The sequence below is a fragment of the Schistocerca serialis genome, chromosome 5, assembly GCF_023864345.2.
Source record: "Schistocerca serialis cubense isolate TAMUIC-IGC-003099 chromosome 5, iqSchSeri2.2, whole genome shotgun sequence".
Classification (NCBI taxonomy): Eukaryota; Metazoa; Arthropoda; class Insecta; order Orthoptera; family Acrididae; genus Schistocerca; species Schistocerca serialis.
In genome coordinates this window covers 354,064,537-354,208,715 of record NC_064642.1, presented here as the reverse complement: position 1 = coordinate 354,208,715, position 144,179 = coordinate 354,064,537, and the positions used below count along the sequence as shown (strand labels likewise).

Genomic DNA, 144,179 nt, shown 5'->3' with positions numbered 1-144,179 from the left:
ATCGGCTTGCGCCTTCATGTTTACTTATTAATATGACATATGAACATTTATTTGCTTATGCTGATATGATGCTAATGACATGTTTACTGCTTTGCGTATGGATTGCAAATTTATACATATCTGTTGTTGTCATAACTACTCCTTAATTTGGTATATAGAAATGCTGATATACTGTGTATGAACATAGAGTTTAGGTCACGCTATTGGATTAATTATAGATTGTTCGCTTGGGAGAGCCTCGTTGTAAGGATTGTGCTGCATCCACTTGTTGACATTGTGTTCTCTACTGGTATATTTACTCGCTATTGCTTGTTTTGCTTACGCTCAGTGCCTTATATTTTTAAGATAAGAAAATGAACTGCTATAATTCGACGAACGACATTAGTACAAGAAACTTCATAGAAGTCACATGAGCTGGAGGTTTTATGGAAGCTGTATAACTTGATGCTAATAGGAAGGAAGCTAACGACATGACATACCGAAACTAGGTTTAGACCATTAACAATTATTACACTGTATTTTTCGCGAGCAATTGAAATAGGAAGTGACACTTGACACAAGAAATACTCCACATGTTTGCTTCTGCCATAATTCTTGAAGTGGTATACACACTGTGGAATATTATGATCATTCACACTCCGTAATCGTACTTAATTACTGAGAGTTATTTGAACTAAGTCTGTTAGAGGTCATGTATGCATTTCTTTGTTTATAATTCATAATGAGCAGAAGATTTGGGTTAGATGGATTACACAGAGGTTGTGTGTTGACAATGTGTCTTCAGATTGTGTGGGATGATGAACTGAAGTTTGCACTAGGACTTTATCTGTACTTGTTCGAGGAGACTGACTAGAGGAAAGAGTTGTTATGGAAGTGAAATGATATTGGTAATAAGGTTTATATGTATCGACGCATTGAAGAGGTATTATTGAGGTATTATTGAGATTATGTGAAGTTGTTGATTATTGGAGTTTTGGTGGATAAGAGGTAAAGTAAGTGAGGAACATATATTGGCAATAAGGTTTATATGTATCGGCGTATTGAAGAGGTATTATTGAGATATTATTGAGATTGTGTGAAGTTGATGATTATTGGAGTTTTGGTGTATAAGAGGTAAAGTAAGTGAGGAGCATATTTTTATTTTTTTTTTGTTGGTCTTATGGAACAAGGAGGATGAAGATAGCAGACTAGAACACTAAAGTAGAAGGAAGATAGTCTATACACACACTTTGTTAAATCACTAAGCAATATATACTTTTTTTTGAAGAGAGGAAGTAATTGCATATCTTGGCTCACTGACAGTTGTTCAACAACAGTACATTTGATCTGGCTTCGCAAACATTGGTCTTGACATGATGACAATGACGTTGACTTAACTATTATTGACTGTGATACATTGCTGCCATTACTACTTGATACGCATGATGCACATCAGATTTTGACAGAATTGCATTTACACAGTTAACACTATTCAATTACACAGTAGTACTTAATGTGGATGAAAGGTGAGTGAGTGTGTTTTGTGTGTTTTCCTTTTCTAATCGTACCCACCTATCTCCTGAATATTATTGTATTTGTTTGTAGTGGCTTGCACTGACACCCATAAATATTATAGGTTTACTGATATTTGAGTATTTGTAATAGTTAATATGACAATTATCTGAAATCATTTGTGTGTTTATTAGAATTTATATGTTTAGTGTAAAAGCATTTGTATGTGTATTCAAACTATTGTTCATGCCTGAACTGTCTGATTAGTGATGGTAAATATTATGAACTGTTACCTGCACTTTTCAACGTAATGTGTGACACTTAGGAATGATTAATTTCTGCTGATGAACTGAGTGATCAGTGATAGTGAATATTATGGACTGTTACTTGTACTTTATCTACTGAAATGATGTCACTTGTTGGTGTCTGCACCTGCTCTCAACATTGCTGGGTGCAACTGACGGACTACTTCTACTGAAATGATGTCACTTGTTGGTGTCTGCACCTGCTCAGTATTGCTGGGTGCCACTAATGGAACTACTTCTACTGAAATGATGTCACTTGTCGGTGTCTGCACTTGCTCAACATTGCTGGGTGCAACTGATGAACTGTTTCTACTGAAATGAAGTCACTTGTTGCTGTCTGCACCTGCTCAACATTGCTGGGTGCAACTGATGAACTGTTTCTACTGAAATGAAGTCACTTGTTGCTGTCTGCACCTACTCAACATTGCTGGGTGCCTCTTATGGATTGCTTCTACTGAACTAATGTGACTTGTTGCTGGGTGTACCTGCTAAACTTTACTGGGTGCCACTGATGGACTGCTTCTCTGAAAAGATGTCACCTGTTGGTGTCTTTTTTTTTTGTATAAACTAATCATTGAAAGCATTTTATGTGAACATTTGTATAAACTGATTTTTTTATGTATTGTGTAAACTATTATGTAAAGCCACATGTATGAAAAGAATTTGTATTGTCTACTGTATTTTATATATTAGGTTATTGAAAGGTCAGTGCAAAGCCAAAATTTTAACTAATTATGTGATATTTAGGTATTAATATTATATTTTATTTTTGTCTGTATTTTTGTGGACGAATTTGGTGGTATTTTCACCACCAATGCTGGCAAAAATACCATCAAATTCTGGCCTGTGGAGGAGGGGCACATGAAAGGTGGCTACACTGAGCCACTGCGCCAGAGATTGCGCCAAAGAGTATTATTAAGCCGCCTCCACAGTGCCTGTTAAGAACTCGTAGCAGGCAGTGCGTGGGCAGAGCTCGTAGTAGTGAGTGCTTGGAGAGAGCTCGTAGTAGTCAGTGCCTGTTAAGAACTCGTAGAAGTCAGTGCGTGGGCAGAGCTCATAGAAGACAGTTCGTGTTGAGATGTGCTAGTGGGCAAGGCTTGTCGAGATGTTGTAGTAAGGAGTGCTAGTTCCATGTTTTATCCAGTTATTTGATGGGAGAGATAGCAGATGTTATTCTAATGAAGATATTGTAATGATCAGAGTGCATTTCGTCAATATATATGAAGGTAAAAACCACTATGTTCTTTTATTATTTGTGTGTCTCAAATAATGCATCATTACAGGTTCAGTCAACAAAGCATCTGGCTTGTGTTCTTGTATTAGAGTGTAATTCTGGTTTCCTTACGCAATTGTAGTATTTGTAATTTTCTTTTATCACGTTAGTATAATTGGTATTTAAAAATTCTTGTCTTGTTGGAGAAGAACCGTGCCAGATGTTTACGTTGAGTCACACTCCCACATACAGAACAGTTATACTTGTGCTTTGGTTTCGTAGGTTTCATAGTTGCTGGGGACTTAATTAATTAACTGTGTTTACGAAAATTTTCTTTCATTGTTTGTTGCAGTCAGATTGCGTAATAATACTAGTCAGGGCCAACCGATTACGAGAAACAGCGTAATCGGACATATAGTTACTAAAAAGTATTTTCAATCATATTTAATTAAGCCCCCATGCACACTCACAACCATTCCAGGGCCTTTGCTTTGCGCCGGAATCGGAGTCGAACCACGAATACTCAGGCTCGTGAACCTTCGCCCATGGACATTCGTGTAGTTCATTCCACTCCACCCAGTGCCACTCTTTCTAACAGTGATGTGTTCGTCCCACAAATAGTGTGCATCGACATCGCAGGAAATTCCGTCAAGTCGCAAGTGATTCTGTACCAGTGTCAGTTCACTTTGAACGAGACAGACGCTCTTGTAGTCAGCAGGACAATAAACTTTTTGTAGACTTGGACATTAATGGCAACGTGATCCCATTCCAGCTCGATACCGGAGCTGCACTTTCTCTGATCAATCACGACACGTACAAACAGCTGGGCACACCTCCGTTGCGTGCCGTAAATGTTAAGTTCACTAGCTATTCCGGTCAGAATATCCCTGTGTTAGGACAGTGCAGCCTTCTTGCAACATACAAGGGACAAACACAACTTGTGTCTTTTTGCGTCCTTCGTTCTTCTTCTGCAGTGAACTTGTTTGGTTTAGATTTATTTCAGTTGTTTAACTTGTATGTAGTAAGTCAGATCCTATCAGTGAACCAGACTGTGCCTTCAAACAGTGTTTCTCGTCTATGTGAAGAATTTGCAGACATTTTTGCACTGGGCCTTGGTTGCGGTAAGAACTGTGCAGCCCATTTGGAACTGAAAGTAAACGCGCAACCGAAATTTCCCGAGCGCGCAATGTTCCCCACGCATTGCGTGATGAGGTCGCAAGAACCTTACGCGATTTGGAATCACAAGGTGTAATTGAACGTGTGCAGGCTTCTCTCTGGGCATCACCCTTAGTAATTTTGCCAAAACCTTCCGGTAAATTGAGACTTTGTGTGGACTTCGAGGCAACAGTGAATCCACAACTAGTGATTGCAACTTTTCCTTTACCCCGCCCGGAAGATCTTTTTGACAAACTGTGCCCGGGTAAATATTTTTCGACGTTGGACCTAGCAGATGCGTACCTGCAAATACCAGTGGACGACGAATCCCAGCGCGTTTTGGTGGTTAACACGCATCTTGGTTTGTATCGATTCACAAGACTGCCATTCGGGTGTGCATCCGCCCCTGCATTGTTTCAGCAATATCTGCAAACTGTTTGTGCCTCGGTCCCTACTGCAGCAAACTATCTGGACGATATTGTGATCTCCGGAAAGACGGAAGAAGAACATTTAGCCAATCTCAGAACATTATTTCAGGTATTGCGACAAAATGGTCTTCGCTTGCGGAAGGACAAATGCGTGTTTTTTGCTCGTGACTTACCCTATCAGGGACATGTAATCAATGCCCAAGGCATACATCCCAGTCCAGAGCACCTCTGTGTCACACAGGACTTGCCTTCGCCGCAGAAATTGAAGCAGCTACAGAGTGTGCTGGGAAAAATAAATTACTATAACAAATATGTGCGCCACGCCTCTTCCATTTCAGCTCCGCTTCATCGCTTACACTGTAAAGGTGTTCCGTTCGTCTGGACGACGGAATGCGAACGCGCCTTTCGCCAGTTGAAATCGGCGTTGCTTTCCAATACTTGCCTTACGCCATTCGATCCCCAGAAACCCCTTTTGTTGATGGTAGATGCATCGGATTTCGGGATCGGTGCTGTGCTTGCGCACAAAGATGGATCGCATGATCGCCCTATTGCCTTTGCGTCCAAATTGCTCTCGTCTGCGCAAAGAAATTATTCACAGATCGAGAAAGAAGCTTTGGCTCTCGTCTTTGGTGTTACTAAGTTTCATGATTTCTTGTATGGTCGTCACTTTACCATCATCACAGACCACAAACCTTTGACATCGCTTTTTCATGCGAACAAGCCTGTACCTTCACGTACGGCGCAGAAATTCATTCGCTGGTCTATTTTCCTCTCGCAGTACCGCTACAATATCTTGTATCGGTCCACTAATAAGCACGGAAACGCCGATGCGTTGTCCCGTTTGCCTGTTGTTGAGGATAGAGCATTCGATCCCTCCGAACTTGCTTGAATGTTCATTGATGCGGAAACCGATGACGTGGTCGAATCGTTTCCGATTGATTTTCGTCGTGTAGCTACAGCCACAGCTGCTGACCCTGTCCTTGCTACCGTTTTGCGTTTGGTTGCTACGCAATGGCCCTTGTCAAGGTCTGGGATCGAGGATCCGTTGGTTCTCCGATTTTTTGCTCACAAGGAGAGACTTTTTGTACGACGTGGTGTTTTGCTGTTGCGTTCCGATAATGATCAGCCCAGGGTCGTGGTCCCACGTTCATTACAGTCCTCTGTCTTACGGCTTCTCTACCAAGGACATTGGGGTATAGTGCGAACGAAACAACTTGCTCGTCAGCACTGTGCTTGGTTCGGAATCGATGCCGCGATTACGAAATGTGCTCTTCTTGCATGGCGTGTGCAGAACAACAATCCGCACCGCCGCGGAAATTCTTTGCATGGCCGAAAGCCACTTTCCCTTGGCAACGCTTACACATCGATTTTGCTGGTCCATTCTGGAATGCTCGATGGTTGGTTCTGGTCGATTCATTCAGTAATTTTCCTTTTGTTGTCAAGATGCCTTCCACGACGTCATCTGCCACCATCCAAGCGTTATCTGCTATCTTTTGTATTGGAGGTCTTCCACACACTGTTGTTTCCGACAAGGGCCCACAATTCATGTCCGCCGAATTTGTCATTCTGCAGGGCCAATGGTATTCAACATATGACAAACGCGCCGTTTTCGCCTCAGTCAAACGGTGCCGCTGAACGACTGGTCTGGACTTTCAAGTCACAGATGTTGAAATTGAAAGAGTCGCATTCTCGGGAGGACGCGTTATTGCTCTTTTTGTCCTCGTATCGCTCTCAGCCCCGCGATGGTCGTTCGCCGGCTGAGTTGCTTCACGGTCGTCCTCATCGAACATTGATGTCTTTGCTACATCCGCCGCATCAGGTTCCTGTGCAGCGGCAGCCGCCTGCTTTTGTTCCAGGCGACGTTGTATACTATCGCAACTATCGCGGTTCACGGCGTTGGCTCGCAGGGCGCATTCTTCGCTGCCTCGGCCGCGCTATGTATTTGGTTTTGGGGGCCTCTGGTGAGGTGCGTCGGCATCTCAATCAGCTGCGCCTCTATCGTCACACGGGTTCTGCCGCTCCCCGTCTGCTTTCAGCGACGGTGCCGTCCGGTCAGCGCCCTGGGGACCCATCTACTGGCTCACCTCATTCCCAGGTGTTACCGACGCTGCCTTCCATTTTGCCCCATGGCGACGCGCCACCGCCGCCGCCGCCTGTTCTCCCTCCGGCGCCGCCCGCAGTGGACGCGTCGCGGCAGCCACCAAGCGCCTGCCTGGGTCACGCGCCGCCGATCGCTTCCCGTGACCAGCTGTCCTCCGATATGGAACTCTTGCCCGCGCCGGACCAGATGTCGTCTTCACCCGTCGGGTGCACCGCCCCGATGGAGGTCGACTCTTCGGCCCATCCTGTCTCCCTACGGGCGCATAAACCGCATGTTGGCGTGCACCCTGGACTAGGTTTTCAGGCGTTTCCTAGCTCCCCTCGGACCGAATGGCCGGGTGCGGGTGGCACAGCCTCGCATGTTGTTAGGCTCCCCACCTCGTTGCATACGTCAACATGGGGTCCTCCCCACGGCGAGCGGAAGCCTTATAACACAACTGTTCGCCGATTTGCGGGTGAGGAATGTGGTGTCACCGCCAGACACCACACTTGCTAGGTGGTAGCCTTTAAATCGGCCGCGGTCCGTTAGTATACGTCGGACCCGCGTGTCGCCACTGTCAGTGATTGCAGACCGAGCGCCACTACACGGCAGGTCTAGAGAGACTTCCTAGCACTCGCCCCAGTTGTACAGCCGACTTTGCTAGGAAAGGTTCACTGACAAATACGCTCTCATTTGCCGAGACGATAGTTAGCATAGCCTTCAGCTACGTCATTTGCTACGACCTAGCAAGGCGCCATTACCAGTTTATATTGAGTTTTTTATTGATGTATCAACAAGAGCGATGTACACCAATTATGGATTAAAATTAGGTATTACATCAACTACGTACTTTATTTGCTACTATTAATTCCCTTAACTGTTCCAGACCCCGCGCCAGCCTGCGTGAGCTTAAGCGCGTGCCTTTCGGCTTCACCTCATAGTGACTTTGCTGTCTTGCCAGGTCACAACATACTCCAACAATGCAAACCAACCACAGCCTTCACACAGCAGTGATTTTCATATAGAGCGCTACATGGCGTTACCAACATAAAAACCTAAACAGCCTGCTTACGGATTTAGCACAGAATGAATATACAACTTTCACAAGAATGCCAACTAACATTGAAATATATCTAAAGTTTACTAGTCCACTCAGTGAACAACTTTGACCTGACACGTGTGATGCTTACAGCCGAGTGATGCGGTTGGCAGTTAGTCACACAAGGGAACTTGTTGATGCTGGATAGCGTAAGTGATATGACGCTGCCTTAAATGGTCGGTACATAACTGCAAGTAGTAAAGACATTGTTGTTGTTGTGGTCTTCAGTCCTGAGACTGGTTTGATGCAGCTCTCCATGCTACTCTATCCTGTGCAAGCTTCTTCATCTCCCAGTACCTACTGCAACCTACATCCTTCTGAATCTGCTTGGTGTATTCATCTCTTGGTCTCTATCTACGATTTTTACCCTCCATGCTGCCCTCCAATACTAAATTGGTGATCCCTTGATGCCTCAGAACATGTACTACCAACCGACCCCTTCTTCTAGTCAAGTTGTGCCACAAACTTCTCTTCTCCCGAATCCTATTCAGCACCTACTCATTACTTATGTGATCTACCCATCTAATCTTCAGCATTCTTCTGTAGCACCACATTTCGGAAGCTTCTATTCTCTTCTTGTCTAAACTATTTATCGTCCATGTTTCACTTCCATACATTGCTACACTCCATACAAATACTTTCAGGAACAACTTCCTAACACTTAAATCAATACTCGATGTTAACCAATTTCTCTTCTTCAGAAACGCTTTCCTTCCCATTGTCAGTCCACATTTTATATCCTCTCTACTTCAACGATGATCAGTTATTTTGCTTCCCAAATAGCAAAATTCCTTTACTACTTTACGTGTCTCATTTCCTAATCTAATACCCTCAACATCACCCGACTTAATTCGACTACATTCAATTATCCTCGTTTTGCTTTTGTTGATGTTCATCTTATATCCTCCCTTCAAGACACCATCCATTCCGTTCAACTGCTCTTCCAAGTCCTTTGCTGTCTCTGACAGAATTTCGATGTCATCGGCGAACCTCAAAGTTTTTATTTCTCCTCCATGGATATAAAGACATTATCTGTCACAAAATTTATACACACTTTCCTTACAACATAAATAAAAGTTAATGCCAACCTTACGGAAATACAAGTTTAAAGGACCTACCGGGTACTACTTCCACATAAGAGAGCTTACTGACACTTACTGTGTAAGTACTGTGGCGCTACGGTGTGTGACATGTACATTATTACGAGTGGTAATTTCTGTACATATTACACCATTTGTCATAAGATGTATACAAATATTTTTCTTACGTTGTAAATAAATATTAATAACAACATGAGGCTCACGCAAGTTTGAATTACATACAGGGTTTCCTAATAAAAAAATGTTTTGCCTAGAAAACATACATTGAAAACAATAATAAATCTAGGAGCTTGTGTCAAGAGATAAAAGTTGCTAAATAAACTATAAAATTCAGGGTGGTCCATTGATCGTGACCGGGCCAAATATCTCACGAAATAAGCGTCAAACGAAAAAACTACGATGAACGAAACTTGTCTAGCTTGAAGGGGGAAACCAGATGGCGCTATGGTTGGCACGCTAGATGGCGCTGCCATAGGTCAGACGGATATCAACTGCGTTTTTTTAAATAGGAACCCCCATTTTTATTACATATTCGTGTAGTACGTAAAGAAATATGAATGTTTTAGTTGGACCACTTTTTTCGCTTTGTGATAGATGGCGCTGTAATAGTCACTAACTTATGGCTCACAGTTTTAGACGAACAGTTGGTAACAGGTAGGATTTTAAATTAAAATACAGAACGTAGGTAGGTTTGAACATTTTATTTCGGTTGTTCCAATGTGATACATGTACCTTTGTGAACTTATCATTTATGAGAACGCATGCTGTTACAGCGTGATTACCTGTAAACACCACATTAATGCAATACATGCCCAAAATGATGTCCGTCAACCTCAATCCATTTGGCAATAAGTGCAACGCCATTCCTCTCATCAGCGAATAGTTCGCCTTCCGTAATGTTTGCACATGCATTGACAATGCGGTGACGCCTGTTGTCAGGCGGTGTCGGTAGATCACGATAGCAAATCAACTTTCTACATGGAAAGAAATCCGGGGACATCAGATCCGGTGAACGTGTGGTTGCTTCGACGACCAATCCACCTGTCGTGAAATATGCTATTCAATACAGCTTCAACTGCTACGCGCCGGACATGCATCATGTTTTAAGTACATCGCCATTCTGGCATGTAGTGAAACATCTTGTAGTAACATCGGTAGAACATTACGTAGCAAATCAGCATACATTGCACCATTTAGATTGCCATCGATAAAATGGGGGCCAATTATCCTTCCTCCCATACATTAACCGCTAAGGTCGCTGATGTTCCACTTGTAGCAGCCATCGCGGATTTTCCGTTGCCCAATAGTGCATATTATGCTCGTTTACGTTACCGCTGTTAGTGAATGACGTTTCGTCGCTAAATAGAACGCATGCAAAAAATCTGTCGTCGTCCCGTAATTTCTCTTGTGCCTAGTGGCAGAACTGTAAACGATGTTCAAAGTCGTCGCTATGCAATTCCTGGTGCATAGAAATATGGTACGGGTGCACTCTATGTTGAAATAGCATTCTCAACACCGACGTTTTTGAGATTCCCGATTCTCGCGGAATTTGTGTGCAGATTAGCCGCGACAACAGCTAAAACACCAACCTGGACATCATCATTTATTGCAGGTCGTGGTTGACGTTTCACATATGGATGAACACTTCCTGTTTCCTTAAATAACGTAACTATCTTGTGAACGGTCCGGACACTTGGATGATGTCGTCCAGGATACCGAGCAGCATACATAGCACACGCCCGTTAGGCATTTTGGTCACAATAGCCATTAACCAACACGTTATCGACCTTTTCCCCAATTGATAAACGGCCCATTTTAACACAGGTAATGTATCACGAAGCAAATACCGTCCGCACTGGCGGAATGTTACGTGATGCCACGTACTTATACGTTTGTGACTATCACAAAGCGAAAAAAGTGGTCCAACTAAAGCATTCATATTTCTTTACGTACTACACAAATATGTAATAAAAATGGGGTTCCTATTTAAAAAAAAACAAAACGCACTTGATGTCCGTTTGACCTATGGCAGTGCCATCTAGCGGGCCAACCATAGCGCCATCTGGTTTCCCCCTTAAAACTAGACGAGTTTCGTTTTTTGTAGTTTTTTCATTTGATGCTTATTTCGTGAGATATTTGGCCCGGTCACTAACAATGGACTACCCTGTATACAGGAGAACACAAACTTGCTGCATGAAGTGGTCGCTTGGTTAGAGGCGCCATGTCACGAATTGCGCGGCCCCTCCCTCCGGTTGTTCGAATCCTCCCTCGGGCATGGGTGTGTATGTGTTGTTCTTGGCATAAGTTTGTTTAAGTAGTGTGTAAGTCCCCGATCGGTCGCAAAATGGAAACCACACTGAAAACCAGAAGAGTTTTATTTGCAACAGTTAGGTACACTTTCCACCTACTTCTCTACATAGTAGCCACTCCAACTTCGAGTTTTGTCGTAGTGTTGTATCAACTTTCCAAAATGCTCGTTATAGAAAGCAGCCGCCTGTGCTTTCGGCCAGTTATCTGCACTGGCCTGCAGCTGATTGTCTGTGGATAAATTTTGTCTTCATAGTAAGCGGTTCTTGTAAGCAGAGATGAGACTCAGGGAGAGACAATTACGGACAGTACTGTGGGTGATGAAACACTTCTCAACAGAAACGTTGGAGGAGCGTCTTCATTATGCCTGCAGTGTGCAGCCGAGAATTGGCATAAGGAGGAACTGCTCGACAGTTGTGTTATGTGGGCTGCATGACACAGGCGAAATCTCTAAGCAGGCCCTCATACTTGGCGGGAGACGCTATTCCCTACGTATCTTTACGTGCTCACTGTCCACTCTAAACTGAAAAGAGTGAAGCGACACGATCGACGGGCATACTAGAGACACTGCCCAACACATCTGTGCAAAGCTTTACTGGATTTCCCAGTGGTTTTCATTTCGCGATCGAGCAGAACTCACTTTCTGGACAACCCTCATATCTTTGTGTAGGAATGTTGAATTCCTAGGCTATTTTCGATTGACTGTAAACAATGATTTTGTTCTCTCATGTGACAACCAAGAGCGCTGTTGTTGCTTGCGTATGTGTCCTTTCTAAATTTTATCGTAAATTCTGTATCTGTTCCTGCCAATTTATAAACTACTGCAAAAGCCGCACCTTATTTTGTAAACACCTGTATTTATCTGTACCCTCATCTAGAATATGGCACAAAAGTAGTCCTAGATTGTTATTTGTTGTATATTAGATTTTTTGAAAGCATCGACAATTTTTTTCTGTGCGTGAGCCGACGCAAGAAAGTGAAATACTGGCGACTGCATGTTTAGTACCGGCTGTTCGCTTCTCCACCTTTTTGAAAATTTTTATACCTAGTTTCCGAATTGCTTTCTCGATAAGGCCATTGGCTACCCCAACTTGAACTACTGTGTCAGTTTATCTACCAGCTGTATCATTATCTAAACCAAGTGTTGCGATTCTACAAATGCCGGATGACAAGAGTCTGACGAAATGATTAGATCTGTTGAGTGGGTTTATGCAACGTGTCAGTTCAATTTTATACGTTCTCATGATATGCTAATCCAAAATACTTAGAAAACATCAGTTTTAAATCATGTAGTGAACTGCATGTTTTCATGCGTATATTAAGAAACTGTGCTAGAGCCTGAATTTCACCGCAAATGCTCTGAAAAAAGAGTGAACATGTCATCGACGTAGCTACGATACAAAATCCTTATGGGATTTGAATAATTTGTTCTCTAAATAATTTACAAAAATTTCGGACAAGATACCTAAAAAACTGGAACCAATTGCATGCCAATTTTTGAAAATGTGTTTTTCGGTTAAATGTAAAATAATTAAAGTACAAGGAAAGTTTTGTTAGTTCACTTCGCTGTACTGCATTGCGTAGTCTACCTTCCCAAGTAAAAGATTTTTCAAAACAATTCCAACAGGTACATGTGTATAGAGATCCATAATGTAAAAAGAGAATAAAGCAGGGTGTTCTGGCACTTCAAAGTTTTCCAGTAGTTTTGATATTATACGATTGGTGAAATCTAAAGGGTGCTTTAATTTTAGTTTGACAAAAACTGTTAACAACATAATGTGGGCTAGTTATATAGCTGCATATCAATACTGATGATCCAGATTCAGTGTATCTCCGTGTTAGTGATAATGTGGTTCATTCTTGGGCACGTCATTTTCTACTAAAAACAACACAGAAAATCAATCGCAGTTTAACATCCTTATCCCTATTACTAGGTTTCCTTTGGTGTAGAAAGAGCCTCTTCCTCCATTGCACATAAAATGAGGGATTTGTTGCATACCTGTAAACATCTTCATGTACAATACAGGGAACTTTACGCGAACTTGGCTTCCGAGTGAACAGTTACATTTATTTTTCTTGTGTTTAATTTTCTTTGGCACTGTTCCTTGGCCTATATAGGAACATTTCTTTTTAGTTTGGAGCTTAATTCAATAAATACCCTGAATTTTTTCAGTATGTCACATAATATATTCCGTTAATATTTTTCATTACTTTTGCCACTGTAACAGAACATTAATAATTTTTTAATAAACCACGTTATTCCACAATGTACTTTTACAGGATACGCAACGTTCTTACACGGAAAGCTACACAAAAATTAAGATAAGTTTCTAAAACTTGTAAAATATACTAAATACACCTTGGTGTTCCATAATACATACTGCATCACATAATGATACATAATAACTCGTGTAAATAAATTGTGTCAAAGAAAAACAACAATTATTTTTACCTCCTGAAAAATTATTATTAAAAACGTCTTGCTATTCTGAAAAAACAGTCAGGAAGAACATCTGACTTGAAATGTACAGCTGTGGAGCGTAGGAGTTTGAAAAAAGGTGGTGTAAATTTATCTTCCGTTTGCGTGAGGCAGCCGGTTTAGTTACACACCCCACATGCCACGAGTAGAAAGCGTATTCACGGAATCTGCCTAACAAATAACATTCCTGTGTATCCACTGCATTTGCCCACACTCCTTTGTTCTCGTGGTAATTGGGTGGCTGTGTTGTGTACCAGTACAGTAATATTGTTAACAACATTATGAGATGTGGCAGTACACACGTAGTGAAAGGACCTGCATGTTGCTTGCACACTACAAAGTGTTTGGAAACTGCAAACACTATGGCATAATTTAATGCATGACTGTTTCAGAACAGAAACACTCCGCCTCAGTCTACATTCCCAGCAACTGAGAGACCAGGAAGTTGCGAGTAGGTACTATATTTTCCACATACAGTTTCTCCAGAACTGTAGTGAAAAGCAGGCTTTCTGTGCTTGTTACATTTTCCTGTCTGTACAATTGCACTGTGTGGTATTGTTAAATTCACTGTATGTAAGGTAGGGTTTCTGAATAATGAAGCAACTATTCATTATTTCTGTTTGGTAATAGGTGTCAAAAACGGATGCCTTCCGTTCACACTTGTTTTAAATGCATGGTTTACAAGATGACTCCTGAATGGTTTAGATAAGATACTGTTTGGTCTGAAAAGTGGCAATTGACTAAAGAACGAAAAATATGAGATCATCCGCATGAGTACTAACGAGAATCGGTTACATTTCAGTTACATTATGAATACACAAATCTAAAGGCTATCAACTGAAATTAAATTGGAGCGATCACATAGATAGATTGTGGGGAAAGCGAACCAAAGACTGCGTTTTATTGCCAGAAGACTTAGAACATGCAGCATGTCTACCGAAGAGACTGCCTACAGTACGCTTTTCCGTCCTCTTCTGGAGTATTGCTGCGCAGTATGGGATTCACATTTGATTGGATGGACGGAGGATATGGAAAAAGTTCAGAGAGGGGCAGCTGGTTTTTTTATCGCGGAGCAGAAAAGAGGGTGCAACTGATATGAACCGCGAGATGGAGTGGCAATCATTAAAACAAAGGCGTTTTTCATTGCATTGAGATCTTCGCACGAAATTTCAATCACCAGCTATCTGGCACCCACCTACAGAGGAAGAAATGTTCGTCGTAATAAAATAAGAGAAATTAAAGCTCGTATGGAAAGATTTAAGTGTTCGTCTTTCTCTGCGCCGTTCTAGAGTGGAACGGTAGAGAAACAGCTTGCAAGTGGTTCGATGAATTGTCTGCCAGGCACGTAATTGTGAATTGCAGAGTCTTCTTCTAGATATAGATGCAGACGAGGAGAAACTGTTCACCAGCACTCTTCAAGTTACGGCAGCTTTGGACACACCTCGTGTCAACGCGTGGAGAGTAGTCTGAACAAGAGCTACATCCACACCACCTGCAGAAAGTACAGATATTCTAATAGTAGTGAACGACTAACGACGATGAACACAGACTGCACAATGACGGTTGTAGTACTCCATACCTCAACTACAATTCCTGACCTCGGTGCTATTTACCACTGAATACACGTTTCCTCATGATGGCATTGGCTATTGTTCAACACTCACATTTAGAAGTATCGTTAGAAGTAACGAAAACAAGTTCAGTGTGAACGTATTGTCTGGGATAATCTGTATGCAGATCATTGGGCTGTACATAATGTCACGCAGGTTTGCATATTCAAACCATATCATTTTTCTCAGAGACGTTTTCTATCCTACTGGTGACGAACCATTGCAAGTTCTAAAATTATTTAAAAACAGTCTTGATCGCAGCCGATGTTAACTTCTGACCAGTTTCGACCTTTTCATTACAGACCATCAAGAGAGTTTGCGCTATAAATACAAAAGGTAAAGTGCTACATTACATAGAGAAGCCAATGAAGTAAAAGTATACTCTAATACGATACATAATTACCCATCTAAATGACGGCGATGGCGCCTGACCCGCTGTGGAGGCCGCAGACACATATTAGGACGCCGTTTCCATGGAGACATCCAAGTTGCTATATCTCACCGTTTCCATGGAGACATTCAAGTTGGTATGTCTCTTAGTTGTGGAAGATGTAGTTGACACTTGTATAATAGTGGATGGAGGTCGAGATCAATCACCTATCATAAAGGGGCCGTTGTTCACAAAAGGGGCGTCAGTTTAGCCAAATTATGTTATTGTGGATATTCTGCAGTGCATCACTGGTCACAAGAAGAAACGATTTGTTACAAATAATTTAGAAACATATGGAGTTTAGAATAAAAATATATCCTAAGACGGTATTACAGGCATCAAGAGATTGCACATATATACAACGACGCATTTAGTTTTTTCTAGTGTTTTTAAGACTTTACATAACTGACTATTTATACAAATAAGCCAATATGTTTAATTTTCGTATCAATACTCCATACATTGGTTTTATTACGAATTAAGTGCAGTAGCTACAAAATTAACGATCGTATAGTGCTAATCGTTTCCTACAAACAACGCTCTGGATCTCAGTTAACGAATTACACTAAATTTTAATGCAATTCTTTAGGCTGACTGTAGCACAGATTATGAGCTATAAATGAATATGAAGTCGTTCCTTGATTAGTTAAATTTAAAAGATAAATATTTAACCCTCCAACAGGAGCGTCAACTTTCATGACGCCACTAGTCGTGATTTATTTCGTGGATACATGCAACGGTTTTTGTGGTTTTTTGTTTGTTTACAGGTTCTTTTTCTTTTGTTTTTGTTTTAAATTGCAGTTACCTTTATTGTTACAGATTTTACAAATACAGAAGTGAACATCAGGCTCATTACACTTTCAAATTAACAGAAATATTTGACATTTTGTAATGGAGAAGTACATGAAATTCTTTTAAAAATTGATTTTATTATAGATACAAATAAATTATTGAACTAAACAAAGCATGTCTCTTTTTACTGATTGCCCTCTACAGAAAGACATTGTTCACAAATTATTTTTGTGTGCTTTTGCAAACAAAGATGTGTACCGCATTTTTCACAGGTATATTTGCTGAGACAAGTCTTTTTTGTCTCCCTGTAGCATGACTGGCACCTTTTTCTTTTCTTGTTTTCTGATTCCAAGGATTGTTCAGCGTTTTCTTGCTCTTTTCCTTTAGGTTTGTGCTTTACTAGCATTGACTTTATATCATCAGGTAGAGTCATAATAAGAGCTCTTCTTTTGAGATGATCTTGCAGTAGAGTCAGAGCCAAAGTTTTGAGGTACTCGCACCGATTTGAGTATTTATTCTTGTTGCCCAAGAAAATTACTCTTGAGTTGATGCCTGAAATGCTCAACAGGTGGAAAAAAATCACCATAGGCCATCTTCTTGTTGACCTAGCTACATTGTAGGTTGCACAGAGTTTGTCAATTACATCAACTCCAGATTTGGTGTCATTATAGTGTAGAATAATTGCTGTTTTTTTCTCTAAACCTTCCGAAACCTCACTTGACGATACATGCATACACGAAAGGACTACAGTTTTCCCTTTTTTCGGGACATACGACACAAGGGTTTCATTCTTGCTGTAGCCAAATACGCTATCGTATTGCTGTCTACTTTTTGGTGCTACGAAATTCGATGGCAGTTCCTTCTTGTTTTTTTTTGTTTTTTTTTAATTGTGCCTACAAACGACAGTCTCCTTTTATGCAGTTCTCTTACTAACTCCAAACTAGTGAACCAGTTATCTGCTGTAATGTTTCTACCCGTCCCATATATTGGTTCGGCTAGTCTCAGAACTACTTATTTGGCGGAGTTGTTATTCAGAAAGGGTCCTTCTGGTTGTAATCCACAATATATTTCCATGTTGTAAGTATAATAAAGCTTGGCATCACATAGGCAGAAAATTTTGATGCCATATTTAGATGGTTTGGATGGTATGAACTGGCGAAATCCACACCGGCCTCGAAATTCTGGTAGCTGCTCATCAACTGTGACGTTCTGACCGAGGAAGTAATGTGTCTTGCAGTTATTCAAACACATGGTGAACATTTCCCTCACGGCTGCTAATTTGTCTGTCTTGCGCCGTTCTTGTCTTGTGGCTCCATCATCAAAACGAACACGTCTTATTAGGAACAGGAAACGTTTTTCGGACATGGTCATTCTAAAAATATTCAGACCAAGGTCATCTGCTGTCCAGAAGTCGTGAACGTTCTGCCGCCCACCACGGAACACACCAGCAAGGTATAACAAGCCAAGAACGGCTTTTATTTCGATTGCGTCTGTGTCCTTGCAGTCACTCTCGCGAGCAAAGTTTCTTTTTAGATCAGCTATACGCCTGTTAGTGTTGACCACAATTAGATCTAGGATATCATTACTGATGAATAGGCTACAGCAGTCAATTTCAGTTACCATTTTCTTTGCGTCTCCAACTACCCCAGGCAGTTTGGTTAGTATACTATGAGGCCGTGTCTTTGTTGCTTTCCAAGGCACTTTCCTCCATTTAGTTCCGTCCTTACCTAAAATAAAAAATAAGTATATTACACCATTATTAGATATTGTTATTATTACACCTGAAAGCATATTTATTGTCTATTCTACTCACCAAAATAGTAATGTTAATCAGTTTCCTGCGCTTCATTATCTTCCTCTTTATCAAATTCATGATCTGTGTCTGAGTCTACAGATCGTGTTTCGAGTATATCTTCGGTTTCTGAATCAGTTTCTGCAAGATCATCTTCATCTTCAATGGATACCTCGTCGTCGAGAAGAAGGCGATGTACTTCTTCCAAATCCTTAGGATTTTCTAGATCATATCGTTTACTCATTTTGAAAGAGAGTACACGTAGCTACAACGAAACGTTGCTTCATTTAGAAGACAACAACGCAACTGCCGACTTGCTTACGCTGCAAACAATGCAACAGCTGCAGTCATTAGCGGCGACAAAGCGTTACCCGAGTAGGCGCGCTGTATCTGAGAGATACAGGCAGTACACGTTCCCACACCTGACTCATTTATGACCTTGTCAGTATCGGGATAAGACTGAAATTCCTGTGAAGCAATAAGAAAGGTATGACACAAGATGTCGTGGGCCAGTAAATCGTTACCACTGTGCATTGCGGTAATATTAGAGAAAAAGTAGGTCATGTATCTCACAGATACATGCGCGACTGTCGGAGGGTTAAAAATGGATAGTCAAAACGATAAGTAAGTCGTTCCCCATTGGCTGACGGCGATGACTTAGGCTCTGGAGCGTCCTCTGGAGCGTCCTCTGCTTAGCCCTTAGCATCAGTTACTGTGACTGAGGCCTCCCCAGCGAGTCAGGTACCATCTGCGTCATCCGGATGGGTAACGATGCGTCGTTTTAGAGAATACTTTTACTTCATTGGCTTCTCTATGTAATACAGCACTTTTACTTTTGTTAGTACAATGAAAACGCTGGTGATAGCCTGTAATTAAAAAGTCGAATCCGAACAGAAGTTAACATCGGCTGCGATCAAGTCTATTTTTTAATAATTTTATTCGAATAAAGATCGCTGAACTCCAGCAGTATTATAAAATAATCCTTGCAAGTTCGTCTGATAATGCTCCTGTCAATAGGAACAGCCCAGCTCACGTTGATGTAATTTCTTAGATATACTGCAAAAAAAAAAAAAAAAAAAAAAACACTTTCACAGGTTTCCTATTCGCTCAAGATATTAATGTTGCTACAATGCTTGTGGAGTACATGAAACGATTACATTTACAGATCAATAGTATAAGTTGTTATGAGGTAAAACGTAAAGCTCTGGCACCTCTGCACTTACCATACGACGATCCTGACGGGCGTTTGTGCTGCGTGGATGTCCAGAACCTTACCTGTGGATGTGAGAGTGTTCACGTGACCACTGATACCAGCATCGCTGCAGAACTGACACACCCTGTCAAACTTGTGTGGTAAATGTTCGTAAGGACCATTCCGTAACTTGGGAGGCCACAGTTTGACCCCTTTCAGATTCGCTCACTTGGCTGCAGGAAGCACGAGTGCGCCTCGGTGGCATGGTTGTCTGCTGGCTTCACACGTTTGCACTAGACTGAGCCTTCTGGCTGTGAGCATTCCCTATTAAACAGTAGACACAGAAAACGCTCTGGTAGGTATACCACTACTCTATGTATTGGCGCACGACGTTGAAACTATTATCAGTACAACTACTAATCCTCATGTGGCATATACCGTAATTGGATGAAAATCGACGTAGTGTTTCCAGGTTTACTAATTTTTTTCCGGCAACATATTTGCCACCGACGGGTGAAGACGTATCGATGTCAGGAGAAGCTGACGGAGACGTATCGATGTTAGAGACAAGCGATAGTAGCTATGCTGCGTGACCGCTGGCTGTGCTAGTCGCCCTGGGGGTACTACGAAAATGTCGATATAACGAGTCGCATTTCAGGAGTAAGTCAGTTTCCTTCGGAGAGCCACCTCCAGCAGATTATCGTCAGCTACGCTAAGTTACTATTTTCCCATAGTCACTGCCACTGGGCTCTTGAGAATAACATTGGCCCACTCCTCTGGACTCTGCCGATTACGTGACTCGCCCTGCCTAACACAGCGGACATTCGTCATAATTGCTCGATTACGGCTGATAGATTCGGAAACATTCGCTCTCGATATCTGCTACCGCGGCCTAGGTCTGCAGAAACACTTTCACATTTGCTTACATTATTACGAGGGTTATTCGGAAAGTAAGGAACGATCGATCACGAAATGGAAAATACAGTGAAAATCTGACGAAGCTTTGCTCAAATGGGCACTGTGTCTAGCATGCCCGTTGATGGCATCATGTCGCTCTTTTCAGTTCTGAGCTCACAGTGAGAACGTAAAGATGGCTAGAAATTAACGCCTCCCGCCAAGTATGCGGGCCTGGCGAAAGATTTCCCTGAAGCTATGCAATCCACATAACGTAACTGTGCCGGCCGAAGTGACCGAGCGGTTCTAGGCGCTGCAGTCTGGAACCGCGCGACCGCTACGGTCGCAGGTTCGAATTCTGCCTCGGGCATGGATGTGTGTGACGTCCTTACGTTAGTTAGGTTTAAGTAGTTCTAAGTTCTAGGGGACTGATTACCTCCGATGTTAAGTCCCATAGTGCTCAGAGCCATTTGAACCATTTTAACGTAACTGTCATGCTGTTCTTTTTACACGACAATTCTCGGCCGCGCTCTGCAGGGGCAATGAAGATGCTGCTGCAGCGTTTTCGATGGGAAGTGTTTGATCACCCACAATACAGCCCGTAATTGGCTACCCCTGAGTCTCATCTCTGCTCAGATGAACCACTGGCTATGAAGACAATATTTTGACACAGATAACGAGCTGCAGTCCAGAGTAGAAAATTGTCGAATATCACTGGCGGCTGTCTTCTATAACGACGGAATTCTTACAACGCTACGACAGATGTATAAGTCTGAGCGGCGACTGTGTAAAGACGTAGCTGGAAGGTGTAGCTAACCGTTGCAAATAAAACAGTTTTGATTTTCACTGTGGTTTCCATTTCACGACCTATCGTTCCTTACTTTCCGAATAGCCCTCGTATCAATTGCACTCTGTAATAGGAACTGAACTTCTGGGACTTCTCGTGGTAGTTACTTCTAATTCGTTTATTTCCTTGCGAACTTTAATTTTTCCCAGATAAAACCGTTCGGTGAGTGAAATTGCAGAATTGTTTGATGACCAGTAAATACTTTTAACTATAACAGCGTTGTTTATTGCTCTAGGTTACAGTACAAATTATGACACCAGCTGGACGCCAATACCCAAAAGTTTGACGGGGAGGTAAATTGGGACCGGTTCCATGACCGTTAAGGTAACCAGATGTTGCATCCCTTCACTATTTCCAGTGTGTTACTATGGAAATTATAATGTATGCTAGTCTTATAATATTGAAGGATAACATACCATGAATCCACGCTGCTTCTGGACTACTGAACTCACAGCCAAACTTCTTTCAACATCTACGTCAGTGTCTACATAGTCTGTGTATGCTCTGGAATCAAGTTGGAGTTCAAATTTTTGAACATCTTCTGTAGTAATGTACTAAACGGTGTAAGTTCTTATTGGTTTTTTAACGAAATTTTGAGCTTCAGCCCCTCATTATGTCCCAAATGTTCTTTTTAAAATAAATAACTAAATAAACACGTGAATTTTCGGACCTAAATACAGTCTTGAAATATGATAATTATGCTGTCCTGCTCAACATACCAAGCGTTCCGAAGGCGCAGTTCATGCATCTGTCTCACGCAGATGTTAAATGGGTTGCATAAACGAGTAGGACACTAAAACACAATTTAATGAAAGTCGCCGCTGTTTGTCATATTTAAGAGAGGCATGTAGCCAGCGAAGTGCCTGACACCAATGCCAAATCTTGGCGGAACGGGGCATACAGATTCTGGAGACAAGCATCGGAGTGCAAGAAATAATAATCCTGATCTTTCATATTTTATGCGAAAAATTTATGTACTTCTTCGTTCACTTTTTGAAGCTGAAAGAAATGGTTATATACAATTTGATGCAGTCTGTTACGGACTACATTCATATCTGCTATCACAGATAATAGATCAAGCCAAATTGAACTGTCGTAATTGCCACTGAAAATACGTCCTCCTCAGTTCCATAGAGTCTGTGCTATTCCAAAGGTGAAAAACTGATTTTCATATGCGTCTAATTTCGTACAGATACACAATGGTTTTGATGCCATTTTTAACAAGGTGCAGCAGACAGCTGTTCTTGTGGCAGGACAGAATTTTAACGCCCTACGAAAATGGCTACTGTGTGTGTGTGTGTGTGTGTGTGTGTGTGTGTGTGTGTGTTACTCAGTATGAGGAGTTAAAATAGAATGTGAGTCCGGGACTGGAATTTGTGTTCTCAAACATTTATACACTTAGTTCTGCGAGCAGAATATTTCAATCTTCTTGATAGTATTAATTTCATGGTACAACAGCACGTAGACTAGAGTGCTCACGAGAAACTCGTCTAGCTTGAAGAGGGAAACCAGATGGTGCTATGGTTAGCCCGCTAGATGGCGCTGCCATAGGTCAAACGGATATCAACTGCGTTATTTTAAATTTGAACCCCCATTTTTATTACATATTCGTGTAGTACGTAAAGAAATATGAATGTTTTAGTTGGACCAATTTTTTCACTTTGTGATAGATGGCGTTGTAATAGTCACAAACGTATAAGTGCGTGGTATCACGTAACATTCCGCCAGTGCAGACGGTATTTGCTTCGTGATACATTACCCGTGTTAAAATGGACCGTTTACCAATTGCGGAAAAGGTCGATATCGTGTTGATGTATGGCTCTAGTGATCAAAATGCCCAACGGGCGTGTGCTATGTAGGCTGATCGGTATCCTGGACGACATCACCCACGTGTCCGGACCGTTCGCCGAATAGTTACGTTACTCAAGGAAACAGGAAGCGTTCACCCACAAGTGAAACTTCAACCACGACCTGCAACAAATTATGATGCTCAAGTAGGTGTTTTAGCTGCTGTCGCGGCTGATCTGCACATCAGTAACAGACAAAATGTGCGAGAATCGGAATCTCAAAAACGTCGGTGTTGAGAATGCTACATCAACATCGATTGCACCCGTACCATATTTCTATGCATCAGGAATTGCATGGCGACGACTTTGAACGTCGTGTACAGTTCTGTCACTGGGCACAAGAGAAATTACGGGACGATGACAGATTTTTTTCACGCGTTATATTTAGCGACGAAGCGTCATTCATCAACAGCGGTAAAGTAAACGAGCATAATATGCACTATTGGGCAACGGAAAATCCACGATGGCTGCGACAAGTGGAACATCAGCGACGTTGGCGGTTTAATGTATGGTGCGGCATTATGGGAGGTAGGATAATTGGACCCCATTTTATCGATGGGAATCTAAATGGTGCAATGTATGCTGATTTCCTACGTAATGTTCTACCGAAGTTACTACAAGTTGTTTCACTGTATGACGGAATGGCGATGTACTTCCAACATGATGGATGTTCGGCACATAGCTCGCGTGCGGTTGAACTGGTATTGAACAGCATATTTCATGACAGGTGGATTGGTCGTCGAAGCACCATACCATGGCCCGCACGTTCACCGGATCTGACGTCCCCGGATTTCTTTCTGTGGGTAAAGTTGAAGGATACTTGCTATCGTGATCCACCGAGAACGGCTGACAACATGCCCCAGCGCATTGTCACTGCATGTGCGAACATTACGGAAAGCGAACTACTCACTGTTGAGAGGAATGTCGTTACAGGCATTGCCAAATGCATTGTGGCTGACGGACATCATTTTGAGCATTTATTGCATTAATGTGGTATTTACAGGTAATCACGCTGTAACAGCATGCGTTCTCAGAAATGAGAAGTTCACAAAGGTACATGTATCACACTGGAACAACCGAAATAAAAAGTTCAAACGTACCTACGTTCTGTATTTTTATTTAAAAAACCTACCTGTTACCATCTGTTCGTCAAAAATTGTGAGCCATATGTTTGTGACTATTACAGCGCCATCTAGCACAAAGCGAAAGCAGTGGTCCAACTAAAACATTCATATTTCTTTATGTACTACACGAATATGTAATAAAAATGGGTGTTCCTATTTTAAAAAACGCAGTTGATATCCATTTGACCTATGGCAGCGCCATCAAGCGGGCCAACCATAGCGCCATCTGGTTTCCCCCTTCAAGCTAGACAAGTTCCGTTCTTTGTAGTTTTTTCGTTTGACACTTATTTCGTGAGATATTTGGCCCGGTCACGATCAATGGACCACCCTGTATATACACTACTGGCCATTAAAATTACTACACCAAGAAGAAATGCGAATGATAAACGGGTATTCATTGGAAAAATATATTATACTAGAACTGACATGTGATCACATTTTCACCCAATTTGGGTGCATAGATCCTAAGAAATCAGTACGCAGAACAATCACCTCTGGCCGTAATAATGGCCTTGATACGCCTGGGCATTGAGTCAAACAGAGCTTACATGGCGTGTACAGGTACAGCTGCCCATGCAGTTTCAACACGATACCACAGTTAATCAAGAGTAGTGACTGGCGTATTGTGACGCGCCAGTTGCTCTTCCACCATTGACCAGACGTTTTCAATTGGTGAGAGATCTGGACAACGTGCTGGTCAGGGCAGCAATCGAACATTTTCTGTATCCAAAAAGGCCTGTACAGCACCTGCAACATGCGGTCGTGCATTATCCTGCTGAAATGTGGGGTTTTGCAGGGATCGAATGAAGGGTACAGCCACGGGTCGTAACACATCTGTAATGTAACATCCACTGTTCAAAGTGACGTCAATGCGAACAAGAGGTGACCGAGACGTGTAACCAATGGCACCCCATACCATCACGCCGGGTGATACGCCAGTATGGCGATGACGAATACACGCTTCCAATGTGCGTTCACCGCGATGTCGCCAAACACGGATGCGACCATCATGAGGCTGTAAACAGAACCTGGATTCATCCGAAAAAATGATGTTTTGCCATTCGTGCACCCAGGTTCCTCGTTGAGTACACCGTCGCAGGCGCTCCTGTCTGTGATGCAGCGTGAAGGGCAACCGCAGCCATGGTCTCCGAGCTGGAAGTCCATGCTGCTGCACACGTCGTCGAACTGTTCGTGCAGATGGTTGTTGTCTTGTAAACGTCCCCATCTGTTGACCCCGGGGTCGAGACGTAGCTGCACGATCCGTTACAGCCATGCGGATAAGATGCCTGTCATCTCGACTGCTAGTGATAAGAGGCCGTTGGGATCCAGCACGGCGTTCCGTATTGCCCTCATGAATGCACCGATACCATATTCTGCTAACAGTCATTGGATCTCGGCGAAGACGAGCAGCAATGTCGCGAAATGATAAACCGCAATCGTGATAGGCTACAATCTGGCCTTTATCAAAGTCGGAAACGTGATGGTACGCATTTCTCCTCCACGCACGAGGCATTACTACAACGTTTCACCAGGCAACCCCGGTCAACTGCTGTTTGTGTATGAGAAATCGGTTGGAAACTTTCCCCATGTCAGCACGTTGTAGGTGTCACCACCGGCGCCAACCTTGTGTGAATGCTCTGAGAAGCTAATCATTTTCATATCGCAGCATCTTCTCCCTGTCGGTTAAATTTCGTGTCTGTAGCACGTCATCTTCGTGGTGTAGCAATTTTAATGGCCAGTATATACATAATGAAGCGCTTGAAAAGTTGTTTTGAATTCATGACATCCAGTTATATATGGCACTGTATTCCAATATCGTTAATTTTTTAGAGATGCAGATGGGGCCTGAAGACAGTGGAATACCGAAACTGTTAATCAAAATAGAATAAAATAACATCTCAGTTACATGGCTATTGTGGGAATTCATTGACAATAAAGTTAATGAATGGGGTTTCTTTGTGTTCAGTGATGAAGAGTGTTACTGCGGATTCGAGGACGACCGTCGTCGGTAAATATGGCACACACCTGGTGGGAGATCCCATTCTTCTAGTGTTTTGTGGCATAGTTTTTTAAGAGAACCTTGCTAGCTCACACGCGTCACGAGACTCTATGAACTGTTTGCATGATGTTTATGAATTCGTGTGGGCAGTGTAAGAATCCAGGCCTCCCCTGGTTGAACATGTATGCGAGCGGCTCGGACGTTAATTCCGTCTCAGTGCCAGTATTGGGTGTATCAAGAGCCAGATACAACAGTTGTATGGGAACTTGCCTCGGAAGAGGATACAGAGGTATTATCTCATCCATCCCTACAAAATCAGTGCATGTATACAGGCTGTGTCATACTAATAAGTGGATTCATATTGCCAAGTTATTTGCAAATTGGACTCGATATTGTAAAATGACATCAGCTACCCTCTGAACCCATGAAGTTCCATTACGTTTCCTCCTCCCCTTCTGAATTCTTCATGTTTTGTCGGGCTAAGTGTTTTCTCTGATTTTTATCGAGGTCGCTCCTAACTCTCCTGGCCTAGACGAGTCCAAGGAGCGGGCCGCAGCCTCAGTGATGATCAGAGCCTCCTTCCCTATACATCTTGTTATGTAGGATCCTTCAGCAGTGTATCAATACATCGGTGACAAATTCGTTTAAACTCCATTGTACACACTTATCACGTATCGTCTCGTTAATGTAGCGCCAACAACGGCTGCCTATATGTTGATTCAGAAACAGCGCTAACGTGCTCTTCCTGCAATTATTTTGTTGATGTTTCATCCCCCCAGACAGGGTGGTTATGAATGTTAGATCTGCAGTCTGTAATGGTGGTCTCGTGACCTTAGGGGCTGCATACATTTAATATGGAATCGGTACAGCAACTACGAGTGGAGCAGCACCTAGACAAGAGAACGACTCATGCCTCTCCTCTAATGCTAATCATCCTCTCATTGTTTGCGAGACTTTGAGTGATTATGCGTAACATGCACCCTACCATCTGAGGCGTGCAGAAAGAGAGAGATTTGTAACTGTTAACCTTTAGGGATGCTAGAGAATATGCTCTAAAATGCTGATAAACTCGGTGCAACACGTTATCAGGTGACACTCTACGACACGGGTACTTTCCGGCGCAGAGAACACGGGTTTGTTTTATGCGTCTCTTAAACCATAGCAGAAAATCATTTCAACAGGGTCACTTGTGGAGTACTAGGCTTCCATTTCTATCAAGTGGCTGAAGAGTTAAAAGAAGTTATGGTGTACCATTCGTACGTACGGTCAACACGATAATGAGTTTATTTATGTAAGACGTTAAGACTTCACTATATACACCCAGAGTTGGATGTAATTTATTGCACAGTAACACAGAGTAACAGGACTTAAACTATAGTGCCACACATACTGATAACCACACATTTGACTGCAACCTATCTTATGCATAGACTGATGTGACTGGTCGGCTATTGTCTCCATTCTGATTTATTCTCATAGCTGAACAAGGTATATAGTTCCCATGTTATGTTGAATAAAACATCTGCTGAGGGATTTACAAGCTATCGGCTGTGGGGAAACTTCCTGTATTTTAACAGAGTTGAAAATTTTGCAGAATATTTTAAATGATTCAGATACGCTGCTATCGATAGTACCGGTCGACTTGCTGTGGACTGGCAAGAAAGCCAATCCACTATGAAGGAAGCCGAAAGGCACGCGTTTAAGCTCACGCAGGCTGGCGTGAGGTCTGGAACAGGACACGGAAATGAGAATAGCCAAAAACGTACGTAGCTGCTGGAATACTTAACTTTAATCCATAATTGGTGAACATCGCTCGTGACGGTACAGGTTGTACAGCATCAATAGTAACTGGTAATGGCGCCTTGCTAGGTCGTAGCAAATGACGTAGCTGAAGGCTAAGCTAACTATCGTCTCGACAAATGAGAGCGTATTTTGTCAGTGAACCATCGCTAGCAAAGTCGGCTGTACAACTGGGGCGAGTGCTAGGAAGTCTCTCTAGACCTGGCGTGTGGCGGCGCTCGTTCTGCAATCACTGATAGTGGCGACACGCGGGTCCGACGTATACTAACGGACCGCGGCCGATTTAAAGGCTACCACCTAGCAAGTGTGGTGTCTGGCGGTGACACCACATTCCTCCCCCGCAAATCGGCGAACGGTTGTGGCATAAGGCTTCCGCCCGCCGTGGAGAGGACCCCATGTTGGCGTATGCGACGAGGTGGGGAGCCTAACAACAAGCGAGGCTGTGCCACCCACACCCTGCCATTCGGACCAAGGGGAGCCAGGAAAAGCCTGAAAACCTGCTTCAGGGTGCACGCCAACATGCGGTGTATGCGCCCGTAGAGAGACAGGAGGGGCCGAAGGGTCGACCTCCATCGGGCCGGGGCGAAGACGACATATGGTCCGGAGGGGGGAAGAGTTCCATGGCGGAGGGCAACTCGTCATGGGAAGCGATCGGCGGCGCGTGACCCAGGGAGGCGCCCGGCGATTGCAGCGACGCGTCCACTGCGGGCGTCGCCGGCGGGACAACAGGCGGCGGCGGCGGCGGCGGCGACGGCGGCGGCGGCGGCGCGTCGCCATGAGGCAAAATGGAAGGCATCGTCGGTAACACCTGGGGCTGAGGTGACCCAGTAGATGGGTCCCCAGGGCGCTGACCGGACGGCACCGTCGCTAAAAGCAGACGGGGAGCGGCAGATCCCGTGCGACGACAGAGGCGCAGCTGATTGAGATGCCGACGCACCTCACCAGAGGCCCCCAAAACCAGATACATAGCGCGGCCGAGGCAGCGAAGAATGCGCCCTTCGAGCCAACGCCGTGAACATCGATAGTTGCAGTAGTAGACAACGTCGCCTGGAGCAAAAGCAGGTGGCTGCCGCTGCACAGGAACCTGATGCGGCGGATGTAGCAGATACATCAAGGTTCGATGAGGACGACCGTGAAGCAACTCAGTCGGCGAAGGACCATCGCGGGGCTGAGAGCGATACGAGGACAAAAAGAGCAATAATGCATCCTCCCGAGAATGCGACTCTTTCAGCTTCAACATCTGTGACTTAAAAGTCCTGACCAAACGTTCAGCGGCACCGTCTGATTGTGGCGAAAACGGGGCGGACGTCAGATGTTGAATACCATTGGCCTTGCAGAATGACTGAAATTCTGCGGACATGAATTGTGGGCCATTGTCGGAAACAATAGTCTGTGGAAGACCTTCAATGCAAAAGATAGCGGATAACGCTTGAATGGTGGCAGATGACGTCGTGGAATACATCCGGACAACAAAAGGGAAATTACTGAATGAATCTACCACAACCAACCATCGAGCATTCCAGAATGGACCAGCAAAATCGATGTGTAAGCGTTGCCAAGGGGAAGTGGCCTTTGGCCATGCAAAGAATTTCCGCGGTGGTGCGGATTGTTGTTCGGCACACGCCATGCAAGAAGAGCACATATTCGTAATCGCGGCATCGATTCCGAACCAAGTGCAGTGCTGACGAGCAAGTTGTTTCGTTCGCACTATACCCCAATGTCCTTGGTGGAGAAGCCGTAAGACAGAGGACTGTAACGAACGTGGGACCACGACCCTGGACTGATCATTATCGGAACGCAACAGCAAAACACCACGGCGTACAAAAAGTCTCTCCTTGTGAGCAAAAAATCGGCGAACCAATGGATCCCCAATCCGTGACTTTGACAAGGGCCATTGAGTAGCAACAAAACGCAGAACGGTAGCAAGGACAGGATCGGCAGCTGTGGCTGTAGCTACACGACGAAAATCAATCGGAAACGATTCGACCACGCCATCGGTTTCCGAATCAATGAACATGCAAGCAAGTTCGGAGGAATCGAATGCTCTATCCTCAGCAACAGGCAAACGGGACAACGCATCGGCGTTTCCATGCTTAGCAGTGGACCTATATAAGATATCGTAGCGGTACTGCGAGAGGAAAATAGACCAGCGAATGAATTTCTGCGCTGTACGTGGAGGTACAGGCTTGTTCGGATGAAAAAGCGATGTCAAAGGTTTGTGGTCTGATGATGGTAAAGTGACGACCATACAAGAAATCATGAAACTTAGTAACACCAAATACGAGAGCCAAAGCTTCTTTCTCGATCTGTGAATAATTTCTTTGCGCAGACGAGAGCAATTTGGACGCAAAGGCAATAGGGCGATCATGCGATCCATCTTTGTGCGCAAGCACAGCACCGATCCCGAAATCCGATGCATCCACCATCAACAAAAGGGGCTTCCGGGGATCGAATGGCGTAAGGCAAGTATTGGAAAGCAACGCCGATTTCAACTGGTGAAAGGCGCGCTCACATTCCGTCGTCCAGACGAACGGAACACCTTTACAGTGTAAGCGATGAAGCGGAGCTGAAATGGAAGAGGCGTGGCGCACATAGCGATGATAATAATTTATTTTTCCCGGCACACTCTATAGCTGCTTCAAATTCTGCGGCGAAGGCAAGTCTTGAATGGCACGGAGGTGCTCTGGACTGGGATGTATGCCTTGGGCATTGAGTACATGGCCCAGATAGGGTAAGTCACGAGCAAAAAACACGCATTTGTCCTTCCGCAAGCGAAGAACATTTTGTTACAAGACGTGAAATAATGTTCTGAGATTGGCTAAATGTTCTTCTTCCATCTTTCCGGAGATCACAATATCGTCCAGATAGTTTTCGGCAGTAGGGACCGACGCACAAACAGTTTGTAGATATTGTTGAAACAATGCAGGGGCGGATGCACACCCGAATGGCAGTCGTTTGAATCGGTACAAACCAAGATGCGTGTTAACCACCAAAACGCGCTGGGATTCTTCGTTCACCGGTATTTGCAAGTACGCGTCTGCTAGATCCAACTTCGAAAAATATTTACCCGGGCACAGTTTGTCAAAAAGATCTTCCGGGCGGGGTAAAGGAATAGTGGCAGTCACTAGTTGTGGATTCACTGTTGCCTTGAAGTCCACGCAAAGTCTCAATTTTCCAGAAGGTTTTTGCAAAATTACTAAGGGTGATGCCCAGAGAGAAGCCTGCACACGTTCAATGACACCTTGTGATTCCAAATCGTTTAATGTTCTTGCGACCTCATCATGCAAAGCGTGGGGAACATTGCACGCCTGAAAAATTTCGGTTGCGCGTTTACTTTCGGTTCTAAATGTGCTTTATAGTTCTTAGCACAACCAAGGCCCGGTGCAAAAATGTCTGCAAACTCTTCACATAGATGAGAAACACTGTCTGAAGGCACAGTCTGGTTCACTGACAGGACCTGATTGACTGTAGACAAGTTAAACAACTGAAACAAATCGAAACGAAACATGTTCACGGCAGAAGAAGAACGAAGGACATACAATGAGACAAGTTTTGTTTGTCCCTTGTATGTTGCAAGAAGGCTGCACTGTCCTAACACAGGGAGCCCGTGACCTGAATATATAGTTAGTTTAACATTTGCGGCATGCAACGGAGGTGTGCCCAGCTGTTTGTACGTGTCTTGATTGATCAGTGAAACTGCAGCTCTGGTATCGAGCTGGAATGGTATCACTTTGCCGTTAATGTCCAAGTCCACAAAAAGTTTATTGTCCTGCTGACGACAAGAGCGACTGTCTCGCGCAACGTGAACTGACACTGGTACAGAATCACTTGCGACTTGACGGGATTTCCGGTGATGTCGACGCACGCTATTTGTGGGACGAACACAGTCACTGTGAGAGAGAGTAGCACTGGGCAGAGTGGAATGAACTACATGAATTTCCATAGGCGAAGTGCCGCGAGCCTGAATATCCTTGGTTCGATTCCGATTCCGGCGCGAAGCAAAGGGCCTGGAATGGTTTTGAGCTTCAGATCGGAGCTTTTTCTGGCAAACACTTTGAACACGTCCTTTTTTTATTACAGAAACAGCAAATAGCCTGGCATGGCGGGCAATTCTCACGCGAATGTCTAGTAGCACACCGTGGGCATGATTTCACTGCATTTGCTTGCTGGCGCGGTACACGTGGCTGAGAGCCAGCGGCTTTGGCGCGGCTGGGTGCGAGGACTGTTTACTGTTCTGTGTAGCTCGCCCGGTGGGCTGGTTAACCTGACACATGGGTGGCGAAGTTTCAAATGATTTCTGAGCAAAGTCAAGTGTGCCCTGCCGATCCAATATGTCAATCACTTGTTGAAAGGAGGGACTGACAAGCTTCAAAATCCATTCCCGTATACGAACATCAGAAACGTTCTGTGCAATTGCATCACGCACCATAGTATCTGAATAAGGGAGTCCACATTGACACTCAAAAGCACAGTCCCTAGTAAGGCCTTGCAAGGTTGCAACCCACTCCTGATTAGTCTGACCAGCCATACGTTTTGTACGAAAGAACGTATACCGTTTGGCAACTACATTGACTGATTCTTTGAAATATGCATCTAATGCAGACAAAATTTCTTCGTAGGACAGAGTTGCTACATCAACAATTTGACTATCACACGGTACGTGGACACTCCGACACACGATAATAAGAAAGGCTGCCGCTCGTTACCTTGAATTCTGTAGGCGGCGAGATGGAATCCAAATTGGCGTGACCACTCCGTCCAGCTTTCCAGTGCCGCATCAAAAGGACGAAAAGGTGGTGCAACTGCGTGTTGTGGCGGCGGTAGCGGTGGAGCAGCGGCTGCCGCATCGTTTTGCATTGCACGTTGACCCTGGACGAGCTGACCAAGGGCATCCAGTAAGGCCTGCGTCTGCTGGTTCTGTAAGCGATAAAATTCGGACAGTACATCTGGAGATTGTGGCGAACCCATTACACAAGTAAATCAGGGCAGTATAGTTACGAACGCGGTTTGGCCTCGTCGCCAAACTGTTGTGGACTGGCAAGACAGCCAGTCCACTATGAAGGAAGCCGAAAGGCACGCGTTTAAGCTCACGCAGGCTGGCGTGAGATCTGTAACAGGACAAGGAAATGAGAATAGCCAAAAAAGTACGTAGCTGCTGGAATACTTAACGTTAATCCATAATTGGTGAACATCGCTCGTGACGGTACAGGTTTTACAGCATCAATAGTAACTGGTAATGGCGCCTTGCTAGGTCGTAGCAAATGACATAGCTGAAGGCTAAGCCAACTATCGTCTCGGCAAATGAAAGCGTATTTTGTCGGTGAACCATCGCTAGCAAAGTCGGCTGTACAACTGGGGCGAGTGCTAGGAAGTCTCTCTAGACCTGCCGTGTGGCGGCGCTCGTTCTGCAATCACTGATTGTGGCGACACGCGGGTCCGACGTATACTAACGGACCGCGGCCGATTTAAAGGCTACCACCTAGCAAGTGTGGTGTCTGGCGGTGACACCACACGACTGACAGCGGCCGGCCATTTGTAGCGAATAACGGACAGCACGGCGACAATGCGGCGGGAGTAAAACTGTACTCGGCTGTACCGGCTGCACGTTGAAGAAATATAATTATATTGTTAATTAATAGTTCTGTATGATCTGCTGTACTGTAAACTACTCAGCTCCTAGGCAGATTTGACTACTATTGCTTTAGAATGCACTTACGTGATTTACTGACAGCCAGAGACTCAAATGGCGCTAAACATGTAAGGGATTGGAAGAATATTCGTCATTGTGTTACAGTTATAATATGAGACTTGTGCTTGACATATTTCGTTTATTGAAATAACTTTATTGTTTTGGATGGTATGTGGACGTTTAGGACTGATCAGTTAAAATTCGTTTGTGATTTAGAATCCATAGGAAGACGTGACAGGTTATGTACCCTTAGGAAAGGCTAGATACCATGAGATGATATGTGGAAGCTGAGAATTTTTGAAATAACAGTAGTTTCGATTTTTCTCCATACTGATTCTTGTAGACAGAGGCTTACTAAATACGGGCATATCAGTTCTTTCAGAATAGGGTTTTTTTTAGTCAAGGTCACTCCCGTGTGGGATCTTCTTGGACCGATGAAATCACATGAGTGCATACAAGTTCGGGCAGCCCTTTTGATGGACTTAAGATCGATCACCCAGCGTTAGTCAGAGCCTGCTGACTCGCCACAATCTAGAGCTCTGTGGTACAGCAAATATCCGCAACTCGTGGTCGTGCGGTAGCGTTCTCGCTTCCCGCGCTCGGGTTCCCGGGCTCGATTCCCGGCGGGGTCAGGGATTTTCTCTGCCTCGTGATGACTGGGTGTTGTGTGATGTCCTTAGGTTGGTTAAGACTAAGTAGTTCTAAGTTCTAGGGGACCGATGACCATAGATGTTATGTCCCATAGTGCTCGGAGCCATTTGAACCATTTTTTTTTTTTTTTTTTTTGGTACAGCAACACATCAATATGTTCAGGGAGTGCCAATACACCGATTGCACTAATAGCTGCAAACGCAACGCCAGCTCCATTTGCCGGCTGCGGTGGCCGAGCGGTTCTAGGCACCTCAGTCCGGAACCGCGCGACTACTACGGTCGCAGTTTCGAATCCTGCCTCGGGCATGGATGTGTGTGATGTCCTTAGTTAGGTTTAAGTAGTTCTAAGTTCTAGGGGACTTATGACCTCAGATGTTAAGTCCCATAGTGCTCAGAGCCTTTTGAACCATTCTGAACCAGCGGTATTTCTGTCATTCCTACGAATGTGCGTCTCAGCCTCATAAAGTATGCGTCCCCTGGCCCATGATTAATGGTTTTGTTTACCTTCTTCCGATTAATAGTATCACCTATCAAAATATTCCACACCTTTTTCAAAACCCTGTGGTGGACCCAAATTGCATCGATAAAATTTCGAAGGTGTTCAGTGATATTTTCTGAAGATTTATGAATAAGTTGTATGTGATCTCCAGTGGCAAGTTAGAGAATAATAATTTAATTACGACTTATTCGCTCTGATGAGACAGCGGCCATTGTATCTGTGAAAATAGCTTCACAGAAGTGAAAGAGCCTGTGGTGAGCAAGCGACACCCCAGTACTTTTGTATTTACACCTACAAGAAATACGTATCGGCCAACTTCGCATCAGTAAAAATTATTGTACTACTAAAACAGTTTGAAGAATAAACTCTTGACAGAATCAAACTGTACGCCATGCAAGCTTTAAGGGGAAAAGAGCACCTTAATGTTGTCTGCAGCAAGTACAGTGACTGAATTGGACAAGTTTGTTATCAAGCAAGACACGTAGACCATACTGTTGAAAATTTCACTGTTGTGCAGATATTTTCAGGGGATGCAGATATAAAGGTAACGGGTTGGGGGAGAGTGGAGGTAGGGAATCAAAACTGACCCTACGACTTTTCTTAGAAGATATGTTAAAGAAAGGCGAACGGACAGGGGTTAGACAAAAAATGATCATACCGGGAGAAATGTATGCTTGAACATAAATGCAGCTGCTAACCAAGCCAGCAGGATGGGCTGTTTCATAAGACCACGAACGAAGGTTGCAAGTGTCAGTGTATAGTGTAGTTGTGAGTGCATTATGTTGGAGCTGAGTGAATTCGCATGTGGGCAAACTAATGGTGATCGAGTGGTGGGCACTTCCATACCCGAGGGAGCTGAAGTGTGCGCTGCTTCAAGAGGCACCGTATCGAAGATTTTTACCACATACAGGGAAAGTAGAAGAACATCATCGCTAAGTTACAGCTCGGACGAAAATGTGTGTCGAAGGATCGTGATAGACGGTCATTGACGATTGTGACTCAAAATAGGAGCACTACAGCTACAAAAGGCACTCTGGAATTCCAAGCATCAGTTATGCAAATGCCGGTGAAAGGAAAACGTGGTGCCGTATTTATAAAACCTGGACAATGGAGCAATGGATGAAAGTCATTTGGTCGGACGAGTCTTGCTGTAAGGTGGCTATAATTCTGTATCTTACAAGCACTCACCTACACACTTTGCCGTGATTTACGACTAGAATTAGTTATCATTTGATAGGTGTACATCGTATACACGAATATTTAAAGAAGACTGATATTGTCAAGTACACCTTGTAAATAGTTGTTACGGTTATTGCATGAAATGTGATGGAGTGTCTTTATCATCAAAACGGTGTAATTAATGATTGACTATACCAGTAGAGGTTGGAACGCCAGTGGAAGTGAAGCGGCAGGAGTAACTCAGGCTCTGGGTGGAAAAGGCCGCACAGGTGTGTTGGCCCTGCTTAACAGAGGAAGTAGCCCCGACCGGACGGTCGGGGCACCTGAGTGCTGAAGAGCAATAGAGTAACGGCTGGCCGGTAAGGAGCTAGGCCGGAAGGATAACTGGACACTCCGAAAATCTTGGACGCAGCAGAGAGGAACAAGGAAGCGTTACTCCAGAAATGACGCAGGCTGGATTATTTGCGAGGATTTTTACTTCGAGAAGTGTGCCATTGTATGCATTCCTAATTAACGGAGTTATATATTTCCTCGCAAACTTTACGCGCTGGACGACAAAAGACTAAAATATGGTTGGTCGGGTTCGGAAAAATCTAGAGAGAGGGACAATATTCCGTGGTTTCGAGAATATGATTCGTCTTCTGCAGTTACAAGGGAGGGGAGCCGAGCTTTGCTGGGAAGCCAGCAGTGTAGAGAATAGGTCTTCCGTTTTGAGCGACCGTGTTTCATGGCCGCTCAGTATCAACATTTTTGGTATAGACGGACTTTCTGTCTTTGCTCTCAGAAGATTTTACAGTTAGAGTGTTTAGGCACTGTACTGTTGCGAACTTATACGATTCTGGGCTTCGCCTCTGGGTCTAGAACGCAGAGAGGAGAAGACAGTAGTAGAGTATACTAGTCAGAGACCGCCTTCTGCCGTCCTAGTGTTTGAAAGAGTTTATTTTGTGTCTTGACTTCTTCCATCGTCACAGACGTGTACGAGAACCATCACTCCGACGCACCGGACGCAGTACATACGGCGATATTGCTAATTGCTTCGGCTTATTGGGGCTATAAGGCTAAACAGCTGTGGTTTTATTTCCACTGAGGTTGCACACCACTGTAGATCATCTTCGAAAGTAATGTCTTCTAGTGTTTGGTATGTAGATGATGTCAATCATCTTGCGTTATTTATATTAGATCGCGTAGCCATAAAAAGGGGGCAGATTTGGGAAACTGATTAGTAATATTGGTTCGGAAATATAAACATTTGTAATATAAAGGGCTTTTTAATCTACAATAAATGTATAAGCAGAAACAATATTTATCTTTTAGTAGTTACTAGTTCCCTTATTAATTTATTTCAGTTTAGGTTGTGATTCGCCATTATAATTCTGCCAGAGACAACAAAGGGCTTGGAATAAGAGTTGAACAGAATGGATAGTGTCTTGGAAAGGGATTGATGAAGCTTTCCGTAATCAAAAATTAAGCTCGTTTATAACCAAGTTGGAAACGCCAATCGCCCTGTGGAGATTATTGGCCCTTACATATTCGCACAGCCAGTTCTGTACACCACGAATTTAGGAAGATTACGGAAAAACCTGCCCCACTTCTCCCTGCAATCTGAAACTGGCTGGGGTGGTTACAAAAACGAATAGGGCTAACATACATGGATGGTTAGAAAATGATGATATTACGCAGCTCTTCCCATCGGCGACAGATAAAACTATTCTCCAGGGATAATCAAAATATTGGCCCGAAAAAACTTAATCAACATAATAAAACAACGTGAAAGCTTTCCTCGTCTAAGGACTATTGCTGTCATTGGTGTTCAGTCATACTAAATCGTATTCTTAAGCATCGCTAATTTATCGAACTTTCGTAACTAAGTGCACTTTTTCTCTGGTTGAGGCACTGTCTTGCTTTCAACGTCAGGCGTGTCCAAGCGCATATGTGTGCGGAGAATCGTTATTTGGGTTCCAAGGAGTCGTGTATGGGTTCTATAAAAAGAGGTCGCATGGAACTGCGTCGCACATAAAATGTTTGAAGAATTTCTTGAAGAGTTGATCACGAGTTAAAAGTATTATGTCGATTTGTGAAGAAAAGTAATTTATGACTCGATTTATACACGGGAAGGTGCGCGGAATTACTTATGAAATTTGTGGACGAAACAACATAATGGTTGGTCAGCAGCTTCCATTGCCGGAACATATTGATATTTGAACAGTGACGAAATGAATTCAGTGAACAGCTATAAGTTGTCAAATTAATGTGGAAATGCGATGCAGCATTGGTTACTTGAGCATGAATGTACAATGAGCTTGGCTGTTAATACAAGTGCGCATGAGTCTGGGCATTGGTACAGAGTGTGTTACGTTCTAGAAGAGATATTAAAACGAAGTAATATTGATTTGTGCTATTATTATTTGAAAGTGATATTTTTCATTTTATAATTGAGGAACTTTAATATTTGAAAACTGAAAGAGACATTCATTCGTAGCAGGGTACATGGTCAGGTTTATGTAGTAATGAAGCGTGTTGTCTCTGTGAAGCTCCAATACTCGAGTCCGTCCCCGTACGCGCATATCTTGAAGTTCAACAGCAACACAAACTTTTCTGGACAGCTGACAATGTTACTGAAGTAGAATGTGATCACTACTGAGGACAGCTTGTTGCTTCTCGGCTTTAAACGCAATTAAAGCTAATGTAGCCCATTCGACAACTTAGTTCTTGAATATATGTTGAGGCGTGGAACACGAGGAGTTAACATGAACAAGGACCAAGGGTGTGAAAGCAAACTGAAAGAATCCCAAATTATGTTCACACATAATTTATTGTTCAATAATTGAATACAGAAGTCTCATTTCTTATATACAAATCCCATTCAACGGACCACGTGTCTTTATATAATAAACACCACATATTAACATTAATGCCACATCAAAACATTGCACAATTCTGGCAGGAAGTAATATCCCATCATGCATCATAAGGTAGGTTACAAAATGTGAGTCAATATGTGAGTCACCGAGCGAGGTGGCGCAGTGGTTAGCACACTGGACTCGCATTCGGGAGGACGACGGTTCAATCCCGTGTCCGGCCATCCTAATTTAGGTTTTCCGTGATTTCCCTAAATCACTCCAGGCAAATGCCGGGATGGTTCCTCCGAAAGGGCATGGTCGACGTCCTTCCCCATCCTTCCCTAATCCGATGAGACCGATGACCACGCTGTCTGGTCTCCTTCCCCAAACCAACCAACCAACCAATATGTGAGTCTAGTCAGGAATGGACAACAGTTGTCGGAATGGAAACACATTGTCCAAGGAGTAAGAAAAGAATGTTTCCTCTCACCGCTTGAAGCCAAAATCCCCGTATTAGAATCAAGACAAACTGAGGTAGACACACTTACACACTTCTGTCAACAGATGATCAGGTTCTGTTTGCAGAATCCGAGGGCGATGTATAGAGATCTCTGTATAGCCTACCTACAGCAGCAAAAATTTACAACATGGAAATAAAATAAAATCAAAATCACGGTTTTCATCGGGGAAGATCACAAGACAACTAATATTTCAATAGACAATACAATCCTCGAGCAAGTATCAACATTCAAATGCCTAGGGAACAGCCTGAGGAAACGATAAGCGACACAAGTAGGACTAATAAGTAGCATCTCCAGGTCACCTACTGTTCAACGTCACACCAGGCTCAAACTGTACAACGCCCTGGTCAAACCTACTTTCTTGTGCGATAGCAAAGTTTATACATTCTGCCGAGCGAAATGATGCAGTGTTTAGCACACTACACTCGCATTCGGGAGGACGACGGTTCGAATCCAAGTTCAACCATCCTGATTTAGGTTTCCGGTGGTTTCCGTAAATGGCTCCAGGCAAATACCTGCTTGGTGCGATTCAAAGGGCACATCTGATTTCTTCTTCATCCCTGAAACGGTCCGACTTTGTGTTCCGTCTCTAATGACACTGATATCAACGGAATGTAAAATCGTAATCGTTCTTCCTTCCTTTTGGAAACTCCGAAAAGATGACGAAAGGTGCGCCGAGATGTGCCTTTGCGCAACGACAACTGCCCGTTCTGGAAACCTGTCCATTCAGTTGCATATGTGCAGATGCGAACTAATTCGATGTGTCAGTACGAAGCAAATGACTTATCTACACATTGTGACACGCTTGTCCCTTGGTAGCGCCCTCCGAAACATTGCCAAGGCGAGAGACAGGACAGCCAATTTCTGTACAAGACTCCATAATAATTAACCTAAATGACAGTGTTGTGACTGATAATTCACAAGTTGCAGGTAGTTTTAACAGTCACTTTCTAAACGTAGCAACAGATATAGGTTTAAATGGTTCAATTGAAGAAGAAAGAGAATATATGAAAAATGTTGTAAAGGTTACTTGCCATTTTTAGCAACTGTAATGAAAATAAATAAAAATAAAAATAATGTAATCTCTCTCTCACTCTTGCTCTCTCTCCCCCTCCATAGTCGGAATATACAAACACTCAAAAAGCGAGAGCAGACGATTTCAGCACTATCGAAACAAACAAAAAACGAACACATCCCGAAATATCAAAACAAAACACCCAAAATGGTGGGAGGACAGTGGTACTTTCCAGTACGGAAGTGTAAATATGCTAAGTGAAATCAAAGTGATGTGTACAGGAAGTCAACACACACAGGTAGAAGACGAAGAACGATAGAAGAATGCAATAAATAACGAAACACCATGAGTAGCACAAAGAATAAGAACTGTTTATAATAATAAGGAAAGCGTATGAATTATTATTGATTACGACAAACAAAAGTGTCAGTATTGTTATAGTGTCCACTTGAAGGTGTTTAAAAATAAAGTGAAACACTTCAGGTCTTAGTAAGTTATTTATTACGTTTGCTAATGACGGTAATTAGCATATAAAACTTGAATAAGTGCAACTGCGGAAAAAAGGCCGCAAAACAAAGGAGGCAAAATGTGTATTACAATTGTCATTCCACAAAATTTTAAGCAATTAGAAGTAGCACGAACATCCTTCCTTGAAATTAATACCATTATAAAAATTAAAACAGAAGTGGTTCATGTTGAGTTGATGGAATTTCAAACAAAATTCTGAAAAGTTGTTCCAACTTAATAGATAATGGCCTTAGTGACATATGCAATACATCACTAGCCCAGGGAATGTTTTCAGGCAGGTTAAAATACGGAATAATTAAAAGACTTCTAGGAAAGGTGACAAGTCAGACTTAGACAATTATTGTGTACTTTAGTTAGTTACCCCCTTTCCGAAAATATTCTGGAAGGTGATATACTGAAGAGTTTTCGCAGCATTAAGTAGAAACAATTTACTTATCATATCACAGTCTGGATTCCAGAACGGTTTCTCTGCTCAGAATGCTATTTGTACGGTCACTCATCAACAGTACAAGCCTTAAATAATAGCACAACGCCTGTTGGTATTTTTTGTGATTATTCCAAGGCATTTGATTGTGGAGATCATGGTAATTTTTAGAATTGATGGGTTTATACCCAGACAGTTTGAATCACACTTAACAGAATGCAAAGATTCGTGTTGAATAATTCAGACTCTGTCGGGAAGCTAGGAAATTTTAGTGACTGGGAATTTCCACAGGATCTTATTTTTGATACACCCCTATTCCTTGTATATGTGAATGACTTTGTACCTCACATTCAACAAGCAAAATTGGTGCTTTTTGCAGACGGTACGATGTTACAAAAAGTCCCTTGGAGAGAAAGCAGTAGAAGAGTCGGTAAACGATTTTTCCAAAGAATAATCGAGTGGTTCTCTGGAAATGGATTATCTATAAGGTGCCCCCCCCCGCCCCACACACACACACACAAAAAACACTACATTCAGTTCTGTACAACAAATAGAGTCATACCAACAATTCATGTAGCACAGGAGCAGGAGTCAGGATATACGGTTGAATGCTTCAGAATTTTGCATGTATGTATTGATGAAAACTTAAACTGGAAGAAGAATATTACTGAGCTTCTAAAACAATTAAGTTCAGCTAGGTTAGCTCTTCAGAGAATTTCTCATCTTGGAAACAAACGTGTCAATCTCTTGAAATATTTTGAATATTTCGACTCACTAACATGGTACATAATAATTTTGTGGATTAAGTTATCACTTAGAAAGAAAGTACACTCCTGGAAATGGAAAAAAGAACACATTGACACCGGTGTGTCAGACCCACCATACTTGCTCCGGACACTGCGAGAGGGCTGTACAAGCAATGATCACACGCACGGCACAGCGGACACACCAGGAGCCGCGGTGTTGGCCGTCGAATGGCGCTAGCTGCGCAGCATTTGTGCACCGCCGCCGTCAGTGTCAGCCAGTTTGCCGTGGCATACGGAGCTCCATCGCAGTCTTTAACACTGGTAGCATGCCGCGACAGCGTGGACGTGAACCGTATGTGCAGTTGACGGACTTTGAGCGAGGGCGTATAGTGGGCATGCGGGAGGCCGGGTGGACGTACCGCCGAATTGCTCAACACGTGGGGCGTGAGGTCTCCACAGTACATCGATGTTGTCGCCAGTTGTCAGCGGAAGGTGCACGTGCCCGTCGACCTGGGACCGGACCGCAGCGACGCACGGATGCACGCCAAGACCGTAGGATCCTACGCAGTGCCGTAGGGGACCGCACCGCCACTTCCCAGCAAATTAGGGACACTGTTGCTCCTGGGGTATCGGCGAGGACCATTCGCAACCGTCTCCATGAAGCTGGGCTACGGTCCCGCACACCGTTAAGCCGTCTTCCGCTCACGCCCCAACATCGTGCAGCCCGCCTCCAGTGGTGTCGCGACAGGCGTGAATGGAGGGACGAATGGAGACGTGTCGTCTTCAGCGATGAGAGTCGCTTCTGCTTTGGTGCCAATGATGGTCGTATGCGTGTTTGGTACCGTGCAGGTGAGCGCCACAATCAGGACTGCATACGACCGAGGCACACAGGGCCAACACCCGGCATCATGGTGTGGGGAGCGATCTCCTACACTGGCCGTACACCACTGGTGATCGTCGAGGGGACACTGAATAGTGCACGCTACATCCAAACCGTCATCGAACCCATCGTTCTACCATTCCTAGACCGGCAAGGGAACTTGCTGTTCCAACAGGACAATGCACGTCCGCATGTATCCCGTGCCACCCAACGTGCTCTAGAAGGTGTAAGTCAACTACCCTGGCCAGCAAGATCTCCGGATCTGTCCCCCATTGAGCATGTTTGGGACTGGATGAAGCGTCGTCTCACGCGGTCTGCACGTCCAGCACGAATGCTGGTCCAACTGAGGCGCCAGGTGGAAATGGCATGGCAAGCCGTTCCACAGGACTACATCCAGCATCTCTACGATCGTCTCCATGGGAGAATAGCAGCCTGCATTGCTGCGAAAGGTGGATATACACTGTACTAGTGCCGACATTGTGCATGCTGTGTTGCCTGTGTCTATGTGCCTGTGGTTCTGTCAGTGTGATCATGTGATGTATCTGACCCCAGGAATGTGTCAATAAAGTTTCCCCTTCCTGGGACAATGAATTCACGGTGTTCTTATTTCAATTTCCAGGAGTGTATTTATTACACAAAAGCGAGAATTAAGAATATACACTGCCGTGGGAACTAGGCCGCTGTCACAATACATAAATTTGTTAATGAAATTCGCCATAAATAATCCATCACTATTTGAGAACAGTACTAGAGGGAGAAATGACCTTTGTTACCCACTGTTGAAGCTGTCGGTGGCTCAGACACGAGTTCAATATGCAGCAAAAAGAAATTTTTTGTTCATTTGCCCTATAACATAAAGTGTCTGAAAGGTAGCAAAATAAGTTTTAAAAGTAATTTAATATCATTTCTTCTGGACAGCTCCTCCTATTCCACTGATGAATTTCCACATAACAATTGATAGTCAATAAAAAATGAAGATATACAAATGTAGTTGCATGAGTAGTCCTAAAAATAATAATATGTTCATTAATGTTAGCTTTAACCATGTGTACATATCCTGTAAACTGACTCCTTCCTCATCATTTCGTTAAAAGGATAGTTCAAATGATCTATGTGACATGCAACTAACTAAGTAATGAACTTCTAAGAATGGAAACATGGAGAGATATTCTATTCACTGATATCAGCCACTTTTCTGTCATATTATGCAGTTTCAGAAGCTTTATGAGAGACTGTATTTCTCCTTGCATGGGAATTTCACGTACGCCTCTTTTGACAGCATTGGATGACTACCTGTTTCGACCACAATCATTTCCCAAAGATAATTCCAATAATTCATGCCTTTGGCGTTAGTTGTTAGGTAAATCATTGCTAATACAAAATAATCAAAAGCAGTTTCCATCTACATATTATTTGTATTTTCTACAAGCTACCTTCCCATATTCACTGAAAAGTGAGCCAGATAAATAAGTGTAGGACTCGCTTAATGAGTGTGTCTACGAGTGTCAAAATATGTAACATAAATGCAATCTTTTCATTGCATTGACTTAGAAGCTTAATGGACTGTAGACCTTAGAATCTGCATAACTTTCAACTTCATTCTGTGACAGAACTACATTGAACACATTAAATAATGCATTTTTTAGCATATCGCTGTAACTATATGCTATTTAATATCGATGTGCATACGTTAGTAAACATTGATATCTTTGTAACTTCTAAAACGAATTTTTGTAATATCTATTGCTTTGATAAAAGAATATGACACGAGCATTCTTTATAAAATTATAGATCAGTACCTCACTCCAAGGGAATCATAATATGAGATAAATAATTTTAAATATTGAGTCTCATAAGTCAGTGAAACTCATTGGTCGTTTGTTTTGAATACCCTGGCAAGACAGGTGATGGCATGTGCAACAACAGCAAGGACGAGATGATAGTGACATGCTGACTAGTATTGACATTTCATTGATAGTGGTAGATGTAAAATTAATTTGGCAAATAATTGTGCAGTGAATGGGTTATTAAGTTTATTATTAATTCTATTATTTGTGTCTGAAATTCTGATGTAAGAATTTTCAGACTTCTGATGCAACAAACTTACTTGAGACATGGATGCAGTTGAAACAATGGATCTTGAAGGCTTCGTGGTGGACCACATTTATTTACTTTATGAAAGACTTCAACAAGCTGTGTGAGATTGTTTTCCAACGTTTATTTCGACGACACACTAACTACAGGACCTTCGTTTTATCTGATATATATGATATTGGAGTGATGGTTACCCTAGTGTAAGTTTTGAACAGACCTTAATTTAAACAATATAAGTTCTATGTTCACAGTATTTTGAAAGTCATTTAAGCTAGAATCTATTCATAATCCTAGTTCCCATGTCATATATTGAAATTAATGACATGTGTTAAAATTACGATGTCAAAAACAGTTTTGAATGATTCAGAAATGTTACAAAGCTGTACTTCTGTTCATTTAAACATAACAGAAAGTAAAGCTAAGGCATTGCTCGAATTTTTTCCATTCACTGATGTTAACTTTGATTGAATGAAAGTGCAGTCAGCCAAATTGTTCCATCAGAAACCATACTGGTAGTTTCCATCTTGAAATTTATATACAAATTTTAATGATAAAATTAAATATTGATTCATAGTAAATTTTTGAAGCAATGAAGTAAAATTAGCCCCTTTTGAGCGTCTCAACCGTTAAGTCATAGTTATATTATTTATTTCAGATATTTTATCATAAGGCGAGTTAAAAAGCAGCTTTCGATTTGTTCCTACAAAGAACGTCTGACTGGTGGATATATCAAGTTATCAAAAACGATAACGAAGGTAGACAGTGATAAATGCAGTGAAGTGTATTTATGTCTGTGTTAGATACATGTTCGGTCCACAATATTCACCATTTACTTTGGGATTTAACAGTAGATAGCTTTTTTAACGATAGTTCAATCTAGGGCACACAGACACGTTTCAAAACTGATAACATTTGCAACTGGTAATAAAAAGCAACAAAATAGCATATACTCCACTGCGTGGTAGAAGAGATCTTTTATAAATGCTAATGGCTGTTGCTAGAGCAAAGGGTATGATACGTTTTGCAGTCAAGGTCGTGTGCGAGGGCTACGTACAGGTCTGATGAAGAGGCAGTTTTCATGCGTAACAGCTTAAGACACGGAACTGTGTCGTACGCAGCTCAGTAAGTAAGTTTTCGTCACACTGGGCATATCTAAACCGTATTAATGTGCGAAACGAAGAGAACATCAGATCGTACAGCCATAAATTAACAACTTTTTAGTAACTGTTGTGAAACAACAAGATGCTTTAACACGCGATTCATTTCCAAATAAAAAAACGAAGTAATAACAAATAAGTCGTTATGAGACTTCGGTTATACTTCACTTCCCCATGAGAGGATTTTTTCTGAAGATACTGTTGTCATGATGAGAAAATAGGGAGGGAACCATAAATAATTCGAGGTTTAAGACTGCCGCAATGGAGACGATGCCAGATTTTGGAAAAGTCTAAGGAAGAAAACTTGCAAAACAACAGGAAATTATTCCAAAATATTGCATTAAATTGTTTTAAAGCGCACTTATGCAATTGCAATGTAGAAAAGAGAGTATCGAAACCGAATTCACACCATTATAAAGAAGTGGTAACAATACAAAATGGAGCCGGACAGTGACACAACAGATGGGAATGGCATACAAGCGATCGCAGAAGGTTCAGCCAATAGCCAACAGATGACAGCTGCAGCGGACCGCGCAGGTGCGAAGATGATAGATGTCATAGACTTCTAAGAAGGTCTGTTTCGAATGAAAATAGAAAAAAAAGCAGTCATTCTGACCAGTTAATTTAAAAATGGATCCAGGAAGTTATGAACCAGGGACCAAGGATCTAAATAAGAGTGTAGCAGAAATACAAGCTTTCGAGGCCGAAATAATGTAAATTACATAGAACATGAGTGTTAACATGAACACCATGTATGAGACTATGAACATGTTGAACAGTAATCCGAGTGTCCTATGAACTCTTTTCACTAATAAAATGGAAACGTAAAAAGGACTTTCTGTAGTCAAATGGAAGAATTCAAAGCTGTCATTAAAAGACTGGAGCCACATCTTAATAATAAGAAAAAGAAATTTGAGGCTAATCTTACTAACAAAATGGAAACTTACTTATTACTTTTGGAGAAGCAAAATGAAAATATAATGGAATTTAGTAAATCCACAGGTTCTGTGAAAAAAGAGCTATCAGTAGTTCAAACACAGCCAGCTCATATCAGTACAAGTTTTGATTCCTTTACAGCAAATCGAAGAGAGTGTCGAAACAGTGACAGACGTAAGATGCAGTCGTTATCTCTGGTATTAAAAGCTGAACTTTCTGCTGAAAGAAATGCAAAACGCAAGTATTTCGGCGTTTAAGAAATACTATTTAGAATGTCCAAAGCTCATGTGTAATCCAAGAAATGTTAGAGAATATCCCACCAGAATTTGCGATTAAGTTGAATCACTGTGTCAGCAGTCAGAGAATTTGATGAACAAGTATACCACTAGTTGCAAAAAAGTCTGAATTGTTATGTAAGAAAGAAAAGTACGACCTACAAAAGACACAAGACTGGCAGCCTTACAATTTTATGAAGAATTGCGAACGAGTAGTAGCAAATAAAACAAGTATCATGGAGAAAATTACTATAGTTACTGGTTCCCTAACAATTAATGTAAAGACGTGGGATGTGAATTTTCAGAATTTATGGAATTTCAGGATGTATGGAAATGGTTAAAGAATAATGAAAACAGGAGCAGGCGACAACGTAGGCAACATACACACCTCATCACGGAATGTGGAGGTCGGCGACGTACCCTCTCTGTGGATCAGGATAGGTGCCCAGATCTTATGACAGAGCATAACGCGGGTGGAGGCTACAATGTTTTGGAGAGTAATGTCGAATGTAAATTATTGGACTTGAGATCGATACTCTTAGGTTAATACGTAAGTTCATAACTTGTTTTTTGCATGGTGGTCGAAATCCCTAAACACAGGATGTGGTAGGACACAGAAAGCATGGAAGGACAAACCCAGAATAGCAGCGTCATTAGTCGTTTGCCTGGTTAAATTTATTTGACCATCACTTAATAGCATGAATAAATAAACACAATAATCACAAATAATTATGAGAGATAGAGTAAGGCTAATGAGTTGCTTACAGCGATAATAGGCTTTAACATATAATTTTACCTCAAAAAGCCACAAAAAATAGTACCAGAACAAAGAAAAAGCAGTAATTTTTTTAAAAAATAAACTTCTTTCCTTGTAAAGCAGAAGATGCTCAAAGGGCAACAGCGAAGATATCTTTGAGGTAATTTAAGAAAAGGTAACTTAAGGCCAACGTATTTTCTGAAAACTAATAAAATTTTTTGTAATCAAACCGGTCCTTAACACACCAGGACAAACACACTGCCAAAGATCAGCATAAAATTTACTGAAAATTTAATCAAGAACCAAAACAGCAAAATAGGTTACGGTTTTCCATACACGATGCAAGTACAATCCCAATTTTGGGTGAAACCAGTAATTATGGTTAAATTATTTGGAAATATTTGCGTAACATAACAATCAAGACAGTTTTTGCCCTTTATAGCCCATCTAGTACCATGGAAGTCATTCCCTGATGTCTTGAGAAATGTCCGGTTATCCTGTCCTTTCTCTTTGTCAGTGTTTTCCACATATTCCTTTCCTCTCCTATTCTGCGCAGAATTCTTATAAGTCCATCTAATTTTCAAAATTCGTCTATAACACTACATCCCAAATGCTTCAGTTCCCTTCTGTTCCGGTTTTCCCACAGTCCATGTTTCACTATGATATAAAGTTGTGCTCCAAAAGAAGATTCTCAGAAATTTCTTCCTCAAATTAAGGCCTATGTTTGATTCTAGTAGACTTCTCTTGAAAGGTATGCCCTTTTTGCCAGTGCTAGTCTGTTTTTGAGTTCCTCCTTCTTTTGTCGGTCATTGGTTATTTTGCTGCCTAGGTAGCAGAATTCCTTATCTACTTCGAGAACATCAGTTCTGATGTTAAGTTTCCCCCTGTTGTCATTTCTGCTGGTTTTCATTACTCTCGTCTTCCTTCGATTTAATTTCAATTCATATTCTGTACTCGTTAGATTGTTCATTCCACTCAGCAGATTATGTAATCCTTCTTCACTTTCACTCAGGACAGCAATGTCATCAGCTAATCGTATCATTGATATCCTTTCACATTAAATTTTAATTCCACTCCTGAATCTTTTTATTATTTCCATCAGTGGTTCTTCGATGTATAGATTGAACACTTGGGGAGAAAAACTACGTTCTTGTCTTATACCCTTCTTAATGCGAGCACTTCCTTCTTGGTCGTCCACTCTTATTATTCCCTCTTCGCTCTTGTACATATCGTATATTATCCGTGTCGCTCTTTAGCTTACCCCTATTTTTCTCAGAAGTTTGTACCATTTTACATTGTCGAATGCTTTTTCCAGGTCGACAAATCCTATGAACGTGTCTTGATTTTTCTTTTGTCTTGCTTCCATTATCAACCGCAACGTCAGAATCGTCTCTCTGGTCCATTTACATTTTCTAAAACCAAATTGATCGTCACACATCCTCAGTTTTCTCTTCCATTCTTCTGTATATCATTCTTGTCAGCAACTTGGTTGCATGAGCAGTTAAGCTATCAGTGCGATAATACTCGCACTTGTTAGTTCTTTCAGTCTTCGGAATTGTATGGATGATATTTTTCCGAAAGTGAGATGGCATGTCGCCAGATTCGTACATTGTATACACCAACGTGAATAATCGTTTTGTTGCCACTTCCACCAATGAGTTTAGAAATTCTGATGGAATCTTATCTACCCCTTCTCCCATATTTGATATTAAATCCTCCAAAGCTCTTTTAAATACTGATTCTAATACTGGATCCCCTACCTCATCAAAATCGTCTACTTTCACATCAGACAAACCTTCTCGCTCATAGAGGCTTTCAATGTATCTTTCCATCTACCCGCTCTCTCTTTTGTATTTAACAGTGGAATTCCCGTGCTTTTAATGTCACTGAAGGTTGTTTCGGCTTTCCTGTACGCTGAGTCTGCCCTTCCGACAGTCATTTCTTTTTCGATTTCTTTGCATTTTTCATGCAGCCATTTCGTCTTAGCTTCCCTGCACATCCTATTTATTTCATTCCTAAGCGACTTGTATTTCTGTATTCCTGAGTTTCCCACAACATTTTTGTATTTCCTCCTTCAATCGATTAACTGAAATATACCTCCTGTCACCCACGGTTTCTTCACATTTACTTTCTTTGTACCTATTTCTTTCTAACTTCTGTGATGGCCATTTTTAGACAAGTCCATTCCGCTCCAAGTGCATTGCCTACTGTACTATTCCTTATTGCTGTATCTATAGCCTTAGAGAACTTCAAGCGTATCTCATCATTGCTTAGTACTTCAGTACCCCACTTCTTTGCGTACTGGTTCTGCCTGACTAATGCCTTAAAGTTTATTACAGAACTCAATTAGTCTTTCCCCTCTCTCATTCCTCGTCCCAAGCCCATATTCTCCTGTAACCTTTTCTTCTACTCCTTCCCCTACAACTGCAATCTAGTCCCCCATGACAGATTTTCAATTCTTTTTACGTAGAGATTTATCAGTTGAATATCGTCATATAACTTCTCAATGTCTTCATCTTCAGCTTGCGACGTTGGCATGTATACGTGAACTATCGTTATCGGTTTTGGTTTACTGTCGATTCTGAAAAGAACAACCCTATCACTGAACTGCTCTCAGAAATACACTCTTTGTACGTCTTTCCTATTCATAACCAATTCTACTCCCGTTATACCATTTTCTGCTGCTGTTGATATTATCCTATATTCATATTAACCTATAGTCATATGACCAGAAGTCTTCTTCCCATTTCACTTCACTGACCCCTACTATATCTAGACTGAGCCTTTTCATTTCCCTTTTCAGATTTTCTAGATCCCTACCACGCTCAAGCTTCTGACATTCCACGTCCTGACTCGTAGAACGTTACCTTTTCTTTAATTACTGAATCTTTTTCTCATGGTCACCTCCTTCTTTTCACTCCCCGCCTGGCGACCCGAATGGGAGACCATTCTGGAATCTTTTGCCAATGGAGAAATCATTGTGACACTTTTTCAATTACAGCCCACATGTCCTGGGGATACACCTTAACTGTTTTTAATGCAGTGGTTTCCATTGCCTTCTACATCCTCATGTCGTTGATCACGGCTGGTTCTTCCGCCTATAGGGGCAGTTTTCCAACCCCTAGGACAAGAGGGTGCCCTGAACCTCTGTCCGCTCTTCCACCCTCTTTGACAAGGCCGTTGGCAGAATAAGGGCAACTTCTTATGCTGGAATTCTTTGCACTCTAGTGGCTCCATTGGAAACGTGGCCGACACCGTCTCTATTACTAACCGCCACTGCGCAACTAGCTACTTGACTACATCATTCAATTTGAGGTTTCTGCCTGTTTAGGCAAACGGCAACACTTGCCTAAAAAACCGGAGTGGGTCAACCCAAAGTCCATGACGGCCCGCAGGAGCGCGCTTTCATAATTTCTCAATTTTCTATACTGAAAGAAATTAACTCGGTTGATTACAAATGATCAAGTTTTCCCCGTCTCCTAAAATCCTCCGCTCCAGAGGGCTCATGACTTCTGCACCCACAACGGCCATAGACTGACTGATTTCGCTAGCTCTAAGAACATTCCCCGAAATCCTTTAACATTTGCGCCTTCCAGCCAAGCAGGATTACGAGAAGAATGTAAATATTTTCCGAGGCAATTTTCTGCTCCTTTTTTGGAGCTTCTGTAATGTGCCACTTCGTACCAGGACTTTCAGAAATTTCTTCGCATTGGGTGTTGGGAAACACTAATCATCATTGTAAAATTGCTCGCCTGTGAGGTCGCTCTAGTCGGGTCTGACTGAAAGGCGACAGCAAAAGCCAACTTGTGACATCGCTTCATTGTCTGATATAAATTGCACATACACCTTTTGTATGTCCGCTCGTTTGTTAAGAGGATACACAAGATGCGTACATATATTTATTTTGTATGTCAACTAGCGCTCTTCCCATATCCTCTCTATTTCCGCAGATAACCTCTGAGAATGTCAATCTGGTGTATGTCTGTTTAAATCTGTAATCAGGGAAGCAACGACCTTTTTATGTGTCTGGGCTGTGCAGTACCAATATTAAAATTTTCGCGAGAGAGGGCTAGTAAAGTGCTCATTTTTGGACCAAACCATTCCTCTGGTTTTCACACCGGAAAATTGGCATTCAGAGCCCCTACACGACCTTAGTAAAAAGGCTGGCCATTGCAGCGATCTGCTGTCGGATGATTCTTAGTCACTGATTGGCGAGTTTGACTCTACGTGAATCAGGTTGCTCTCCACTCTTTTTCCACGGAGCATTTGATGACCTATCCCCCCTCCCCTTCCTCTCTCACCCCCGTCACCAACATAACTTAAAAAAAGTCTAATCTACGGAGTCAGTTCCCTCCGCTCGCCTTTTTAAAGTGACGCTGGAGATCCTGCTGCTGCTATGGTCAGTCGTAACTTTCCTTGGTATAATTTAGTTTTGGTTAGTGTGGATCTCTTCTTATCCATAATGAGTCATTTAATTCTAATTCCAGAATATCCAGGAGTGCATTTTAGTACATCTCCTTTGCTTTTCTTAAATAATTGTCATGAGTAACACTTCAAATAGTGTGTGCGACAATGTGTCGTTAGCAGTGGACTTCATTTTATTAATAATATACCGTGTTTTTCTTAAGAATAGTACATCCGTTGAATTCACAGGTACTAAAACTCGATTTATATCATTTCTGGTGTTTCATTCAATCTGATATTTTTTTCGAATGACACATCACGTGTAGATGAAGTAACAATGTTGCGAGTTCAGACTATCCGACTGAAGAGAGCACCAAGTTCTTTGCAGAACGAATCCCATACGGAAAAACGTTACTCGATTGGTTGATGATTACATATTTTATCAATTTTAGTGGAAAACATCCGACTGTCTCTGTGACCTCTCTCGCCCTCCTATGTAATCTCAGTGATGGCAAAATGATCTGCCTCTTCTCTCTTACTGTTAAATGCAGAGCTCTCCTCCATCTTCAAATTTTCTTGTCCTCATCTTAGAGCACATGGCACTGGGTTTACGTGTCTTTAAACATGATCATTAGTTATTATAATTTCACTTTGCTGCTTCAGTGTCAGAATGTGGTCTGTGACTCAACATCGGTGAGAATTTTTTTTATGAAGCTTCCACTTCGCCTCATATTGACCGCTTCCTAACTATTTCTTCCTCCCGAAAGATAATGATCAGGATGTTAAATTCAATATCACAGTCAACATAGCTTATAAGAGGAGCGACTTCTCTACGCGCAGTTGACCTGAATCATTGAAACCATTCGATTGGGTAAATTAATATCTGGGTTTTCTTTTCATGGAAAGTTCACACCGCAAACTTGGTTAAGGAAGAGGAGAAAAGACAGGATGCATAAAGAAAGAACCTCACTCTGATGGGATATGTTTTTCTAAGTGGACAGCAATAATTACTAATAGATTTTTAATAACTTTTAGAACTGCAAGTGTTACGATTATTTTGCTTTTTATTTTGTCAAAGCTTAAGTTTCACGACTGCAGTTCAAAGCGTATTCAGGCAATAGTTTCATATAGAAAGAGTCAGCAGTATTAGAGATGACAACTATCTCATAATGGCACAGTGGGAAGGCACGAGACTGAGAACGAGTCTTCTACGTGCTCCCGCAAAATTAGTTCCTAACGTAACTGTCCTTACCAAGTCTATACATTAACGTAGTGTCGACGTTGAAGGGCTACGCGCTTCAGTTGTAAAAACAATTCTGTTCACGTTATTAGTTCAGGAAGCTGCTACTACGAGATGCGTAATAGGTCTGTTGGTGGCCTTCACTTATGGGAAAAGGTAGCTTAGCATCCAAGTTACTGAACCCTGCCATCGAGCCAATGTATAATGTGGCCTACTGAGATTTAGTTGTATTTACGTATGATTATCTATCCAGTAACCATGGAAATTCACATGACTGCTTTGAAGCCTTATGTCTTCCATGTAGTAAGAACAGTAATGTCATTTGTTGCCAGGGTGTAGAAAGGGTTATTAACTGTGTGACGTATCGCTTATATAAGCCTCAGGTTTGATTTTTATTCATGAGTACGTGGTTGAATTACGAGGACTGTGATGTGAAATACTGCTGAGAGATTAATGAACTACTGGTATGAGAAAATTACGTTTCAGAATACTGCCAGCTGCTCGAGTTACGCGGCCATTGATGCGACCGGTCTACTGAAAACCGCCGGCCGTTCGTAGCGAGTTTCATTACGGTGCGCCCATAATCTAAAATAATACAGAGCCACAAGATCGCAGATTCGTCAGACCTGCAGATAATATTAATTTATGTAGAGATGAAAACAGCCTACGTTTAAACTGAAAGTAACAGGATGTAAAGTAAGAAATAAATAAAAAATTATCTCGTCTCCGGGAGGTGTAATCTCTGGAAAATCTTGAGAACCCGTGCGGCGGTATGATTTGCAACAGAAATGCACAGTAGTATTGAAACTGAACTGTGCGCAGTACTACGAGAAGCACCCGGTCGGTTCGGATGGTAGAATTTCGTCGACAAATAACGAAGTTCTGCGTTTGCATGTTGGTCTCGTAACCATTTTTTTCCACTTACATGTGGAAAAGGAATCATCATGTTAGGAGAGTTAATACGGAAAAGATTACAAATGTGTTGGGAAAATGTATCCGGCAGCAGGCCCTTGCTATTCTGAAATTATCTGAGTCACTTATCGTATCAGCGTGGTGGGTGTGAGGCCTTGAGTGCTCGAGACTCATTACGTTTTCATTAACGAGAAGACACTTGAGGTACTTATCAGATGTGAAGCGATAAGGACAACATTTGCCGTACAGATAAGAGGAAATTCCTACTGACCTTGTGGGTAAAAGGTCTGCTGTAGAGCAGATGGGAAATAACTTATACGAATGTGATTTCAGTTACTAACACAGGCAGCCTCGTGTACGGAGTATATTCTCTTATATTCTTCGCCTAAATCGGGACAGAACCAAGAGAGAAGAAAAGCAGTTGTTAAACAACGCCGGTAATAATGCTAGCTTATAGCATTCTAAAGGGTGGTCAGAAACAGTCTTGTAAGGTTGTTGCAGTGGAGGTTGTGCTGAGAAATAATTGTCAAGAAAAAATTCGATGCGTTGCACCATTTCCGAGTTATTTAGCACTGAAATTAGCCAATCACGTCGGCGCACTTGCAAATTCAGGGAGCCTGCAGGAGACAGTGTCGCCAAACGTGTTCTACGTTTTATTTCCTCAAACAGAATAAATATATCTTTCCTCTTCTAGTTTATCATTTCCGAAAAAATCAACATTTGAACTGGTGAGATTTGAACAAGCGCTACCTCACGGACCACAGACGTCTGTCGCTACAGCGCTTTAGCCCGTGCAACTGTTTGAATTTGTGCTCAGAGGCTTGATAGATAACTTCATTGCTGAATAACTCAGAAAAAGAGTAACGTATCGAATTATTTGCTTTTATTTACCCTGAAAACTTTTCAGACTGTTTCTGACCACCAAGTTTAAGTCTGCATCGGACCACTTCGGCGCTTTTCGACGCATCGACGAACGGCGAGACCCGTGGTTGCTCAGAAATACGCCTTTAGAGGAAGGCTTTTAGTAATTCATCCCCCTTCAGTATAGTCAAGCAGCATAATATGTAAGTAGGCTGTTTAGGTTTTTTTTTTTTTTTTTCGGTAACGCCACGTAGCGCTCTGTATGAAAATCACTGGCTGTGCTGGGTGCAGTCTGTGGCTGGTTGGCATTGTTGTAATATTCGCTATTGTAGTGTTGGGCTGTTGACTGTTAACAGCGCGTAGCGTTGCGCAGTTGGAGGTGAGCCGCCAGCAGTGGTGGATGTGGAGAAGTGAGATGGCGGATTTTTGAGAGCGGATGATCTGGACGTGTGTCCATCAGAAACAGTACATTTGTAAGAATGGATGTCATGAACTGCTATATATATTATGACTTTTGAACACTATTAAGGTAAATACATTGTTTGTTCTCTATCAAAATCTTTCATTTGCTAACTATACCTATCAGTAGTTAGTGCCTTCAGTAGTTTGAATCTTTTATTTAGCTGGCAGTAGTGGCGCTCGCTGTATTGCAGTAGTTCGAGTAACGAAGATTTTTGTGAGGTAAGTGATTTGTGAAAGGCATAGGTTAATATTAGTCAGGGCCATTCTTTTGTAGGGATTTTTGAAAGTCAGATTGCGTTGCGCTAAAAATATTGTGTGTCAGTTTAGTGTTGATCAGAATAGGTAAAGAGCGAAATGTCTGAGTACGTTCAGTTTTGCTCAGCTGTTTGAAAATCAAATAATGTAAGAGATTTATCAGCACAGTAATTCAATAATTTTTCCAAGGGGACGTTTCAAATGACATAGGCCATTACTGCTGCGATTTCAAGAGATGAGCTGCAAAGTCTTCCTTCCAGCTTATAAAATGTCTTGATCCTTCGTAGATTACGTCAGAATGTAACATATTCTCAAGCTGAGTCAAAGCTTTATTTCACTAATGTACAGAAAATCATTTCAGTATCTTGTATAAGGCTGCGTTTTCTGAAAAGAAAAGCTAATTCTGGTACTAACTCGGGACTAGAAGATAAACGCATTTACATTTGAGAAGGGTTCATTTTTCCACACGCTGCTTTGTGTAGTCTCCTATTTGAAAGCAATAATACGTAGAGCTTGACACACTTTAAAAGATAATGTATGTGTGTCAGAAGTTTACGTACGTTCACGCAATACGTCTTAGAGTAATATTACCAAATCTCTTCACTAAGCAGTAGCAACGTGCCAGCAGTGTAATACCTTAGAAAACGTTTGAGGGTACTAATGAAAATCTAAGCTCCTAAATTAATGTAATGCGTTACTGGTTATGTGGTACGCCAATAAAAGTATTGTATTGGTGCAAAAGCTCGTAGCGCTTTCATACTACTTAAAAAAAATCGACAGATACAAACAATAGAGACTTAAGTCATCAGTAACATATTCTACTTCACAAGAGGCTGCCAATGATGGGGTAACTTTTTGATTCCACGATTGAAGAAATCGTGTAGTTTTGAGGCGAAGAACTCGTGAAGGCTTATTTGGAGCGCATTTTCATCCAGAAAGAAAATTCATTAATGGTTATTCGATGGAGGTCGGGAAAGGTGAAAATAAGTGGGCGCAAGCTAAGGTGAATAGGGCAGTTGCGGAATGACTTTCCATCCCAAATTCTGTGTTGCCCGTGACGTTGGAAAAGAAGTCTTGAAAACATTTAGGTTTTTCGATCGTTTGATGTGAGGTAAGTCACTGATATTACTGTAGCTGCTTCACTTTTATGTACAGCAATAGGTTTTTACGATATCACGATCCACGAAATGCAATTTGGCTTACGAATATATGTCACTGTCGTTTCAATCTGTTCCATTGTTTCGCGTATGAACCACTGATACTGACAAAACATCCGATTGGAAATACTGGCCACTCGACACAACAGGCAAGTGGCCGTTATTCGCGACAGGTCGTTTTCAATCCATTTATCCCAAAGAGATTTAGCCAATTCCATATTTTATGCATTGTATAACAAGTGAAATTAAAACATTACAAATTGTTTTACACACAAAACTGAAGTCCCTTATTCTGTTCTTCTGCGAGGGTTTGCAAGAGCTGCAAGATACCAAGAAAATAAATCCGGAAAACAGAGTTGCAAGTATGGGACCTTGTTGCAATACAAAAGACAATTGAAGCAGTAAAGAATGATAACATGCCTTTTTCGACAGCAGCAAAACAATTCAACATTTCACGTAATTCGCTAACTGTAGATGGCATTAAGAAGGTTACGGGAATCTTAACGGAAGTGTTCAGTGAAGAACAAGAGCAAGAAATCTTCAAATACATTTTTTAACAGAAAAGCGATTTTATGGAATTCCAGTGAATAATATGCGGCGATGATATGCGGCGATGACATGCGGCGATTAGCATTGCAGTTGGCAGAGTGTAACAAAATACTACATCGTTTCAAAAAAGAGTCTGAAAGGGCAGATAAAATCTGGATGGCGTTGCCTAGAGAACGCTATCCTAATATTAGTCTTAGGAGCCAGCATCTAATTCCATGGCTAGAGCACAAGCTGTTAATAAGGTGAACGTAGAAAAGGTTTTAGACTTCCATAAAACGTTGAAGATAAAAGATATCATCCTGCCCATCGTATTTATAATGTAGATTAAACCAGTATTCTGACAGTTTAGTCCAGGAATATCAAAGTGTTTGCACTCAAAGGAACACGACAAGTTAGTGCCGTTACTTCAGCTGATAATGGTTTGCTGTCGACTTTTGTAGTGTACATGTCTGCAAGAGGAAATTTCATTCCCCCTTTTGTAGTTTTCCCTTGACGAAGAATGAAACCTGAACTTAAAAATGGGACTCCGCCAGGAACCGAATTGGCGTGCCACCCTAGCGTGTGGATGCAGAGTGAAAGTTGTTTGGATTGGTTTGATCATTTTTAAAATACGCCGAGTCAACTGTTCAGTATTGAAGACTATACTGCAGCTGAGGTTACTGATATTCCTTTGGATAGGGACACTAATATTGTGCCTTGTTCAAATATTGGTTATTCTCATTGTGAAATTTCTGAATCTTCTGCAAGCAAGCGTTGATCCCTCTGGGCGCCAAACTGTTGCGTCTTCTTCAAATAGGCCTGCTGGTTCATTTCCGAAACCGACTTACGAGCTGTCTTCAAGCGCAGATTGCCTTTGGATTATAAGTGATAAACCTTCTCCTAGAAAGGTTCCCCTCAGCGTCCAACAGGCAGGTTTCACATAAGCCCAAAGGATGTAAAACCTTTCACTGCGAAACAAAGTGTGAATTAAGGACAGATTAGGAGTAAGAAAGGAAAGTCTGACATAATCACTTCAAGCCCTTATAAAAATGTGTTGGCTGATGTTAAAAGAAAGAAAGATGAAGAGCTTTTAATGAAAAAAAAGGAAATTCAAAGAGAAACAAACAGATAAGGCGAATATTCGACAATGCAAAGCAACACAAAATAAAAGTAGAAATCTAAAAGTAGGATCAAACGCTAAGAGGGATTCTGCTAACAATAAACTTTTTAAAGAAGAAGGGGAAGAAGAAAAATAGCTCTGAGCACTATGGGACTCAACATCTTAGGTCATAAGTCCCCTAGAACTTAGAACTACTTAAACCTAACTAACCTAAGGACATCACACATACCCATGCCCGAGGCAGGATTCGAACCTGCGACTGTAGCAGTCCCGTGGTTCCGGACTGCAGCGCCAGAACCGCTAGACCACCGCGGCCGGCAGGGGAAGAAGAAACGTCCACTGATGAAGAGAGTGACACAAACTTCTTTTAATGAAAGGAAGCGTTTTCTAGATCTGAAGAAAATGAAGGATGGATAAGATGTCGGACTCATGAACTGTGCGCTGAATATGATAAGGACGATGACTTCAAGTGCGAATTTTGTACATGACATAATATTTCACAATGAGATTTTCACTCTGCAGCGGAGTGTGCTTTGATATGAAACTTTCCTGGCAGATTAAAACTGTGTGCCGGACCGAGACTCGAACTCGCGACCTTTGCCTGTCGCTAGCAAGTGCTCTACCAACTGAGCTACCCAAGCACGACTCACACCCCGTCGTCACAGCTCTACTTCCGCCAGTACCTCGTCTCCTACCTTCCAAACCTTACAGAAGCTCTCCTGCGAACCTTGCAGGACTATCACTCCTGAAAGGATATTGCGGAGACATGGCTTAGCCACAGCCTGAAAGAAAGGAGTACTAGCCCTGCAAGGTTCGAAGGAGAGATTCTGTAAAGTTTGGAAGTTAGGAGACGAGGTACTGGCGGAAGTAAATCTGGGAGGACAAAGTATCAGTCATGCTTGGGTAACTCAGTTGCTACAGCATTTGCCCGGAAAGGCAAAGGTCCCAAATTCGAGTCTCTGTCCGGCACACAATTTTAATCTGCCAGGATAGTATCATGACATAATATTGTTTCTGAGTGGGTAAATTGTGAATTAATTACACGGAAATAGTTTATTTATTTATTTAATCGCGTCTGAGCTACATCTGTAATTAATTAATAGGTTATATATACTAGTTAAACATTCATATACAGGTTGTTTCACTAAATGTGTTTGCCTCTGTAAGTTACGAAGTAATAGGCGACGGAAATATTTATTGCGGTAGGTTACCATAAGAAACGTTACATTGTCTGCGGTGCTATGAACATAGTTTATTGTGTTAGTTTCCAAAGAGTTACAGCAAAGAGATACAATTTTTTAAGTGGAACAATAGTTGTTTCTATCATGCACTGGAATCAGTAACACCAGCTGCATATACATCAATGTAAATTATATTCCTATCACTTTTATTTTGGGAGCTATAATCCTTCAAAGTTTCAGGGGCAGTTACCACACTCAGTACATAATACATGGCTGTGTGTTGGTTGCAGGGGCATCTTTACTGCCCCTGCAGTGTGCGGCTGAGAATCGCCATGAAGAAGGAAGTGCGTGGCAGTTGTGTTAGGTGAGCTTCATTCATTAAGGGGAAGCCTGACAGTGGCCCTCCTACTTGGCGGGAGGCATCGTTGTTCTAGGCACCTTTACTCGCTCATAGTGCGCTTACAACTGAAAAGACCGTCTTAATGCGATCGACGGTCATACTAGAGACACTACCTTACACATCTGTGCAAAGCTTCATCGGGTTTTCACTGTGGTGTTCATTTTTCAACCGATCGGAACTTATTTTCTGGACAACCCTCGTATTAGGTAAAAAAATAAATTTTTGCATAGCTTGCGAAATTCGTAAGGAAAAAGTATTTTGTTAGGCATAACTACCTGCGGTGCTCAGTACTTCGGCAATTAAGGCCTGTTTGAACCTTTCGTTTTACAGACAACCGATCAGTCCAATGACCCACGTAGTGACATCGTCGGCAGACGTTAGTTGGTACAGCGATATCTATGAAGGTCAAGTGGAATATGTTGTGGGAATTTCCGAGATAGGACTCAGCGTCGAAAAGTTCTTTTCGTTGACACTACGAACGTACGCGAAATCTTAAAACTTCAGTGTCGGTACGCCCGCCGGTGTGGCCGTGCGGTTAAAGGCGCTTCAGTCTGGAACCGCGTGACCGCTACGGTCGCAGGTTCGAATCCTGCCTCGGGCATGGATGTGTGTGATGTCCTTAGGTTAGTTAGGTTTAATTAGTTCTAAGTTCTAGGCGACTGATGACCTCAGAAGTTAAGTCGCATAGTGCTCAGAGCCATTTGAACCATTTGAGTGTCGGTACAATCCGAGTAGGACGTCAGTGGGCGACTTAATCCTGCGTATATCTCAACACTGGCAAACTGGAATACAACGAAAACTCACTCGTGCAACCAATAACGGTCTTTATTGAAGGCTATCACAGAAGAAACGGCGAAGAATACAATAGCTACTGAGTATACAACTCACAACTCAACGTTAATCTATGAAGAACTGGACATGCTCTAAAAATTAGGCACGAAAGGTTTAGAAACATAAAAATGGTAAGTCACAGAATAAAAAAAAACCAAAACACGTACATAAATCGCAGTGCCTGGCTAGTAGGAAAGGTTGTGATTCTTAGGTGCATTTGTCGCAATGCAGTTTAATGTCAGTTCTGGGAATGTCTATTAACTAGACGACCTACGCTGACGACACTGCTATTAGTAGTTTCTGCTCTATTTATTGTGCTTCCGCAAGCTTAGTGTAACTTATCATGCTGGAGATGCTGCTGGCTAGAGAGAGACAATCGGCCGCCAGATTGTTAATGTCATGGACGTGCCAAACATTGGTGCCAACCTGTAAGATGAACACAAGATGGTTGTGCTGACATGGCGAGAAGGTCATATAGTTCTGACTAAAGGCGTATGTCAACTGTTTGCGATCAGTATTGAGGTACTTACCTGCCCTGTACACGGCTAGAAGTTCCTACGTACTCCATTTTCGTTGCAAGGGCGACAGTTAGCTATTGGTTGCCAGGCTTCATCACACTATTGCTGTAGCACGCTCCAGTCATCAGTTGACTAGCATTAACTACCAATGCTAAGGGCGCATTACGCTTGGGGCTTACGAGCAATGTCTCATTCACAATACTCTTTTTGGCTGCTTTAAATGTCAGAGTCATACCATCAGTCCACGTTACGGGTGAGTTGGCTTTACTCTTCAGGCGACAGAATGTGGCAGCTCATCTGTTGTTGTTGTAGCTCATCTGTGGCAGATGGCGGCAGTAGAAATCCAACATGCCCACAAATCGGCGCAATTCCTTGGGGTGGGTCTGCCGTAAGATCTACATCATAACATTCACCCTCTCAAGTAGCAGTAGTGATCTTGATGATGATATTCTCTGTCCCAGGAAATCCACTTGTGTCTGGCCTAAGATACGTTTATCTGTGTCGAGGACCACATCATGTCATTCCAGCCGTTTGAACACTTCCACTATACGTTGACGGTGGTGATCTGGAAAAGCTGAAACAATTAGAGTGTTGTCGAGATATGCAAAGCAAAAAGACAGACCTTGTAACTTCGAGTCAACAAACCTTTACCAGGTTTTCGGCGTCCCAGAGACAAACCGTCATAAACATTGAAACACTTCAAAAGGAGTAATTATAGCTGTCTTTGGGATATCGTGCTCAGCCACAGGTATCTGCATGTATCTTTAGCACAGTCTGGTACATGATGATATTGGCATCACTCAACGCTAATTGTAGTCAAGCAATAATGTCACAGGGTACCTTTCTGGTTTTATTATGGCTTTAAGAGCTCTGTAGTCGCCAATCGGACAACACACAACGTCTTTTCTTTGGAACTGGGTACAACGACAAGGACCAGGGACTGGTGATCGACGGGCGCATAACTTCCTCACGGATCACACCATTAAACTCTGCCTTCGCGATCGTCAGCCAGTCCGGAGCGAAACTTTACGGTCTACAAGACGTGGCGGGCCTGTCAGTTATCGTAATATAATGGACAGTGAGGTGCATTTTTTCCCTAGGCACTCCAAGTGGTCGCGTCAGGGCTGAAAAAACGTGCAACAGTTTCGCGTACTCTTCGTCGATGAATTGGCTCAGTTCGGCCACGTGTATGGATGCATCTCCTCGAAACCCAGAGGCTGGTAGACCAGTGGTGTTATCAACCAGGTGCATTTTCTTCATGTGGAGCAATGGGTTTAGTAGGGAAAAAAACTGCGCCCATGATAGGTTCGGTGATGTCAGTGGTGGTGAAATCCCATGTGAGAGCTCAACGCAAACCTAGACCTAATTGTAATGGCAGAGTGCCGTATGTCATAATGACCGAGTTGTTCACAGTGATCAGACAGAATGATGCGAAATGGTCCGTGGATAAGTACACAAATCGGATCCAATGTCTGTTAAATATTTCCAACCCGACCATCGATTCCTAACAAACAGGTGCAGACACACTGCCCGGGAATCGGAGGAGGCGCCGCTGACATTTGGGCAATCACACGGATTTGTGTATCTGCGTACTTGCTCACTGGAATTTCGGTGATACCGCCAGTTACCTTGCTGTTCAGGCATAGGTGCAGAAGAGGCCGTCGATGATGTGCAGCGTGAGCGTCGGCGGTATCGAATCTGGTCTCTATCGTTGCTTCAGTCGTGACAACGTCCGCCGATCTGCAGCGCCAGTAGATCGGCCTTGGCCGCCAAGGCCTCGAAATCTGCGCACGAAACAATTGGCGCCGCGCTAGGGCACTGCACGGTGATTGTGCTGACTGAAATCGGCGTCATCATGTCCTGGACTTCATCTACCCAAAGCGCTACAGCGTCCAAGGATGTGTCAGTCTGGGACTCTGTGATTGCTTTGACGGGCAGAGTAAACGACTGCTCCGAATCGGGCGCAATGAAGTTGCCCGGTACTGTTTCTGCGTCCACCTTGCTTCGTAGGTCCCACAAGTTCTGTAACGGCTTTCTGTCTCCAGTATCTTATCGCATGAGGACCTATCGAGTTCGCTCTTCCTGCAATAATGGCACTCACCGGATCGCTTCTGCTTTAATCCGGTCGTAAGAGGCAGCCTCTCATAGTGAGGTGATTATGTCTTCTATCTCCACTGCATACTGGTGATCTAACTCACAACCAGCGTGAACTTGGTAGCGACGCCAAAATTCCGGAAAAGAATATCTAGACGCCTCCACCTGCGCTAATCGCAAAACCGGACTGTGTGATTAGAGCCAGCCTATGTGGCCGAGCGGTTCTAGGCGCTTCAGTCTGGAACCGCGCGACCACTACGGTCTCAGGTTCGAATCCTGCCTTGGGCATGGATATGTGAGTTGTCCTTAGGTTAGTTAGGTTTAAGTAGTTCTAAGTTCTAGGGGACTGATGACCTCAGATGTTAAGACCCATAGTGCTCAGAGCCATTTGAACCATTTTTTTGATTAGATTAGATTAGATTAGATTTACTTTCATTCCAAGTGATCCGTAGAGAGGAGGTCATCCAGGATGTAGAACATGTCAGAAAAACAATACGTGACAAATATTTACAACTCAAACAAATAAGCTAATGTACCATTCCACAGGTCCCAAGTGGCATGGTCGTAATTTTTTAATGAACGCTATATGAAAGAATCATTTTACAAATACTAATGCATTGAATTTAAATTAAAAAAGTTTTTTTATTTATATATAAGGTAATACACGTGTAATACAACTACTATATACTTATATACAATGAACACATTACTGCACTGAAATGGTGCAGAAGTTAGATTGTGCTTACACACACACACACACACACACACACACACACACATACACACTTATTTACAATGAACACATTACTGCACTGAAATTGTGCAGAAGTTATATTGTGCTTATATGTAAATCAGTTGGTTCTACTGAGAAATTCATCAATGGAGTAGAAGGAGTTGACCACCAATAAATCCTTTAGGCTTCTCTTAAACCGAATTTCATTGGTTGTTAAGCTTTTTATGGCTGCTGGCAAGTAATTCCTGAAGTTATTCCTGAATAATGCACACCTTTTTGTACAAGACTAAGTGACTTTAAATCCTTGTGAAGATTATTCTTATTTCTAGTATTGATTCCATGAACTGAGCTGTTGCTTTGAAAAAGTGATATATTTTTAATGACAAATTACATTAAGGAATAAATATATTGGGAAGCAGTAGTTAGTATCCCTAGTTGCCTAAACAGGCTTCTGCAAGATGTTCTTGAGTTCACACCACATATAACTCTTACTGCATGTTTTTGTGCTCGGAAAACTTGGTTCGCTTGATGAATTGCCCCAAAAAATAATCCCATATGACATTATGGAAAGAAAGTAAGCATAGTATGCCAGCTTTTTCGTTTTTATATCCCCTATGTCTGACACAATTCGCATTGCAAATAGAGATTTGTTAAGACGCTTCAGCAGTTCTGTGGTGTGCTCCTCCCAGTTGAATTTATTATGAAGCTGTAATCCCAAGAATTTAACACTGTCCACTTCTTCTATCTGCTTTTCATCATATGTCAGGCATATACTCGTGGGACACCCCTTAAAAGTTATGAACTGCGTGTAGCGTGTTTTTTCTAAGTTTAGTGACAAAGAATTGGCTAGGAACCAGTAATTAATGTCCACAAATATTTTATTAGTTGACCTTTCTAAGACTACACTTCATTTGCTATTAACTGCAATGTTTGTATCATCGGCAAACAAAACGAACTTGGCTTCTGGTAATGTTACTGATGGAAGGTCATTGGTATACACAAGAAAAAGTAAGGGCCCTAAAATGGAACCTTGTGGGACCCTACATGTCATTAGTTCCCAGTTGGATGATGCCTGATAGCTTGATATGTGTCTCTTTCCTAATAACACCCTTTGTTTCCTACCAGAGATATAAGATTTGAACCATTTTGCAGCATTTCCTGTTACAGTATAATATTCTAATTTACTTAAAAGGATATTGTGATTTACACAGTCAAATGCCTTTGACAGATCTAATGAATTAGCACATTTTCACTGTAAGTGTAGATAGCCTTCCGAATATCAGAACTCTTTAGAAATCCGAACTGTGACTTTGACAGTGTGTTATTTGAGATAAGATGGTTATAAAGCGATTGTACATTACTTTTTCTAAAATTTTTGAGAACAGTAGCAAAAGTGAAATTGGACGGAAATTTGATGCTATTTCTTTATCACCCTTCTTAAACAGTGGCTTAACTTCAGCATATTTCAACCATTCAGGAAATATTCCACTGATAAAGGACTGGTTACACAGATAGCTTTATATGTCACTTAACTCAGAATCACATTCTTTAATTTGTTGATGTTTGATTATACCCACTATATGTTTTTGATTTTAATGATTTTATGATGGATATTATTTCTGCGGGGGTAGTGAGGGTCAAATTCATATTATGGAAGTTACTTGAAATGTCTGGTGTGAGGTATTCCATAGCAGCATCTACAGAACCTGACAACCCCATCTTGTCAGTAACAGTCATAAAATGTCTCTTAAAATGTTCTGCAACACTATACACATCTGTCACCAATATATCATTTACTCTTAATGCTATTTGTCCCTCTTCATGTCTGGTTCTACCGTTCTCCTCCTTCACTATATCCAATATACTCTTTATTTTGTTATCTGATATGACTATCTTTTCCTTGTAATATATTTGCTTTGATGTCTGTATTGCAGTCTTTAATATTTTGCAGCATTTCTTGTAATGTGCTATAGCATCAACATCAGAACTGTTTCGGATTGACAGATACAGTTTTCTTTTTGTTTTACAAGATACCCCTATTCCTTGAGTAATCCATGGCTTCTTTGTAGACTTTGATTTAACCTTGGTAAGTTTTGTGGGAAAACAGTGTTCAAATAAGGTAAGCACTTTATGAGCAAAAGTGTTATATTTTTCATTCATGCCATGAACACTGTAAACATCAGTCCAGTGAATGTCTCTGAGGAGTGTCCTAAAATAATCAATTTTTGGATTATTGATTACCCTCTTGACCTCAGATTTAACAGATTTTATATCCTGTTCAGTATTAACATTTAACGGAAGGAACTACATGTCATGGTCTGAGAGGCCATTGACTATTGGTTTTGTAATATAATTGTGTTCATTGGACTTTTCTATCATGATATTCTCAATGGCTGTTTGTGAGTAATTGGCTACCCTAGTGGGGAACTTTACAGTGGGAAATTTGAATGATAGTGTTACTAACTCAGATAAGTTCTTATTTGGAGAGTCTTTAAGGAAATCTACATTGAAGTCACCAGCAACCACCATTTCTTTGTTTTGGTCGTTAAATGGGCCAGTACAGCTTCAAGGTGGTTTACGAACAGATTAAAGTTACCTGCAAGTGCTCGATATACACTTAATATTATGAAGGATTTTTTGTGAAATTCTACTTCTGTTGCACATGCTTCTATATGATGTTCTAGGCAAAATTTATGAATGTCTATGTTCTTAAATTTATGACAGTTCGTGATGAATGTGGCAAATTCTCCTTTCTCCATTTCTTATCTACAAAAGTGAGATGCTAACCTAAACCCTGTGACACTTAAAAATTCTATACCAGTGGTCACATGATGTTCAGGGAGTCAGATTATGTCAGCTGGGTTTGAAGACTCTAATTCATCTATGCAGATAATTAATTCATTAATTTTATTTCTCAATCCTCGAATATTTTGATGCAATAAAGATAGCTGACATTTCACATTGACTGAATTAAAATTGGGTACAGTTAAAATATCTGCTGACTATTGTAAATTCTTAGCCAATAGCTGTTTATGCTGATGTAATAAGCTAGAATTATGTTTTTTGGTTTCTTTCTCAAACTGAAGGTTTGTCTCAGTCCTAACCTCTCTTAAAATTTGGTTTCTTTCTGTCCTCGCTACCCTAAAAAAGGGTCTTTTCTGAACCCTATAACCACTGGTATTTTGTCACTCATGACAGTGCCTCCTCCCTTTAACTTTCCTGCTGTTTTCCCAGCCAGTTTATCCTTCCCCTACCTGTTGAGGTGAAGGCCATGCCTAGTATAATCCCACCTATTGAGAGAATCAACAGGAACCACACCAATGTGTGACCCTGCACCCGACATAAGCAGCTGTTCCAACACCAAATTAACTCTCTTGACAGAAGAGTTCAAATGAGGTCGGTCATGGCGCCCAAGAACAGATACAAACTCAACACTAGTATGCTTCGATGCTGATGCAATCTTTGACAGGTCACACTCTATACTGTACCCAGAATCTCTGTCAATACTATTACCTGCCGCACCGACTATAACCACGGTGTCTTCCTTAGTGATATCTTTGCAAAGTGATCCTAAAACCTCTGTCACCTGCTCCAGACCAGCACTAGGTTTAAAAAAATTGGTGACCTGGTATTCTGACCCTAGTTCATCCTGCAAAAGTTGGCCAACACCTCTTCCATGGGAACCACCCAACAACAATACTTTCTTTCTCTTTACTGATTTCCCTACATTCTCACTTTTCAATTTTCTGCTGGAAGTTTGTTGTGCCCTGTCTTCACCTGCAACTGTTTGAGGCTCACCAGCTTCTAACTGAAGCTACAGGTCAAACCTCTATCTTCCACATTCACCATGAAGCTGTCAGACAAAGTTCTAGGCCTGTTCCACCTGTTGCCTGTTGCCACTTCCCACCTCTCCTTATCCTTCTCCCTCCTTAACCTGTCAAGATCTCCCCTGGCCTTGTCTAACTCAACCTGAAGGGCGGCAATTTTCCCCTCCTGTTCTAGTATCCTCCTATCTCTACTATAAATCCTACAAAACCACTGATGAGTCTCATTTACTTCCCCTATTCCCACGCCACTACAGTCGCCCACATGGAAAAAGACTACAGCACCCATCACACCAAAGCCCCGACCTAACAATTCGACGCCAAGTCAAGCACTTTTCACTCATGATAAACGTAATAGAGTGTTAAGAATAAGTCAGTTAAATTACAGATAAACACGAAAATATGATTCCACAAATTTGGCCTATACGCAACTGTGTGTAAACAAAAACAACAGTGCAAAGTTTTTGTGGCCAGAAAGAAGGTAGCTGTACGGCCAGTCGCGACACGTTGGGAATAGTCATAGCCGGGTGTCAGTCATTTCGCGAATCTCCTTCGTGAGCACCCATTAATTCCGTGATATTGCGCCGGCGAGCACGTTGGGGGTCACCAGCTTGTCGGTATGAGCGGGTTGGCTGTCTTTCGAGGACATAATCCTGCGCATATCTCACCATGGTGAAACTGGACTACAAGATAAACTGATCCGTGTATCCAGTAACAAAATTTATTGAAGGCGGTCACGGGAGAAACGTCTAAGAAATGCAATAGCTTCTGAGGATACAATCGCAACACAACGTTAATTTGCAAGGAAGATTTCGTACGAGTTACCCCTTACCTATGCTCTAAAAACTAGGCACGGAAGAATCAGAAACATAGTGTTGGCCCACGCTTAGCCTTGATGATAGATAGCTTCCACTCTCGCAGGCATACGTTCAATCATGTGGTCAAAGGTTTCTTGGGGAGTGGCAGCTCATTCTTCACAGAGTGCTGCACTGAGAAGTATCGGTTCGGTCGGTGAGGCCTGACACGAAGTCGGCGTTCCAAAACATCCCAAAGATGTTTCCAGAATGAGATTTTCACTCCGCTGCAGAGTAAAAATCTCATTCTGGAAACATCCCCCAGGCTGTGGCTAAGCCATGTCTCCGCAATATCCTTTCTTTCAGGAGTGCTAGTTCTGCAAGGTTCGCAGGAGAGCTTCTGTGAAGTTTGGAAGGTAGGAGACGAGGTACTGGCAGAAGTAAAGCTGTGAGTACCGGGCGTGAGTCGTGCTTCGGTAGCTCAGATGGTAGAGCACTTGCCCGCGAAAGGCAAAGGTCCCGAGTTCGAGTCTCGGTCGGGCACACAGTTTTAATCTGCCAGGAAGTTTCATCCCAAAGATGTTCTATTGATATTCGTATGGTTGACTGTTTGCTATCGGTTTGGGTGCTATATTGTGATGAATTATGGCTATGAATTATGGCGGTGAACCGATATATAGGCACGAGACGTTCAGGGCCTTGTGTTGTCGTAAGCTGGAAGCTGGTTACTGTATGTTGTTATAATAATTCAATCCAAATTATCATCCACACAGTTTTGTCACTTCCTCATGCAATTCATGCTTTTCTAGGCTTTTGAGGAAATCTCCTGTACAGAACATGAATATTTGTGATTGTTAGAATTTCGACTTTGTCTCATATGTAATGAAAATGCCACCAGGCTTGGATCCACTGTTGTTATCATCTGAAGGCAATATGTGTACGTCATTTAACTTTGCTATTACTTATTTCTGCTTTTTCCTACAGCATTTGCTGTATATTTATACGAATTTATGGTGGATTCCTTGTCAGACGCTAGCTTGCGCACCCCTGTCGCAACAAACCCCGTCGAGGGGTACAAATAATTCAGATAATGAAGTAACTCAGTTGTTAGAGAGCTTTCCCCTGTCAATAGTAATAAACAGCCCTGTCTTTGCACGTGTAAATTTCAGGCGTAAAGGTATGTTTTGATTCTGGCTCCTGAATGTGGAACTGCAGTGCCAGATTTTTTCTACTTTGTGTGTATGCTCACGTATGCACGAAATAAGTAGCACGGAGGATGGTACTGATCCTCTCAGCATTTCGTAATAGCTCACACAAATTAATCTTGCGAGTCACATCTTATGTGATACTTTGTATTGTATTATATGTTACCCGGGGGCCTAGAAACGACGGAGAGGCTTCGTCCCCGCCACAACCGCAGTAGTCCACAACCCCACGGTGACTACCGCAGTACAGTTCACCTCTCCGCCGCCCCACACCGAACCACTCTTTCAGGGTTATTGCGCGGTTCGGGCCCCGGTAGACACACACCCCCCCTCCACCCCTCAGGGAACGTCTCACACCAGACGAGTGTAACCCCTATGTTTTGCGTGGTAGAGTAATGGTGGTGTATGCGTACGTGGAGAACTTGTTTGCGCAGCAATCGCCGACATACTGTAGCTGAGGCGGAATAAGGGGAACCAGCCAGCATTCGCCGAGGTAGATGGAAAACCACGTAAAACCATCCACAGACTGTCCAGTCCACCGGACCCCGACACATGTCCGCCGGGCGGATTCCTGCCGGGGACCAGGCTCTCCTTCCCATTCCGGAAAGACATGCGTTAGACCGCACGGTTGTGCAAAGCCACTGCGACAGGATGGTAGTGTAGACGTAAGCGCGTCTGACTAGCGAGCAGGGGACCTGAGTTCGAATCCCAGCCTTCGTACAACGATGCTTTAGTTGCTTCAGTCTGCATATGTATATCATAGATGTGTGAGACTTGAAAAGGTCTCGGGAACAATAGAGTTTCATTTAATTAAAACACCTATGCCTGGGTTTCAGCAAGGGCCTCCCGTTTCGTTAGATTCTGATGTGGTATTCCGATACAGCTGGACAGCTTCTATAATGCTGTTCGAATTTAGTGGGAATGTTAGTCGTGAATGGGAATTTAGGTTGAGGAGTGAGGCGTGATGCACTAGACCGAGCAGTTGCGCAAAGCCAGTGTGCCGTAGTGGTTAATGTATCTGCCTAGTGAGCAAGAGATCCGGGGGGAGATATACGCGAGTTGGGATGGAACTAATTAAAGCAAAGACGTTTTTCGTCGTGGCGAGATCTATTTACGAAATTTCAGTCACCAGCTTTCTCTTCCGAATGCGAAAATATTTTGTTGAGCCCAACCTACATAGGTAGGAATGATCATCAAAATAAAATAAGAGAAATTAGAGCTGGAACAGAAAGGTTTAGGTGTTCGTTTTTCCCGCGCGCTCTTCGGGAATGGAATGGTAGAGAGATAGTATGATTGTGGTTCGATGAACCCTCTGCCAAGCACTTAAATGTGGATTGCAGAGTAATCATGTAGATGTAGATGTAAATGTTCGATTCCCAGCCTAGGCATATCTGGGTTCAGGTTTTCATTCGTCGCTTCAGTCTGTATGTATAAACCACTGAATAGCATAACATTTCCAAGGCACATGATCGTGTTGTATCTTGGAAAAGCCTAACTTTTTCAGAGTAATTTTTGTAATTACAAAAACTTGTTGCAGCACACATCAAGTGAATGCCATCATTTCGAAAACGAATAAGAAGGTACATTGGACTTTTTTCACAGGATTGGCTAGAGGCGAAACTCTGAAAAGTGTTTCAAGGTACTACACTATCCCCGACCAATATTAGTACAAAATATTTAATATTCTAAAGATGCCACCAATATATGATCTCATTCAACTACTACTAGCTGGATACTTGCCACATTTCGGTCTCTCTGTAGTATACTTCGTTCGACTTAATGGCGCTCACAACGCGAGAACGACAAGACACACCTGCCAAAACCCTACCTCGATGCTGTCCACTGGCTCAGGATACTGTGAAATTTTCCCCGTGGGAAAAGTGCTCCCAAAACAAAATAACAAAAGGAAAAGTTTTGACTGTCCTCAGGCCTACCAGCTTTCTAATTTCCTTGGCAGAAACTACTCTTTTCGTAAGACTAAAATATAGTATCCTGAGGAAGAGATCAGGCTTTGCTGATATAATTGATTTAAATCCTTAAGCATTTAACAATGAAATAAAAGTGCACTTACTAATCACAATACACTTTTTCTATCGTTTGAAAACTCTCTCCCTACAATAATCTTTAAATAATCATTAAAGAATCATATCCGAAATCGACAACACAACATATAAATGTCAAAGTAGCGCTGTTCCGTTAGAAGCATCTATCAAGTAGAAAGTATGTTGGGTTAACAGCAGTTCAGAATAATAAATCGTACAGACACCTTCCTCTCGAAGTTTCAACAGACAAGAAAAGTCAAGTTATACGTACACGGTAGCTAACAAACCTGAGACTGCATGGATATTCACTTTGCCAATTTTCTGTTAGAAACGGAAACAAAAAAAAAAAAAAAAAAAAAAAAAAAGGAACCGCGTTTGTAGTGTAATATCAAAAAAATTTCATATCCATATATTCGTTAAAACAGCTTTGAAATTATAAAACAGTTGTACAAAGAAATGTGCACAATGTATAAATGTACAAGTAGAGCTGCTCTGCGTGTCTGCAACGCGATTTTGTAAACGTCTCTACGGCAATGCCTCTTCGTAGATCTATAGACGGTTATGATTTCAACTTACAGTCGATTGAGCGCCGCAGTTGAAAGCTGTCAAAAGCAGTGCATTGCGTCAGGGGTTTCCTTAAGCTGACTCGACTGTAGGAGTGTCTAGTAGTAAATACTTCTAGTAGTTAATGCTTCATGCATGATGCGGCATTTATTCACGCATCTCAGTGTTTATGACGTCATGTGTCTTGAACTACGCGTCGTACAAGGGTGTGTTTGTGTGGGTACATTCAGTGGCTTATTGGGTACTGTATACGAAATATGTTGCGAATGGATATGGCAGCAAAGAAGTAACCAGTTTAAATGTCATGCACTATGCGACAGTTTTTCACGCATCTCACTGTTTATGGCGCCGCAGCGTGATTTAAGTGTCATACAATGATGTAGTTTTGTAGGTACATTCGATGACATTTGTGAATATAGTCTGCAAAATGAGTTGCGAATAGAGTTAGCAAAGAAGTAATATATTCAGACGTTGTACCTTAAGAAATATCAAAAGTGCGAAGATGGTAATTATATATTAGTATCAATGGACTCTGCATATATGAGTTCTTATCCATTCATTTTGAAAAATTCGTGGCCGAAAGGAGTAATAATTCTTTCTCTTACTGCCGACATACAACTAATGTGTCCGTGAAAAATTTATACACACGCTTCCAATCATACGGGTGAGGTAGAGATCGGGCAAGAGAAATCTTCTTTAGTATTTTAAATCTTCTTTAGTAATATTTATAAGCCTATCATCTTTTCTGAGGTTTGCTATCGGACCAAGTAAAACAGTGTGAAAACCTTCTTCGGGAAGAAGAGGAGGAACAAAACTGGAGTTCTCCCTTACGTCGCCGTTATTTATCATTCGATTGTTTTACAATACAATGCATCTGATAAATGTACGGATTGGGATTATAAATTCTATGCCCCGGTTTTCCCCAAGGCTTAATTATAAAGTCTGGCGGTCAAGTTAGTTCTCATCTTTTGATAAATTCAAACGTAAATAACCCACGTTTCAGTGTCAAGCATTATCTTAGATTAGGTAAGACACTATCCGCCACCTGATTAAGTTTTATATCTTTCGATCTGTCGCAAAGATTTTCTGTTGACGTGCGTCCACTTTATAACGTATCTGATGAAACACTATCGTTTTACCACCCAGACGGATTATTGCGAGGTGTCGATTTACATTTGACACATACTCTCATAAGGGAATGTTCGGATGGTTATGTTCTGTTTAATTTTACTTAGTTTTATCTGTCTACATTTTACAATCCGGCCACAGCAACATTATTACTGACCAAGATTTGGCTGAAAATGTTTTGTAGTTCAGTTGTAGAAAAAAGTCCAGACAATCAATCTCTCTGCCGGCCGGAGTGGCCGTGCGGTTCTGGGCGCTACAGTCTGGAACCGAGCGACCGCTACGGTCACAGGTTCGAATCCTGCCTCGGGCATGGATGTGTGTGATGTCCTTAGGTTAGTTAGGTTTAATTAGTTCTAAGTTCTAGGCGACTGATGACCTCAGAAGTTAAGTCGCATAGTGCTCAGAGCCATTTGAACCAGCCAATCAATCTCTCTGAAGCTCCGACTCGTTTTTATATATCCTCCTGAGTCTACAAAACATAATAACATCTCGTTTAAAGATCCCCTTGGCAGATAACGAAAATTAGCGTAGTCGTCTATGTGTGTGATTCATTCCACAAATTTGGTAAGGCATACTGCAACTGGCAAAACACTTAGGTTCACTGTTACTGTAGTATTACAGCACAAAATTAGGACATGAGGAATAGGACAGCTTCACTAGCGTGATCCGTACGTATCAATAAGACGACATTTGGTTCTTTTGGGATGACAGAAGACAACTGCAATTGTTGTCTTGCTCAGACTGCGGCATGGAATAGTGGCGGCACATATGGGTTCAACACCAGGTTCTTTCAACAGGATGGCTGCAAATGAAGTCCTATTAGTTTACGCTGTACAGTTCAAGTCTACAAGTTAATAGAGAATCTGGCAAGCTAAAACTATAATCGTGTATGGGTCTTCATGATTCTATATGCGTCTGTTTGGCAGTTTTATGCACCATCACTTTTGAGAGAGATCTCATCGGTTGGTGAAAAAAACAACAGGAAGCTCAGTGCTTCACTATTGCGCTCGATACTCCTTTGACAAAACTGAACTGTGGACTGAAAGCTATGTGGTCCCATTGCTTGCACGCGTTGTCTATGGTAGGGGTGTAACTGCTGCTCCAGCAGTACTTTCCACTGAGTATTGTGCACAGTCTGCCATTAAGTTATTGAATAAGAAAAAAGGAAAAAAAATATTATGTAGAGCTGTTGTATTTTAAGTTCCCCTGAAGCAACTTCGTCGATGGGTTAAGCCTTGTTCAGATTTATCTTAAGTCCATAGAACAGGCCGGACTCACTGAGACAAGGCTGATGCAAGCATGAAGAATAATCTCGTCAGCAGAGTGTAATTTGCTAAATATTTTCGCTATAGCTGAGATATCCCATCTCTACGCAACTATATTAGCAATAATCAGAACTGTGACACTACGTTAGTTAGTTAGTTAGTCTCATGTTCCATGGACCATTTTGCGTGATAGATCGTAATGATATGGAACGAGTTATTTCAGATTTATATTGCAATTTAAGTAGTATGTATGGCTACATTCTGAACGTTACTAAGTTTTTTTCTTCAAAAAGAAAGAAAAGTACAGAAGTTGTGAGTTAGTAAGTTATACGCACCACGTTTTACACATTACTGTAATAGAAATTCTTCTGGGGAATGGAAGGATTTGCCAAGGACAAACTTTCTCAGTCATTTCAAATGTTACTTTGCTGTCCGTCAGACGTTTTGTATCACTGGGTAAGTAATCAAAAATTTTTGTTGCGGCATTGTGCAGCCCGTTTTGTGCTCAAGACAGCCTTAATTTGTAGTAATAAGTGAAAGTTTTCCTTCCGGTATTTTAATTGTGTACATTCTTGTGCCATTTGAACTGTAGTGGATTATTTACAACAAACTTCGTGAGGGAATAAATTTACTGTGAAGCAGTAGTCAGAATGCCCAACTTTTTATACAGATGTTTACAAGATGATCGTGGATTAACATCACAAATTATTCTTACAATAACGAAGACTTGCTTTCTTAAATATGAATGCCCCAGAACATTATTCCACAATGCATTATTGAATTAAAACATGCAGAATATGTCAACTTACAGACTATTCTACTTAAAAACCCGATAAAAATTCCACTCCTTCCAATCTGCTTGCGTAAGTGTAGACCAGATGTGGTTCAAATTCACAGGAATAGTATTGAAATATATGCTTCAAATATTTTAATAAGAGATGGTGCTGATCCCCCATGGTACACAAAACAGGTCAGATCGCTGTTGCGAAAGCATCGAAGAATTCATGCCAAATTTAAAAGAACGCAAAATACGCAAGATTGGCGATGATGTACTGAAACTCGAAATTCTAGCACGGAATTCAGTGCGAGATGCTTTTAATTGCTTTTAATAGTTTCCACAACGAAATTCTGTCCAGAAATGTGGTGGAAAATCCACGAGTCCACAGAGATTCTGGTCGCATGTTAAGTACACCATTGGAAGACACAATCAGTACCTTTATTACGTGATAACAATGGTGATGTTACTGATGACATTGCCACTAAAGCAGAGTTACTATACAAGGTTTTCTGAAATTTCTTTACCAAATAAGACGAAATGAATGAAGTGAATGTTCCAAAATTCGACTCCCTGTCAACATGAGGAATTAGAAGTAGATATCCTCGGTATAGCGAAGCAGCTGAGATCTCTTAATAAAGGCAAAGCTTCCAGTCCAGATGGTATACCAGTTTGGTTCCTTTTAGGATATGCTGATACAATGGCTTCACGTTTAGCCATCGTATACAACCGCTCAGTCGAAGAAAGATCCTTGCCGAAACACTGGAAAGTTGCACATGCCACATCAATATTCAAGAAAAGAAACCGCAGAAATCCACTGAACTACAGGCCTATATCACTAACGTCGAGTTGCAGTGGGCTTTTGGAACATATACTGTGCTCTAACATTAAGAATCACTTCGAAGAAAATGGTTTATTGAGAAATATCCAACACAGATTCAGAAAATGTCTTTCTTTTTAAACACAACTATCCCTGATGTAATCAGTCCTATGGACAGTGGATCTCAAATAGATTCATATTTTCAGAAGGCTTTTGACACGGTTCCTCAAAAGCGACTTGCAATCAGATTGCGTAATCAGGTATGCAACTGGACCTGTGATTTCATATAAGAACAGTTACAGTTTGTAGTAAGTGACGTAAAGTCATCGGATAAAACAGAAGTTTCCATTCCCAGGGAACTGTTATAGGCCCTCTGTTGTTCCTGAACTATACAAACCATGCAGGGGACAATCTCAGCAGCCCCATTACATTGTTTGCAGGCGATGTTGTCATTTGCCGGCCGCGGTGGTCTCGCGGTTCTAGGCGCGCAGTCCGGAACCGCACAACTGCTACGGTCGCAGGTTCGAATGCTGCCTCGGGCATGGATGTGTGTGATGTCCTTAGGTTAGTTAGGTTTAAGTAGTTCTAAGTTCTAGGGGGCTGATGATCACAGATGTTAAGTCCCATCGTGCTCAGAGCCATTTGAACCAATTTTTTGTTGTCATTTACTATCCCATAATGACATAAGATAATCAAAACCAATGGCAACATGATTTAAACAAGATATCTGTAGGATGAGAAAAATGGTAACAGATTCTAGATAATGAAGAGAGTGAAGTTATCCATATGAGTACTAAGAGGAATCTTCAAAATTTTGGTTACATGATGACTCACACAAATCTACAAGGTAATTATTCAAGGATTACAATTAAGACTAAATTAAATTGGAACAATAAGTTTCCTTTAATTTACGTCTATGGTCACAAACTTTTTGTTAACAAATTACCAGTTTCGGTCTTTAATGACCATCACCAGATCTGCAGCAAAAATGGGAAAAACAAATACACTCGCAGATTGTCTACAGATTAAAAACAATACATAGACCATAATGAAAAGCAGTACTGACAATATATACATTTGTGCGCTTTATGTATACCTGTTTCATAAAAACAAAGTCCTAATGTACTGCAACCATAGTGGCATCGTCAAATGTTAAATACGGAATCAGCACCAACATCGTCAAACACATATAAATAACATCATATCCACGAATCATATCGTCAGTAGCACAACTATTTACAACAAGCTGCCGTACAGTATCCACAATGGTTATGGGAAACCAAATACAGCGATTTATTGGCAGAGCACTTAGAAGTTGCAACAGGTCTACTAAAGAGACTGCTAACACTAGGTTTGTTCTCCCTTTTCTGGACTACCACTGTGCTGTTGGGAACCTCATCAGGCAGTACTGACGGAGGACGTCGTAAAACATCAAAGAAGCGCTACTTGTTTCGTGTTGTTGCGAAACAGGAGAGAGAGTGCCTTTCGGCGGGATCTTCTCATGAGAATTATGTCACCAACTTCCTCCTTCGAATGCGCAAATATTTTGTTGGTGCTCACCCACATAGAGACAAATGATCACCGTAATGAAAGAAATGAAATCAAAACTCGTGCGAAAATATTTCAGTGTCAGTTTTTAGCACGCACTGCTCGAGGATGGAACGGTAGAGAAGTAGCTTGAAAGCGGTTTGATGACGTCTTTGCCGGGCTCTTAGGTGTGAATTGTGTAGTCATGTAGATACAGAAGTAGACCATGCTGTGTTCTAAATAGGAGTTTCCTGGACTCCTAAAGTCTTTCAAGCAACACAATTCACGTTCAGTTAGTCTACTAGAGACAGTTCTGCGTGTCAATCTATAGTCCGATTAAAATTACTTGATAGCTGACGCCTGTCACTTGCCGCTACAGTGTTGCCACACCGGCTGCTGTCTACCGTTCGGTTACAGGTGACACAGAAACACGACACATACACGGCGGGGTCACATAAAAAATGCTGTTAATGTGTAACGCTGAGCAGTGTTGCAAGCGGCCCTCACGAGGCATGGAAATGCGAGATGCTCTGTCGACAGCTTATTTTTTTTAAGTGACCAATGACTGAACTGCGACAGACGACACCGTGGATTTCAACTCATGTCCTCAGCTAACCACAAACTTCTGAAGTGCAATGTGTCCGAGAAAACGGCTGTCAACATTTTGCGGGCAGAACTAAACTCACGATTGTTTCCTTCACGGCGATTGAAGCTAACTTCTACGAGAAATTCGAGACAGAAAAAATTCTGCGCCAAAAGCAAATTGTCATGTCTCACTATCACTGGTTGCCTAAAACTATTCTCAAACTGGCTACACTAGCTGTCGCGTTACCAACGAATGAACAGTCCTCGTTGACACAAGGTTACAGATTATTGGCGACACAGGCGTTTCCAAAGGAAAAAAAAATGGTAGGAAGAAAAATGAGACCAAATGAAGTGACTATGATGATGAAAATGACGTGGCAACAGATTAGAAATTAAATTACATGTAAACGAATTAACTGAATCGAAATAATATTCAGACTCTTCTGATTGGATTTAGAAATAAAAACATCGTTATATTACGCGGGATTCGAATCCACGACCTTCAACGCCTCAACCTGGTTCGCTAACAACCGTGATATGGCTCTATGCTGCATTAGGTTGTAATATTTATAACTCTCGTGCCCAGTCGCAACGATGAAAACTGTACAATGGTGAGCCAAAACATTATGACCACCTGCTTAATATGTTTTTTGTCCGTCTTTGGAACGAAATACATCAGTGATCCTGCGGATCAGGGTTCCGACATTTTGTTGGTACGTTTGTGGAGGTATGTGGCATTAGATGTCTACGCACAGATCATATAATTCACGTAAATAGCGGGCCGCTGATTCGTGATCGCGTTGATGGCGCCCTATACCGATCCAGATGGGTTCCATAAGATTTACATCAGGCGAATTTGGTGGTCGAGACATCAACGTGAGTTCAGTATAATGCTCCTCAAACCACTGTAGCACAGTACTGGCTCGGAGACACGAACAATTATACTGCTGAAAGACGACATCGCCGTCGGGGAGGATATCAACTATAAATGGATGCATATGGTTCGCTGCTGTCAGCTTGTCTTCGATTAATATCATAGGTTACATGCAAGCGTAGTAAAATGTCTCCCATTGCACAATACTGCTCCCACCAGCATTCATACGTGGCGCGGTGCAGGTTCCGAGCCGCCGTTCGCCTCGATAACTGCGTTTGTGGAGACGACCATCGACCTAATGCTGCAAAAATGTGATTCACCCGAAGAGCCGACACGTTTCCATTGATCGACGGTCGAATTTCGAAGGTTCCGTGACGACTGCAAACGTAACTGACGATATTGTTGGGTCAACATGTGAATACGTAGTGTCTGCTGCGGAGCTCCATGTTCAACAACGTACGATGAACAGTGTACTTCGTAACACTTGTGCATGCATCAGAATTGTGCTCTTTCGGCAGTGATGCCGCAGATCACCATCTACCCTGCTTTACATAACAGATGTAATAACGATCTTTCCTTTGCCAAAGTCGCTTATTTGAGCCCATATCTCCGCTAGGGAGACACCCCATCTGTATCTGCTACGCTTCCATACTTTTTATCACGTCAAGTGCCAGCAAGGCTACCAAGATGCATGCAACGTCGCGGTGGGCAAAATGTTTTGGCTTATCAGTGTATAGGTGACGCTGAATCGCGTGTTGAGAGGAATTATCCAGTCGAATTTGGTTAATGCTGCGTGTGGAACGTGCATATTTCGTTACCATCGTTTCGTGTCTGTTGTTTTTGGTGTGATTATCATGTGAGACGAAATACAAAATGAAAGTTCCGGACGTATGATTCAGGATCCAAACACATCAAGAAAGAAAGCCAGACAAGAAACAGGAAGTGAACTGATCAATTGTGTAGGAGTTCGGCAACGGCGAACGGTACAGGGACGACGTAGAACGCTCTGGTTGGAGTAAATCAGCTCAACGCGTGAAGTGTCGACTATAAAGTTGTTTTAAGCGGACTATAGTGAGTCTTCTTGCAGACTGGAAAGGGCTGGACCATTTCCAGCGTCAACATTTTCCTTTCAAGGACGGTGCCACACTATTTTCGGTGTACCACCAAAATCCGGATCTCACCAGTGATGGCAGGGCGAGTTAGATAGCAATGTCAGGTGACATCACAGTGTGTGTCGGTCTGCCACCTCCTCTGACACAGAAGGGTGGCTCTTTGCCGATCGCAGCTGTCTGCAGACTTTCTCTTGACGATTGCAGTGAAGGACGTTTAAACCTCGAGAAATTTATTCAGTTTCATGCAACTTGAAAACCAGGACAGCTAAGAAAGATCCCAATGACAAATTAGGGTTGGCTGTGTGAAACTTGTCGTTGCTGTTGTCAAGATGACAAAAAAAAAATGGCTCTAAGCACTAATGGACTTAACATCTGAGGTCATCAGTCCCCTACACTTAGAACTACTTAAACCTAACCGAAGGACATCACATATAGCCATGCCCGGGGCAGGATTCGAACCTGCGACCGTAGCAGCAGCGCGGTTCCGGACTGAAGCACCTAGAAATGCTCGGCCACAGAGGCCGGCTCAATGTGATCGTTTGATTTTTATTGTTCTGCTCATTGGCAGTTCATGGTGTTAGGGCGGTAGTGGCACAATGAAACATTTTGTTTTCTAATTATTTTTATTTTTTATTTTTGAGCATGTCAGTTGCTACATAGAGATACACACCATTTATCATTAGACAAAAAAGAAGCGAAAGTACTGCAGCAAGAGTGTTGAACAACACAGTGGGATACAAAACTCATATGCGTCCGCCTATGTAAAAACTGATATGTCTTGCTTTAGTAGACTCAGTTCGAGAATAAAAACAAAATTCTTATTCGCTTGAGATTCTTGATAGCTACTCCATTATGGCAGCAGCACACATATACATACAGTTTCCATTAATGAAACACACGGTCAGAACTGCCGTTCGTGGAGATAAAATGAATAAATTACGTGTCTGAAACCATTGTGATAAACTATGTCCACAACGTACTACACTTTAGATTCATAACATTGTTGATGATCTCTACTTCGAGTTTCAGAAAACATATCGCTCTCATGCTGACCGTCGAAAATTCAGTCTTCTGGAAGAGTCTACTGCTTGTCAACCAATTGTCTTCTCGCTACCGGTAGACCCGATCCGCGGAACATTTGCTTCCTCTACAGTTCCGATGTTACTATTGCTCACTTAAGCCTTTTCTGCAGACTCTTTGGTGCCAGCTGCTTTAGTATCCATCTCCTCCTTTATGTCTTCCAGAGAACGGCCCTTAGTCTCGGGGATGAAGAACCAGGTGAAGATGAGTCCCAGCAGGCAGAAGACCGAGAAAAACCAAAACGGCACGAACGATCCGAGGGAGTCGCCGACCACCTGGAACAGCTTGGTGATGCTGAACGTCAGCACGGAGTTGAGGACGCTGAATGTGGAGTTGCACAGTCCGCGCACCGACGAGGGCACCAGCTCGTTGGTCAACACCCACAGCAGTGCATTCGCTCCGACGTTAAAGGATATCTATAACAAAGATAGGAGAAACGTCAGTTCCACTTGTGCCACTTTACTTAACTGCTGCTGCCCAAAAATAGTAGCAAACGATGAAAGATGTGCCGTGGTGTCTTACGCTTACTGATACCGATATCCCACTTAGTAACACAGATCATTATGCCACTTTTCTGTGCTGACCAGAGTTTATTATCATGTAGGGCCTTACAGATCATCTGTAAGTGCCTATCAAAAAGTTTCTGTTTGAAGGCTGTACAGTCCAAAATGGAAATGCCAGTCAGGAAAAATCGTCTTGGGCATGGAGGAAAAAGATCGGCATGAGCACTGAGGAAATCGTCCTACTGACGGACCAGGTTGCAGGTACCTGTTTTGTTAAACCGTGTCCTGCGTGAAGCAGTCAGTAATTCTCTGTTGCAGACTCTCGTCCGACTGGAACATTGACTCTTCAGGGTCTTTTTTAAGGGACCGAAGGCATGATAATCGCACGGGCAGTGATCAGGACTAAAGAGTGGGGGCTCGAATGTCTCCCACTTGAGTCTCCCAGTTGAGGCTGGCTCCACCGATCGACGGGCGTCTTGTGTCGAATCACGAACTGAACGGAACTTGACGCACCATTCCAAAATGCTGCTTTTTGACGAACATGCTGGTCCATACAGATTCTTCGTTCTCTGATCTATGTCCACCGGTGTTTTTCTTCGAAAAGAGTAACAACTTACTGGTCCTGTTTAGACACTTGGAAATAACGTCGTCTCAGTTCATGTTTCCGCATTTACCACTTACACGACAGAAAGACACGAATATTACGAGGGATCATTGGAATGTAAACTGCGATCGGGCGCGAAATCGAAAGAACTATGAAAATCCGATGAATCTTTGCACAGATGTGTTGGGAAGCCTGTCGATCGCGTCACGTCACTCTTTTCTGTTTTGAGCGCACAGTGAGCACGTAATGATGCCTAGAAAATAGAGTCTCGCACCAAATATGAAGGCCTGCTGAGAAATTTCGTCTGTTGTCATGCAGCCCACATAAATTAACTGTCATGCATTTTCTTCATTCTGACAGTTCTCGACCGCAGTCTGCAGTGGTAATAAAGATGCTCCTGCAGCGTTTTCGATGCGAAGTGGGTTTGATCAGCCACAATACAACCCGTAATGGGCTCCCCCTGAGTTTCATCACTGCTGACATGACCCGCTGGCTATGAAGACAAAAGTTTTGGTACAGACTACGAGCTGTAGACCAGCGTAGAGAATTGGGGGAAAGTACAGGAGGATGCCTTCTACGTCAAGGGTGTAGTGAGGTTGGTTCAATGCTACGACAGTTGTCTAAATCGGATCCCTGATACCACTAACACAATGAATCTTTCTTGAGAACAAATTGAATTTACCAATAAGTGTTGAATATGCAATTGTTCATTTATGTAAAACGCAACAAAATAAGTACGTTCACGATATTGTACAACTGCAGTGTATAATTTAATTTGTACCTGGATTGTCCAGAGGCGTACACTCAAGGAGAATTGGAAAACATATTAGTTTCTCCCATATACGTTTAGCGATATGACTACGACCACAAAATAAAAGGGAGCAGTACTCACACCAATGTTTATTGATAACTGTTCTCCCCACGCAACGTTCGCGAATGGAAAAGGGAAGGGAGGAACAGATTATGGTATCAGAAGTATCCTCCATTATAATTGTAAGATTGCCTGTGTATATACACACTGCCCGAAAAAATAATCGCGACACCAAGAAGAAGTTGTGCGATATAACCGAAAGTTCGTTGGGTTATTTATACTTCTCAAAATCAAAGTTGATGTTTGATCAAATTTTGCGCCAGTAGCATAACAGTGGCGCTAGTAGCTCCACTATGAGGACGAAAATCAGGTTTGCTTTACATACACACAGTGACGGCCGTGAGCGTTAGTTACCTTTGAGACTGGCCATGGTGACTTGATGTCAGTCAGGGCGACAAAGATGCCATTATCAACACCTCAGTGAGTTTGAACGAAGTCGTGTAGTAGGGCTACGAGAATCTAGATTTTCCTTCTGCGATACTGCATAAAGATTTGACACGAATTTAGTCACTGTACACGATTGCTGGCAGCGTTGGTCACGAGAATGTATGGTCTCAAGAAGACCGGGCTCCGGACGGCCACGTTGCACTACCAAGATGGAAGACAGTCGTGTTCCGCGTATGGCTCTGCCGCATCGTAGTGCATCTGCAGCAGCAATTTGAGTGGCAGTTTGCACTACAGTGACACAACAAACTGTTACAAACCGATTACTTCAAGGACAGCTCCGAGCTAGAAACCCTGTAGCGTGCATTCCATTGATCTCTAACCACCGCCATTTGCTACTTCAGTGGCGTCAAACGAGAGGTAGAGGGTAGAGGGGACGTCTGTTGTGTTTTCTGATGAAATCTGGTTCCCGGTTCTGCCTCGGGGCCAGTGATAGCCGTGTGTTGGTCACAAGGAGGCTAGCTGGCGGTATGCAACCGACCTGTCAACGTGCTAGTCACACTGGATCTACACCTGGAGTGGTGGTCCGGGACTGCGATTTCGTATTACAACAGGAGCACTATTGTGGTTATCCTACGCACCTTGACTGCAAATTTGTACGTCAGTCTGGTGATTCTTCCTGATGTCCTGCCATTCGTGAACAGCATTCCAAGACCTGTTTTCCAACAGGATAACGCTCGCCCACATACCGCTTTTTAACCCAACATGATCTACAGAGGGTCCACATGTTGCCTTGGCCTGATTGTTCACCAGACGTGGGGGATATCATCGGACGACAACTCCAGTGTCATTCATAAATGGTATTAACCATCCCTGTGTTGACTGACCAACTGCAACAGATATGGAACTCCATCCCGCAAACTTAACTCCGTCACCTGTACAGCACAATGCATGCACGTTTGCATTCAAAATTCCGGATGTTTACACTCGTTATGAACGAACCAGTGTCCGCCCCCGGCAGCTGAGTGGTCTGCGCGACAGAACGTCAATGCTAAGGGCCTGGGTTGGATTCCTGGCTGGGTCTAAGATTTTCTCTGCTCAGGTACTGGGTGTTGTGTTGTCCTAATCATCATCATTTCATCCCCATCGACGCGCAAGTCGCTGAAGTGGCGTCAAATCGAAAGACTAGCACCCGGCGAACTGTCTACCCGACGGAATGCTCTAGTCACACGACATTTACAGTTTGTAATGTACCAGTATTTCACATTTGCAATGACTTATCTCGCGCTTACATTAACCTTTGATCTTGCAATGGTAATCACTTAAACATGGTATCTAGACTAACGTGTTCCAGAAATTTCATTATTCTAAATTATTTATTTTTTGGTGTGCAATGTTTTCCGTCAGTCAGATGTTACTACGTGTGGTGAAGTATAGAACAGACTGTAGAGACTTGCTTACGTAGTACAAGAGCAGCGTCGTGAGTGGCAGCCAGAAGAGGCTGTTGACCACCTCCTGGGAGCCGTACTCGGTCAGGTAAAAGTAGACGCCGATCACAGCCATGGCGATGGTGCAGCCCGCGAACGAGAAGAGCAGCATGGGCCGGCGGCCGGCGCGGTCCACCAGCAGCGTCGCTACGATCGAGAAGAACAGCTGCACGCTCAGCAGCACGATGGCCGAGACGCTCGCGTCCAGCGTGCTGCCGCTAGTCAGGAAGATCTGCGTCGAGTACGCGCTAATGGCCGCACTGCCGTTCAGGGCCAGCAGCACCGTGAACGTCAACGTCACCTGCCAACGCAAACGTTCACTCTAGCTTCAGTCTTCCAATGGCTCTAATTTTTTGATCAATAGAATCCTTTACACTGCACTACACTGACTGTTCAAAAGTCATTAGGAAGCACTGGATGTCATGCAAATAGCGAGTCACTATTCTGTGAGCCCTTAAACTGCTATAAAACGTCAGGCACGGAATCTACGAGATGTTGGAATCGTTATGTCGAAATTTGTCCACGTATCTTCCAGTATCACTCAAAATTGTTCCGGTGTAGTTGGTGTTAGATTCATTGAACATACGTATCAACAGCATCCCATAAAAGATTGACTGGGTTAAGGTGACAACCAAGGGGCATTAAGCCACGGCTGTGAATTCACTGGAGTGTTCGTCAATCCATGTGCTTTGAACCAAAAATTAGTGACATCCTGCATTGTCCTATTGCCGGCCGTGGTGGCCGTGCGGTTCTAGGCGCTACAGTCCGGAACCGCGGGACCGCTACGGTCGCAGGTTCGAATCCTGCCTCGCGTATGGATGTGTGTGATGTCCTTAGGCTAGTTAGGTTTAAGTAGTTCTAAGTTCTAGGGGACTGATGACCTCAGAAGTTAAGTCCCATAGTGCTCAGAGCCATTTGAACCATTTGAACCATTGTCCTATTCAAACATAGCATCTCCATCAAAAATGGTTCAAATGGCTCTAAGCACTATGGGACTTAACATCTGAGGTCATTAGTCCCTTAGACCTAGAACTATTTATACCTAACTAACCTAAGGACATCTCACATATCAATGCCCGAGGCAGGATTCAAACCTGCGACCGTTCAAGCAGCGCAGTTCCGGACTGAAGCGTCTAGAACCGCTCGGTAATAGCGGCCGGGCATCGTAAAGCCACAAAGGAATGCAAATTATCTGCTACCAAAAATTAGTGAGATCCTGCATTGTCCTATTCAAAACATAGCATCTCCGTCAGGGTATCATAAAGTCACAAAGGAATGATCTGCTAGACTGTTCACGTGACGTGTGTCTGACATTGGTTCTTGCAGCTTGGCAGTCGGCCCTAATTGCATCCATATGGGCGCAACCCAGCTAAAAACTCTCACTGGCAGCCTGGGTACAATCTTGATGACATGCATGATCCATAAGCTCATGGAACGTACGTTGCACTCTCATGCGCTGATTGTCTCAACACAGCTGAGACCAAGATTCATTGGACCATACTACACTCCGACACATATCCATAATCCAGTGTTGATGTTGTGTATAGAGGTGTCAGAATTCCGGCTGCAGAAGTATGTTATGTGCACCTGTTTCTGTACAGCGGTGGTAAAAACTGGTTCCTGTACCTGTACGAATTGTCGATGAAGTGATTGAGCGGATGTGCCAGCTGCTATCCGACTGTATGAAAACTATTCGTCGAAAAAACTTAATTCTTTCGCATCTGACTCATGTGCAATGAAGGGCTGAATTTATTCTCGTTATTTGTCATAGCTAGTGTGCTGTATCGAAATTTAAGTACATCGTAGTAACAAATTTCTGTGCCTGTGTAGGGATAAATCAGGTATGGTGCAGTTTGCACCATACGTTGGTGTGAGTGGGAATTATCGAAACTGTATGTAAGGCTGAGAGCAGAGCAGTGCACTCTGTATTTTCCAAATATTGATTTAAACGTAGAGGAGGGTCCACTTTGGCTGTATGCAACGTGAATCGTGTGATCTTGACGCACATCATATTTCATAAACAGCTAAAAGTTTCGAAACAATTTTTTTTTGAAAATGATAGCAAACAAAGCTGGGAGTATTTTTCTGTATCAGTAATACTCAAAACGTTTTTTTATGTCGAGATAAGGAATTAACTATTGCTTTTTTAGATTGAACGACAAACTTTCTTAGACATCATTTAATATCTCGTCTAAGAAGAACAGTGTGACCTCGTAGACGTTAATATCTACGATATTGTATGTGGGCCTGAAACCTGACGAAAATTTCACACTTGAAGCGCAGACCGCAAACCCCGTCCACTTCAAGAAAAAATAGAAACTGATTCATCGCATTTGTTTCATCCCATTGCGCTTCGCACGAAGCCCCACGCGTGTGTGCTCATGTTGGACAATTCAGCCGCTGGCGACCAATATTCTCTCGCGGTCGCCGCTCTGCCCGGCGTTCGCGACAGTTCACTTATGTCGGATGATTATTAATGTCACGTTTGTGACTACCGGAACTGTACGCTACAAATGCAAAATGGAAAGACTCTGATAGTCAGAAGGAGAACACGGTATAATCCGATTTCCCGTAAGTTTTGCGCAGTGGAAGAGGAGTCAAAACAAGCGAACACTTGTGTCGGTTTGTCCGTAGACAGTTTCTGATTGTCAAGATAATTTAGATGTCTTGTAGCGCCCCGTCTTCGAAACCCGATTCTTGTTTTTATTTATTAAACTTATTAATTTTTTTCATTTATCTACCCATATGTAAAAAGTGACTACAAGAATGTTTCTTATGAAATAAGGCGATACAAGGGCGTTACATCAATTGTAAATTTATGATTAGGTTCCACAGTAAGTGTCACACTTTTGCTGTTTAATGTATGTGTGTATGATATTTTCAAAGGTTAGAGTCTATTTAAATTATCATATTCTGATATTTCATTCTTATATCAAGTATTGTATCAGTTCTTATATTTTATTCTTATGTTTATTCTTCAGGAAGATTTGTTGCATGTCCTTGGATGATACCGATCATAGAAACATACAGAACATAGAACATCGAAACAGCATGAGCATAGCCCGAAGATAGGTTTGGCACGGTGGCATTTCTTCGTATAAATCACACTTGGGAAAAAAAGCGTTGTTATATTACCGAAGATTTCATACGTTGGCAATAATTTCGCAGAAAACCAATCATAACAGATCACTGGCGCTCGTCATTGATTATGTATCACGATACACTACAGGAATTTCACCGAAAACAGTAGTAGACGAATAAGGACAACGTTATTTCAATGTACTCTGGAAAGCATTCCTGTATTAATATTCTACGGACATGGATGGATAAACAAATAACAAAAAAAGTAACAATCAGGTTCTAATGTGGGACCGAAAATTGTGAAGCAGAGGCACTAGTCATTGCGCCACCATTTCTGCTGAACTATTTATCAGGTAGTAGGTACATAGCGAAACTAGAAAAGTTTAGATGTCATTTTCTCAGAAACGGCGAGTTTGTACCTACAAGCAGGACGTGTTCACTTATTTTCACCCCTCTTCCATTGAGCGAAGTTTGTGGGAAATCCGGTTATGGCACTTGCCGTGTTCTCCTCGTCAGCCTCAGTGCCTCACGTATAAAACCTATAGATTTTGATACGGAGATGAAGCACTATTATTTGTAGCAAAAAATGTTAAAATTTACAACAGAAAGTCTGAAAGTAACGTTCATGAGCGTGCAGTACTTATTTTGAAATTGAACATATCCGACAGAAAGCTCGTTACGTTTCGTTTCCACAGAATGAGATGGCTGTAACGCTTTGAAACCCGAAACAGGTGCCCCCCCCCCTCCCCCCCGTACAGAGAGATGGGGAGCGCCAGACTCACCGCCACAGCACGGCGCGCCCCGGGGTCTCTCCGCAGGGCTCGGAAGGCGTCGGCGACGCTGATCTCGTTCTTGCTGCGGTCGTCGACGGCCTTCTGGATGGCGTCCAGCTCGGCGCTCACGTCCTTCTCCGAGTTCTTCCCGCGCAGCCTCATCACCGCCGTCTTGGCCGCCTCTGTCCGGTGCTTGGCAACCAGGAAGTAAGGGCTCTCCGGCATCCACCAGAATATCGCTACGAATACGACGGGCCACGGCATGATGAACTCGGTCACCGCGAAGTAAGGCAGGTAGGAACCTACGATCATCATCAGGAACGAGCCTGTCCCGCCCATCAGTGTGAAGAGCGTGATCAGCATTCCTCTGACGCGGTCCTCCGCTATCTCCACTAAGTACAACGGAATCACCTGTAGGTAAAATAGATTTTCAGTTTAATTTTCATTCATGAGCCTTAATAGTAATTCTGGTTGACAAGCCCATCATTGCTTGGATATTCATTTTGCCAATCTTCTATTAGGAAAAAAAAAACCAAAAACAAAAAGTCACATCTCTATGTACTCGTATTATACTTTTGAAATCATGAAACAGCCATACAAAAAATATGTATAATGTATAAGCACACTAGCCTACAACGTGATTTTGTAAATGTCGGTATGGCAACGCTTCTTCTCAGCTGTATGCACGGCTATCGTTACCGCCCACAGCCGTTTGAGATTCGCAGTTGAAGACTGTCAAAAGTGCTGCCACGTGTCAGGGATTTACTTTAGCTGAGTCGACTGAGGGAATCTCTTAGAGGTAATTAATAAGTGTATTTAAACTTCATGCATGATGCGGTGTTTTTTTCGTGAATTCCAGTGTATACTACACTATTTTTCTCGAACTGTGTAGCGCGCAATACTATATTTGTGCAGGTACATTCAACGGTGTATGTGGATGCTGTCTGAAAAATGTGTTGCGAAAAGGTTTAGTAGAAAAGAAATAATGAACTTAAATGTGATGCATGATGCGGCAGTTTCTCACGCATCTCAGTGTCCATGTCGTCTCATCTCCTGAACTGTAAGTGGTACAGTGATATATTTTTGTAGGTGCATTTAGGGGAATTAATTGATTACTTCCCACGAATTTATTGCGAATACAGTTTGTAGCACAGAAGTAAGACGTTTAAATGTCATGCGTGATACGGCAGATTTTCACGCATCTCATTGTTTATGACGTCGTATCTCCTGATCTCTGATAGGTAGGTCGTCCTTACCTCCACATCAACCGTTGCCTACCGTAACGGACATGTGTTCCTCGTTTTGTTGAAATCCGTCAAGTGGTTAAGGTGGAGATATAGAAAACACACACACACAAACACACACACACACAAACACACTCACTCACCCCCCGCCCCCCCACACACACAAACATTCATTTTTATAGTTTGTGTGGATTTCGTTTGGTTCATAAAATTTTGCTTTCTACGTTACTTATGTACGTGTTGGAATAACTAAGCCGTACCTGAAGAATGGAAGCCAGCTTAAGTTATTTCTATATGTAAAAAAAAAAAGCAAAGGGAAAGGCACTCCTAGAGGAATATGTTGACTAGATGCAGGGTATAAATTTACTGTAAAATTCCCAATCAGATACTGCCAATATTTGCTGACACGTAATTGCAGAATAAGAATCGGACTTCAAAAAGGGACGTGCGTGTAATGATATGTTTATTATAAGACAGATCATCGTAAAATGTAGTGATTTGGACTCTGAAACGTATATAGCATTTATTGATTACGAGCAAGCCTTTCATAAGGTAAAAAGACCCATTTTGTGGGAAATATTAGACACAAACGGTTTTCCTAAACATCTCATGGACATTAAAAATCTATAGGTAAACATAAAACAGATAAAAGTTCAAGATCTAAAATGTCGGGCGATATTTTAATAAACCAAGATGTTCGACAAGGCTTGTAGTCTATGACCCACTACATTTAATTTACTTAGTTATGTAATAGAAATTTAAAATACATTTAGGAATTAAAATAGAATCTAGCATGTTATTAAATTTTTATTTGCTGATGACCACGTAATCATACAGAAAATAGAACATAATTTACAAAAAGCAGTATATTTATTGAGCCAATAAGCAACATATTACAACTTAACTATATATGCAAGTAAGACAGAGGAAATGGCTCCCAAAGGAAAGAATCCAGAATGACTGAAATTAATAATAAATGAGAAAATTTTAAAACAAGTAGATCTATACCACTTGTTACGTAGGTTGTCATATTAGTTTTAACTATGACAAAGACATAATTAATAAATTTAAAACTATCTGCGGAACTTTTGGAAGAGCGTTGAGAAACAAACAAGAAAGGAAACAAAAATGAGACTCTATGAAGTTATGGGTGTAGCTACTCCTGTCCATGGTTCCGAATCATGGACAACAAAAACAAAAACAGCAAAATCACATATGCAGGCAGTAGCGAAGAAGTTCATGAGATATGTAAAGGGCTGTAATAAAGTGGATAAACTAAGGAATAGCACAAAAATCAGCTTTTAAAGTATTTCAGTTAATGACAACGTACATGAGAATACAATGAAATGAAATGATCATATTGATAGAACGATAGAAAATAGAATGTCAAAAAATAGCGATTTAGCGGCCGACTGGAAAGAGAGAACTAAATAGACGTCGTAAGAGATGGACAGATGATAGAGACCGAAACAGGTGACCGTAACACCTAATTCTTGGAAGCAGATGGTGATGATACACTACTGGCCATTAAAATTCCTACACCAAGAAGAAATGCCGATGATAAACGAGTATTCATTGGTCAAATATATTATACTAGGATTGACATGTGATTACATTTTCACGCAATTTTGGTGCATAGATCCTGAGAAATCAGTACCCAGAACAACCACCTCTGGCCGTAATAACGCCTTGATAGGCCTGGGCATTGAGTCAAACAGAGCTTAGATGGCGTGTACAGGTACAGCTGCCCATGCAGCTTCAACACGATACCACAGTTCATCAAGAGTAGTGACTGGCGTATTGTGATGAGCCAGTTGCCCGGCCACCATTGGCTAGACGTTTTCAATTGGTGAGAGATCTGGAGAATGTGCTGGCCAGGGCAACAGTAGAACATTTTCTGTATCCAGAAAGGCCCGTACAGGACGTGGAACATGCGGTCCTGCATTATCCTGCTGAAATGTAGGGTTTCGCAGGGATCGAATGAAGGGTAGACCCACGGGTCGTAACACATCTGAAATATAACGTCCACTGTTCAAAGTGCCGTCAATGCCAACAAGAGGTGACCGAGACATGTAACCAATGGAAACCCATACCATCAGGCCGGGTGATACGCCAGTATGGTGATGACGAATACACGCTTCCAATGTGCGTTCACCGCGATGCCGCCAAACACGGATGCGACCATCATGATGCTGTAAACAGAACCTGGATTCATCCGAAAAAATGACGTTTTCCCATTCGTGCACCCAGGTCCGTCGTCGAGTACACTATCGCAGGCGCTCCTGTCTGTGATGCAGCGTGAAGGGTAACCGCAGCCATGGTCTGCGGGCTGATACTCCATGCTGCTGCAACCGTCGTCGAACTGTTCGTGCAGATGGTTATTGTCTTGCAAACGTCCCCGTCTGTTGACTCAGGGACCGAGACGTGGCTGCACGATCCGTTACAGCCATGCGGATAAGAAGCCTGTCATCTCGACTGCTAGTGATACGAGGCCGTTGGGATCCGTTCACGGCGTTCCGTATTACCCTCCTGAACCTACCGATTCCATATTCTGCTAACAGTCATTGGATCTCGACCAACGCGAGCAGCAATGTCACGATACGATAAACCGCAATCGTGATAGGCTACAATCCGACCTTTATCAAAGTCGGAAACATGATGGTACGCATTTCTCCTCCTTATACGAGGCATCACAACAACGTTTCACCAGGCAACGCCGGTCAACTGCTGTTTGTGTATGGGAAATCAGTTGGAAACTTTTCTCATGTCAGCACGTTGTAGGTGTCGCCATTGGCGCGAACCTTGTGTGAATGCTCTAAAAAGTTAATCATTTACATATCACAGCATCTTCTTCGTGTCGGTTAAATTTCGCGTCTGTAGCAATTTTGCGTGGTGTAGCAATTTTAATGGCCAGTAGTGTAATATAATTCCAGTCAGTGTGAAAGATCATCAGGCCTCGAGACGGAAATACACTCCTGGTGGAAACAGTTTACTATCAGTATCTATGTGTACTGGGTGTCTCAGGAGGAATGGTTAGTATTCAGGCATATGAGAGGAAGGATCACTGGAAGCTTAAAAGTATTGTAAACTTTGGCTCTTAAGAGCTGTGAGCACCTCTTCATCTTCGATACCGTGGAACAAAAAGCTCGAGATTTTTGCTTGCCATACTGTGGGAAGAGGTAATAGAGCCCAAAACAAGAAAATTTTTTTTAGGTAACATAAGCTCAAAAATGCATACCTTAAGAACTGTGAGCATTTGTTCGGTAGAAGATATGTATTTTATGGTAGCGAAGATGAACACGTTCTCATAGCTCTTGAGGCCTGCTTAGTGGACATTTTTGTCTTGTTTCTTTCCATGCTACCTTCTCACAAAACACAGAAAGCAAAGAGCTTGCAGTAGAAACGAGAACGAACAATCACACCTAAGTCACGACTAGTCGGAACTCATGTACTGACTCACCAGACAGTAGGGCATTGCGGAGGCTGAATGAAAAAATCGCATGAAATTAGCGGAAGGAATACGTTTTGAGTTATAAACAGCTACGGACAGTCCTTTAGGGCATCTGTGTGTATGCTGTTAAAAAGAATGGTGTACAGCAGTCGGGCAGCCTTTCGTAAGCCAAATATTTCTGTAGTAAATGCAAAGCGAAGCTTTAGTCTAAAGAGAGTCGCCACTGGACAGAAGATGTCTGGAAACGAGTCATTTGGAGCGATCAATAATGATATATCATGTGGCAGTGCGATGGAAGGGTTTAGGTTCTGACGAATACGTGGGGGTCGTCACCCACCATCACGTGCCAATAGCGTGCCGCGCGGGATTAGCCGAGCGGCCTGAGGCGCTGCAGTCATGGACTGTGCGGCTGGTCTCGGCGGAGGCTTGAGTCCTCCCTCGGGCATGGGCGTGTGTGTTTGTTCTTAGGATAATTTAGGTTAAGTAGTGTGTAAGCTTAGGGACTGATGACCTTAGCAGTTAAGTCCCATAAGATTTCACACATATTTGAACGTTTTTTTGTGCAAATAGTGAGTACGGACGAGGTGGTGTTACGCGGTGATTTTCGTAATAGGCTGTGTTCTCCTTATTACACTTAACAAAACGCTGAATGTGGAAGGATACGAACTCATTTTCTGCTATTTTGCTCTGAATCCAGTAAAGGAACAGTTCGGGGTGCACCCTGTCATAAGCCATCATGTCGGAGGCAACATTTTGTGGACAATGACATTACATCAATGGACTTGGGGCCCAGAGTCCCGACATGAAACCAACAGAACACCTTTGGGTTGAGTTAGAATGTCAGCTTCGCTCCAGTTTTCAGGATCCATCAATGCCTTTTCCACTTTCGACTTTTGAGGAAGAATGGGCTGCCATTCTTCCACAGACAATCAGACAACTCATGGTAAGAAAGTTTGGAAGGTAGGAGACGAGGTACTGGCGGAAGTAAAGCTGTGAGTACCGGACGTGAGTCGTGCTTCGGTAGCTCAGTTGGTAGAGCACTTGCCCGCGAAAGGCAAAGGTCCCGAGTTCGAGTCTCGGTCGGGCACACAGTTTTAATCTGCCAGGAAGTTTCAACTCATGGGAAGTGTCCCAAGCAGACCACAAGCCGCCATAAAGGTAGACACAATCGATACCAGTGGCCAGAATAGATGTCTGGATAATTTTCATCAAACACTGTAAGGTACATTATGTTTAAAATGGGGGCGCTTTCCACCCCCACCTTGTGAAATAATGTTTCGGGTGGTGGCTAGGTGGTGCACGCACCGGCATGATGAAGCCAATGGCGAGGTTGGCGATGATGACGGCGGTGAGCAGCTCCCAGAAGGAGGAGGCGAAGCGCAGCCAGAGTGCGGAGCCCAGGAAGGGCAGCGCGCAGCTCAGCACGATGGGCCGCCGGCCGACCACGTCGACCAGCCAGGCGGACACCAGTGAGGGCGGGACGGTGGTGATCATGCCCACCGACGCCATCCACGAGCCCTCGTCCGCCGAGATGACGATGTGCGACGTGTTCTGCTGCAGCCGCGGGATCATCGGCGAGCTGAAGCCGATGAACAGCCCGCTCGTCAGGAACGCCAGCGTAGCTGCACACGTGTAACACCCATCCTGTCATCTCGCGTCACAAATATTTTCTAGATGGTAAGTCTCACTCTACAGGGTGGGAAAAGCAAAATTGGCCGGTAAAATATGTCATTCGGCATAAAACAGTGGAAATCAGTATAATGGCAGGGTTCCACGAAAGTAACAGTATAGTATGTTCTAACATTCTGCTTGGTGTCTGTCTGTTCTACGTCGTGTCTCCCTACCACTTTCGCGCAACGACGCTCTGAGCGTGTTTTTTTGGCAATTGACTAGTTTGAACCTGGGACCTGTTGCTGGTAAGGAGACGCCAGACCACACATGACATGTAGAGTTCAGAAGAGTTCAGTGAGACTAGCGATGATATAATCAAATACTTAATGATTTCAGCGTCAGCTCCACTGCACTCCCTGTAAAAGAATCTTAATACTAACTAAATTTAGTGGAAGGGGTTCGAGGCTTTCCTATTTTTAGTTAGCTGGTAAAATAACGTCGAAAAAGCAGTTAAGTTTACCATTGGAAATTTTATTCTACTCACAAAACTTTGTTTATAAATTGCACTATTGATAAAAGGAAATATTTTAATACATGATGATAAAAACCAACTGCGTTCAACAAAAATGTGAAAGAATATTACCCGAATGGGTTTCCAAGTTCCACAATGGATTGAAGGATGACCTATGCCATATCACATCTACAATCTAGATTTAAGTTAAGTTTCATAAAAGAGAAAACTACCAAAATGGTCTACAGTGACCCTCAATTATCTTTAATTACTTATCTAACTTGTCGTAAATTACAGTGGCTGATGTGGCTTCTCAATAATTATATAACAGAAAAATCATCGCATTTCAGATTTTAACTTCACGTAGCAAATGTGAATACCATGAGCTTTAATTGACGATCGACACTAGTATTACGCAAAAATGGGATGTAACAGATGAGACTTCTGCAGTTCTGAGTGAAACCTTATGCTCTCAAAAATGCGGCATCACGTGCGTTCATTAGCTTGTCGGTGTTAGGCAGCATCAGGGGGCGGCGGGCGGCACAGCTCCATGCACCTCGCCGTCTCGGAAGCAACTCTCTCCTAACTTCTCCTTACTATAATTTACCGAAGTTGGTTTAAAAAAGCTATCTGGCTGTGTTTTCAACTGACCAATCAGGGCCTCAACGTTAACCTTAAGCTCCGCCTACAAAATTCTGTCTATCCAATGAGAAACGTTATACTTTTCGTGGTGGGGCAATGTTTTTAACGTTTGCAGCGTAACAGAGACGCCAAAAAGTCTCATGCTAAAACTTACAGCTGCTGTGGCCCTTTTAGTGCTATCGTAAGATCTATACTGTTCTTCTGGAGGGCTTTATCTTTTAACATGGGCTGGGGGGTGGTTTTGGCGGTCAGCTGGCGACATGGGTGTCCGTCCCTTATCGTAGGGCCTCCTAGCCTACACGATTCTGCTCTCGGCTTCTGTTCTCGTTTTTCCCCTCGGAACTGCGTCTGTTTCATAGTGGGAAGGTATGACATGCATTTAGGCGTTCTTGTGTTAGTCTGTGGTATTCCATTTGGTCACTCGTTGATCGTATTACTTTGGTTACTTTAATGTCAGCTATGTGACATACTGCAGGATTTGCTATCATGTCAGGGTTTTCATGGAAGGTGTTGGATTTGCCTGACACCTTACAATGTATCTAAATTACTATGGAGATTTTTTTTGTGGTTTTTAGAGCGCACAACTACAGTGGTCATTAGCGCCCAGATTAAGTTTTGAACGCACTGCGAGGCACAAGGTTAAAACAGCAACTAAAATGGACAACACTATAAAAGGCACATTGACAGGCAAGGGATTAAAAGAAAACAGCATAATCAAATGTCCTTAGGTTTGTCAAGTGGATAAAACGAAGAACGCGAGCAGCTGCTCCTGGGTCATCCGCTAAAATGTCATCCAGAGTACAAGGCAGGCCAAGATCAATGCGCAGTGTATTAAAATTCGGACAGGACGTTAAAATGTGGCGTACCGTCAGTAATTGCCCACATGGGCAAAAAGGTGCCGGCGCAGCCGTCAGCAGATGGCGATGGCTGAACCGGCAGTGTCCAATCCGTAACCGGGCCAAAACGACCTCCTCCCGCCGAGAAGGGCGTGAAGAGGTCGTCCAAGCCGTGGGGAGAGGTTTCAAGGCCCGAAGCTTGTTTTCAGTAAGTGTAGACCAATCGGCATGCCACAGCGATAAAATGCGCTGACAAATGACCCTGCTAAAATCAGATGAAGGCACACAACAAGAAGCTGTCCGAGGCTGGAGGACCGCAGCCTTGGCCGCGGCATCTGCAGCTTCGTTCCCAGGGATACCGACATGGCCAGGAACCCACATAAAGGTAACCAGAGAACCATCGTCCGCCAGCTGCTGAAGAGTGCGTTGGATCCGGTGCACGAACGGGTGAACCGGATACGGATCACTGAGGCTCTGGATGGCGGTCAGGGAAACAGAGCAGATGACATAAGCAGAATGTCGGCGGCGGCGGATGTAAAGAACAGCTTGACAGAGGGCAAATAGCTCAGCTGTGAAGACCGAACAGTGGCCATGGAGCCGGTATTTCAAACTGTGTGCCCCGACAATAAAAGAACACCCGACACCGTCATTGGTCTTAGAGCCATCTGTATAAATGAAGATCGTATTAATGAACTTCGAACCAAGTTCGACAAACCGCGTGCGGTATACCGAAGCTGGGGTAACCTCCTTTGGGAGCGAGCTGAGGTTAAACAGTCATGACGGAATTACAAAGTTTCTTTCATAACGAGAGTAACAAAATAAGGTGTTTGCATTTCCCGTATGAAATTTGGTATGAAGGCATTCGCTGTTCTGTTAGGCTATTGCACTTGTCCAACCTCCGTTCTACCAAATTATCTCAACAATCCTCTTCGGCACTTATTTTGGTAGTGTTTGTAGTTCTTGCAGTGAAATTGTCACCCATTCTTTTCTCGTATCTTTCTTTTCCGCTCATACGTGCACTCAAATTGCCTTCCATTGCGATGAACACGCCTTGCAAGTATTTCACAATAGTTTTTCCAGAGTTCAAATTCGGGATACGTGTAAGTCTTAGCAAGACAGGCGTGTCTCAATCATCAAACCACTTTTTGCTTCTAGGAGAACCATACACAGATTCATTACCTTGTTGAAACATTAGACTTTCGTCCCCTAGGTCCTCAAACATTCTTATTAATTCTATCTTCATCATCTCACTGTACATATTAGGGTTCATTCCAGTGTTCATAAAAGAAATTCGTGGTTTACCTTTAGTGCGGAATGGTGGCCAGATCATAGCGCTTCCATCAGCAAAATTTCTGCTAATCTTACCCACTACTCTATTCTCAGATCATGCCAATAATATTGAAATCCATCCTGCCCATCTTAATTAAACATTTTCTCACCACTGAAGATCACTTTAATACATTCTGGGGTCCATGACGTACCTTTTTCAGGAAATTCTGACGTGACCTGCTTATGTTTGAGTCTAAATGCAGGTTTCTGCAGTCGTTTCTTGAGTGCAGGATGTTTGTCATGTGACAAAATTTGTCATACACGTATGACAGTGATAGCAACAGAAAATCAGCTAGAATTGAGAAGAATGACCGTTTGTGGCCCTTGGTTTGCCCAAAAGGAACCCTTTCTACGCCTCAGATAATTTTCTGCTTTGCCCGTATTTTACGTTCTGCCCACACGGTGCCCCCTATGTAACGAAATTATTAGCCACTGTACTTGAACAGTTCATCTTTTTGGCAATTTGACGAGTAGGGAGTCCCATTTCACTGTCAGTACCGATTTTTGATTTTCCATCACGTGACGAATGTTCTCCATATGGCATTGTCACAATAATGGTTTATGTAAACAATATTCAGTGTCACTAATGTTGTCTGTTTCTTATCTGCCTTAAAGGGATATACACACAAACTAACACTGCATAGATCTGACTGCTTTTATACCAAGCTCCACTCTCTACCAACAGAATCGCTGATGTCTTGTACTACTGACATCAAATGAGATACTATTTGACTGCATTTGTCGGCATATTGGATTTCATGCTATTGCTTATACATTCTCACAACTATCCCAACAGACAATGTTAATGTTCTTGCAAATATCCGCGCTTCATCCTGATTTCTAGTTTTGCATAGGCAAGCTAACTTACATCATCGCCATCCAGGGCAGATAGTGTAAGTTGAGTTGCCTTTCTTGAGGTGCACGAAATACTTTCTGGGCCACTTTATTTTGCCCACCCTGTACTTGAGACCTGTCAGTTACTGAACCTAAACTGCTTTTTATGTCGCAGTTGTTTACAGTAAAACAGTGCTGCCTCCGTACCCAATGTCGCTAGTGAAACTGCACTCAACTCGGAAGTAGCTGGATCGAATAATGTGCGAATGAAGAAAGTTTCGCCTCCTCTATCTGGCTGGCAAGGGGAATCGAGGTGGTGTCGTACAGTTGCAGACCATCAGTCTGTGTGCTGCAATGTCTTGGATTAAATTATGGCCTACTTCATACTGTCTCATGGACTGACGGCATGCGATTTTGATGATTGTCATCTGTCCGTCGGGTGAAGATGTTAAGCCCGGCGTTCTCCTGTTCGTGAGGAAGAGGGTATGTGCCAGCACCAAGTTTCTCACCATCTCTTCTCTCGTCATCAAGCAACAGAAAAATGACACTACATTATCACAAAACTGTAACAGCCACCAACGCTTAAAAATACACTTTAGACACAACTCCCATATACTGCGTGCAGGACGAAAACTCTTTCTGGTTAGGTGGCCGAAACTACTCCTCGTCTTCTCCTTGCCAACAATAAGACTGTCTTTTTCTTTCACAAATAAACTTGCTGCCACCGAACAATTTATATTAACAATATGCGAATTACTAGCGAATTATGGGAAAATATGGCGGCTAGCAATGTTGAGTTTTGATTGAGTCAAAGTTGCTAGCACAGGGAATGTTGTTGATTATGGACCTTTCAGTTTCTCCATTTCTTTTACTACAAAATATATTTTCTTCTCAGACAATTATCTATAGTCAGAGCGCCAGTGTGTTGTGAAATTCCGTTCCTTTTCAAGCCTCATACTGCGAAGTTAGTATTGTGGCGAACAGAATCTCTTATCCTCTCGCATTATGATCATACTTCACCATCCGCTCACAATTATTCTGGCTACGTGCAGACAAGTGCACGTATCTATGCATATTCACAAAAAAAAATTTCCCGTATTACAAAGTCTCTTTATGGGAAGAATGCCTGAATTTCGCTTTTTTATCAAGGTATATGCCGTAATATAACTTTTGCACTCTTTCATGTGATTTTTACTGTCACTATAATATAATAACAACAATAATTATTATTTATGTCGTTATTAATACCAGTATCAGTAGTACTTTTATTAAGATCATTAGTTCCTATTCACTATTATTGTAAAAAGAAACTTAAATACAATTAAATTCGGTTCAAATCATCCTTTCTCTCATCTTATTAGCATTATTACAATTCATATTATAATAATCACTAAATTATTAACAAAACTTCAATGTAAGAAAGATTCCATGCCTTAAAATATTCATCCATTGTTAGAGACGGTGCGAAGTCCGTAATGTAACCGGGTTGAGTAAATACAAAAAATAAAGTGAAATATATTATAAATGTTTTCCTTCTTATTTTTTTCATTTCATGCCCGGTCAAAGTGAGCATATTTCCGCATCGTAGACCTTTTTGTTCCTTACAGTCACCTAACAGCGAGCATGAAGGAGTGTATGTGTGACTGTAATTGCAGCTATGCAGTTTGCCTTTTTACAAAGAAGAGCTTTCTGAAAACTTTCATTGGAGCTACAGAATTCGATCGATTTTATTTTATTGTTGGTTTACTGGCGTGTCTAAAATGAGGGTGGCTAGGCATTTCAAAGAGGAAAACTATACAATACATTTATGTTCATGGACGGTAAGAACAACTTCTGTACGCCTGAGATCTAGTCATGGCTATTTTAAGAAACATCTTCATTGCAGTAAGGAATGTAGGTCGTTGTTAATAGCAACAGAACAACTAAGTTCGACGAGCACGGAGAAAACTACAAGCCGTGGTCATATGGGAGAAGCCACTCCACTTCCCAAGCGAGGCAATTTAGAAGAGTCACGGGCAGCCTAAATCAGTATTCACGGACGAGGATTTGAGCCCTGTTCTCCCAAAAATTTGTCCACGATCGTAATTACCGAAAAAACATACTAGGTTTGACAATGCGGTAGCGTATCACTTACTTTCCAATATGTGCAGTAAAAACGAAGAATTCTGCATGTACGAAAGTTAGTTACGAGAACTGTTTGCTCTGTAAATAGAAACCAGTGAGAAACTAAAAGTCAGCAAGTTTCGCTAAAGTTATGAGCGAATTCATGTTACTGATGCCAAACCTAAACTGCTGGATTCTGAAGATGGCAAGCCTATATACAGCATCCTATTTCGGGTCTCACGTGAGAAACGACTTCATTATTCCGGAACGTCATTGTATAGTCCAAAGTCAGGATATATGTCGGGCGTAGTGGGAGGTTTTGCGGAAAGACTGTACTAATCTAACAGGTGGTCGGCAGCCAACAGCGAATCGGCAGCATACACCCAGAGGCAGCTTTTTCATTCAGTATAATTTCATTGCCAGACGGCAGTTCTATTGAGAGCTCTTGTTTATGTAGTTGAGAGAGGATCTTGAGGAGATACTGGGCTCATCCTTTTTCTAGTTGCAGGTGATGGATTCATCGAAGCTTTAGAGCAAACAACACTAAGTTTCCATGCCATTGTTCCCACACTGAGCGAGGTAGCGCAGTGATTAGCACATTGGACTCGCATACGGAAGGACGACGGTTCAAATCCGGGGCCGGCCATCCTGATTTACTTTTTCCCGCGATTTCCCATAATAGCTTAAGGAAAATGCCGGCATGGTTCCTTCGAAAGGGCACAGCCGCTTTCCTTCTCCATCCTTCCCTAATCCGAGCTTGTGCTCCGTCACTAATGACCTCGTTGTCGACGGGACGTAAACACTAACCTCCTCCTCCTTTGTTCTCACGTGGTTGACTGACGAACTTAGGGAACATTTTGGTCACATGACTGCATGACTCTGATGAAAATTTCGACTCCGTTTTTGAGGCTGCCTAATATCCAAAAGAATTTTTTTACAAAACAACTAAACATATTGCCAAGCACAGATAAGTGGTGAAGGGAAAAAAGAGTCTTCGGTATGGCCGAGCAACTAAGATCAGTAGCAACCGAGAAAGCTACCTGTTTGAGGGTAGCTCAGTAGATGTAAAAGAATTATTGTCACAGATTTTATTTTATTGAAAATAAAACTTCCTTACAGGATCATAAAACACTAGTGCAGCAGATAATACACTGCACTAAGAACTAACATAGGAGTACTACACGAGAAGCACACTGGATGAACAAGAACAGCACAGACAAACTCTCAGAGCTGCTACTATAGACCGACACAAGAAAGTAACGTCTATTAAACATAGCTTCTAAAATGCGTGCCTAAAAAGGTATGAACGGTTGTTCAGTAAAAAGAGACGTGTTTCACAGTGCGCATAGCTCTTAATATATGGAGTTTGGAGCACATTTTTTCTTTCTTTTTGTTCATATCACATCTCAAAATATAAAAGTAAAGATTCAGTAGAAGAGATGTGCCTCAGAGTAGTAAAGATGAATAAATAGCCGTAGCTAATAAGGGAGCATTTTAGAGCCCATGTTTGCTAGACTTTTTTTTCTTGTTTCGGCCCATACTACCATCTCTGACAGTTTGTCAGTGGAGTTCCGGTTCACCCTGTATACATTTATGCTTAACAAACACTTCACACAAGTAATCACATACAGTTGATTAGTCCTTGTTATAACCGAGCGAGGTGGCGCAGTGGTTAGCACAAAGGACTCGCATTCGGGAGGACGACGGTTCATTCCCGCTTCCGGACATCCTAGTTTAGGTTTCCCGGGATTCCCGTAAATCGGTTCAGGCAAATGCCGGGATGGTTCCTTTAAAAGGGCACGGCCGACTTCCTTCCTTAATCCGACGAGACCGATGACCTCGCTGTTTGGTCTCTTCCACCAAATCAACCAACCAAGTCGTTGTTATAAGAAATGATAACCCACTGATAATGACGAAGGAATTTATATAGCTAACGAGGACAGAAAAATGTTTTTTATTCAATGAAACTACAAATCTTTCTTAACATGAAAAGCAAAAACCCCTAACAAATGTCTCACATGCGAAAAAATGATCTCTTTTCGATGTAGAGCCACGTCAGATTAATACAAATATACGCCTACGAGTTATACTGAAGAGACAGAGCCAAGATGTTATCTGTTATTGCCATGGTCGAATGGCTTTCTTATATTTACTAGGGGAACATCTTAAAATATTTCATTTTCCTTACGAGTGTCTGTTTCGGTGCGCAACAGCATATGCCTAAAATCTACTATCCAATACTAATGAGATAGGAATGTATATTTTTATTAATGCAGATTTTAAAGCTGAGCCAGTCGACCTTAAACTATAAGTATTGGAATCGATTCACATTTCTGCATACAATTTCTGATCTGTCAAGAATTCCTATTACTAGAGCAGTTTACTTGCGAGAGATATTCCAGTTTAACTGCAATATTCATACTGAATTAGTACTGCTGATGTATACAGCTAACTTCGCTTAAAACTGTTAATGACATCAATTTTCACTTGAACAATGCCAGGCACAAATCATGTGACAATAATAATATTATCGACGACCATAATATACACATCAGCAGCAGCAGCAACAATAACGACAGTAAAAGATTAGATGACTTGAACAGAAATTGATAGGCGTTTAGGAGAACCTTCTTGGTCTTTTAAGATCATCTTTATACGCAGCGCGCGGTAGTATGCTTGGCGTTCTCTACCTGCAAACGCAGCCGGCCACTGTAGAGGAATGCGTGATACTTGAATCCCAAACATGGTACTAGCCCATCGTAGCTACAGACTTATTTTTATATGCAACTGTGCCTCCACTTCACCAGCTGTCAAAGATAAGAGGAAATCAGAAACGACTTTTTTATCGCGTTTCATCGGTCACAACGTAATGCGGTATCATATAATGTGTAGACACTGGGAAAGACCGACATTTTTCAGAAGAGACCTGTAACACCGATCCTTTTAGCTGCCCAGCGCAGCCTTTTCAACCATTGCTGGGTGAGAAAGTGTCTCGGAAACTGAGAAGCGGTTTTTGAAGATTTCAGTTAGACGGAACGTTGTCTTTGTCGCAAGAAAGCTTAGAACAGATTAAGGCGACGTTCTAAGGGGATTCTAGCGTATTTTGAACTAGGAAAGTAACAGTTTTTGTCAATAAACCGCGTAAGAAGACAAACTTTGTCAGCTTTTAAAAGCAGCTATACTTTAAACATGTCGCCTTGCAAGATATAAGTTGAGTTAATGAATGAATCGCGGACATTACTAAGTGCGTATTAAAATAATTTGATTCTATCCCGCAAGTGACATGGCGATAAGTGACGCGTTCTGGGGTCATATTTCTGTATTCCCAGCAGACTTTTACACCGCTCCTCACAAGCGACTGCTGACCAAATTGTGTGTCTATGTAGGATCGCCTCAAGTTGTGCCACTGGATTAGTTATCTCTTATCAGATAGGTCAAGCTCCTAGATACCGACGGGAAGTCATCTAGTGAAAGCGAAGAGACATCTGTGGTTCCACACGGAAGTGTTACAGGTCCTCTGCTTTTCTTAATCTATATAAACAATTTAGCAGACGATATGATCATCCCTCTCTGTTTGCAGATGATGTTCTCGTTTAACGCCTGTTAAAGTAACCAAAGGATCGAAACGAACTGCAAAATGATTTATACAAGATATCTGTCTGGCTAGTAAAGTGGCAGTTCACTTTAGAGGATAAAAAGTGAGAGGCCTCGACATGAACACAAAGAACTCTTTTTTAATTATGTATTTCAAGTTTCTGCTATCAGTCACTTTTTATTTTATGCTTAATCTAACATAATGCAACGCGTTTCGAACATGTTCTGTTCATCTTCAGGCGTTTATACATACATACAAACATATAGAGAAATCTTACACAGAAGTAAAAATCAGCTTCAGCACCAACAACAACCTAAGTAGGAAGCTTATTCACAATATAAAACCACCAGATACAAGTCTTGATGCATCTGGCATTTACAAAAATTACCTGCAGCCAATGTAATAAATATTATATCGGCCAAACAGGCAGAAATTTCAGAACCCAATTCAAAGAACATTTAGACTGCTACAGGCTTGATAAATGTAACAAATCAGCAGTAGCAACTCACATTAAAGACACAGGCCACCCTTTGAAAATCGAAGACAACCTCGAAATTTTGCACAAAACAGGAAAAAGTAGAAGAATGGAGATCATGGAAGAAACGGAAATTTTCACACATAACACAAAGCATGAAGATAACATTCTTAATGAAATAACCGAATTCAACAACTCAAAATTCTTTAACAGTCTTAAGCCAGTTCTATCTCAATAGATTCTAGATACGTCAATGTAAATTGCTGACTGCAAATCTGTCAGTACCAAGAATATCGATACAAAACCTCGACAATCGATACAGACTCAAATGCTACAGTCCTCCATCTTGTGTTGTGCGTATGACATCGAAGCAATTTGTGCAGTGAATTACGTTGGCAATCGTGACAAACAACAGCTCCGCCATTACACCAGTGATGCAAGTGAAGCAGCAAGATGACGAAATTGTAAGTGATCAACTGTCATATAAAAGCCTTTCACACTATTTTCGTAACACATAACTGATGCAAGTCTATCTGCATCCTATACAGGCCGTGATATACACAGTCAACCACAAGGAAGAAAACGAGCAGAAGACATAACTGATTTCGATTTCTAGCCATACACTGCCCCCTCCTTCCCCCCAAATGCCACACCAGCAGTTACAGTAAAAAACAATGGACAAAGAGTTCTAGATTAATCTAGTTTAAGACTGTTTATTTTTAAGTAATCTTTCTCTATATGTATGTGTGTATAAACGCCTGAATATGAACAGAACATGTTCGAAACGCGTTGCATTATGTTAGATTAAGCATAAAATAAAAAGTGACTGGTAGCAGAAACTTGAAATAAATAATTATCCCACACAGTCACGGTGCACGAACATAGCCATTATGGCTCAAAATAACAAAGAACTGTGTTCGACTACACGACAAATGACACAAATTTAAAGGTTGTCGATTCAACTAAATATACGGTGCTACGATTACCAACTTAAATTGAAACCATCACAGAGAAGTTTGTATGGAAGGTGAACAAAAGACAGCGTTTTATTAGCATAACACTTAGAGGCCGCAACAAGTCTACTAAGGACACTGCATATATTGCGCTTGTCCGGCCGTTTCTGTAGATTGCTGCGCGGAATGAGAACATTACCAGACAGGTTTGACGGAGGACGTAGAGAAAGTTCAGAGATGGGCAGTTCATTTTTATTATCGGTAAATAGGAAGTGAGCGTCACAGATATGGTACACGGTTTGGGGTGGCAATCATTAGACCTACTTGACTAGATTTTCATGTTCTCTCGGTCACTAAACGCAAACTATTAATCCTAAAGAAAAAGGAACAGAACCTTTTTGCAGAAATTTAACACAGTTAAATTTTGTTCTGGGGTGGGTTTTGGATAGAGGCCGTAGCTTTTGAGTTATTTAAGAAAAACATACAAAAGTGACCTTCAAACGCAACCCTACTCCCACACTCAGCCCCAACCGGTCAGCATTTCTAGTATGTTGTTCACGGTACTCCGTCCTACCACTGAACAAAAATTTGCGACTGCACGAATTATTTCCAGCATTTGATCTTCTTTGGCCTAAATTGAGTGTCCTTATTACGCTACCTGCTTAGGCAAGCACTTACAAATAGTAAAACCGACGTTTGTGCAAATTTTACCAAACAATTTCGTGAATTTTAACACCATAAAACAGACATTTACGTCGCTGTATTCGCCAGGCTTTCTGACTGCGAAACAACTGTTCTTGTAGGAGTTAAGTTTGGATCGAATTGTAAACGTCATTAGTTTTAGCGTAACGTTTACAAAAGTCGTTTTTCTTTCATATCCTGACGGGCACGCTTAAATTAACACTGTTAACGAAATAACCGACTGTGCCGGTGCCTTAACAGCGCAGTTCGAAAAAAAGGCGAATATCGGGAATAGTTCGCATAGTTGGAATCTTTTGTTTAGTGGTGGGAGGAAATACCACGAACTGTTGTTGTTGTTGTTGTGGTCTTCAGTCCTGAGACTGGTTTGATGCAGCTCTCCATGCTACTCTATCCTGTGCAAGCTTTTTCATCTCCCAGTACCTACTGCAACCTACATCCTTCTGAATCTGCTTAGTGTATTCATCTCTTGGTCTCCCTCTACGATTTTTACCCTCCAGGCTGCCCTCCAATACTAAATTGGTGATCCCTTGATGCCTCAGAACATGTCCTACCAACCGATCCCTTCTTCTGGTCAAGTTGTGCCACAAACTTCTCTTCTCCCCAATCCTATTCAATACTTCCTCATTAGTTATGTGATCTACCCATCTAATCTTCAGCATTCTTCTGTAGCACCACATTTCGAAAGCTTCTATTCTCTTCTTGTCCAGACTATTTATCGTCCATGTTTCACTTCCATACATGGCTACACTCCATACGAATACTTTCAGAAATGACTTCCTGACACTTAAATTAATACTGAATGTTAATAAATTTCTCTTCTTCAGAAACGCTTTCCTTGCCATTGCCTGCCTACATTTTATATCCTCTCTACTTCGACCATCATCAGTTATTTTGCTCCCCAAATAGCAAAACTCCTTTACTACTTTAAGTGCCTCATTTCCTAATCTAATTCCCTCAGCATCACCCGACTTAATTAGACTACATTCCATTATCCTTGTTTTGCTTTCGTTGATGTTCATCTTATATCCTCCTTTCAAGACACTGTCCATTCCATTCAACTGCTCTTCCAAGTCCACGAACTACATACTAGAAATCATGACTGGTGAGGAGTCAGACTGGGGGTAGACGTGCGTTTCAAGGTAATTTTTGTACGTTTTCTTGAATAAATCGAAACCGCGGCCGCCAGTGAAAAGTATCCCAATACAAAACGGAGCTACATTAAGTTTACTAAAAAGATATTGTTCATGTTTAAGAGTAATAGCGAGAGAATATGAAAATCTCGCGCGTGGTTTTTGAAGGCAAGACACAGAATTTAGGGTTACCTAAAACGACAAAGGTAGCGACAGTGAAACCACTCTGTATATGATTGCTGAGTATTGTCACAGTAGGGCGACATTTTTGTTACCATCAAGGTGCAACTCCACTCATATGTATATATACGTTTGTTGAAATACGTCGTGGTTTTCGACGACACATTTGGGCCGATCAACGATTTCCTCCATCATTCGCTCAAGCCTGTTTTACTCTACATGTTCAACGGAACCACATAGACAGTTTCACACGTGTGGCTGTGATTATTGAACCGGAAACTGATGTAACTCACACTTTGCTTTCATGTCCTAGGTTTCACTATGAGCGTTTGGACCTTTTGAAGACACTGCTGTGTGTGGGATGCCACCTTCCTCACTCAACCTGTTCTCTTTTATGTTTTGCTTGTGATAAAATTTCCGAAATTATGCGAAGTTAGAAATGAAAACTGTCTAATTTACTTTTAACATTATTTGTCAACAATTTATTGGATAGCGTAGTCGCTAAATAACAAGTTGTATGTGCAGAGCTGTTGGCGCGGACAAGGTGGTATGTCCGTTTATAGTGTTTTGTGAACAGAGAGTGCCTAGAAGTGACCGTAACAAATAGTAGTATTTGCTGTCATACAGATCTGCGTTTACAAATCAATATGCCGCCAAAATCTCTTTCATTTAGAATGGTAAGTTGTGATAGGACATTCGGTATCACTGAGAAGAGAAGAAAGAGAGGCAAGACTGGTTCCAGCAGGCAGCAGAAATGATTCGAAGTGGTAACGATGAAAGGCCTAATTATGTGATTATGATGGAGGATCTTATTTGACCTTTCAGCAGAATGTGACGAGCTTGTGAACACAACTCCTTGAAAAATTAGCTCCCTCAACTGGATTAGACTGTCAAGAAACAATTTTCCTGAAAAAAGGAAAACAAGAATCATTGAATGACATTGAACTGTGGACGGAGCACAGAATTTTTTAAAAAGGACTGTCATTCAGGTCAGTCACAAGTTTGCAGCGCTTGTAACGCCTTGAAAGATGACCGTTCATCCTCATTTTTTATGGTGCGTATGTAACACGAAGCATGAGTGTATGCCTTCCGTTCCAAGCTGCATCTGTAATAATGTTAGTGAAAACCAATTCGTAAATTTGTTTTTTTCGTTCCCCTGAAAATTTTTCTGTTTTCCAATTACTACCTTTCCCACATCAGTGTCTCATTTAGAGACTGAGCTATGCTTTCCAAAACATTTAAGGTGCATCTTAATTCCCCTTCCTCATTCCCTCACTAGAAGTCATTCCTTTCTTGTTTATAATAACATTCAATGGCGCATATAGAAACCGTTCACAATGAACACTTTGACAGAATTCTATCAAACTGATGCTCTGCTGCTTCCATTTCTGTGTAATATTTTGATTAAAATTTCACCCTTCTGTGAATTTATTTTTTGAATAGCAAAAAGGAATGCCCACAGATAAAGAAATGTGTGAGTACGTGATATCTGTTGGTTGTGTCTAACGGTAATGGAACTTTCCCAGTGGAGATCGCAAAGCAGCAAATCCTAACGACATGCACGCGCAGCTTATAGCCGACTTTTGGTCTTTAAGAAAGCTCCAATCATTGGCAAGAGGGATATGGTAGCGTCATACAGGCAGACTGCACAGGAGGTCGGCTGTAGTGCGGAACTAGTAGTGACGAGTTGGTTTGAGAACAGTTGTGGTAAGGCGTGCAGGCATGGGTCTTTCCTTAAGTATTACACCACGAGTAGATCATAGAGCTGTTTGACTGACTATGACGAATAGGTAGATTGCAGCAGCTAGGACCCATGAAGAGGCTATAGGGAGAATGTCAGAACGAAACCACTGCGAAAAGATTACCGGAAGTTGCGTTGAGATCTCACTTTGTCTCACATTGTGTATTATTGACACCACATCACAGAAAACAGAATTGTAAGGTATAGAGCCTAAATCAAATGGTACACCGAGTGGTATTCTGTGGTCCTGAACGATGAATTTCGCTTTTGTTTGTGGCTGCCAGATAGACGTCAATGTATTGTTAGATACTCTGGTGAAAGGGTCAGAGGAAGCAGCGCCTGCAGAGGCCACAATTCACGAGCTCCTCCAATCAAGGTGTGGGCAGGTGAGAAATGCTGGAACCGGCAACAGCGCAGATATGGTATATGATGAAGGGAAGCTGAACGCTCGTCAGTGTGAAGGAAGAATGGTAAAACCTGTGATCATATTTATCATACCCATTATAACAGCTGGCATATGCCAGCAGGATTATGCAGAACCTCACTCTGCAGTTCACGCCACAAACGCTTCAAGGACTGTACAGATCCTTGACAAGTCGCACAACCCTCTCATTTGCCACTCGTAGAGAATGTCTGGTATGCGATGGGAAAAATGTGTACTTTCGTACCAGCCGTCAACCAGTAAATATCAGTACCTGCAACAGTATTTTGTTTTTTAGACATGACCAGAAATTCCTCGAGATGACTTTCTTGCTACAACGAGTACAAGAGTACATATACGCAGACTGAAGAGACCAGTGAACATTTGTGCCAAGACCAGGATTCGAAGCTGTGTTTTGAATTGAGGAGGCAGGTATGCTAGGATAGTAGGTGCAGCTGTGCAAAGCCGCTTTGTCATGGTTGCGTAGTGATCAGGTCACCTGCCCAATGAGCAGGAAATCGGAGTTCGAATCCCGAACTTGGTACAAGTTTTCATTTATCGTTTCAGTTTGCATATAAACATCGTAGATATTTGAGACTTGAAAAAGTCTCTGGAACCACATAGATACGTTTGATTAAAGCACCTATGACTGGGTTTCAGGCAGGACCCCTCGTTTCTTTCAATGCTGAGGTGTTATTCCAATACAGTTGGAGAGTCTCAGCAACGCTGTTCGAGTTTAAGGGGAGCACCAAGTGGGTTGAGGCGAGAATGAGAATTTGGACCGAGGAGGGAGGCGTGCCAGGGTAGTGTGTGCAGGTGTGCAAAGCTACTCTGCCAAGGTCGCATAGTGATTAGGGCATCTGTCCACTGAGCAGGAGACCCGGGTTCGAATCCCGGCCTTGGTTCAAATTTTCGTTCATCGCTTCGGTCTGCTTACATACATCATAGATGTTTTAGACTTGAAAAGATACCATGGATCATATAGTTTCATTTGAATACAAGAGCGTTGCCGTTAAAATGCTTTATTTCAACCCCATAATAGATTTCGAGCTACCATGACCATCTTCATGTGGCTAGATGGCTAACATTTCTATTTACATTGATGTTTTTGTAAGAAACATGTCCCCCGCTTCCGTCCACTGAAAGATATTGCAGAAGCAGTGGACATGCTGCTGCACAAAACAATGTAACTGGAAATGTTAGCCTTCTTAGGATGGGCATGACAGCCAGAAGCTGGTTTAGCAGTATTTGTGGCTGGTTGCGTTATTCGCCAACAACCATAAACGACCACCGAGATCACAGGATCAAACATCAATAAAATAACACTAAATACAACAATTTTCACGCGTACGTACCGATCACATTTCATACTGATACTGATGACAGACATGGTCCTGAATCAAGTGGAAGTTTAATCATTTAATATCTGTTATGTCACGAACATTTCCATGAATTCTGGTAAATATTGGACTGTTGATTCATTCTGCAACCACTTTCCGTTTCCTGCAGCGCACTTCAAGTGGTTTATCTCAGTCCACCACGCGGGATTGCCGTGCGGTCTATGGCGCCTTGCCACGGTTCGCTCCCCCCCCCCCCTTCTCCCAGTCGGAGGTTCGAGTCCTACCTTGGGCATGGGTGTGTGTGTCGTCCTTAGCGTAAGTTGGTTTAAGTTAGATTAAGTAGTGTGTAAGCCTGGCAGTTTGGTCCCATATAACTTACCACAAAAAAAAAAAAAAAAAAAAAAAAATCTTAGTCCGTCAGCAGCTTTACTTCATGGGCTCTGTACTTTTCATGTATCACATCCGGCATAAATTGTGTTCTGGATATAGCCAGTGCTCACTTTTATCTCCGATATATTTAGATGCAAGCTCAGGGTACCTTTGTTGCAGAGATAAGTACAACGTGTTAACATGGTGCTTTAATGAACATGTGATAAACGAACTATGTAACTGGGTACCTACAACTTGTTCCATGCAATATCGGGTGAACTGCCAGATGTCAGTAACTTGCTACCACGATATTTCGGCGCAGGGTCTTCTGGATATCTTCAGGTGTATACTGCAGACAGTACAATGAACATGCGCAGCGGCAACAAGGTACTCTCAGCATGCGCCGGCGGAACCCTAACAGGGTAATCATCTTTGAAAATTTAAAAAAATCATTTTTTTGCTTAAAATAGTCTCTGACATGTCTACTTTATTGCAGTGTTCATCCCATGTTAGCCAGAAACTCCGTTATCGAGGTACAGGGCGATTTATGAAAAAATGTCTCCGAAAACTATTCACAGCGGGAAGAAAAAAGGCGACATCACAAGGACAGCCTAATACGCATTATGGAAATTATGAACGTGCTCGAACGTAGCATCGGACCCGTCTGTCACAACGTGCGATGCCTCCATCCGAATGTACTGTAATATTTTTAGACCATGCGGCATCGGACGTCTGGAAAGCGGCTATCGCGTGTAATAAGCCTGAATAGCTTTGCTACGTAGTTCAGACTACTACACGGAATTACTGAATAAATATTGGCGATGGCGTACAAGAAATCGAATGTTAAATGGATTCTGATTTTCATTAACAAAAATAACCTCTTTGAAGTGACTGAACAGAATGCACTAACTGGTGTACGTTAATCACGCCTAGCAGGCGAACAACGTTTACATAACACAATATACACACACATATGATAAACACTTGAACTTGCTGTAAGTTAGATTGATCTACACCAACTGTCAGTAATGATTTTAATGTTACTGAATTTGCATTGTACTGTAGGTACAATGAGTACTGTGGTGGCAATAAATTCTTTAATTGAATAATCAATGAACACTATAGAACTGATGGTTACTAGAGATGTTAAAAACATTACTTTAGAATCATTTTGTTCTAATGAAACTGAATGAGTTTTTACGTTGATAATGTACTGAAAAGCCACCACATCGAGTTGAACTGTAATTAATGTGGCACAGTACCTGGCGTCTTCTGTCAGTTGTATAATCCGGCGTTTGTTGGAAATTTTCGGCGTTAACTCCGATTATATCCTCTTGTTGCACTAATACACCAATACTCACGTAATATAGCCTTTTTACTGGTATTGCTGCACACACAGTGATGGATTTGGGATAATAATGAACTATTTTCTGTAAATAATTGATGACACTCGTGGAATGCACTTTGAATCACAAACTTATTATTTCACTCAGACATTACACTGTAGAGAACTTGACTTGATAAATACATAAACTGGTTCGCTACGGATAAATGTGCTTGTTACGGCGACGGTATAAAATGCACTGTTCATAAAAACACTGTCGTTCGATAACTACTAGTTCGTTGCTTGTGCTGGCGTGAGCTCATCAATGGATCACATATGGTAGTAAGATCAGATTGCAACCTTAGCTGCAGACACTGGTCACTTCATACCTTGCTGCTGGTCGCTGCAGTCCGTCGTAAGTTACGCTGACTTCCACAAGGCGCGCCATGTGTTTTTTGAGCGGGAGCAGCAACTATATCGCTCACAAGCCGTCTCCGTCGAAATGTTGCATCCTGCAAGCCTTATTGTCCATTTGACTAGCTGACACACCATAAATCCAGTTCGTGTTTATTGTAAGCTCACTTTTAACTGTCTGTAAGCAACGTTACCGGACCATACGTCACTTTCGCGACGCGCAATCTCTGTTCTGCATCTGAACAGTTCCAGAACACATCTCTCTCTACTGCCAAATTCATGCACCAACCTACATTGTCCGCATTCTCGGGGATTTCCCTCACATTTAAACATTAAACATTAATTTACATTATGCCAAGTTCTCTATTTACAAATGGACATACCATAATATTACCATATTCAATTACAATCTCTCTCTCTCTCTCTCTCTCTCTCTCTCTCTCTCTATATATATATATATATATATATATATATATATATATATATATTTTAAACTAATATTAAAGTAATATCTTTACTATATGTAATAATATTATCCTAGTTTAATGCTTCTTTATTTCGTCGTCGGTGCGCAGCACTATTCAGATACTGTCATACTCGTAGCGCTATTTCATTTGACTACCGCCAGGCGGAAGCACCTGTGCGTTTGTTTGCGCAACTATCGAACAGATGGCATGAGCATTCCTTATTCAAGTGCTGCGCCTCGGCTATGCTTCGTTGTGGCATTACGAACTTCTACACAACAGCAGACAAAAACGTATCTAGCGAGCAGAGCAGCGGATGATTGAAACTGCAAAGAGGCCCACAGGACCACCATGACCATGATGAAGATGGAGTAGAACCTTCTTTTCGACCTGGAAGGATTTTTGTATGGTTCAGTGATAGCTGACTAGATATATGCTTAACTTAATTACAAAAAATTTAACCTAAAACTTAAAACGCATTTTTTCTCGAAACCATATTTTTCAAATTGGCGGGAAACATAGCTCCAGAACGGCACATAGGTTTTTGATTGAATTTGACCCTGGGATTCTAAATTAAAATCTCTATCAGCATACATAGCCATTTTGCGATATCTTCAAAAGTCTACTTTCAGTGCACACTGTTGTCTCTATTTTGTTAGCGAAGAAAATGACATTTTTTTCAACATGCCATCATCTTGTTGGAACTTAATATTTTTCAATTATTCTTTGTATGTTGACAGAAAATAAATTGACAATGACTTATAAAAAGTATTTTGTTACAGCTCCAATAGCAGGACCTCGGAATCGCCCGCTAATGACCAGTGTTATGGCTACATGGGATCTTTCCACTTTTTGCAGTGGTTACAGGGAGCGTCCAAAGTGGAAGTAAGAGTGATTTCTTACAGACAAAAGTGTAAAGAATAAAACTATATCATCAGATTTAGTATTACATTTATTTTACATACGCTTGAAGACGGCAAGAAGACTCTTTGCTGAAACATCGTGGCACCAAGTTACTGACATCCGTTCTCTTTAATTCGTGGAACGATCTATACACGGTGAGAGTTTTAAGTTTCAGAACATAGGCCTACAACGTACTAAGACAACTTGTAGTGACTTAAATTCACATATCAAACGTTCAGAAGCAAATTTAGGAAATTACGATCGAATCTTCTAGCTGTAGGAGTAGGACAGGTTTTTTAACCGAAACTTGGGCCTGAGTTGCGTTCTATTTTTGTGGAATGTAAATAAAGATATCCGCTCAGAAATGGTGAACAGTGTATAAAATTTCGTTTCAGAAGTGTACCGTGAATATTAGGTATCCACTAAAACATCAAATTTCCGACATTGCTGCGCCCGGGAAAAGATCCTGCACGAACGAGACCAGCGACGACTGAAGAGAATCGTTCATCTTAACTGATGTGCAATCCTTCCTCAAACGGACGCAGATTTCACTGCTAGGCCATCAAGTCCCAGCGTGCGAACCATTCAACGAAACATAATCGATATGTAGCCGAAGGCCCACTCATGTACCATTGATAACTGCACGACACAAAGCTTTACGTGTCGCCTGGGCCCATCATCACCGACATTGGACTGTTGATAATTGGAAACATGTTGCCTGGTCGGACGAGTCTCGTTTCAAATTGTATCATGTGGATGAACATGTACGGGTATGGAGACAACCTCATGAACTCATAGACCCTGCATGTCAGCAGGGGACTGTGCAAGCTGCTGGAGGCACTCTAATGGTGTGGGGCGTGTGCAGTTAGAGTGATAGATAAGACTCTGACAGGTGACACATACGTAAGCATCCTGTCTGGTCACCTCCATCCATGTCCATTGTGTACTGCGACGGGCTTGGGCAATTCCATCAGGACAATGCGACACCCCACATGTCCAGAATTGCTACAGAGTGGCTCCAGCAACACTCTTCTGAGTTTAAACACTTCCGCTGCCACCAAACTCACCAGCCATGAACATGATTGTGCATATCTGGGATGCCTTGCAACGTGCTGTTCAGAAGAGTTGTCTGTTGTGGCGTAACAAGCTAGTTACGCCACACTGCGAAGGGAGCCGAAAGGCACGCGTACACACACGCCGACTGGCGTCAAGTCTGGAGCAGGATACGTTATGACTGCTATAAAGAAAATACGTAGCTTTGGAATATACTTAACTTTATTCTTTGCTGGTTTACAACGTTCTTCTGGAGACATTTATACGATAACTCTCAACTAGGTAAGGCTAATGGCGCCTTGCTAGGTCGTAGCCATGGACTTAGCAGAAGGCTATTCTAACTGACTCTCGGCAAATGAGAGGAAGGCTTTGTCCGTATTGTCGCTAGCAATGTCGTCGTACAACTGGGGCGAGTGCTATATCGTATCTCGAGACCTGCCTTGTGGTGGCGCTAGGTCTGCGATCACACAGTGGCGACACGCGGGTCCGACATGTACTAAATGGACCGCGGCCGATTTAAGCTACCACCTAGCAAGTGTGGTGTCTGGCGGTGACACCACATTGTCCACCCCCTCGTACTCTTACGGATTTATGGTCAGTCCTGCAGGATTCATGGTGTCAGTTCCCTCCAGCAGTACTTCAGACATTAGTCGAGTCCATTTCACGTCGTGTTGATGCACCTGTGTGTGCTCAAAGGGGCCCTACACGATGTTAGGCAGGTATATCAGTTTCCTTGGCTCTTTAGTGTCAGACAACTTGGTGCATTGAATCTGCTGCCTTTGTATTTCAGTGAGTGAGAGTTAACTGGTGAAATACGCAGCAGGAAAAAAATTAGGACATCCTTTTAGAACTTTATAGTTCACTCAAGATTCATTGTTACAAGAGCGCATATGGAGAACATGAAATGATTACATTTATAGATCAATAACACAAGAGCTGTCCAAGGAGCCCACATGCCCATAATAATCTTCTCGAGGCCAGTTAAAAGTGCTTCTATATTTTGTAACACGAAGGTTACTGGATTTAAGCAGGCCTGAAGATCACATAATGTACTGTCGAAACTGGTAGTCTAAAAATAAAACCTAAATAACGGCGACTGGCACTGTATTATTGGAAATTGACCAGCCGTAGTCCCACACTCCCGCCAGAGGATGGAGTTACTTTTAATAACACAAGCGGTTCTGAAGCACCTAGTATTGATCAAAGCTGAAACATCCATACTAGTACGTGGTGTGGCCTCCACGGGCGGCAATACAGGTGCTGACTCTGGCATCCAATCCAACGTGAAGATGCCAAATAGTGTCCTGAGATATGTTATGCCACGTCTGCTCGACCTGTTCACGTAGTTCTGTAAGAGTTGTTGGTTGAAGAGTCGCACGAGTCACTTCTTGTTCCATAATATACCACCACGTTCTCGACTGGAGGCTGAACTGGCCAGGGAAGTTGATGCACGTCTTGCAGAGCACATTGAGTTTCACGGGTAGTTTGTGGACGAGCGTTATCCTGTTAGTAAAACACATCACAACATACTACAGGTACTGAGCGCTGCTTAGCATCTCATCCAGAAACACAAAGGTGAAGGAGAGTTGGGATGCGACCAGTGTTTCTTGGACGAATGCACTCTACGAGACAGGTCTACGTCGTACGCACAAACGACCATCACTTGCGTGCAGGCAGAATCTGCTTTCATCGCTGAAGACCACGGTACGTCATTCCATCTTCCAAGTGATCCTATGACGTCACCAATCGAGGCGTGCACATCGATGCTGTGCCGTCAGCAGAAGACTGGTTACAGGCAAGTGTGGCTGTAGCCCAACTGCTAATAACCGGTTTACAACAGTCTGTGCTGACACTTCTGATTCCACAAGCCCTCTTACCATATGCCACTGCTGCCCTTACAATACGACGAGCCTGGAGGGTATCTCTGGTGCTTGGACGTCCAGAACCTCGTGTGTGAGAATGTTCACGTGACCGCTGATACCAGCATCGTTACACAACTGACGCAGCACGTCCAACTTGTGTTCTCCGAAAGACCCATTGTGCCACTCGGAAGGCCACAATTTGACCCTTTCAAAATCGATCTGTTGGCTATAGGAAACGTAAGTGCATCACCGTGGCATAGCTGCATACTTCTTTCACACGTTTGAACCACCCTGAACCATGTGGCTCCGAGCATTCCCTTTTAAAGGGTAGAAACAGGTGGCGCACTGGTAGCTATGCCACTACGCTATCAGTTGGCGGCCGACTTTAAAATCATTGTCAGTGTATCTACTGTCGCCCAGGTGGCATGTGCCGTTATCGGATCAAAATCGATGTCTTTTCTGGTGTACTAATCTTTCCGGTAATGTATGTGTGTTTGCAGCATGTAAGTTTGCTAGTAGCCATATATATGAAAAATCAGGTTCACAGTCTAGGGCAGTTGCTTACTCCCTAGTATTTCAACGTAGCTTAGCTGCGCATTACTATCAATACTCGGTGAGGTGAACATTTAGGGCCACAATAACGCATTTCATGCAGGTAGAAATAATCTTTCGAGCGATTTTTAATCAGGTGGCACCAAAACTGTATGATACAGAGAGAATTACATTTCATTCGTAACATTGGTGGTTCGGAGAAAGTATTTACGTATCTGTTCCATTGAGAAAGTCTTAAAGGTCCGCCACAAGCTGATCTTAGAGACGGCCATTTGAATGTCAGTTCTTGCGGGTATCTTCAGCAATGAAACTTAACATCTTGCTTTTAAGTCACTGATCGATATGCGACGGAGGAAAATGAAAAAAGTAAAGATTTAAGCTAGTTCTGTCTGTTACTAGTGTCCACTTACTCATCTCGTGGCATTGTTATTTCTCTCTACATAAAAAAGGCTTGCACTACTTTATAAAATAGCGTAAAACTTTAGATGCAAATTACTCGCACCACATTCTGATGTTTTAATCATCATTATGAGTCGTTACTTTGACGGCACATCTTAGGTTTCGTGTCTATGTACGTCAAAACAAACACATTTTGCCTTAGTATATTCAGGTATTAGCAGTGGATTAAGCGTGCGTAGGGGAGCGATTGTCTTATAAAGCCAAGGAGTTACCACTTGCGTAATACTTTGATCTGCCTTCAACTCTGGGTGAGCTCGCTAGTAGTGTAGCACACAACTTTTAGAAAGCTGTAATGAATATGGCAAACTTTTAGTACCAAAATTTCACCAGAACGGCTTACAAATGTTACGGCGCTAATGTTCTTGCAAAAACTTGAGATACACCTACTGTGTCGTCCGGATTTAGGGCTTAAACACGAGTACCTCTGCATTTTGCAAGAGATTTAGACTAGGTATAGGCGCTCAAAGCTCTTTTTTTATTTGGTATAACTATTTAAGGTATTGGTAGCCATCATTTAGCCAGTTGTGCAGAAGGATTTCAGAAAAGGACGATCTTGTATAGATAATGCTGTAGACGGAGTCTGTAGCTGAAATTTATTTTGATTTTCCAAAGGTTTTCTTTTATCTCCTAGCTAGGAAGAAATTACAACTTCTAACGAAAGAAATAAATACTCCTAAACATAAGACCAACTCAGTCACTACACTGTGTAGAAATACGAACATAAGAATAAAACTCAATTGCAGGCTGTAAAACCTGGCTAAGTCCGAAGAAACGTTTCCCTATCATTATCGATACGAATGCGACAATATGCGTTACCTAACATGTTCCAAAACGCCGCGGATGAAAACGGCATTCTTCCGTGACTCAACTGTTAGCGATAGAAAGGGAGGGTCAAGCGTTTTGCATGGGCCTTGTGTTAGGGCCGATTAGTATGCTCAACAGAAGGATCGTCTTAGTCTCACTAACCTACAATACGAGTTCAAAGTATGAATATTACACTCTTCCACCAGCTTAGGAAAATGTAGCAAATTGGTTGTTTTTGCATTTCGTGTGCTCCACGGTGGGCCTTAAGAGGCATCACCGAGCGAGGTGGCGCAGTGGTTAACACACTGGACTCGCATTCGGGAGGACGACGGTTCTATCCCGTCTCCGGCCATCCTGATTTAGGTTTTCCGTGATTTCCCTAAATCGCTTCAGGCAAATGCCGGGATGGTTCCTTTGCAAGGGCACGGCCGATTTCCTTCCCCATCCTTCCCTCACCCGAGCTTGCGCTCCGTCTCTAATGACCACGTTGTCGATGGGACGTTAAACACTAATATACTACTCTACTCCTTAAGAGGCATATGGAGGCTGCGTTAACTCATGGACGCTTCCTTAGAAAACGCGCCAAAAAGGCTTTTTTCATTTTTTTCGTACCAAAATCGAGCTGAGGATTTCAAGACAGCTATGCACAGCAAATGGCTGAAATTTGCACGATATATTTGTAAGGCCCAGATCTCGATATCTTGAAAATTCTGTTTTGTTTTATTGTTTATTAGACTGATAGGTTCAATATTACCCCACCTCTGCACTTAAAATACGCACGTAAAATCCGAAATGAGGCGAGCTCTGAATAATATGTAATTGCTCAAATTAAAGGTATATTTACTAGGCATTTATCAATAAGTTCTATCTTCCAGTTTAAAAAAATATTTGTCCGTTATTGAGTAACACCCAAAAATCTTGGTTTCCGGGTGCCAAACTAAGTTGCAAATTCCAAGACGGCTACACACAGCAAGTGGATGTACTTTTTACGGTATGTTCCTAAGATTCCGATCTCAAATAACAACTGTAGACGTAAAATACGGCATGAGGCTTAAACGTAATTTATAAAGTGAGGTAGCACAGACAGATGTTATGTAAAGTGTCTCCGTTATCATCATCAACGTTCTGGGAACCCATGCTGTAGTATTGAAGCACATGAAAAATTTTTGTCCACATAAAATCCGGTCTGAGGTGTAAAATTAGTTTCAGTTTACTCCAGATTCACGTAAGTTGCAGGCTTTCTCCGCAATTTATCTGCATATGAGATAATTATTATTATTTTTTCAAAAACTTCCTCATCGTTTAACATGTGCTTTAGATATCGTATTCAATTGCTGAGCAATACTTACTTTTGGTTGGCACTACGTTGCGCTTGTGAATAGCGTCGTGAACCAAAACTTTAATCTTAGTGAAATGCTGAATTTGAAATAATGAAAATCAATCTAATTTAAACCCAAAATAAACTAATTATGTACCCAGTGAAGTACGTTATGAAAGTTTCGTGCCGGCCGGAGTGGCCGTGCGGTTCTAGGTGCTACAGTCTGGAACCGAGCGACCGCTACTGTCGCAGGTTCGAATCCTGCCTCGGGCATGGATGTGTGTGATGTCCTTAGTTAGTTCGGTTTACTTAGTTCTAAGTTCTAGGCGACTGATGACCTCAGAAGTTAAGTCGCATAGTGCTCAGAGCCATTTGAACCATTTTGAAAGTTACGCAAAATAAAGTGCAATGTCTGACTTGAAATATTTACGATAGAAAATAGCTGTTTAAGGTAACTTAAACTGCTCACTGCCAATTAATATGGTTACTTAGCACAACATCCGGAATTTCTGACTATGTACTGTATACTCACAAGAATGGAAAGTGAGATTTTTCCCTGACGTAAAAGTATCTTACCTCATGCTCAGCATATTATCTTATGTCTGCTGTACTGATGTTCTCGGAAGCAAATTGAAATCAGCAACTGCAGCCGTTGAAGAAGGATGACCTACCCCAAATTTTTATTAGCAAGCAATCTGTGACTGCGTGTAGAGTAAGGTGCAATGCGCACACTACAAAATATTTTAAACTTTACTGGGAATGATGGAGGAGGCTTTTACCTTAAGGAAAATAGTTCTTGAAAAATTAAACTCTGATTAATGCGAAAAAAGATTGTACAACAGAAAAAGCTTTTAACAATTACGAAATTATCTCATTATGAAAATTACAGACATTTCAACCAGTTGTGTAATTTGTGATAGAATGAAAACAAAGACATCAAATTAACACAAATTATGAATATTGTTAGTTACTTAAGGGAGAAAGATTTCCCTAAATTGGTAGTTGACAAACAAACATTTCATTCTTGCTCGTGCATGTGTTTGCTTGAAATATTCCTCCAAAAATCTACTCCATCAATAAAATCAAGAATATAGCCTTATAAACAAGTTTTCATCTCCATAATAAAGTATTCCAGATAATTTCTCCCAGCTCCGCAAATATCAGATCTTCTCCAAACTCAAGCGTTCATTGCAGTAGTATATGGTATTCTTTTATATGTTTCTTTTTTTTCTTACAGACTTTCAGACACCGATTTTAAACAAGTGTAGAGTTTTACAGACAAATGACTTTAATGGGTGTTTCAGGCGTTTGAGCTGTACTACTTCCATTGTTAGAAGAGACTTCATTATATTCAGCGATACAGACAAAAACAAAGCAAAGTATTTCCAGCCGAGGGACAACGAGATATTACCTAAACGAGTACCGCAGTATCAGTCACTCGGAAAGGCAAATGCAGGAGGACAACGTAAAAAATGAAACTCAGTCTCCTATTCATGGTTTATAGATGAAATATTACCTTTAACATCACAACTACTGCATTACTCTGTAAAGCCTTCATGGAACATGCTTAAATCATGCAATTACTCATTCGTTAATTTGTCTACGGAAATAGAATTTGTACTGTTTCCATTGAAACCTTACTAAGAGAGATGTGATGATGCTGTATGATTATTTTTATTGTAATTGTTCCTGTATGCCACGACTACACCGAAATCAGGGATGGGTATAGTCGAGACACTGGAGACAAACTTTTGTAAAGTATTTCCTCACGAATGGGATAGTACAGGGTGGGACAAAAAAAGTGGCCGGGAGTACAGAGTTTCAGGATACAAAGAAACAAAGCAGAGGAAAGGAAAAAACAGTGCTAACCTCACTATAGCAAATGTTGAAAGTGACCACCATTCATCTCCTGGCACTTATGGGCGCAGGTCAGCAGGCTGCTGAAGGTGAACCGAAGCTGGACTGCTGGAATTGCTGCAGTCTCATCCAGAATGTTCTGCTGCAGTTCTTGAAGACTATGAAGGTTGTTGCAAATACACGTTAGACTTGAGGGCTTCCCATACAAAGTGATCGCGCACCTACAGATCAGGTGACCTAGGTGGCCAACTAGGACCGCGACCTGACTGACCTCTGCTAACAACTCTGTCAGCCATGAAGATCCTGTAAATGTGCTCCAAGGTTCGGCCTGCGGTATGAACAGTTGCTCAATCCTGTTGTAATTAACTGTAGGTCTTTTCCTCCTCTGTTAATGCTGCAATAAATTCACGTCGAATCGTATCCCCTTGTCCGGGTCACTTTTATTTGCACCACCCTGTACTTATTATGACAAGTACGGAAGGGTCTCTTTAGGAAGTTTCCTTAGCGATCTTAAATTGCGACATCGTACTTGGAGCTTTTTTGATGTACTTCAGTTCACTTGTTCAAACGAAGTATCATCGCCTTGTATTGGGTGCATGAGAAGAAAATGGACATACATTACGAGAAAATAACAAAGACAATTTTAACGGTATTTCGTGATACAGCACTCACCTGTATTCTAAATTTTTATTTTACGATCAGCTTTAATTCTTTCAAATTGAACATCCAGGGTTATTCGTGTCAAAAAGGGGAAAATGAAAATACTGCACTGATGCAATGCCATGGTATTAAGTAACTACTTGCGCGAAGGTAGATATTAGTTACACCCCACTCGACCAAACGTGGTTTTACAAACTGTTGATAACGTTGAAAGCTGACAGGACAAAATACAAGGAAGGATTGTTTATAAAATACAGATGAATATATGTCTATAATCCTAAGAGTAAACTACTCATCGAAGTAATCCAGCGTAAGACTTGACAGGATGTACACTGCTTTCCAAAAACATTGAAGCATGGAGAAGCAGAAGGGAGCACCAAATGAAAATTCGCCGTTTGAGAAGATATATCATATTATTTGAGTGATTGCAAAATCGAGTCAAATTTGTGTCAGCCATCTTATTAGTATGAGATTGAACCCCTCCGCCCTGATCCGGATAAATGCACTACTTCGTTTGGGAAAGGTGTTGTAAAGCCGTTGTATCAGCTCTTGAGGCACATTGGTGAACAAATGTTGAAACTGGCCGTTGATATTGCAGCCGTGGGTACTGCACTAGGGTGGAGTTAACGTCCCAGCTGGTAACACACGTGGTCTATCGGGGACAGACCTGGGGATCTTAGTGAGCACAGGAGTAACCCAACATCATGCAGACACTTCTTAGTGACTCGTACCAAGTGAGGATGAGCATTATCCTGGCGAACATGGCACCTCGATACTGTCGCATGAGAGGTAATACATTAGGGTGGAGAATATCCGGACGTACCGCTGTGCCGTCACATTTTCCTCAGTCACTACCACGCATGAACTGAAGTCAAACTCGATGGTTTCCCACGGCACACCAACAGTAACAGTTGTGCCCTGTTACTTATAAACCGTCTTTATTGCAAAAATGTTTATTCACATGACCCATTTCGGTTCCTCTAGAACCATCTTCAAACCTGCAATTTCGGTTACAGGAGGAACCACTCCAACACAGCAACATTCACATGCTGCGTGATGTGACGCAGCATGTGAAGGTTGCTGTGTGTGGACGGGTTACTCCTGTAACCGAAATTGCAGATCTGGAGATGGTTCTAGAGGAACCGAAACATGTGAACAAACATTTTTGCAATAAGAACGGATTATAAATAACATTGTATAACAAGCGATTGCGGTATCCCATCAGACATTATATCTGTTTTTGCAAAGTTGTCTCCCTCTCCAAAACATTGGAAAACTGGGATGTCTCGCCAGGCTGCCGTCAGACACGCCGATGATGGTCATGAGCGGTAGTGCAGAACCGTGATTCATCGTTTGAACACAATACGATGCCGTTCATTAGTACCCCATGCTTCTTGGTCAAAGTACAACTCCAAATGGAGCCGTTTGTGAAGTGGTGTTAACGGCGGCTTAAGAGTGGGACGGTAAATCCTGTCTGGCTGCTGCTAGTCTCCGATTAATGCTGTTGGATCTCACATAATGTTGCATGGCGACCACAGAACGTTCTCGGATGACAGGTTCAGATATGAAGGAGGTATTGTGTGTTTGGTGCATACTAATGTGATTCTTCTTTGTGCTGGTCAGGCGTGTCGGCTTGGCGCCTTGACAACAAATACACCTACCATCATGAAGCCCATCAACAGGCCACTAATACATCCGAATACCCCACAAATATAACTGCAAAATTCGATCTGCCGGCCAAATAGAGGTCCACAATGATGCCCCTTTCAAACTAGGTCAGGTGCTGATAACGCCGTCTCAAACGGGTACGCTGCGTCTCAGCGTCCTTCACAATGATCATTGAACATGTGGCGCTATCCACGTCCCTTATATACCCTACCCGACCTGATAATGATACTAAACACTAACAACACTAATGCTCATTCTACCTGTTACAGAGTATTATCACTATAATATTTTATATACACTCTGGTGATGTGTACATGTACGAAGTTTTGTTGGCAAGCGACCATGTCCTGTGGGTGCTTCAATTTTTTTGTCAGGCTGTGTTTTATACAATCGCTGCAGTCTATTATTGTACGCATAAATGAGAAAATGATCCTCTGCAAGTACGGTTTGGTAAGAAAGAACAGTTACGTTCGCTTCCTCTTCGAAATGTTACAGTTAAGCAGCTCGAAAGACGTCATAATTATTGGTAATGGAATACGAACCAAGACATCTGAAACTAACATAATTTGAAACTTAGTGTGACTGAAAACTGTGAGTGTCAAAACCTTGGGCTAGTAATATGAAAGCTAGTACTTTTGAATTCCGATTACTGTGTCTGATCTAGAATTGCCTTTACTATCCTACTTTTAAACAGGAACGTAACTGTGCAATATTTTGATGAGTGCAATATCAGTTAATGTAAACTGCGTCGGACTGTCTGTAAATGAGATTGAGTATAAGTTATTTTATCAGTAGCGCTCAGAATATCTTTCTCATGAAACAGTCACACACAATGGGTAAACGCTTGAGTAACAAGAATTTGACCTTTTGGAAAAATACCTGTACTGTATTTACACGAAATTTTGTGAACGGATATTGTTCTTAATTTTCTCTAAAAGTTTCATTTAGGCACTGCAACAGATTCTTACCTTCCAGTGGATAACTCGGCTTTCCTCTGTCTGCACGCTGCGCAGATGACATGTACAGCCTGTACGTGCAATAAGTCACTGCACTGCAAATTGCTTTGTCTTACTTTTATCCACAGGCCACATTAACAAATTAAAATTTTGTTCTCTTTTCTGAGGATATTGTTCACTGTCCACGTAATGATGCAAGGTTTGACAGTACACATTTTGCCAAATCTATCATTTTTAATGTAATTGTGATGATAAGTTTCATGAAACATTTATAATCGAATAAGAAAGTATATTCAAACTGTAATGAATCCTTTCAATAACATCTAAAACAGTCGCATTAACATGAGCTTCAAGCCTTCCTTAGCATTGTAACACAGCATAAAAAGTTACTGTTATACACAATGCTTCATTTACGTAAAATTTATGCCTTTTTTATGAAATACTTTAAATGACAGTGGAGGATGGAAGAAAATTAGAGATTCGAACACATGGCTGATAATTCACCGTGGATACCAACACGCAGATATTGATAAACGCAATGAAATCTTTACTCTAGAATAATTACTCTACCAGTTCATTATGCTCATATACTTCGTCTCTTCATTTCCGGCTTACGGCATATATACTTAAACTATTGTTGTCAGTGGTAGTTCAAAATGGTTCAAATGGCTCTGAGCACTATGGGACTTAACATCTATGGTCATCAGTCCCCTAGAACTTAGAACTACTCAAACCTAACCAACGTAAGGACAGCACACAACACCCAGTCATCACGAGGCAGAGAAAATCCATGACCCCTCCGGGAATCAAACCCGGGATACCGGGCGCGGGAAGCGAGAACGCTACCGCACGACCACGAGCTGCGGATAGTGGTGGTTTGCTGACGATTTTGAGGGGAATGAACCTATCACTGCACTGTTCACGGCAATTCACTTTCTACTCTACGTTCCTGTTCATAACGAATCCTACTTCCATTATACCATTTTCTGCTGCTGTTGGTATTATCTTGTCTTCTTGCCATTTCACTTCATTGACCCCACAATATCTAGACTGAGCCTCAGAGTTTCCCTTTTCAGATTTTGTAGCTTCTCCACCATGGTCAAACTCCTGAAATCACCACACCAACTCGTAGAATGTTGGTGATTCAATCTTTTCCTCATGGTCACCTCCCTCTGGCAGTCCCCTCCCGGAGAATTCGAATGGACGCTAGTCAGGAATCTTTTGCCAACGGAGAGATCATGGTGACATTCTTTCAATTACAGGCCACATGTCCTGTGGATACACATTATGTGTCCTTAATGCAGTGACTTTCACTGCCTTCTGTATCGTCATACATGGGTTTCGGGTTCCGCTGAATGTGTCAGGTGTCCACTATGCGCAGGAGGCGGATACAAGGGTAGCAGGGGCTGTGTGGCATGGACTGGACGGTTTTTTAGGTTGAGGGTATCGGGTAAACACAAGATGGGCTTCAGTCAGAAAGGGTGCAGGCTGAACACAGGAAGAACATAGATACAGGAACCATCGGTATAACAGTTGTAAATTGTCGTAGCTGTGTTGGGAAAGTACCAGAGCTCCGAGCGCTAATAGAAAGCACTAATGCTCAAATCGTTATAGGCACTGAAAGCTGGCTAAAGCTGGATATAAGCTCAGCCGAAATTTTTGCGTAGAACCTCACGGTGTTCCGAAAAGATAGGCTAAACACGGTTGGCGGTGGCGTGTTTGTTGATGTTAGAAGTAGTTTAACTTGTCGCGAAATTGGAGTAGATACTTCCCGTGAGTTAGTATGCGCAGAGGTCATTGTTGGCAGCCGGAATAAGACAATAATTGGATCCTTTTACCGGCCTTCCAGTTCAGATGATACAGTTGCTGAAAGGTTCAAAGAAAACTTGAGTTTGATTTCAGACACGTACCCGACTCATACGATAATAGTTGGTGGTGACTTTAATTTTCCTTCGATATGTTGGCGAAAATAAATGTTTAGTTCCGGAGGTACGCATCAAATATCATCCGAAATTGTGCTAAACGCATTCTCTGGAAATTATTTAGAGCAGTTAGTTCATGAGCCCACGCGAATAGTAAACTGTTGCGAAAACGCACTTGACCTCTTAGCAACATATAATCCTGAGTTAATAGCCAGCATCAAAACCGATATAGGGATTAGTGAACACATGGTTGTCGTAGCGAGATAGAATATTGTAATCACAAAATCCTCGAAAAATAAGCGAAAAATATACCTATTCAAAGAAGCAGATAAAAATTCACTTGACGCCTTCGTGAGAGACAATCTCCACTCATTCCAAACTAATAATATAAGTGTAGACCAGATGTGGCTTAAATTCAAAGAAATAGTATCGGCAGCAATTGAGATATTTATAGCAAATAAATTAAGAAACGACGGAGCTGATCCTCCCTGGTACACAAAACGTGATAGAACACCGTTGCAGAAACAACGAAACAAACATGCCAAATTTAAACAGCCGCAAAATCCCCAAGATTGGCGATCTTTTATAGAAGCTCGAAATTTAGCACGGACTTCAATGTGAGATGCCTATAACAGTTTCCACAACGAAACATTGTCTCAAAACCTGGCAGAAAATGCAAAGAGATTCTGATCGTATGTGAAGTATGTAAGCGACAAGAAACAATCAATGCCTTCTCTGCGCGATAACAATGGAGATACTATAGAAGACAGTGCTGCCAAAGCAGAGTTACTAAACACAGCCTTCCGAGACGTCTTCACAAAAGAAGGCGAAGTAAATATTCCAAAATTCGAATCGAGACCAGCTTCCACCATGAGTAACGTAGAAGTAAATATCCTCGGAGTAGTGAAGCAACTCAAATCACTTAATAAAAACAAGTCTTCTGGTCCAGACTGTATACCTATTAGGTTCCTTTCCGTGTATGCTGATGCATTAGCTCCATACTTAACAATCCTATACAACTGTTCGCTCGACGAAAGATCCGTACCCAAAGACTGGAAATCTGCACAGGTCACAGCAATATTCAAGAAAGGTAGTAGGAGTAATCCACTAAATTACAGGCCCATATCTTTAACGTCGATATGCTGCAGGATTTTAGAACATATATTGTGTTCGAACATTATGAATTACCTCGAAGGAAACAGTCTATTGATACATAGTCAACATAGGTTTTGAAAACATCGTTCATGTGAAACACAACTAGCTCTTTATTCACATGAAGTGCTGAGTGCTATTGACAAGGGAATTCAGATCGATTCCGTATTCCTGGAATTCCGGAAGGCTTTTGACACTGTACCACACAAACGGCTCGTAGTAAAATTGCGTGCTTATGGAATATCGTCTCAGTTATGTGACTGGATTTGCGATTTCCTGTCAGAGAGGTCACAGTTCCTAGTAATTGACGGAAAGTCATCGAGTAAAACAGAAGTGATTTCAGGCGTTCGCCAAGGTAGTGTTATGGACCCTTTGCTGTTCCTTATCTATATAAACGATTTGGGAGACATCTGAGCATCCGTCTTCGGTTGTTTGCAGATGACGACTTATAAAGTGATCAGAAGGTCAAAACAAACTGCAAAACGATTTAGACAAAATATCTTAATGGTACGAAAAGTGGCAGTTGACCCTAAATAACGAAAACTGTGAGGTCATCCACATGAGTACTAAAAGGAACTCGTTAAACTTCGGTTACGCGATAAATCAATCTAATCTAAAAGCCGTAAATTCAACTAAATACCTAGGTATTACACTTACGAACAACTTAAATTGGAAAGAACACATAGATAATGTTGTGGGGAAGGCTAACCAAAGGCTGCGTTTTATTGGCAGGACATTTAGAAAATGTAGCAGAGCTACTAAGGAGACTGCCTACGCTACGCTTGTTCGTCCTCTTTTAGAATACTGCTGCGCGGTGTGGGATCCTTACCAGGTAGGACTGACGGAATACATCGAAAACGTTCATAGAAAGGCAACACGTTTTGTATTATCGCGAAATATGGGAAAGAGTGTCACAGAAATGATACAGGATTTGGGCTGGAAATCATTAAAAGAAAGGCGTTTTTCGTTGTGACGGAATCTTCTCACGAAGTTCCAATCACCAACTTTCCCCTCCGAATGCAAAAATATTTTGTTGACACTGACCTACATAGGGAGGAACGATCACCACGATAAAATAGGGGAAATCAGAGCTCGTACGGAAAGATATAGGTGTTCATTCTTTCCGCGCTCTGCACGAGATTGGAATAATAGAGAATTGTGAAGGTGGTTCGATGAACCCTCTCCCAGGCACTTAAATGTGATTCGAGAGTATCCATGTAGATGTAGATACTGTTTGTCGTTGTTGATTCCTCTCCCTATTAGGGACAGTTTCCCAGTCCTAGGGCAAGAAACCTCTGTTGGCTCTTCCGCCTTCTTTGACAAGGCCGTTGGCAGAATGAGGGTGACTTCTTATGCTGGAAGTCTTTGGCCGTCATTGCTGATGATCTTTTCCAAAATTTGAGCAGTGGCAAAGTTCGAACCTGGGACCGAGGACGTTTTGATTACTAGTCAGATACGCTACCCCAGTCCACGTGGATTCGCTGTTGGACGTGAGGAAGAGGATGGTGGGGATGTGTCCACACATGACTTCTGATGGCAAAATAACATTTATTGGATCAGTTGCAATATACTGGTTTTGGGCTGTCTAGGAGCAGTTTGCTTCCGATTATACACTATTGGCCATTAAAATTGCTACACCAAGAAGAAATGCAGATGATAAACGGGTATTCATTGGACAAATATATTATACTCGTACTAGAAGTGATATGTGATTACATTTTCACGCAATTTGGGTGCATAGATCCTGAGAAATCAGTACCCAGAACAACTACCTCTGGCCGTAATAGCGGTCTTGATACGCCTGGGCACTGAGTCAAACAGAGCTTGGATGGCGTGTACAGGTATAGTTGCCCGTGCAGCTTCAACACGATACCACAGTTCATCAAAACTAGTGACTGGCGTATTGTGACGAGCCAGTTGCTCGGCCACCATTGACCAGACGTTTTCAATTGGTGAGAGATCTGGAGAATGTGTTTCTGTATCCAGAAAGGCCCGTACAGGACCTGCAACATGCGGTAGTGCATTATCCTGCTGAAATGTAGGGTGTTGCAGGGATCTAATGAAGGGTAGAGCCACGTGTCGTAACACAACTGAAATGTAACGTCCACCGTTCAAAGTGCCGTCAATGCGAACAAGAGGTGACCGAGACGTGTAACCAGCGGCACCCCATACCATCACGCCGGGTGATACGCCAGTATGGCGATGACGAATACATGCTTCCAATGTGTGTTCACTGCAATGTCGCCAAACACGGATGCGACGATCATGATGCTGTAAACAGAACCTGGATTCCGAAAAATGACGTTTTGCCATTCGTGCACCCAGGTTCGTCGTTGAGCACATCATCGCAGGCGCTCCTGTATGTGATGCAGCGTCAAAGGTAACCGCAGCCATGGTCTCCGAGTTGATAGTCCATGCTGCTGCAAACGTCGTCGAACTGTTTGTGCAGATGGTTATTGTCCTGCAAACGTCCCCATCTGTTGACTCAGGGATCGAGACGTGGCTGCACAATCCGTTACAGCCATGCGGATAAGATGCCTGTCGTCTCGACTGCTAGTGATATGAGGCGATTGGGATCTAGCACGCCGTACCGTATTACCCTCCTGAACCCACCGATTCCATATCCTGCTAACAGTCATTGGATCTCGACCAACGCGAACAGAAATGTCGCGATACGATAAACCGCAATGGCGATAGGCTACAATCCGACCTTTATCAACGTCGGAAACGTGTTGGTACGCATTTCTCCTCCTGACACGAGGCATCACAACAACATTTCACCAGGCAATGCTGGTCAACCGCTGTTTGTGTATGAGAAATCGGTTGGAAACTTTCCTCATGTCAACACGTTATAGATGTCGCCACCGGCGCCAGCGTTGTGTGAATGCTCTGAAAAGCTAATTATTTACGTATCACAGCATCTTCTTCCTGTCGGGTGAATTTCGCGTCTGTAGCACGTCATCTTCGTGGTGCAGCAGTTTTAATGGCCAGTAGTGTAATACTCTGGGTGGCGACGAAGGTGGCCGGCGGACGCTCACACGCACGTTTGCTGGTGCGACCGAAACTGTCCTGCCGTAACTGGATTAAGGTGCTTCGGCGGAGGCAATACGGCCTTCCTGCGTCCTACTGTGGCGGCTGAAACCACACACCGTGGGCCTCTGTTGTAGTGACGGTTGGGGGACATGTCAACAGGACAGGGCAGCATCTTGTCTCAGCGACCATCCTCGGCTGTGGCTGTCTGGCGTCAGTGGACCAGGGTTCCCGGCCCTGGCCCCGGTCACCGATTTTGTGGAGGCAGCGTCTAAGGACGATGGCGACATTGAGCTAACACAACGCAGCCCAAGCGAAGAATCCCATGACAGGATGACAGACGGCTGCCTGTTGACTTCGTCCGACGATAGTTACGAGGGCGGCGTCACTCTGGCACTCCTAGGGAACGACCTGCATTACGACACTGGTTACTACAATGACCGCGATGCCAGGGACGACTCAGAAGTGACACAGGCTCTGCCTCGCTCCAACGCCTCAAGGTGGTCGATGATAACAAGGTGGCTGCCGGTCCTTAAATACGGATTTCTACCTCTGATGTTTGCAGTTGTTCCTCAGTAGACCGCTGGAATATTGTAGAGTTACTCCACTGGCGTAACTGTGCAGATTACCGCCTTCGATGTTGACATCCTGGCGTGCGGCGATCGGGCTGGTGACGCAGCGTTCTCCTTCGTGTTGCTTAACTCGGCGCTCCACCGACCCACTTGCTTCATGGTTGATACCACTGAACTGTGCAACAGAATGTAAACTTATTCAACTCCCAGAATTCCTTCACAGTCTAACTAACTGTAAAAGTCTTACCTTTAAGTAACTTAATCACTCTAATCATTTGACTCTCTACAAAAGTAGCTGCTGATCAGTATCGCGTTTCTACCCCTTTAGCCTGGATGCGTGCACTGATTTGTTTGGGAAAACTGTCATAATGCCTTTATATCTTCTCCTGAGGCAAGTTGTTTCACATTTGTTGTAATGGATTCTTGATATCCTGGCTACTGGCAACGGGACGGAGATGACGCCCAAGCTGCTCACAGACATGATGTATGGAGATCAGATATGGGGACTATGCTGGTCACGGGAGCATCTCAACGTCACGCTGATAGTCCAGTGAACGAGCATTGTTCTGCTAAAAATGGCGTCACGATAGTGTTGCATGAGAGGTACAACATGAGGACGCACAGCCACGACCAGCCGTGACATGAAAAGGCTATACGATGGCACCCCACACCTTTTCTTTTTTTAAAAAAAAGAGAGGTGGAGCCCCTCCACGCCCACACCGGCATGATGGCCAACTCAAAAGGTCTACTGCCATCTCTGCATAAGGGTTAGTTTTCACTAAAGCGAGGTGTCGCAGGATGAGGGTACTGCGTTGTTTGCGTACCTGTGGTTAAGATTAACTATTAATACGTGCTCATTTGGAGATAGATTGGGTCGAAGGTCGAACAAAGGGTAGCGATTTGAAGGTCAGAGGAAAAAAAAGCGCCAAGGCAAGAGCCAATGGGGAAAAAAACCTCTACGATAGTTAGTTCGAGTAGTAAGAGCAGTAGCGGTTGTCTTGCTGCCTGCGACGGGTCATGCAAGGGTAGGCTTTGTTAGTAGTGAATATCATGCAAGTCGATACCTTGGACGTTGTGCGGTGCTGTTACACGGCGGCTGCCGCTGGGTGTCGGTGTCGATCTCTCGGCCAACTCCAGCGTACCTGTAATAGTTAGGTTCATCATTGTTTTGTGTCCGATAGGTCGAATATCAGATGCACAGTGTAGGGTGATGTTGGGAATGTGTTTGTGTGTCATTGGGTGAGCTCTCCAGTTTCCCTGCTGTAGCCTGTTGGTCGGCTTTAATAGCAGCTGGTATGCAGGGGCTTGTCGACGTTTGTCGATTGTTGGTGTATGTTAGGTTGCCATAGGTGGCTATGCCATAGCTAGTAGTGTCTTTGGCCGCTTATGCTTCCACCTATGGTTGTGATCATACTTTCCCAGAGTAAGGATCAAAGGATTGTTCGAGTGTCTCGAGTTCCTGTATAGTCGTGTGGCGTGTTTTTTGAATACTTCCTTGAGGGTTTCAAGTCGGTATTCATTGTGAAGATCCACGATGCGTGTGTAGCGTGGAGCGTTACTAATGATGCGTAGCACTTTATTGTGTATGATTTGCAGGCTGCGCAGGCGTGTAGGAGCTGCTTATCCGCAGACGGGAGCTGCGTACGTCATCGGAGTTCTAGTCAGTGTCATGTATATGGACCTCGACACCCTCCTATTCAGCGTGCTTTCCCTGTTGAGCATTGGGGCGAGTTGTTTGCGTGCGCTCTGTTGACAACGTATTCGATGTGGTCCCTCCATGTAAGTTTCCGGTCTAGCCAGACACCGAGATATCTGACTTTCTCTCGGAGACTTATTGATCGTGTATGTAGTGCTATCTGTCTACTGTGTTGATGTTTGCGCAGTAGTTTCGGTCTGCTTGTGAACAGAACTGCTTCGCACTTGTCGATGTTTACTTTGAAACGCCATTGTTCCAAGCAAGGCTCGGCAGTTCTGAGTGGCGTCTGTATTACTGAAGTAATGTTCGATGATTTCCAATCTTCCGCAAGGATGGCTGTGTCATCCGTGTAGATGGCTAACGTCATGTTTTGTGTTGGGGACGTAGGATGCTTCCCTGGGGTACTCCAGCTTCGATACCGTGTTGATTGTTTGCCCTTCACGGCAGTGTTGAAATATCTGTTCATGAGATATGAGTGTATGAGACGTACGGGTCCGTCCGGGAAACCAGCTTCGCTTAGTTTGCGTATAAGGCCGTTGTGGCAAAGACGTTCGAAAGCTTTTTCGATGTCCAGGAACATGACCCCTGTGGCTTTGTTCATGTTGTAGCCGTGTGTTATATCTTTGACTACGCGGAGGAGTTGTTGTGTTGTTGAGTGGTGATTCCTGAGGCCGAATTGCTCCAGTCTTAGGGTGTCATTGGCGCTGCAGTGCCTAGTGATGCGTTTTAATATTACCTTCTCAACAATGTTGCTGAGCGAGCACAGCAGACTCATGGGTCGGTAATTTTGTGGGAGGGAGCGGTCTTTCCCTGGCTTCCTGAACATCAGGACCTTGGCCGCCTTCCAAAAGTCAGAGAAGTGTTGGTGTTTTAGGATGGGATTCGTTATGTGTGCAAGGTATTCTACGGCTCTATACGTGAGTTCCTGGAGGATACGGTTTTGAATTCCATCAGGCCCAAGGGCTTTCCTAGCGTCGGTATGCTTGACAACCCACGCGTGGGCTGGGTTACAAGTCGTGTAACTTGCTGGTCCGTTTTAAGTATGGATACTGGATCTGAAGGAGCCAGTTTCGGCATGAAAGACGCTGCTAGTGTTATGGCCATAAGCTCTACCTTCTCCGTCGCGGAGTAAGCTGGGCTGTCTAATCCTTTTAGAGTGGGAATGTGATGTTTCTCCCTGGCGAAGTGTCTGGCTGGCTTCCACACGCCAGGACGTGTGGTATGTAGCCCTGCGAGTTTCTGTCTCCATTGTTCGTTTCGAAATGTTTGTAGTTTGTCCCGTATTATACCCTGGAGTATGTTGACGTGCAGTTTATAGACCTGGCGCCTGGTACGCTGCCAGTATCTCCTGAGGCTGTTCCTTATTGAGATAAGGCCCAGAATTTCTTGGGGCGGGGCTGTCAAGTGTTGTTTTGGTGTTGTACGTGGAATGGCGTCAGTCATTGCGTCTTGGACGGCAGTAGTAAAAGCCTCCACAGCCTCATCAATTTGCTACTTGTTAACTTCGTGGGTGTCCGGAATACGACTATCAAACGTTTCCTTGAACAGTGTCAGTTTCGCGCGCTTGTAGTTCAGTATCCTGCGTGGTTCTGTGTCCTGCAGTGTTTCTTCCGTGTGCGGTATTACAGGCATGTGGTCTGAGTCCAGATCGTTTTCAACCATAAGGTCGAGCGTGCATGTGATGCCCTTGATGAGGGCTGTGTCTAGCACGTCTGGCCTGTGTCGGGCCTGTGTAGGCACGAACGTGGGGGCATCCAGCCCACACCATGACACCAGGAGTAACAACGCCATGCCTCTCCAAAACATTGTAACACTGACGTTTGTGTTGGTATATTAACGGCAGCCTACACATAGGATGGTAATTTCCCAGTCTGGCTGCTGCTAGCCTGTTCGTCATGGGATGATCTAGAAGGTTACACATAGTCCAAGTCTTGTCCTCGAATGACAGGGACTACGATGTGCGTGGTGCACAACATGGCAATCTTTTCTTGCGGTGTTCAGACGTGTTCGACTGGAACCTTGACATCAAGTATGTCTGTCCTTACATTCCCATGAAATTAAACAGCGATCCACTGCTCCAAAAATCCTCATATTGCACCACTGGACCAACTGACCAAATGGTGATGCACAATGAGGCCCCTTTCAAACTCTTAATATTATCGGTGTCTGACCAGAGTATGCGGCATCTCAGCGTCCTTTACAGTGATCACTGAACATCTCATGTTGTCCACATCCCTTATATAATTTACCAGACTTGGTAACAACGCTGAACGCTAACACCACTAATGTTCATTCTACCTGTCACAGAGAACTGCAATTCTAATCATTTAAGAACGTGTCGATTGTGTGTACGTGTAGCAATTTACGTTGAAATTCGACTGTATCTTCTAGGCCGACCATCTTCGCCGTTTACGAAAGACTCTTTCCCTATGGAGCACCTTATTAATCTGCCATTTGTCAAAATCACTTATGCTGGTGGATTTATGCATTTGCGGCCACATTGTGTCTAGAACATTACCTAACTGTCTCTGATCCGCTAACATAGTTCCGTTTTTCTTTACTATGTCACATGCCGACAACGCTATATAACGAGATTCAAGTGGGCTGTGGGTAGCAGTCTTAATGTTTTGGCATTTCAGTGTAATATACTATTTTTGTTTCAAATTACCTCCCCAACAATCTCAACATAATCAATATGAAGATTCAGGGAATATGCGGATAGCGACCTGAATGGAATTTTAGTATCAGTCCTACTTCTATTTTACAAACGAGTGATTTTGGTTGCTCAGTTCATTATCAAATTGTGGATGCACTCAGGCGTACGGCGAACCGTATGATATGTTATAGAAAAGGGCCGTTGTGTACACACTAACAGCTACAATGAACTGACGATTTCGAAACACGTGTTTTCTACGTTAAAAATAATTTCTTAACAAAAATAAGGATATTAAGTAAGAAGTAGGAGATAGGAGCTATTGTTAGCGACGAGGCACGTTGGCGTGTTCATAAGTCATTCCTTACTGTGGGAACGCCTTGAATCACGCAACCCCCAACACACTTCACGGAAGCAGTACTGTCGTTTCGGTAAGTCCCAGGCGTCAACCGTTTACTACGCAGTTCGATGGTTTTGGTGCAGTACGTAATTGACGTAGTAAATGGTGGGGTTACCGGCAGTGTTGGTAGCACGAGTTGGGAAAGAAATATAAATTAGTATGTGAGTGAGAAACTGGGAGCCTACTACTTCTCTTGGTTTTTTTTTTATTGTTTCTTTATTTTGCACATGATTAGAACCGCATATCGTTCAGTATTAGTACACTGAATACTTTATATCCTTACGGAATTTAATTTGCATTTTATAAGTAAGAAAAATTAGTCGAACGCGTAACTTCTGCGCTTTTGTGTAACCAAAGCACAGTTTACATGCACGAACATAGTATTCTATGTAATTATTGTAGTGAGCCGTGTGGCTGGATCACCGACATTCCCACCGCCGGTATGGGTCACCTTTCTGGCAGTGTGCGCAGAGCGCGCACTGGCGCCACCTACCGGGCCGATCGGGAGCGAGAGGAAAAGCAGAGGGAGTGATTTGGCTTTGGGACGCCGAGCAGTAACGGCGTCTTGAGAACTATTGTGGACAGAACTATTGTCGGCCAGCAACCAGGGCACGTCGAGAAGGGGCTGTTTACCCGGGTGACGCCACCGTGGCAGATATCGCCGGCGTGGAAAGAGACTTTACTGGGAAGTCGTTGGTGTTATTTTCCGCTTGCTTCATGTCTCCTGGCATCGGGATCTGCGGCGGCTGGCTGTGTCGATCCTGCAAGAGGGTAAGGTTCTTGCTTGTCCTGTAAATTGTGGTCGGAATCCACTACTGGGTTCTGTGCTGTTGACTGTATTTTCTTGGGCGGCTGCCGCTACTCCTACTGAGTCTGGCCTTCAACGTGTTGATTTTAGCCGGCCGGAGTGGCCGAGTGGTTCTAGGCGCTACAGTCTGGAACCACGCGACCGCTACGGTCGCAGGTTCGAATCCTGCCTCGGACATGGATGTGTGCGATGTCCTTAGGTTAGTTAGGTTTAAGTAGTTCTAAGTTCTATGGGACTGATGACCTCAGAAGTTAAGTCCCATAGTGCTGAGAGCCTTTTTTGTTGATTTTAATTGGTTTAATACATTGTGTTTTAAGGTGTATGTGGTGTGATCATTAACATTTACGAGGGCCTGGAATGCTGAGACATTCCGTTGTAGATCCCTACTGTCAAGGTTTAACCGCCATTGAAAACAGTTTGCTGGTCCGTTGTAGATCCCTACTGTCAAGGTTTAACCGCCATTGAAAACAGTTTGCCTGGTTATTATAATTGTATCACACCGCGGAGTTAAGATGGCCAGTCGCTGTTGGAGTATCCCTGGATATATTTATCTCTGAATTGTAAAAACATTACTGTTATGTTTCTGTTTGAACTAATAGCGTGTCTGAGAGAAACGTGTATAATTTTTAAATCAGTAATTTCCTAAATTCTTACCAGTTGCTGAGAGGCCAGTTGTTGTGTGTTTAATGGCCTGAAACGTATTCTATTGAAAATGGTACTAGAATTGCTTCAATGACAGTACATAGATATTGTAATTAATTTCATGTATTAATTTTACTGATGTACTGTAATGAGTTATTGTGTTTCTAGTTATTGAAGGCAGATGTCAGTCTGTTGTAGCCACCCACTAGTTCTGGGATTTTCTCGTACCCATTGCTGACCGTTGATACACCCGTCTGGGGGTTCATGTCGAGCTTGTATTGGAAACAGCTGAGTGGGCGGGTGTCCGTTTTCTCAGCGTAGTTGTTGAATCTCACGGACTTGTTTGCTCACATGAAATTTTATGTTATATGCTAAATTAACTGAATTATTTTGGTAATAACAATCACTGTCGTAATGAAAGAGTACATTAGTTATAAAATTTAACTCATTTCAGTAAATGTGTAATAGGCCGTAAGTGCCTCGTTTTTATGAATGTTTAAAACTGAACTAATTTATTTTTACCTGAATGGTAAATTTTAAAGATGTGTGGTAGTTTTGAACATGTGATGGTTTTATTTGTCAAGTTCTCTTGTTTAAAGGTACCAAATACAATGTTAAGTCCAACTGTCGATGGTGATTGCCTGATGTGTTACTCTGGTCCAATCCTACCACCCTACAGCCTATTGTCCTGAGTTTGCGTCGTTGCGTAAAAGGTGTAATTACATGTTGTCTCACCACTTCAGCAGTTATTTTGTAATCAGTAGAACGTTCTCCATCACGATGAATGGATGATGAATGGCAAGAGTTTCCTGCTATTAGTAATTTGTTTGAGATGGTTTTGTTTAGCATATTTTTAATTGTAGCTTTTCTAGGAAATTGCGTTTTCTAGCATTATATTAAAAATCTGTATTTTTTAAATTTTTAATACAAAATCTCTGTTGCGTGTTACAAATCAAAGATTTTCGAATAAAACCAGAATTAAACATCGCAGTTTCAATTTTGTAGGAGGATACCTAAGTAGAATAACAATATTGGGTATATTACACGGCTATTTGTATATCAGTTTCTAGACGGTTCACCACTTCCGATTTCTGGGAGAAACAAGTAAGAGATTGATCGTATGCGCAAACAAAGACAGCGAAATATGAGGCAACGCCTGATAGATATGCAACACAACGAACATACAGATAACGCGGTTACGATCTTAGCTGACCAAAGCTACTACGATAACTACCATAGTCAATGCTTACTTTGATAGCCTACGGTATTCTGACACCTCTGCTCCACAGTAATCGTACCGGACATAATAACGTTCACCCCTAGGAGACACCACCACTTGCTTTAATAACGACCTCAATTTGAGGGAGGAAGGCAGTCTACAAATTTCTTCAGATGTGCTACACCCAACAAAAGACAGTCACTTGTAATTAGATCTCAAGAAGTTACAAACCTGCAGACGTTATGATTGCTATGTTTCGCCTCCTATTCCACAAAGCCCAAGACATTTTCTATGGGATTACTAACGCATGATTAAAATCGATATCCACGTGCGATATTGTGCCTAAGTGTTCGCAAATCAAGGAATGTAGCGTGCAGCCCTACGAACACTGCTGTTGGCACTTTGGAATCAATAGACGCAATTCACGATACGAAAAACAACCAGAAGCAAATAATAAAAATGTTTCCGGCTTGGAATTATGGCTAAACGCCTCATTGGTCCATCGATCCACTTGTCGCCTCTTATTGTGTGAGATCTTCCACCGTAGAAGAAGACTCAAGTCAGCAGATGCGACACAATAACAGGTTTCACGCAGTTTTTCAGGGTCCACGGTTCAGATTAAATCAACAATGAATACTTTGTTTCCGTTTCAAACTGATGAAGCTCTCGTGGTCTCAAAGCATGCGAAATATCACGTGAATCCTAAATATTATTAACTACTGGCTTCTTTGTCTTCTTAGAGATTTTATTACGTACCACCTGTGGTGTTGGAATCTGTGACAAAGCATCTACCACTCCGCTGAAGGGTTCTTTCTACTTCTATTGACGTCTCAGGAGGCGTCTTGTCGGGCCTAGGGAGGGTATTCTCTAACCTAAAAAACCCACATGTGCACTCCACACGCTACACTTGTAGCCGCTTCCTGCGTGTAGTGCACGCCTGACCTATTCAGGGGGACCCTACATTTCTCCATCCGATATCGGAGGTCGAGAAATTTGCACCCCACATCTCCGCAGAATCGTCTGAGCCTCTGGTTTAAGCCTTCCGCCCGGCTCCAAACCAGAGGACCGCGATCGGTTCTGGGAACGACACTACAAATAGTTACCTCAGATTCTACCTCGCGAGCGAGGCTTTCCGCCTTCACCAACTCCGCCAACCGCCTGTATGAACTGAAGATGACCTCTGAACCCAGACGGCAGGATTCATTGGTGCCGACATGAGCAACAATTTGCAGTCGGGTGCACCCAGTGCTCCCTATCGCCACCGGCAGGGCCTCCTCCACATCTCGGATGAGACCCCCCCCCCCCCCCCGGCAAGCAGACAGAGTAAACACTGGCCTTCTTCCCCGATCTTTCCGCTATTTCCCTAAGGGGCTCCATCACCCGCCTAACATTGGAGCTCCCAATCACTAATAAACCCCTCCCCCCGTGTGCCTGCTCGGACCTTGCTGAAGGAGCGGCCACATGTCCACTCACAGGCAGAGCGGGCGATGCCACACAGTAAGCCTCCACATTGACCCTCCGCCTCGTGTGATGCGAACGTCGTTGAATCCGCCACTCCCCTTGGGGAGAGGGTCGCTCAAGTAAGAAAAACACAGTTAATACATACCCGCGAAGATGTCTCGACAGCAGGGACCGTGGGTGAAGCACGTAACACCTGGGGTGTACCATGCGACACACCAGACTCCCCACTGCCGCTACACTCCGAGGCAGCAGCCTGAAGACGGCTGACCGTGGCCATCAGCAAATTCAGCTGCTCGCAAACAGTGGCCAGCTCCTCCTGCGTCCGTACACAGCAGTCACACATCCTATCCATCCTAAGAAATCAACAGTTTACTGTAGAGAATTAAGTAATCAACTTTTAGCTAGATTGCTAATTCACTAGAGGCAGCTGATAGTTGACTAAACTGTGGTTACTAGACACTTGTTGTTGGCAACAATGAAAATAAGCACTAATTGTCTCTGGACTGTATTCAAAACAAATATGAAATCTATGGAACACTATTACTAGTACTCGAAAATTAAAGCTTCCTAAAAGCAAAAACATACAGAAAAAAGAAGTGACAAGTAAGAAAAACACAGTTAACACTTAAATTTACGTAGCTTGCTGCACAGGAAATGTGAAGCAGACGGCAGTTAACGACGACACTGGTAGTAC

General features: G+C 42.5%; 1 protein-coding gene across 1 annotated transcript; it reads right to left on the bottom strand.

Moving 5' to 3' along the window:
* Positions 1-82,561: 82,561 nt before the first annotated feature.
* Positions 82,562-141,071, bottom strand: LOC126481936 (facilitated trehalose transporter Tret1-2 homolog). The gene is made up of 6 exons (XM_050105896.1): positions 141,012-141,071; positions 134,664-134,781; positions 96,290-96,486; positions 90,179-90,580; positions 86,290-86,616; positions 82,562-82,882 (listed from the first exon to the last, which is right to left on the bottom strand). The coding sequence occupies exons 1-6, from the start codon at positions 141,069-141,071 to the stop codon at positions 82,562-82,564; spliced, it is 1,425 nt and encodes a 474-aa protein (XP_049961853.1).
* Positions 141,072-144,179: the final 3,108 nt, after the last annotated feature.

Coding starts and splice junctions, on each gene's coding strand:
- LOC126481936 (XM_050105896.1), bottom strand. CDS start 141,071: ATGAACCCCCAGACGGGTGTATCAACGGTCAGCAATGGGTACGAGAAA. Junction 134,782..141,011: donor ACGAGAAAATCCCAGAACTA/GTGGGTGGCTAC, acceptor TCTGTTGCACAG/TTCAGTGGTATCAACCATGA. Junction 90,581..96,289: donor TGGTCGGCCGGCGGCCCATC/GTGCTGAGCTGC, acceptor TTTTACCTACAG/GTGATTCCGTTGTACTTAGT.